Source organism: Ptychodera flava, chromosome 9 (genome assembly GCF_041260155.1).
Source record: "Ptychodera flava strain L36383 chromosome 9, AS_Pfla_20210202, whole genome shotgun sequence".
In the NCBI taxonomy this organism is placed as follows: Eukaryota; Metazoa; Hemichordata; class Enteropneusta; family Ptychoderidae; genus Ptychodera; species Ptychodera flava.
The window spans coordinates 42,383,710-42,505,829 of NC_091936.1; the positions used below are offsets into that span (position 1 = coordinate 42,383,710).

The following is a 122,120-nucleotide window of genomic DNA, read 5'->3' on the forward strand; positions in this document are numbered from 1 at the left end:
ATAAATCGTAATTATGAAACATTGGTATCATATAAAACAAGTTAATATTTCATCAGGGTTGAGTACATAAAAGGGGAAGGTGTCAGTTTACACAGCCAGTCCTCTCTACATGGCTTTGAAAACTCTAATTTGCTCGCTCCGACCATTTAAATCGTTGTACCTCCGCTACATGGTTGATAAACTGGCCATCACATCTGCCTTGTTTTGCCCTTCTTAATTGTCGCCTTGTGAAATTATCGCTCTCCAAATGCTGTGCAAAATCCTTAAATACCTTTTCTCAAAGTCTTGGCCCATGTTCATAGAAACATCCAAGAATCTCAGCTGGAGTCCGATGCCATTTACTTTCTAGCACACATCATATTGTCTGACCACAGGCGGCCCAGACACTATTAATAAGCTTATTTTTGCATTTTTGTCAGTGTTTTCTCTATCAATTCCTCTCCTTTTCTTCGTACAGTCCCTCTATGGATAGAGGGACTGTGTCTTCATGCTCTAACTGATCGGAGTAAATAAAATAAATGGTTATATAACCTAACCAAGCCTCTTGACTCTTTATTGATTTTACACCCCATTACAAGGACAGAACATGAAAAAAAGGAGAGGAACTGGTAGAGAAAACTGAAAAAAACTCAATAATAAGCTTATTAATAGTGTCTGGGCCGTCTGTGGTCTGACATCACAGTGTTCAACCAATGAAAGCATAGTAACCTGTGCCTGATGACCCTAATGGCTGTGTGCACAGGTCAACAATAGCACTGATATATTATCAAAAGTACATAATGCGATGAAACGATTCAAGTGCTATGTAATGTATCAAGTTATATGAGGAAGCGAAACAACAGGGTATGGATCATTCTAGCACACCTGATAAACGACCAACTTTAACATTGCTTAGTTATATTATCAGTTCCGACAGTGTATGTCCCGAACTCAGTGATTCTACAATTGGCCTTGAGGGAAGATGATCTAAGAGCTTCTATCGGTGTATTGTCCATTATTCTGAAATATAAAATCTGACCTTAGAATACCTGACGTGTGTATGTACATGTATGTATGTATATATGTATGTTATATATATATATATATATATATATATATATATATATATATATATATATATATATATATATATATTATATATATATATATATTATATTCGATAAATAATATTTGTTTTTATAACGACGCTTTGAAACCAACTCAGATCGTTTGTTGAACAGCGTTGATTTGCCAGGATTGATTTTTGTTGCTTCTCTAAAAGAAAAAGATTACATCTCTTGCTCATGTTAAAGTAACTTGATGCTCTGCCAATAATTGACCATGATATAGCAAAGTCCTAGTCCTTGTTCTGGAGATAAAAAAAATAATTTTTGACTGTTCATTACCGTTGTCATATGTTTTGTTATAGAATGATCGCATATTACTAGAGAAGCTCGTTTTGAAGGTGTTACCAACGACGCCTATGTTAACCTCCTCATTGTCTCCTGTGAGACTTTGACTTTGTACATGACACTCCAAACTCACCAATTCAAATCTTGGCAATTACGAAGATCTGGGCGATCTTTACGTTGTTTCAGGCGATTGCCCTCTGTTATGTTATTTGATTATACAGGCCATATTCTCCATGCAACTGTAGCTAACTTTAATTGTGTTTCTTTTGATAATCCTGTGTAGCCCAGATTCCTTGAGAAGTGTTGATCAACAAGACGAAGGAATTGCTTGACAATGATAGTTTCAAAGTTTGGTTTCTTCAGTAACATGATAAGTTTCAAGATTTCGTCGCTAGTCTTCTGTGCATGGCTCAGCCTCCAAGAAAACAAAGCTGATGCAACCTTACATAAAAGTGAGTCAAATATGTATTTCTCTGAGGGATTTTTTCCAAATAGACCAATGTTTTACACGTTTCAATTTACTATTTTTTATCTTTGAAAAAATACCCGACTCTCGCAAAATGTATCTGTTCACTCTGCTGCTATGGTTGTACCCATACATACACGTAGATACATAGATACAGATACATAGATACATTATACATACACACATAGATAGATAGATAGATAGATAGATAGATAGATAGATAGATAGATAGATAGATAGATAGATAGATAGATAGATAGATAGATAGATAGATAGATAGATACATTATACATACATGTACATACACATAATTTCAAAACCGAGAAAGACTGCAATGGTAATGCTAGGCGTTGCCCTATTGCTATGCAAATGCTACAATTACAAACATTGTACTTTACTGGTAAATGTAATTATCATTTACAATTTTCGTTGTAGATCGTGACATTTGTGGTACGTTGGTCGAAGGAAGTTCCTTTTCAAAGAAACTGACAGAGGTATTTGTTAACCATTTTAATCCAAAGTGTCTTCTGTCTTAATATGTTGACGTTTAAAACATTAATTCTTTTAACTAACTAGTACTCTTGAAAATATCAATGTCTAAGTGGCATCGCGCTTTTGTAAAAGAGGTACATTTTGTTCAAACCACGTTTACAAGATAATAATTCTATCAGACGAGATTCCTCTCGACTCGCGTGAGGTTGCTTTAGAATTGTTCGCGTGGCTTAATAACTGGAAATTATAGCATGACATGCTCTTTTGAGTACCGCACCAAGTAAAAATGTGTGTTACCAGTAACCCGCAAGTACTTCACCGTGGTGCATTATATTGCCCAACCACTTTTCCGTATCGAGCAAGAGACTTGCACCATAACGATATATTAAGACCGGAAGTGCGTTCTTTTCAAGCTCGTAGTTATAGAGGTTCCAATCTAATGCCAAATAACATTGTACACACTTTATCCGCTCTCGTTGCGCTCGTTTTTAATCATGCTAAAAGCTGGCACTCTTGTGGTTCATTGGTTGCTAGGTATTAAAGCCTGCACTGATGTGTGTAGTGCGACGGTGGCTGTTATATAATCAGAATAATAGCATGTTCTATTTATGTGGTGACAGACATATTTCGTTAAATATTGGGATTTTGCTGCCAAAGTTCGGTACAAAATCTTAATATGAAATATGCCTACCCCCTCATTCCCCTTTCGCAAATGAACCCACTCCATCTTTTTCCGACCCGTAAAAAGCGGGCGCTTCGTAAGTTTAAATTACGTGTAATCAATATTTAATTTCTAATTTCAATTTCCTGTGAACATTGCTTAATATATTGTCATCATTGTTATTGAGTGAACTCTGGAATGCCAAACGCCATACTTTGTAGGTCCGCGGGTAGTGCGGACGGCCAAGTGAAAATCCAATCTGTTTCGAAAAGAAGAGATTCATTTGATGTTATTTGAATAATGAAATACCGTAAAGATATCAATTTCCTAATAGCAGGGTGAATCTGGAAGTTGCTATTTGAAGTTTTTATCCTAGAACAAATGTATGGAACAAAGTTTCAGCCTGTTACATCGTATGCATACATAATATTACGATGTCGACAGATCGCGCCAAAAGGACCGGATCTTCACTAAATTTACCACTTTACTACTTATTCTCTCCACATCTCCGTCACCAATGGCCACGCCGCCTGAAAGGTCCCTTCCCTGCATTAGTATTAGGCCGAACAAAAAATTGTGCTGTTCCGATAACCCGACCTACCCTATTTTTTACCTGCCGACCCTAATTTTAGAGCTCGGAAAAAAAGAAGAAAAAAACCGTAAAATCACGCGTACGTTATTTGGCATTTGATTTCTGCTTGAACGAGGATGTCTTTTATTTTTTTCCTTTTATATGTATGATACATCTTTCTGGAAATATTGTGGCCAGTGTTTGACCGCCCTGAACTCCTGAAAAGTGCATATCTAAAAATAAAAATATTTTGGAAAAAAAATCCAGCTGACCTACCTAGCCTATTTTTGAAAACCATGTTATCGGAACAGCAAAATTTATTTATTTTTTGGTCTTAAATGGTCGACACTTTAAAATGGCGTCAAGGAAGACCACCACCAACAAAAAAAATACAAAAAATATTAGATGCCGCCACAAGCAGGGGTCTTCTATCACACGATTGTATCCGATCCCAAACACTTCGATATTTTAATTTTAACAGTGTCACCATCGCACCTAATCGCCTTTATCAATGAAATCCGCATTCAACATCTTTTGCCTAAACCACCACCAAAGTGAAAAGAAATTCTGACTGTTTAACTTATTGGACCTACTTCGAAATACCAAATGAAAGGTATCAATTCAGGAAACAGCATTTGTTGACTGGGCTATGTATGCAGACTTCAAATTCAAATGTAGAGTCACTTGTTTGAAATATAAATCATTCCTTCATCATTTGTTTACAGTGTTTTGGCGACCTTTTTGATAGCTGAGGAAAGCTTTTGACATCGCAGCTGTAAACCATAAGTGCAAGCAAATAGCTATCATGACATTTCATAATAAAATTTTATGCTGGGACTCTGAGCTTTCTGACTTGTGCATAGCCGTAGGGGCTTTTGCTCGCATAGGTGTTGCTGTATACTCAACATAAAATAACACTCTGAAGCCAGTGGCATAATTTATGATAAATCAAAATAATTTTATTACCAAAACGAGGTGTTACAGGTCATCTCTGAGCTCAGTAAGGTTCTCTAAGCAAGCGATCGAAAGTTTGATTTGGAAACACTCGACACAGAAGTTTCTCAACTTTGCTAATTTGCATGCTCCGCATTGCGTTACTCATTTCTTTGTGTTCGGCAACTTCTCAAAACAACATGGAGTAAGTTTCTTTCTCAGTTCAGCTCTATACAACTTCAAAAAAGAAAAAAAAACCAACTGATAACAGGCTTTTGGTACCAGTCATCACATAGAGACTACACGATTACAAGCAGATAATTCAAACGTACCTGTGATATCGCTTCGGTGCCGTGCGTGTCGATCACGCTTGGGTCAAGGGTCATCGACAGGTTTCGTGGCGATGACCCTTGATCCGAAAGCGATCGGATACGCTGTGCCAGAGCACCGCTGCTGCGATATCACAGCTACAAACGATGCTATGCTGTAATGGACAGACACTCGTATACGGAACCTTAGATTCCAACTGCTAATTTGCATACTCCGTGGCATTACGTTACTCATTTCTTTGTGTTCGGAAACTTCTAAAAACAACATGGAGTAAGTTTCTCTATCACAATACAATGTCAATGACGACAGCACTGCCTTACACCAAGTTCAGCACTATTTACCAGACTGAATGGCAATCTCCATGAGTTGCAACACAGCATGTAAGGGCACCAATGGCATTATATTGACAGAGTCCTCGAAGACTTCCCATGGATTATTAATTCCAAAAACATTGACAAACTCGTTCCAAACTGAAGCATGAATCGTTCTAGTTACATATCTTCATGGCAGTACGTCAATTTGGGCAGGATGGCTTGGATTAGAGGCTGGATGTCTCATACACTCAGAGCGAACACTGCAGGACGTCACCACATCCACCACATTGCTACTACTCACTATCTGAATACATAGAATAAGAATCATATCACCAGTGGCGGCGCTCTACATATTGGTATAATTTACATAACAAAGGACGCATTACATCTTTTTCTCTACACAGCCATCTACGACAAGGAACCACTGTCGATAATTTTTATATATTTTTGTGAAAAGGAAATATGGTTTGAAACTTACGTTGAGGCAAAAAATTTAAAATCGACCTGCTTTAAGTTCTTCGTCGAAGATCTTAGCATATCACATGTACTGCATTGAAATTAACTTGCTCACGCAACATGTCGAATCATCATTCGGTTAAAGGCCATCAATCGACTACGAGACTTGAAATCGTAAGAAACTGTACCATTCAAATCATCTGCTGGTAATTGGGTAGTCAGAACAGGCCGTGTGAAAGCTGCTGATGTGCAGCATTGAATAAGCTCTTTCTCTGATTGGTCCATTGTCACTATTCACAGCGATTTAGGGAGTCTATTTGTATAATTTTAATTATATTGGTAAGATTCAGCTACCCAATTAGATAACAGCTTATTCAATGCTGCACATTGAATATGTGAAAGTCCCCGGTTTGCATAGTAAGCTTAATTGTACAAAGACCAGTTCAATCCATCGTGATCTGACAACTATGTACATACTGATCCCATATATATTGCCGTTAACTTAGATGCAGTGAGAAAGCAATTTGAATACTTAATGAGTGATAATACAGGGGCAGCAAACTAACCTGGTCGTGCAAAAATGTCTATGCAAGCAGTTCGGTCGGGAGCGGGAGGGCAAATGTTGCGTTGTTTCAGTGGGTGGGGAAGAGGGCAACTCTCATTTATGTCATGGGTGGGGAAGAGGGCAACCGGGGAGGGCAACTCTCATTTATCAGTAGGCAAAGAACATAAAATTTTTACTTTATATTGGCTGACCTAAAAAAAAACAACAACGGGCAAATCATGTCAAATTAGAAGGCTGTAGGGAACGTTTGTTGAGAGGAGTGGGGACTGGGGAGTTTTCTGGTGGTGAGAGGAGCACTTGGAAGAAACAAATGTTTTGTGGGAGGGGAAGCCTTTTAAAATCGTGGCTGGTGGTCTTGCGAACAGCTTTTAATTTCCAAGCCATCATTTTCTTTTAGCCTATTTGTTAATGCTATACTTTCGCTTGAAAATACTGAAAACTCATTTTTTTTGAAATTTGCGAAATAGGGGCAGGTTGCTACAGCTGATAATATACACATTTCTTTGCTAACTCTGTCTGAAGACTGCAACTTGAATTAAATATTCTGACAATTGGTAAAGATTACACAGACAATTTCAATAGTTTCATGGGATGCACATTTTCATTTTCCCAAGAATAAGGTCTAATTGCCCCAAAAAGTATGATAATTTTTCTAGAGACAACAGGGCGTCTACTATCATATGAGGTAAATGGAATGTATCGTTGCGTGAAACTGTTTACACATAATATGGAATATGACAATGAAATTAGGTCCTACACGTTGACGACGATCAGATAAGTTTTTAATTTCTTTTCGTCTTTTTAGATAACAAGAGTATTCTGCTATTTAGCAACAATCTTTTAACGTCAGTTTATGAAAGAGTGGCTGGTATTTTTGCAATTTCACAAAACGTAATGTTAGGACATGTACAGGGCCATAGTTACAGCTAGATAGCCCGACCTTTAAACTTTTCACCTATACCCCATGCAGAATCATTCCATGCGTTACTCTCGCTATTGACCGAATGGTTAGGAGCTGTATTACCTTTTGAATACTCTCTCTCTCTCTCTCTCTCTCTCTCTCTCTCTCTCTCTCTCTCTCTCTCTCTCTCTCTCTGTCTCTCTCTGTCTCTGTCTCTCTGTCTCTCTCTCTCTGTCTCTCTCTCTCCTCTCTCTCTGAACGTGTCTTTAATTGATCATTAAGTCGCTAGATAGCTTAGCGACACATCTACAAAGAAACCGATGGTTTTTGTCAAACCAAAACAGTCACTTTGTTCGATTGGATTTCTCAGATGAATTTTCCCGACGGTTTGTTCTACAAGAAGAAACTGTTACGTGTGATATGTGGCTACCCGGTAGGAATTATAGATTCGACACTACGGGGAGATTTAGGATGCTTGGTAAGTTGAAGAACGCAGACAGTCAGGAAAGCTTAATAAAATTTTGTTTGCAATTTGGAATGACGATTAAAAGGGTGCAAAAAGCATTTCAAACGATGTTAAGTAGTATTATGGCTGACAAAGAAATTTTCAAAACGTGTTTTCATCAATAAACAGATCTACAGGTCTGACTTTTTGGCGCCTCATTTTCGAGAAGTCGGGTGTTGTCGCTGTATACACAGTTAGATCTAGATTCGAGATTGCGAGACATTTTGAATAGAGGATCTCACTTTCAGTATTCAGTTTACTATCACTGAATCATCTTTACGTTTGAATTCTGGGACGGGTTGTTATTTTCTTTATTCAAGGATGTCCGGATGGTTACTTCGGCATGGATTGTTCAGAGGTCTGCATCTGCAAAAATGGAGCGACCTGTCATGCGCTAAGAGGCTCCTGTAAGTGCGCTCCTGGTTGGCGGGGACCTGCGTGCGATATTCGTGAGTACAATTTCGAGGATAGACAGATTAGTAATTTACCCTTGATTACTTTGGCTAATTAGGCACTCAAACTCATCAGATAATAGACGCAGCATGTTGATAAAACGTATACGCAAGATTGTCAAGGGCAGTGCTAAGTTAAGACCGAAACACCAAAGGTTGGTAGAATATATCTTTATTAGCGATACAACGAAACACCTACCAACCCCTGGGGACGGACATGTACACAACGCCCTGTGGTGTGAACAAGACGTTTACATGGTTAGTACGCATGGTAATGTTATCTCAATCTTAAACACAGGGTGGCAACTAAATTCTCATTTACAACCTTCGGTAGAGGTGGTTTTGCCTTCGTATTAACGGAATTTCTGACTGCATAAAGTTGGCTTAATCAACAGCTAAGTAGCCACGGGCGTAATATTTGGATCACATATGCAATATGGTATTGCTACAACTGACTGGAGTTTGTTGGTTGTTGTCTGAATAATTAATGATATTACTACAATTAGTGAGTTCGTGTCACAGTATTTCGAGAATATGTTGCGTACAGTAAGTTGAAACATGACACTGCCATATCCTGTGGATCTACCTACAGGTGTATATAATTGAGGCATAGGGGAAAATTTCTAGGTCAAGAAGAAATTTCATGACAATGAACTTTTATAATAGGGAACATATCTCTAGGTCGTCTTGACCAAAGTTAACGAAACTTGTCATGTACATTGAAGACGCTGTGATTTAAAACGAGGCAATTAAGCATTTTCACATCAGCAAAATACTAATTTTTATATTCAACAAACGTTCCTAATTAGTGACTTTTGGTATTTTGCATATTTAATGAGCTGTTACAATTTGCAATTGGCAAATAAAACTTATAGGACTTGAGGGTAGTTAAACTTTCTACATTATGTGATGATACCATGATATCACAGCAGTGAGAGATATTTAGCCTTTTCCTATCAGATAATTGCTATTTTGTATGCGTCATGTTATTTTCATATCAAATAAAACTCAATGAATATTGCTTTTGACCATAACATTTTTTAAAGTGGTAAACATACCAATAATGAAAGAATTCTGCAACGTAAACTATAACAAGGAAACATTTTGAGTTCATATCTGGCCTATTGAAGCGCGATGTTGCCTCTTCGTTGAAATTCTCAGACAGATTTAAAAGTTTTTATTTACATAAATCAATATAACAATTAGTGCCGCAGCATGTGGCGTCATTTGTGCCCAACAACTTCTACCCCGTTTCATTTTAAAGGTCACAGTGAAGTTCTTTTAAACGCGTCGGACTGGGAAGTCTTCATCGTGATCAGAAAATACTGCAAGCCCAGACATACAACATTGTATTGATGAATAGTACGGTAACGTGGTACCTGAATGGTTCCGATAGTTTTTCGAAAAACTCAAAGTATTTTACAATCAGTATTGACACAAGGTAAGGCAAACTATCATCAATAAATCAATGAATTGATCGATCAATCAATAAAACTATTGATCAAAAGTCTTTTGGGTTTTCATAAAGCACGTTCAGATCCAGTGATTTGCTTGGCAATTTTAAAGGTGTTGAATGAGATGGGGGAAACAATAAGGCAATTCAGATCACTAGAGTGATAACGTGACCCACAAGGGCATATTAGGGAAGAGATTGAGAACTTAAACTCCGACACATCCATGTACAAGACATCGCACACTGTCAGAACAGTTCACATTACTTTTATTGTATTCACTAATATTTATATAATTGTATAGTAATTTTGAGACATGCTGATTTAAGCTGTAATACAAACTCTTATGAAAACAAAAGGATGTCAATATATTTTCTCCCTTGAGTACGTATAGCAAACCTCTCATATCCTACAAACATAACTCATTCACGCACTTCCCAACTAGAGCAAAACGCAGTATTTTCATATTGCAATAACAATTGATTTCTTCAAATTAAGATTGTATTGACGATAATGTCATTAAGATACTTGTTTTCACTTTCACACACACACACATGCACACACACATCGATATATATAATATATAGGGAAACCATTGTATATATAATATGTAGGGAAACCATTGTTGTTCGTAACTATAAGAAGGCAAGATGTGGTCATTTGAAAGCTCTCTCTCTCTCTCTCTCTCTTTTTTTATTTGAAGAACTATTTGTTATTGTTATCATGAGCCCTCTTTGCAGACTCTGTTTTTTCAGACAAACTACCATGACGGGGTTTGGGCTAGACTAGCTGTAAGCTATTTCCCGACTCCCCATTTACCCTCTACTTTGTTATTTTCTCCCTCTCGAGTTCATGTGTCATGTAATTGACTTTTTCAAATCGGGTAAATAAACCACTTATATATAATTATATATATATATATATATATATAATCTGAGTAAAAGCGTAAATTTCCAAGTTTATTACCGTACATTCAGAACATCGTATTAATCAATCCGAAAATCTATGTTAAATTTATAAAGCTCTAATGATTTTTTTATACCCTTCGAATAATTCAAAACGTAACTTACAAATCAGTAAACCATTTGAAAGCTCTCTCACTCTCTCTCTCTCTCTCTCTCTCTCTCTCTCTCTCTCTCTCTCTCTCTCTCTCTCTCTCTCTCTCTCTCTCACCAAATGTCTCTCTCCGAATATATCTCTCTCCGAATGTCTCTCCCAATGTCTGAATCTTTTCCATTATACAGTTTAAACATAACTCATCTGACAATATCTAATTTTAAGGATGAATTTGCTGGAGTATATTCATGTTCAGTGCTTGATCCAAGTGGAAATAATGTCAACGCTAAAAGAACACTATCAGCGAAAGGTTGGTAGGTATGTAAGGGACTGGACAGGAATTACAGGAGGGAAGGCCGGTGTTTACGGGGTGAGTCGCAATTTGTCGCGCAAGCGTTTTTTTAAAGGTCATGCCCTTAGGGTAGGGAAACCATTGTTTTTCGTAACTATAAGAAGGCAAGATGTGACCAAACATTCAAAATGCAAAACATGGACGTTTAATTGACAAACTATTATCAATTTTCCTTACAAAACAAGCTATTTTTGTACATTTGATAATTTATGTAACTATTGTTTGCTTGAAGGTAAGAATACATATATGTACAAGACATTTGATTTGGAATTTCATCGAAAATGTTGATTCACCAGTCCCCCTGTAATTTCTGTCCAGTCGCTTACCATTGATTGTACCAAATTATTTACTTAAGTAAATATATATATTAATGCACCGGGATGACGCTGTCCACTTATCATGTAATAATATTTAATTAGCCATAATCGATTCCTGGCCGCGTACTTTTATGTTGTTTATGTACGGGTAGAACATCCATTTAAGGTAGGGGACTACCCATGACTTGCACAGTTTTGGCCAATTCCATTGGCTTGCATGTACAAGTATACGAAAACACCCGTGTAATATTGTCATTGTCTTTAAAATTGCCAGCCTCAACTCTCTCTGACAACAAATGGTCAGAGAACACTTCAAGCCACCAAATTTCCCATTACGCAACAGGAACGGCTACGACACGAATATTTCTATCCATATGATTTGCGAAACTTTTACACGCTTTATTCACTATGTTACTCCAACCATCGTCTTTTCTTACGTTCCTAACACTGACAAAACGTCTGCTATCCTCTGTCTGTCTGTGTGGCTGCCTGTCTCTCTGAATGAATGTATATATGTATGTATGTATGTATGTATGTATGTATGTATGTATGTATGTATGTATGTATGTATGTATGTATGTATGTATGTATGTATGTATGTATGTATGTATGTATGTTGTGTATATGTATGTATATGTATGTATGTATGTATGTATGTAGTGTATGTATGTATGTATGTATGTATGTATGTATGTATGTATGTATGTATGTATGTATGTATGTATGTATGTATGTATGTATGTATGTATGTATGTATGTATGTATGTATGTATGTATGTATGTATGTATGTATGTATGTATGTATGTATGTATGTATGTATGTATGTATGTATGTATGTATGTATGTATGTATGTATGTATGTATGTATGTATGTATGTATGTATGTATGTATGTATGTATGTATGTATGTATGTATGTATGTATGTAGGTTTGTAGGTAGGTAGGTAGGTAGGTAGGTAGGTAGGTCGGTAGGTAGGTAGGTAGGTAGGTAGGTAGGTAGGTAGGCAGATAGGTATGTTCATCTTTATATCCATCTATGTATGTATCTATGTTTATATATCTGGTTTTGCAATGGCATACAAATGTACGAGTTTTCATTTAAAATACAGATGGCCAATTTTACTCACTTTCCAGGTTGCCATGAAAACTACTTTGGTGAAAAGTGTGACTTGAATTGTGACTGTGAAAATGGCGCCTTGTGTGATCGATATCGAGGCTGTGAATGCCGAACTGGTTGGACTGGTCTTCGCTGCGATGAAGGTGGCCAAGTAACTTAATTGGGCTTTACAGAGACGTCAACTGTGACTATGATTGATGTTCTCGTCAAAAGATATAATTTATAAGATAAGAGTGGTCTTAGAAAACACCTTACTCTTCCGTTAAGGCGTATTTTTGTGTTTTTCATTGTTATATCACGGTTATCGTTACACTTATACTTTTTTTCTTATGTAACGACAACAGCTGTTTGTAACTAAAACAATCACTGATTTTGTCTCCGCCTAATGATTCTTAATATGATCTATTTAGCGATATATTGGATAAAAACCCAACATTGTCAATTGACATATGGTACCCAGAGACAATAATTACATCAATTTTGCTGCCTTGTGAGCCCGACAGAACTTTTTAAGATACTATCGTAGGTAATTTTCAATGACGCACGCTAAGAGGTTCATGTCATTTACATATTAAAATGTTGCACGGTAATGATCTGCTGTTTCTGAATATGTATCATAAGAATTGACATCGTAGAAACGTTCAAAATTACGGATGACCGAAAAACCTTTGACCCAGATAGACCATGCTAGTTATGATATTCGTCGAACAGCGATAATAACACACAGTGAAATTTTAGCAATGAATTTGTACACTAACAGTAGTTATACACTTAAAGGGACAAAGTCAGCCATTTTTCATGAATTTTGTTTGATACGAGATACTACTTATATTGTTTGACATGTTGAAAGATACTGAATGGATTGGTGACCATGAATATATATTCGACCCAGGTTTTAGACAAATTAAATGAAACCATCGCAAAAATGAATTAATGGTCATGACCATTAATTCATTTTCACGATGGTTTCATGTATTGTTTCTAAAACCAGGGTCGAATATATGCATGGTCACCAATCCATTCAGTATCTTTCAACATGTCAAACAATATAAGTAGCATCTCGTATCAACCAAAATTCATGAAAAATGGCCAACTTTGTCCCTTTAATTCGTAAGTAAGGACAAACCTAATTTTGAGATAACCACACAAAATGCACCTGTTCTTGTTCCAGTATGTCCATCGGGCTGGTATGGTGTTAACTGTACGTCGCAATGTCTTTGTGAGAACAACGCAACCTGCAATCCTAAGAATGGTAACTGCACATGTATCGCAGCGACATGTGGACTGTACTGCCATATTAAATGTGAATGCGATGAGAGAAAGGGTTTTACCTGTGATGAAAATTGTCAAAAAATGTCATTGCGAGGGGAGTGAAGAGATTCCTGAAGGTACTTAATATAAGAACTCACAATGAACGGTAATAAGGGGAGGGGGGGGCAAAGGATGGTCGAACGTACCGTTTTTAACGAATGAATGGCAGATATAAAAAAAGATACCAATGCCCTTAATGCCGATGGTCATATGAACAAACATGCCATGCATTTTATCACAATACTTAAATAAATACAGGAAATGAAACAAGAGTAACATTTGAAGACACTATCACCGACCAAAGCAATCACAGCACCAGGAACAATTGGGAGACCATTTTGTCTCTGCTGAACCAGTTAACTATGATACGAGACAGTCCTCCAATATTCGCTTAGGCATAATGAAATATGTAATGTGTTACTATAAAAATAGGTTCCTGAGATGATGGTGGGGCGACGATGACAACAAAGACCACACAAATGTCAACTTCTACGATGGTATAATAATAATAATAATAATAATAATAATAATAATAATAATAATAATAATAATAATCTTTATTTCAACTCGATAGCCTTGATAGGTATACGCCTCTTTTCACAAGGGTCGAGCACAAAGAAAGTTAGAAAACAAAAACAAACAACAGCACAGCAAAGTTAAAAAACATAAAACATACAGCAACACAACAAAATCGACAACAACATAAAATGATCAGAAGGTGACAGCATCAGTAAAACTTTGTAAATAAAATTTATAACAAGCACGTTTAAAATTGAAAGGCTTGTACAGCCTCTTATTGATGTGGGCAACTCGTTATAAAACCTCGGAGCAGATACTCTAAAAGATTGTTTCAGCAATTCAGTTCTGGCAAATGGTACTTTTAAAGTTTCATTAAAAACAGATCTTAAAGATCTTTGTGCATCGTACAATGTTAACATGTCCCGGATATAAGATGGAGCCATGCCAAAAAGAGCTTTGTAGACAGACACAACTAATTTATACTGTAACGATAGGATAGTGGATACCATTTCAAACGAGTAAACATTTCCACAGAGGGAGTGCCAGAGTCACAATCCAAAATTAATCTCATTGCCCGTTTTAAAAGACCGTTTAAACGATCCATATCCTTCTGACTACAACAACCCCAAATACTAAGACAATAGTCAAAATAGGGTAAAATAAAACAATTGTAAAACTGGCGCCTCGCTGAGGTTGGTAGAAATGGCCTTATTCTGGCCAAGAGATATAGTTTACATTTGATTTTCTTCACAATATTATGGACATGAGATGCCCAAGACAAATCACTCTGAATAGTAACACCAAGAAGTTTCTCACAATCAACATTTTCAATATTATTGCTACCAAGTTTAACGTTTAGTACTGAACTAGTCAAGTGTGACCGTTTTTGCCTAGTAGTGACCAACATGCATTTGGTTTTCTCAGTATTAGGACACATTTTGTTGTTTAAACACCAATTATTAATATGTTCAAGGTCACTATTTAAATTACATTCTAATTCATCAGTGGTCTTAGCCGACGTGTGCATTGTACTATCATCGGCAAACATCTCAACTTCACATTTAGTTGTATGTAGAGGCATGTCATTAATATATAACAGAAACAGTAGTGGGCCTAGAATTGACCCTTGGGGTACACCAACTGACAATGGTACATTATCAGATCTGTACCATTCATAACAACACACTGTACTCTGTTGGCAAGATATGACTGAAAAAAGTTGAGAGCGTTATCTCTAACGCCGTAGATTCTAAGTTTTTGGATCAAAATAGTATGGTTAACAAGATCAAATGCTTTTCTTAAATCGAGAAAAATTACACCAATTAATTGTTTTTTGTCTATATTACAACACCATGAATCCAAAAGTGAAGTAAGAGCAGACTGGCATGAGTGAAAAGCTCTAAATCCCGATTGTTTGCCATGTAATAGGTTATTATCTTGTAAGTAAGTAGTTAGATGATTATGGATATGTCGCTCCAACACTTTGGATAAAATTGGTAAAATACTAACTGGCCGGTAATTACCAGGGTCACCTATACTTCCACCCTTATGTAGCGGGGTGACCTTTGCACGTTTCCATAGTGTGGGGAAAGTACCCGACTGTACAAAACCGTTTAAAATACCTGTTAAAGGTATTTCTACAGTTCTTATGGTAAAGATGACTTTGGTAATTCATCTTCGTCGTTGGTGATGCTTCTAATATCACAGCGGTTTTCAGTTAAACATTAACAAATGGAAACGAATACTTTCTTTTTACTGCAGGTTCATTTGGGAACAGCATATTCATAATCACTGTTCTTGGTGTCGTTAGCAGTATGCTGTCTTTGTCTGCAAGCATAGCATGCATCGTCTACCGTTGTAGAGGTCGGCACCATGGATTTAAAACAATTATTGATACCGAATTCGACAGTTATATCGAGGTATTTGCAGCATGACAGCAGTCATCGTTTTTTAAACTTTTAATTAACACATCCGGTAATCAAATCACGATAGTTGCATTTGTGTGTGCTACGTCCCTTTTAAATTAATGGTAATTCGAAATAACACATTGTAAGTTAATCAGTTAATGAATCATTAGAAATGTAATTACAAAAATACTAGGGCAGGAATGTTTGAACTGTTGTCTACAGTTCTTATTCTAATAACCTAAATTTCTCCTCGTAAGTTACCTAATTGAGATATTAACCTAAACCACTCCTTTCGTTTTTCATAGTACTTGTTGCTGCTCTGCTCATACTTCACTTTTGTACATTTAATTTCAATCTCTCTGGCGACAGGATCTTTTTCACGAACATCCCGATCTGGAAACATGGGTACTTAAAAGAAAAGACGTACAAGTGAGGAAAGAAATTGGATTTGGGGAGTTTGGAAGGATCGAATTAGCTGAGCTTCGAAGAGGAAATAGAACCTACACAGTAGCCGCAAAGTCATTGTTGACCAGTAAGTTTCAGAGAGTGTATGACTTTGATGTGCAGTGTATAAAGAATGCATGCGTACAGGAGCAACTTCCACACTGGTAATGTGTGAGACAATTTGTTTGAGTGTATGTGAGTGAATTTATGTAATTTGGGAGTGTTTTACAAAGATTATTATTATCTTACTGAAGCCCCACCCTTGGGCATAATTGTGCACATGAGAAACATTGCCAGTTGGTTTTAACCGATGTATGGTGGAGGTAAAAACTAAACATCACAATGTTAGCTAATTGTTGTCGAGGAATTATTCCAGTGGCAACAACTGTTTGCAGAAGACCCTAAACAAAGTATTGATAGGTCAGGCATATTTGGCAAAGTGGAATGATGAAGAATCTTTCCAAAGTGAATCAAAATTTACCTGCCAAGTGCATGCTTGAGTGATTTTTATATAAATACATATTCTGTGTACCATGCACGTCTCTATATGTGTGTGCGTCAGCGATCGAAACGTAACAAAGTGTGAGACCAGCCATTTATACGTACGTGAATTAAAGATGAATCTATAGTCTTCCGTAGTTCCAACTGGACATTTATCAATTTTTTCCAATCATTTGAAGACACAATACTGCAGTTTATCAAATGCAGGTACTTTACACATCGTGCTCATCAAACATACGTGTTTTACTTTGGATAGTGGAACTATATAAAAGATTAACATACCCATTAATTATCACTTGGAAAAGTATTCTTTTTGTGAATTTCTTCACTACAGATCGACGTCACTGTCTTCCGATCTCATACAATAACTTTTGCCATGAATTCACCTGTTTGAAGAGCCTGCATGGTCATCCAAATATTATCAGTCTTCTTGGAATAGTTGTATCTGGTGGTGAGTCTTTCCCATTTGATAATAGACCAGGGGCTTTATATGAAGAGTTTTATTTTGCTTGTTAACACATATCTTTGCCGTTATAATGATAAGTTTAATTCAGCAGCTTAATTTCATTCCCGGCAATTGTTTAAGGACTACTATTAACAAGTTACGCGAATAAAATTAAGGCACGGTATTATACATTTGTTACAACTAGTAAAGAAGTAATCAATGTAATGGCCATAATCTGCCACAATTTTTGACCAATTCGATTCTGTCATGTGTTTGATTCACCACGTGAAATAATCCGTATCAAGAGAGCTATAGGAGAAACCATTTTATGGATTCTTACAAACTACAGTAAAATCCTTAAGAGTATCCATCACCAGCTCTGGGAATCAAGCACAATACATCTAGAACACGTAATGGCTCCCTCAGGACTCCCTCAGGATTCCAAAGTATTCTGGTAGAGTCCAAAACAGAATCCAGCAAATTTCTTTGTGGATTTAGCTCTTTTGGCATACTGCATGGTGCACAGGGCATAAAACTGCTTTTGTACGTACACTTCACATCCTAATCTCACGTTAAGGGGGCGCTGCACCAAAAGCAGCATATTTTGCTCAAAAATCACTTTTTTCACAAACATTCATTTAATTCTAATTAAATTGTTAACCAAAGATTAAATATTGGTCGACTTCACTTTTAACCTTATCAAGCAGTTGTAAGTTGCATGATACAGATTTGTTAATTTATGCAAAGGTATGCAAATCACCCGATTTCCTGACTTCTTTTCCTCCCGATTTCAAAAGTTCCAAAGAATTTAACCCCACTCCGGGTCAAATTTTCTGAAATTTTTATATTATGTTCCTTAAATGCTATATAACAAATCAACCATTTTTTGGCTATAAAGTTCTTACATTTTGAATAGGAGGTATTTTAATTTTGCTAATCATGGTTTTAATCTGGTTTTTTAACTGTCAGTCTTTCAACCCTTGCCATTTTAGAATGAAGATAGGTAATGCGAAATAGAATAGTTTTTTTTTTCCAAATATACCCTTCTTTCAAGTGAAATATTACATTTCAGAAAATAGTGTCACGTTTTTGACTTCAGTTAATTTTTGTCATTAATACCGAAATTGGAGTTTTTACCCCATATATAAACCCTCTTCATCCTTCGAGTAAACTACTGCTACCATACTAAACTGTAGAGTCTCTGCTTTTTGAAAATATAGAATATGAGGGGGTTTTCTTGTCAATATTGCTTTGAACAAATCTTTGTTGGCAACGTGTACACAGTACAATAAATTACCCACAATACTCTTTGATTTGTATCATTGAAGGTTACTTTTCTAAAAACGTTTTCAGTTCTGCATGTAAGCACTAGTGTGCAGCATCAGAATAATTTTTAAATAATATCCAGTAAAAGTACGTTTATATATTTTAGTGAAAGTTTGAAAATAACCACTAAACAACCATAAAAGTCGCATTCTGCAGGTACTACAAATGCCATACTTTTTAGACAGCAAGTTATGACGAACTGATGGGGTCATTCTCTGAGAAAACTTAGCATGCAAATTTCTTTTGTCACTTCCATTGCAAAAAATTAATATCCTTTTCTTTCATAAAACAGGTGCAACTAGTCTCCCTACTTCCCATCACATTATTCTGTATGGCTGAGGACAAATTTCACAAAAATGCTATCTCCTCTCTCAATTATGCATAATTTTCCAAATTATTTAAAATGAGAATTGAGAAGAAAGGTGCGCATAAAATTTTGATAAATAGTCTGTTAATTTGTCTACACATGGGAGACATAGTAGACTTCACTCAGGTATCTCTGAGGATACAAATCGCAATGAATTATGGGGAATCTACAGTACTGTGTTGTAGCCCCCACCTTAAACCAGCATGCCTACAGGTTGGAAAAGTCAAACTCAGTTACTACTTTCCTTGCGGACTACCTTTGTGGGTAACCAAAGGACTCCTCATGATACAGAACAAATCTCCAGAAAAGATTCACCGACACTGGAAAAATGTTAGAAATGCTAAACAACAACAACAACAACAACAACAACAACAACAACAACAACAACAACAACAACAACAACAAAACAAGTGTCTCCCTTTTGATTGACATGGGACACTTAGGGTCATCAACCTTACAAGTTTACTATAATGGTACAGTTTCACGAATGAGTGGTTTGATTTTTATTCAATTAATTTGAGGATATTCTTGAGCTTTTGTCCCATGGTTTCGTGGCTAAATGTATTTGTAAAAGAATGTTGCACTATTAGGTCTTTGATCGGATTGAAAACTTCCTACGAGTGGAGATTTTTCATCCAAAAGTTGACACTCTTTCGTCACCTCCCTCTACATTTCCATGGCAGCATAGAACTGCTTTCTCACGCATCTTTCACATCCTAACATCGAGTTTAACAAGCATGCCTGCAGATCGGAATACTGAAACTCAGGTACCACTTTCCTTACGGACTATCTTCGTGGGTAATTAAAGCACTCCAGAAGACAGGGAACAAATCCCCAGAAGGATCCACCGACATAGGAAAAACTTTTGAAGGGCAAATTAACAACAACAACAACAGCAACAACAACAAAAACAACAGCAACAACAACGACAAAAACAAAAACTAATTTGTTATATCTATTGTCTGTGTAGATCCAAAGTACATAGTCGTGGAGTATGCAGCGCGAGGCGACCTGCTGAGCTATTTACGGGGTTTGAGGAACAAAGGTATATCGCATGTTGAAGAGTCAAGACTCATACGAATCTCATTGGATATAACGTTGGCCTTGCAGCACATGGAAGAAAATAAGGTTTGCTCGTAATTTTTACAGTCTGTGTTTGGTTTTAAATTTTCAAGCCTAAGTTGCAGATTAGTATTCCGCACGAATATCTTATGGATTGATTGATAAATTGAGTAATTGCTGAAAAGGGTTTTATAGCAAACAAGGATGAAATATAATAGAATAAAATTGGAAAAAAGTACAGAACGTACATGCTAGATTTTCAAGCACATACCTAATCTGGTATTTAATATTGTTAAAGTTAAGAAGATAACATAAAAAGCCAGCATAGTCATCACACGTAATTTTTTCATAAAATACTTGGCTGTCGCCAGTTGTAATATCTTGTTACCGAACGACCTTAAATGTATGTTTACAGGTCACACGATGCCACATTTCCCGTATCTTCGTGTTAATTGTATTGATTGACATTTGTATTCATGATAGTATTTTATCCTTTTTCAGTTTATTCACCGTGACATTGCCAGTAGAAACGTTCTTATAATGGAAGACTACGTAGCCAAAATTGGTGATTTTGGATTAAGTCGGGATATTTATGAAACTGGAAGATATTGTAAAGACAAATGGGTAATTGTGACTTTTATGATGTTTTATAAACTGCATGCACTAGTATACAGCTAAAGGGTTTACAAATTACAACATAACTATGAATATCTCTATACAATGTACGTTTGATCGACTGTTTTAGTCGATAAATGTTTGGAGAGGGCTCTCAGAGAAACTGATATGTTCTATGTAATCTATACACCAATGGTCTACTAATCAAATAGGCAAGCTTGCTTTGATGTGAATGTACTCCTTAGACTAAGGAGCAGAAAGTATTTTAGTCATTTACCCACTGCATTAATTAATAAATGTCCCAGCCGATTGTCCATAAGCCAATTTTAATAAAAGAGACGAAGGCATAATTGACTAAAGCTCAGGACTCTAAAACATGACTAACAACATGGCCATCTACCAGCTAGGTTTGACAACATACAAATTATTTAACATGAACACGTATATCAATGTGTAATGCTCATTTGTAATATTTACAGTACTTTCCATGTTACCGGTACAACTCTTAGTGTGAGAAAAATACTTTCCATTTAAAACATATTAGCCGGTATAACAACACATTGGAAAGTCACAGACTCACTAACTGCTTACATTAAACCGGTATTGGACAAGTCTGTCAAGTAAAACAGCTGATCAGTCGATTGCGTGCAATTCATAAAACTAAGGTAGAATGAACCTCGGGGACGTTTAATTTTAATTTCAAGAATTCGTTTGTAATCTACTAATTGAGGGGTTCATTTTATAGTTTTTCGAGTGAGAAAAACGTTTTCGAACATCGACAATTTCATTTTTTCCAATAAGGGGCACAAAGGGATAGCAGCCATTTAAATGTAAAATGCCGGTACCAAACTTTGTCCTTGATTCCCTAAATTTTATTCTTGATTTGGTGAGACACTGGTTGAAAATTTCACTTGGAAAGATTTGAACAAAGTTTGTCTTTTACTTTCGAGATGCTGAAATTCTAGTTGAAAGGTATGAGGTTGAGTATATTTTATTTGTTTCTGTGGGGTTAAGTGAAAGTAATGGAAGGTAAAAGTGTAGTAGTGGACGTATTTTTAGTTTAGAACAGAAGATCTTTCAACGGTAAGCTGATGTACAGAAGAACTAGCTACCATAATTGATACGATCACTCAAAAACTCTCCATGTAGACAGACTTAGTACCCATGTTGGTTTATAGCATTTAATGAAGGAGTTGATGACAACGAACTGTGAAGTAATACCTGTTTGTGGTTTACGCTGTACCTACGTCATTCTTTTAACTGAAAGCGAAGTGTTCAAACACATTTTGGACTTCAGCCTTCAATATTAAACACATTTGGCACTACATTTGATATAATGGTCAATAAAATTGATGTGCATATAAAACTCATGGTTCGACATTTGTATTCAACGCATAACATTGCTACAATCTAAAATCCAATCAGCATATCTTGAACATAGGTTCAACTCTGGAGCGTTCTCAAAAATATCAACGAAAGGACAGACAGACAGACAGACAGACAGACAGACGAAGGCACGAACAACATCCCCATTATGGGGCACGGGAGCTAAAAGACTCATACAGGTATTGGCTGATTCCATAGTCTTTTCTGTGACAGTCACAAGTTCACGGTCCACTGCCTCTGAAATGGATGGCCCCGGAATTCCTACAAGCAGGTGTTTGTGACGGAAAAAGTGACATGTAAGTGCTCGACATCAAACCTTAGTCACACGAACATTGGATAGTTGCAGCATTTCCATCTGTTTCTTATTTAATTTTTCGAGAAATCCCATACACAAAAGTCATAGACAAGAGTCATAAAAACTGCTGAAATATAGTTACACGTAACATCAATTTCTGACGGGACAAAAATTATCATTGTAACGAAGTATTTTAATTAAATTACATATTTTACAACCCAAGAAAAGCATGTGCAATTCAATCCAACATTTGATTGTTGAATATTGTAGTTGTACACAACCATTGCACATGATAAACTGAAGGATAGACTATTAGATAGTGAAGTAAGTATGAATTCATTGTTACCGAGTCCAACTTGGGATATTATGGCAACAAACACAAATACAGCATTTTGGAGGTTATTAAGAATGCCACATTTCCTTATTTTCAACATATTCATCAAATTTGCTGGTATGGCATTTAGGCAAACTAAGGCATTCCTATAAGTGCAAAATGTGCACCATTGCTCGCAGACTTACTGTTATATTCGTATGAGGCTGTGTCCACGCAGTATCTTCACATATCGGGATGTAAACGAAGTGCAAAGCGTTTTTAACAACAATAGATATATTGATGATATCACAAGTTTAAACAATCCTTTTATATCCAATTATCTTCATCATATCTACCTAGATGACTTTGAAATAAAATACGGCTGAAAGTGCGGACTCAGCATCATACCTGGACATGTTTTGTGAGATAAGGCAAAATACACTGTATACAAAACTATGCCATAAGAGGGACGATTTAAATTTTTAAATCATAAACTTTCCATTTTTGATAAGTAATATACTACCAGTTACAGTATATTGTGTAAATATTAAACAATGTCTCAAATACGGTAGAATTTTCAAGTGAGACACAAGATATTGGCACAAGAGCTGACGAGGCAAAGGTATGCGGAAAATAGATTAGAGAATAATTTAAGAAGTTCTATGGTACATACAGAGATGTTGAATCAAAATATTACATATTTGTTTCTTATAACAGTATACCTTGCTTTGACTCACAGCTGTATTTGATGGCTTTTCAATATTGCATGAAATTTGTTACTTTGGATAAATCTCAGTCGGTGAAGCATGCTGGTTGGAAACGCTTACACATTCTATACTACCTTAAACAGTACTACCATTAAACAGTGGCTGGGCAAGGCCCCTTTGTTATTGTAATTTTCTATTTGTTCCTTGCACCTAGTAACTTATTTATTTACCTTTAATTGATATTGATTATTGGACCTTCTTTGATGTCTTTTTGCATATGATGTATTTATATTTGTTAGTTTGTGTTGATTTTAGAATACATTTAATGTTGTGCAAAGTTTGAAACGCTATACCCTTCCACAGGCGGATGAAAGGTAACCCATAGCAATCTTGGAATCCGCATTTGGTGGTATGATACATATAAAACCTTACAGTGACATAATTCTATTACCGCCACAACCTCATAATCTTAGTTTCTTTAATTATAATATAGTTATTTAAATTATTATGAAGAAACAAAAATTCACAAACGAAAGTCACAAAGGAGTGATTGAAAGTTAGTGCTGAGGTGAGTAGAGACATGACTTTGGATATGTGACAATAATTTTGTTATTGTTAGAAAGGTGTCGGTTTATTCAAGAACGACTTGTTTTTCTTTCCTATTAGATGGTCGTATGGAGTCTTACTGTGGGAAATTTCAAGTCTAGGCAAGTTGAACATTTTTACCGTAAAAGGTAGAATTATTTTCAGTCGTTTGTTGACAGCAACACATAGTCACTCCGATATGTTTACATCAATTACTGTAAAAGAGTTCTCCATGGGGCTACCTCTAATAAGTGTGACGTCATGACCAAAGGCATCTCAAATCTTGTAAAATTTATCCTGCCAATAGAGCAAACGGTAATCAAAGCATTTATTACAAACTAACATAACATTGTACTTACAATTTCCAAAGGGGAACACCGTTTACCAATGTTCAAGCAATTGAAATGATGAAAGCACTTGTCGATGGACAAAGACTTGGTCAACCAGCAATGTGTACTGACAAATCGTAAGTGACAACTAATCCCTAACGACCTTGAATCGTTTCCTGTAAGAATATTTCATGAATATGTAATGCTGGAGAGGTAGAAGTGCGCCGGGGACTATATTCGTACTCTTGCATTTTTGACAACTCTTTTCTGATCTACTACTTGTGGAGGTACTTTTTAAAGCTCTTGATGTCAGAAAAAACTTACCGTCTTAGTTTTTCGGCGGCAGAATATTTTATTTTTTCCTATTAAATATATACAGGGATAGTACCTATTTTGAATTTCAATTACCGGCAATTATCTTTAAGTTTTGAGCAATTTGTTTCTCTATTACCAAACTTTGCGAAATGACCCTTGATTTTTATTCCTGATTTGGTAAAAGAATGATTCAAAGTTCTATTGAGGAAAGTTTGAGGAAATAGTTTAGGATTTTACTTTCGAGGCCCACACTACCTGAATACTTTCAATTCAGGAGCAATCTATTCATCATACTATCTGCCGAATAAACGATAAAGTTTTCTTGTGATGTGTTTTCCCCACTTTGCACATTTGATATTATGCTATTAGATTTATTCCCATTGAATGATAAGCATATAATGCTGATATTGATAATTAACCACTTGTTCTGTTGAGGTATGATATCATGCTAAGGTGTTGGCAGCTGAAGCCAGTGGACAGACCAACCGCGAAAGAACTGACCAGTCAATTAGAAGAGTTATCAAGAAACGAGGAGGTGATCATAACACCATGATTTTTCATTTTCTGTTTTCCCACAAGAGTAGAACTAGCAGTACTTATATATTACAATTTAGCTTCATTTCAAGTTTTGTAGATAATATTGTAGATGAAAAGAATCGGCTCATTTGAATGTTTGGATAGAACAGACAACACAGGGGACCGGTGCCGAAATACTTATCATCTTAATGATATCTAAACAGATTGCTCCCGGATAATAAGTAACACTCCGGTACAAGAAACATGATACAATGAATGCAGATAGATGCAGATCAGTTTTTCTGTAAGACAAATTGATAAACAGTGAGTGGAATAAATGAAGTAGCCACTAAGACATTTGTGTCAGACAGAAATGTCTTTCGAATACTGGTTTTTATTCTGTAATATGCAGGTTTAAAAAGACATTTAATGAAAACACCGAGCTATGGATACCACTGAAGATACTATTGTTCATGTCATGATTAAGAATAACCGTATAAACTTATAGAAAAGTAAACATCTCACTTCTTAGCCTGCTCTTCGTGTGCAGGAAGCTAGGACCAATTAACTCCATCCTAAATAACTTCAGTCTCTACCATCATTCGACGAGTAATTTAGCACTTAACGTAATGTATAACCAACTGTCGACCTTCGATGACTGTTGTTGTAAATTGATTTTCTCTAATTGTGAGATGATTATATTTATCTTGAGCACTCGTAACTTCAAAAGTATACCTTGAAGGCTTGGTCTTACAACATGAACACGAGATCTTTTGTAGAGCTTACGGGACTCGTACTACAAGGTGTCAGACAATGTATAACAGTGAAAGAAATTGCCTTTTACGTTTTGTTACCGCTAACAGGAAAGAACTTAGGGTGTCTGGTCAACTTCAATTCGTTAATGTAGTTGATGTACAAGCTATGATGTAGTTAATGTACAAGCTATGATGAAAGAATTTAAAATTGAAACCCATGAAGAGTTGATTCTACAGCGTTTTCGAACGGTGAATGTATCAGTAGGCGATCAAGGCTGACTTTGAATTTGCTTCATTAGAAGAATTTGAATTTAACCACAGTGGCTCATTAGAAATTGAATAAACGACAGCAGACACTGATGCATTGAAGCTGATGCTTATAGAAATGACTTGGACATTTTGCAATAAGTTTTTATTCAGGAAAAGCTTGTTTTATTCCTTGACAGATAGTCGTATGGAGTCTTGCTGTGGGAAATTGTAACACCAGCCAAGTTACATTTTGTTATATCTAGGCAGTGGGGAAATTTCAGATGTTATAGGCAATGAGATATGGTCACCGAAATATTTTAAATCAAGAAGGCCTACACGGAAAACTTTTGCAATACCGCCGAGAAAAGTAGTATAATTTGTCAAAGTAATGTTCTAATGCTGATCTGAAAACTTGTTAGGTACAACCTACCGGTTAAGAAAAAAATATTATCATATACCTACATTCACGTGCCTGTGTAAAGCTATGGGAGAGAGCGCCCTCAGATCCGTGAATTGTTTTACGTATCACGCCCAAATATGGGCAATCGCGTGCATTTCTGAACTATTTCGATTCTGGTTACTACGCGCGTTGCTATCTGGAAACGTTCCATTCGTACACAAAGCCAGCGCGAGATTAGGAAAACGTCTGCTCGCTCAGATCGTAGTTGCGCGTGGCGACAGTGGAGCCGTGAAGGTGACATCGGCTTTTATTTCTAAATTCTAGTGAAATCCTGTGTATACTAAGTGCATGCCTGTTCAGAAACTGACAACACGCTTTTGTCCTTCTAACACCTCGATTTCAGCCTTGATCTCTGTTGGTCACGTACAGTACGGATGTTGCTTTACGCGTTCTAGAATTCTGCAGGTAATTAAATGACGTCATTATGAAGTCAATCCGCGACGGGAAGCGGTCATCGTATTTCTGAAAACTGACACAAATGGCGATGAATTTTTAATATCGCACGCATTTTTATCTCCCAAACAATGTTGAATATTATGTAAACTACATATGTACCATTTCATAAGGTATATGATAAAACCTTTACGGCTCTGATACGGCTTTTGCGGCCCTTGGTCGTACGGCGTACGGGCCCTCGCACGCTCGGGCCCTTCCGCCGTACGACCTCGGGCCGCAAAAGCCGTATCAGGGCCGTAAGGTTAAGAGCTTTCATTAAAGGTAACTAAATTGAAATCAATATTTATTTTCTGAAGGGGAAATACCTTTCACTAATGTTTCGGCGACTGAAATGATCCAATGTCTTCACGATGGACAAAGACTTGGTCAACCAGATCAATGTACAGACAGATTGTAAGTGGCATAATTCATCATTCATCAATTCATCATCAGAAAAATATTAACCTTGCCCCTTGGTTGGACGGCAACCACTACAGTCCCCTTTCAAAGAAGATTGAGTTACCGGAAATATCCCTTCCAGGAATGTATGATTTTGATAATCGACTGTAAGAATTCCCATGTAAATGTTGGATAACTCGGTATTCAAAATAATGTTGCGTTATCTTGATATTGCTGTCGTACTTGACAAACACACAAAAATTACTTCTCGTCATATCTTTCCCCTTAGCATATTATGTCTTCGGCTCTTGCCAGCCATTAATTAGTATGTAATGCCAGCATATTATCTATATTCATAATCGCGTTGCGTTCAAGGTACAATATTATGCTGAGCTGTTGGAAATTGAAACCTGTAGACAGACCAAATGCGTAAGGCCTGGTCGATCATTTGGAAGTGCTGTTCAGAAACGAGGAGGTGATCATACCATCGTTGTTTTGGCGTTCGACTGAGAATAGAAATTCTATCATAGCTCAGCTACATTGCAATATTTGGTAGAAAATATTTTATTTTAATTTGATTTGCTAGATAAATGCAGTTGTCCATCATTTTACTTGCAATATGTCATATATTACAAAATAGTATTGCATTTGTGAATCTCGTGTGATTTCACTCGATGATATTATCCCTAAACGCTTGAGAATCACCCCTTGGCCCAAAAGAGCAGTGAGATGATTCACTCATTGCTAAATTGATCCACTGGATAATCCTCACTAAAAGGACAATGTCAAAAAGAGTTCTAATGTTGTAAAAAAGAATTCTTACGGGGGGAAGCGTTTGCAACATGAAGCCGGGAGCGATGTCCAACGCCTATAGGACAACTTTTAAGTTCAGTGAGACGTACTATCATTAACTTACGTCGCATATGTCATTGAACGAGTTATTTGTTTGGCTCAGTGATATTTCATACTTCTTAATATGTCCATGCATTCTAAGAGTAATTTGTTTTCAATATTTATTATTACAGAGATTCTTCAGAGACATTATTCCTGATTTACTTGAAATCGAAGAGTTGTGAGATGAATCGCTCGTACAGACTTCGCTCCTTGCATGAATGACCTTTCACATAATGGTCGGTTCTCCTAAAGATGCCTTCGATGCAACGAAGTTACTGTGATAGACTATTTATGACATAAGCATGGAACTTTATATGCACACGTTCACATACATGAACACATAGATAGATAGATAGATAGATAGATAGATAGATAGATAGATAGATAGATAGATAGATAGATAGATAGATAGATAGATAGATAGATAGATAGATAGATAGATAGATAGATAGATAGATAGATAGATAGATAGATAGATAGATAGATAGATAGATAGATAGATAGATAGATAGATAGATAGATAGATAGATAGATAGATAGATAGATAGATAGATAGATAGATAGATAGATAGATAGATAGATAGACAGACAGACAGACAGACAGATAGATAGATAGATAGATAGATAGATAGATAGATAGATAGATAGATAGATATGCACATAAACACATTAGATGTCACCTACCTACCTACCTACCTACCTACCTACCTACCTACCTACCTACCTACCTACCTACCTACCTACTACCTACCACCTACCTACATACATAATACATACATACATACATACATACATACATACATACATACATACATACATACATACATACATACATACATACATACATACATACTACTACATACATACATACATACATACATACATACATACATACATACATACATACATACATACATACATACATACACACACACACACACACACACACCTACCTACCTACACACACACACACACACACACATACATACATACATACATACATACATACATACATACATAGATAGATAGATAGATAGATAGATAGATAGATAGATAGATAGATAGATAGATAGATAGATAGATAGATAGATAGATAGATAGATAGATAGATAGATAGATAGATAGATAGATAGATAGATAGACAAACAGACAGACAGATAGATAGATAGATAGATAGATAGATAGATAGATAAATATGCACATAAACACATTAGATGTCACCTACCTACATCCTACCTACTACCTACCTATTCCTACCTACCTACCTACCTACCTACCTACATACATACCTACATACATACATACATACATACATACATACATACATACATACATACATACATACATACATACACATACATACATACATACATACATACATACATACATACATACATACATACATACATACATACATACATACATACATACATACACAACCACACCTACACACACACACACACTACTACCTACCTACATACACACACATACATACACACACACATACATACACATACATACACACACACATACATACATACATACATACATACATACATACATACCATACATACCATACATACATACCATACATACATACATACATACATACATACATACATACATACATACATACATACATACATACATACATACATACATACATACATACATACATACATACATACATACATACATACATACATACATACATGTGTATCGTATCGAATGTGTATCGTACAATTGTGTTGTGTTTAAATATTGACATGTTTGCTTAAACGAAATAAAGTGATATTTCTTGCGAACTGGAGCAGTTACCACGATTTTTCAGCTCAGATCTGAACCAAGTCGTTCATTGCCTTTTAATTTTATATTTTCCTAATATTAACTTTCTATCATCATAAACGTTTAGAATGTTTTTGTAAAGTTTCTGTGCTTTTAAATAAAGTACATATGTTTACTTGGTTACCAAAATATCTATTCGGCCAGAAATGTATTCATTTATGTATAGGATAAAGCCCGAGTACGAGGGCTCTTCGGGTATATAAAGTCCAACCCAACGATAAAATGTCGAGGCCGCAGGCCGAGACATTTTATCGTAGGGTTGGACTTTATATACCTGAAGAGCCCGAGTACGAGGGTTTTACTATCGCCCCTAACTGATATATTTTCGTTTTCAATGTGTTTACGTCAACCGTCCCCTTTGTCAATGTAACATGTTTAGGATACGAATTAAAACTTTTATTTGTGAAATAGCCTTCCAATGTAATGGAACATCCTATAAATGCCCTAGGGCACATTAGCTTATGTTTGTACCACCGCAGATTTTGTGTTGCAGCTGGTTTCCGCTATGTAACCAAATTTGAATATTAAAACGTACCAGATGTCTACAGAATATGACATGTTCACTTTTGATTGGACAGTACTTTACTACGAAGCTGTCATTCGTTTCTGGAATTTGGTGACCAAGGCTTTACGAGTAAATAAAACACCCTGAATTAAGCACTCTGATTGGTCAATCAACAGTAGATAGTTTTTAATGATTGATGACGATCATTCTTAGATACATAACTGAAAATAAGTATTGCTTGACTTTTATCACTGATCGTTACAATCAAGAAATGCGTTTAGGCTACAGAAGATACGGTCGAAACATGCGCAGTATTATTCTCCAGGTTTTGACAGATAAGTAAAGCTACGAAATAAGCTAGTTTGAATTATTACTTTTATTAACTTTGCCACCAACGAAGTGGGCGATAAGACCCAAGATTAACCGTAAGCAGCAATGGTAGAGCCACTTAATACGATCTCGATGACGTACTGACCTGTTGACGCGTATCTGTACGGAAGTTAGATGTTAATGTCAGCGTCTAACAATGAACAGAATAAGGCATATTTATTGAGGTGGAGAATGGCAGCTGTGGTTAATGACATTAAAAATCCTATGTTTTATCACTATCATGGTTGTGGTATGATAATCTTTACGGCCCTGATACGGCTTTTGCGGCCCGAGGTCGTACGGCGGAAGGGCCCAAGGGCCGCAAAAGCTGTATCAGGGCCGTAAAGGTTTTATCATATACCTTATGAAATGGTACATATGTAGTTTACATAATTAAAACTATCAGTATTACATAATAGCGAGCGCAGCGAGAGCGGCCGAAGGCCGCTCGCGAAGCGAGCATTAAGACTAACACGTGTACAAGAAATTTAGAATGGAATCTCTATATACCTACGAGTTTGAAAAGAGAGCACAGTTCCATGGAGGCGGCCATTTTGAATACTTTTACACGGATTGCGTGAAATTAAAGATATCATCTACCACAAAAACTACTCAACAATGTGTATTGCCGACAAAAGAATCTCTCTGTTCCAAAGAAAGTGTGAAATTTATTTAAAAATGACTATTTTCGATCACTTTTGAAGGCCCGGATCGGTCATCACTAGCAGGCGGCAGAAGTTGCAACTGAAAAATGACCTGAGGGCAGCTCAGAGCGGAGGAAACATGTGCACAACATGCAGTGACGTCACTGAGGAACTGTATATCTGCCCTGAGGGCAGCTCAGATATATTGCTGCCCTCAGGGCAGATTAGTAGATAGGATAGGAAATGTATGTCTGCCCTGAGGGCAGCTCTGATATATTGCTGCCCTCAGGGCAGATTAATAGATATACAATTATGCAATGATGTGTGAGCATAGGAAATGTGCGTCTGCCCTGAGGGCAGCTCAGATATATTGCTGCCTTGGGGCAGATTGGTATCTGGTTTAGGAAATGTATGTCTGCTGATATTGCTGCCCTCAGGCAGATTAATAGATATAGAATTATACAAAGGTGTTTGAGCATAGGAATGTATGTCTGCCCTGAGGGCAGCTCAGACATATTGCTGCCCTCAGGGTAGATACATGTATACATTCCTATCCTTAAAGTATTGCATAGTGTATATCTACCAATCTGCCCTGGGGGCAGCAATATATCTGAGCTGCCCTCAGGGCAGACATGTTTATATATCCTATCCTTAAAGTATTGGATAGTGTATATCTACCAATCTGGACTAAGAGCAGCAATAAGTATTGCATAGTGTATATCTACCGATCTACCTTGAGGGCAGCAATATATTATAGCTGCCCTCAGGGCAGACATACATTTCCTACCCTATCTGCCAAACTGCCCTTAGGGCAGCATTATCTGAGCTGCCCTCAGTGCAGACATACAGATCCTCAGTGACGTCATTGGATGTGGTGCACATGCCTACTCCGCTCTGAACTGCCCTAAGGGCAGCGCTGCCCTCAGGTCATTTTTCAGTTGCAACTTCTGCCGCCTGCGTCATGACTAGGCGCCGCCATTTTGAAACAAGCCAACTCTCGCGAGAACGAACGGTCAACTCACGCGAGAATTAAAAATTGTGTGCTGAGACTACCGACGGGAATAGTACGTGTTTTACGTCATTAGACTGCCTCTGTTCCCGCCCCTGTTACAATAAACTGATCTGAATTATATAATTTACCAGTTTTAAATAATTTTCGTTAGTGAACTTGGCATTTCCGAGTTAAATGCTATGATAATCTATCTAGTCTTTAAAAACAATTGACAGCAATCCAACCTCAATGGCCAAAATATGCGTCATGCATCAACATCAATGATGATATACCCTACGCTTCGGCTCGCTCTCAGGTCAGACCTGTTACATATTATTCAACATAGTTTGGGAGATAAAAATGCGTGCGATATTAAAAATTCATCGCCATTTGTGTCAGTTTTTCAGAAATACGATGACCGCTTCCCGTCGCGGATTGACTTCATAATGACGTCATTTGTTTACCTGCAGAATTCTAGAACGCGCAAAGCAACATCCGTACTGTACGTGACCAACAGAGATCAAGGCTGAAATCGAGGTGTTAGAAGGACAAAAGCGTGTTGTTAGTTTCTGAACAGGCACGCACTTAGTATACACAGGATTTCACTAGAATTTAGAAATAAAAGCCGATGTCACCTTCACGGCTCCACTGTCGCCACGCGCAACTACGATCTGAGCGAGCAGACGTTTTCCTAATACACTGGATTTCACTAGAATTTAGAAATAAAAGCCGATGTCACCTTCACGGCTCCACTGTCGCCACGCGCAACTACGATCTGAGCGAGCAGACGTTTTCCTAATCTCGCGCTGGCTTTGTGTACGAATGGAACGTTTTCAGATAGCAACGCGCGTAGTAACCAGAATCGAAATAGTTCAGAAATGCACGCGATTGCCCATATTTGGGCACCGGGCCGGGGCGTGATACGTAAAAAAAATGCACGGATCTGAGGGCGCTCTCTCCCATAGCTTTACACAGGCACGTGAATGTTGGTATATGATAATACAGGTAAGAAAACTAAAGTATGGGTTTACACAATTTCAGATTGATTTCTTCATATTCTAAGGTGAAAAATAAATTGTGGCCATCGAAATTTGTCAAGCCTTCATTGTGGGCTTTATGACGTGAAAAATGATTTGGTCGGATTCTAAAACCCTAGGGGTAACTTAAATGGTTCGTTTCTTAACACCAGGTACACACAAACAGTCAAAATCTGAGTACAAGGCAGTAGCCAACTGTGACAGATGAGGTGCTTTGATCGGGCAAAACTGAGACTGACGTTATGCTCACTCTCCCGTTATGACATGTGATTCCATGATGATAATGACTGTATATATTTAAGCGAAACTTATTTTACCGAAACCTTTGCGAGGAGGTAATAAAAAACCCAATCACACCCTTGCACGCGCGTACATATGAACATACAAGTGTACATGTGTCGAGGTGAATAACATTGAACCGTGAGATCGGTGGCAAGGTTGTAACTATGAACCGTCATATCTGGCTTAACTGACCTCCCTATTGAGTAACTCCAGATAACCGTAACAAATGTGTGCGATGCTGAAACAGCCATAAATAACGATTTCTCTAGGTACACGTGATATACTTGATATATACGTGATATATGGAGGCACGTTCCCTTGTTTTACTTCCGATTCTGTCGATATGTCAGTGTATTCATTGGAAACACCAGATTCGAAATCCTGGAGTTAGAAATCGCTGAATTCTGGTTCAAAGTTATAAGGTTGAAGGCCTGGTGTATTTATCGCGCAGCAGCTCAATACAAACGTATGGTAGATCAGACCCCCTAGGGATACCCCCTAACTTCCTCAACCAAACACGAAAACTTTACGTCATCAATGGTGAAGCCTCTCTGAGGAATTCCGATAGGTGGCGTTTCCATACCGTGGAAATGGCGTCATACACAGCAGTTAATAAGCAATTAATTTCTAGGATAATAAACAACCATTTCTCATCTTTTCATCATAAATGTTACAAAAATAGTCTTCTTCAACTTTTAAAGGCAGGTTGATATTTGGGTGGACTATCCCTTTAAGGACGTTGTGACTATGATGAAATTATGTTTCCACACTGAGAATCGAGACGACTTTGAACTACTTTTTCTTTAAAAAGTCTGCATATAATACTGTGTAAGTGGAAAACAGCGAAGTCGAAATGTACATGTATAATCTATCCACATGCAAAAGGGTAGGTCAAGTCATAATGGTCCTTGAAATGATATTATTTTATGAATTTATTTTCCAGAAGAGTCATTTTTATTCTTCGCGACCATAAGATCCTTTGAACCGTAATCATATAATCTACACTGTCTGTACTTCAGTTGGCTTGTAGTAGGAGATTCATAATCCATTCTCCATACTCCATCATTCTTGAATAAAGGAAACAGTGTTTGTACCAGGGGTCCAATCCTAGTCTAAAGTGGCAGGGCTTACCACATGAGACACAGGCATGATCTGTATGCCAACTGGTAATCTTAACTTCATACAAGGTGGATAAATAAAGGGCGTATTGAGCAACAAAAATTGTATTATGTACTTTCATTCTGGAACCTATCTCAGATTTAGCGGCGATTTTCAATCGCCTGCTCATAAGCTGTCAGCGCCGTTTTAGACTTCCCTATTCGATGCTCTTTCCTCCAGCAATTGGTTTAAAACATTCAATCGTGGTATCACGCTCTTACACTCTGACTAATAAAGCAGAAGGACGTGAAGAGGGGGTGTATTTTTTGTTCTTGATTTATTTGAAATTGAGCGCATTAAAATTTCCATTCGCTCAAGTAGAGTTCACTAGGTTATCACTATTGTACTTCCCTATTTCGCCTTACATGCCTGTGAAAACAAAGAGTAGATATCTGGTACCGCGTTAAACACAACACTCTAAACTCAAATTCGTATAACGCTATCTACAGCAAGCTTGAAAGGCGTCGGTAGAATCATTGAGAGTGTAAAATTGTTGTCTCTTTTTTTTCATCTGTGCATCGTTAAGTTTCCAAGACAAGAAATTGACCTTTTTAATCTAACAATTCTCTGGTGGTTAACAAGCTCAGAACCCCCGTAAATTATACATTTTGTGACAGCCTAGATATAGGGAAACATTTTGGTAACAACAGTGTCACCATTGTTTACATAACTATCATGACAGGTAATGTACATAACCTTTCAAAAATCGGTTTCCCTTATGTTTTGTCTCATTACTTTAAAATATCCGACTCAGACTTGCTTGAATGCAAGCTGTAACAACGCTCTTCCAAAGCGTGTCTCAGATTTTTTATATCTTGCTTAGTAATAATATTATATAGGGCTCAGCCCTTGTTGTCGCGCCAGGGGTCAATATTGGCAATGTTATTTGTATTGATTCATGATGAAATAGAATTAACTGTTACTTCATATACATTTGTATGACAACTATGCACAGTTTCCCTCTGATGAAAGCAGAAGTACGCACACGACATCAAACCCTGCAGCAGTGAAGGTATAAATTTTCTGTAATGTGTAAAAATGTTGGACAAAAATTTGCAATTTTTACCATGATAACAGCCTATTGTGTTAAACAAGGGACGTATTATGCCATCATTATCATTGCAATTGTAACCGCACTGCCCACCTTCCACTTTGCAAGCTGAAAACTATAGCGTTCCGTCTAAAACTGGCAATTTTTGAATCTAGTTATTGACACAGGGGGCGCTTTTCTAAAATTCAATCCCAGCATTCTTTGAGTATGCACCTGTTCATATGCACGAGTTTTCTTCCTTTTTCTATTTCTATGCGTGATATTAACGATTTTTGTATCGCGACAAGGTTGATGATAACACCTTGTGGCTAATAAAAGAGATATATTTTATAAATGGCATGTTATAAAATAACAATTTGCACGTTTCGTATTTGTTTATTTACGAGAACTCAAAAAAAAACATGGCGGCGCCCATGAAAGTAGGGTACACTTCCGGTTACTCGCACAGTATATTATGAATATGCGCATGCGTAGTCAGTAAGCCGCTGGCGCGACTAATAAGTTTGCAATAATTCGGCTATCTACTACAGGAAACAATGAACAGCTTAAATACATTGTATCCTATATTGTCAATAAAATACGAGTATTGTTTTGTATCATATGTACAACGCATGATCAAATATATATTCAGAGCATATTCAAGCATCCAAAGGTTGTACATGAAAACGTTCACGCACAATATTATAAAATTACCACTGCCCGATGTAGCATGGTTAACATATCTGAATGTGTACGAATAACTTTTAAGGTGTATCAATAGCACGAACTGACAACTACGTGAATTGCCAACGGGATAAAGTTATAATCTTTTTCTTGCTCTAAAATTTAAGCAATGATGCGGTAACGTATACTGCAAAGCAGACTGAGCAATTATTAATTTTCAAGTTTTTTCTTGAATGATAAAGGATCTCAATTACATAGATAAAGTCACCCCATAGACAAGTTGAACATTTGAAGATATTCAAGTAACAAAGCATATTCAAAAGCTATTGCAACACTTTGAACTCTCGAAAAATATATTAAGGTTTGTAGATAGTCAGAAAGTTGTATGTGTTATGCTGTACAGTCGCTGTTGACAAGTGAACTTGTCGAATCTTGACATCTTTTATCTCATGGTTGATTAAATATAATTAGTCTGGCCTCTACATGTGCTTTGATTAAACTTCACAGATTCTGCAAGTAAACAACCGCTCCTGTTATTTTGGGGTAATTTAAACTCAATTAATCTTTCAATGCCGTAGACGTCCCAAATAACTGCTTCTGATCATACGTACACGCAGCTACGTTTCAGGGAACAATAAGAAAAGATTGATGATTAATCAGTGCTTTTTTGGCCCTGTTAAAATCTAGGCTTATTTGTAATAGTGTGTATTTTGGCTTTTGTATTTATCGTCAGGTTTCTCCTATTGGTACAGAGGTTTACTTTAAACCAACTTTGAATAATAACCTTTCTCATCATTTCCTTATAGGAGATAGTACCAACAAGGTTTGTAAAACTTTGTTTGCTTGTCATAAGGTATATTCGTGAATTCGACAGTTGTCTTGAAAAAACATGAAAGTAAGTTTCAAAGCCGATTGTTCCTTATTAACTTTTATGTATGCAAGCTGTATTGTATCGTGTAGATGATGTCTTTACTGTCTTTTGCAGAGGCAGGGTATCTTTCAACAGACGAATCGCATTCTTCCCGGTAACATTACTAAGATTAGTTCGTTACCATTGAACTACCATTGAACAAAGAACCAGACGAAAAAAACTCTGATCAGGGACTATGATTTTATTTTAAGATTGGTGTGATTTTATCTACACAAATATTCTCCACCTTGGTTCGTTTGATTACCATGTGTACTCCAAGATTTACACCAAATTGGTCACTTACTCATATTACATGATACAGAAAGCATACATTTAGGTCATCGCTATCGATAAACATTGCATATGTACGTCAATTTGGATAATATATCATATTGCCCAGCAATTAGCCACCATCATCTTGAAACCTCATGACATCCCCATGATTAAGACTATTTTGTTTGATGGTCTCTTCTCCGGCGATCGGAAGAAAATTCACGTAGTGCTAAGTAAGTAAATTGTCTTAGCGCTCTCTACTGTTCTTAGCAGTAAAAAGCAATAGATAGCGATCTACCTGCCAATGTCTTAGGTTGGGTTTGTTTTTCTCTTGATTTATTTCAAAACGAGTGTTTCAAAAGTGACAACTGACTCATATAGAGTTTATGACATCATCTCTATAATACTTCCGTTTTTGCCGTATTTACTTGCAATGACCAAGGTAAATACTTGGCGCAGGTCTGGCATTCAAACACCGCACTTGTATGTTTCAGTGTCAGTGTTGTAGCATGTATGGAAGGCCTCTGTAGAATAATGGAGAGTGTCAAATTGTTGTCTTTTACCATCTATGTATCGGTCAGCCTTCAGGGTGGAAACGTCTATGCCACCTGTCGTCATGGTAAGTAACTCTTATATTTCAATATAATGGAAACCTTGTGTTTGCCCACATATTAAAATACACTTTTCGGTGGAGAACTTGATGTCACAAAGTATGTTCCATTAACATAAATATTTTTACATTAATGAGGCAACTTCCGTAGAATGAGACATTCTCATTTCAACTGTTTTTCTTCACTATTGTTCCCGTCATATCGAAGAAGTGCGGCAGTTATTGACGAATCAGGTTGTGCGAAATCTCAAGATTGCGGAACATTTGTTGTTAAGTAAATACGAAAAGCTATTAATAGTGCGTTTTGTAGTGCCGCATTCATCTACAGTTTGTGAACATTTTTGACACCAGCCATACTTTTCATTGTTAGTTTGCAATAGCAATGAAGAGGTTTCTAAAGCCAAGGAATTCTTTTGTTTCCTCTGGACTTATTTTAACGCCTCAACATTAAATTGCATGATTAAGAAAAGAACCGATTGAAAGATAACAGAATGCTTTGACACATATGGGTGTGCACAAAGATGGCGCTATGCCCCATCTCCGACAATGGCACATATATTTTTATGGTGATAAAGACTGCACTGTATATGTAAACGAAATATTTTTACCTTAATTTTATTCCAGAAGAAATAAAAAATACTTGCCCATATCACGACAATCCACGGGGGACAAACTATTTTTGAGGTATTTACATGACGAATAATTGAACAGTAAATTTTCGGCTGTTAAACGTTACATCTGATAGGTGGCAGCAACCTTTTCCTACTTCCCCATTGCACAACTGCAGATAACTGATAAGATGTATATGACGCCAGAACAGCCATTAAAGATGTGCCGAAATATACATTACCCATGAAAATACCGATTGACATAACATCATCGTTCGAAACTATTAAATCGGATAAAATGATGATTTAAGACTGATATGTAAAAGTGACGACTTTTGAATAACCTTTCCTTAAAAATATGCTGTAATGCTCTTCTTGTAAAAAAACGAGGCCAATAGAATTGCAGAGTTTATCTACATGCAAAGAGATCGAGGTCAAGGTCACAGTTCACCATGAAAGACATGTGATGAATTAATTTTCCGTACAGGTGATTTCTATACTCTGCGAGGTCATCATATCTTCTATACTTTGAATTGCTATGATTTTATCTACACAAATAATTCCACCCTGGTTCGTTTGATTACCAGGTGTACTCCAAGATTTACACCAAATTCGTCACTTACTCATATTACATGATACGGAAAGCATAGATTGAGGTAATCGCTATCGATAAACATTGCATATGTACATTAATTTGGATAATATATCATATTGCCCAGCAATTAGCCATCATCTTCTTGAAACTACATGACATTCCTTTGATTAAGACTATTTTGTTTGATGGTCTCTTCTCCAGCGATCGGAAGAAAATTCACATAGTGCTTAGTACGTAAATCGTCGTAGCACTCTCTACTGTTCTTAGCAGTAAAAGCAAGAGACAGCGATCAACCTGCTAATTTCTTAGGTTAGGTTTGTTTTTCTCTTGATTTACTTCAAACCGAGTGTTTCAAAAATGACAACTGACTCATATAGAGTTTATGACATCATCTCTATCATATTTCCGTTTTTGCCGTATTTACTTGCAATGACCAAGGTAAATACTTGGCGCAGGTCTGGCATTCAAACACCGCACTTGTATGTTTCAGTGTCAGTGTTGTAGCATGTATGGAAGGCCTCTGTAGAATAATGGAGAGTGTCAAATTGTTGTCTTTTACCATCTATGTATCGGTCAGCCTTCAGGGTGGAAACGTCTATGCCACCTGTCGTCATGGTAAGTAACTCTTATATTCCAACATAATGGAAGCCTTGTGTTTGCCCACATATTAAAATACACTTTTCGGTGGAGAACTTGATGTCACAAAGTATGTTCCATTAACATAAATATTTCTACATTAATGAGGCAACTTCCGTCGAATGAGACTTTCTCATTTCAGCTATCTTTCTTCAATTTGTTGCCGTCATATCGAAGAAGTGCGGCAGTTATTGACGAATCAGGTTATGCGAAATCTCAAGATTGCGGAACATTTGTTGTTAAGTAAATACGAAAAGCTATTAATAGTGCGTTTTGTAGTGCCGCATTCATCTACACTTTGTGAACATTTTTGACACCAGCCATACTTTTCATTGTTAGTTTGCAATAGCAATGAAGAGGTTTCTAAAGCCAAGGAATTCTTTTGTTTTCCTCTGGACTTATTTAACGCCTCGACATTTAATTGCATGATTAAGAAAAGATCCGATTGAAAGATAACAGAATGCTTTGACACATATGGGTGTGCACAAAGATGGCGCTATGCCCCATCTCCGACAATGGCACATATATTTTTATGGTGATAAAGACTGCACTGTATATGTAAACGAAATATTTTTACCTTAATTTTATTCCAGAAGAAATAAAAAATACTTGCCCATATCCCGACAATCCACGCGGGGACAAACTATTTTTGAGGTCTTTACATGACGAATAATTGAACAGTAAATTTTTCAGCTATTAAACGTTACATCTGATAGGTGGCAGCAACCTTTTCCTACTTCCCCATTGCACAACTGCAGATAACTGATAAGATGTATATGACGCCAGAACAGCCATTAAAGATGTGGCGAAATATACATTACCCATGAAAATACCGATTGACATAACATCATCGTTCGAAACTATTAAATCGGATAAAATGATGATTTAAGACTGATATGTAAAGTCGAGACGACTTTTGAATGACCTTTCCTTAAAACATATGTAATGCTCTTCTTGTAAAAACAATAGAATTGCAGAGTTTATCTACATGCAAAAAGATCGAGGTCAAGGTCACAGTTCGCCATGAAAAGACATGTGATGGATTAATTTTCCGTACAGGTGATTTCTATACTCTGCGAGGTCATCATCTCTTCTGTACTTTGAATTGTTATGATTTATCTTCACAAATAATCTCACCCTGGTTCGTTTGATTACCATTGTACTCCAAGATTTACACCAAATTCTTCCCTTACTCAAATTAAATGATACATAAAGCATAGATTTAAGTCATCGCTATCGATAAACATTGCATATGTACGTCAATTTGGATAATATATCATATTGCCCAGCAATTAGCCACCATCTTCTTGAAACTACATGACATTCCTTTGATTAAGACTATTTTGTTTGATGGTCTCTTCTCCAGCGATCGAGAAAAATTCACATAGTGCTTAGTACGTAAATCGTCGTAGCACTCTCTACTGTTCTTAGCAGTAAAAAGCAATAGATAGCGATCTACCTGCCAATGTCTTAGGTTGGGTTTGTTTTTCTCTTGATTTATTTCAAAACGAGTGTTTCAAAAGTGACAACTGACTCATATAGAGTTTATGACATCATCTCTATCATATTTCCGTTTTTGCCGTATATATACTTGCAATGACCAAGGTAAATACTTGGCGCAGGTCTGGCATTCAAACACCGCACTTGTATGTTTCAGTGTCAGTGTTGTAGCATGTATGGAAGGCCTCTGTAGAATAATGGAGAGTGTCAAATTGTTGTCTTTTACCATCTATGTATCGGTCAGCCTTCAGGGTGGAAACGTCTATGCCACCTGTCGTCATGGTAAGTAACTCTTATATTCCAACATAATGGAAGCCTTGTGTTTGCCCACATATTAAAATACACTTTTCGGTGGAGAACTTGATGTCACAAAGTATGTTCCATTAACGTTAATATTTCTGCATTTATGAGGCAACTTCCGTCGAATGAGACTTTCTCATTTCAGCTATCTTTCTTCAATTTGTTGCCGTCATACCGAAAGAGTGCGGCAGTTATTGACGAATCAGGTTATGCGAAATCTCAAGATTGCGGAACATTTGTTGTTAAGTAAATACGAAAAGCTATTAATAGTGCGTTTTGTAGTGCGGCATTCATCTACACTTTGTGAACATTTTTGATACCACTAGAAACTTCACTTGTACTAAGCCTCTTTCATCTGGTTTACTGAGCAGCCCCAGGTATTAAAACAATTTCAATAACAACGCACTGAGAATTGCATCAACCTGATAGGATATTGGGATCTGTCATATGTACCTAGTCGCTCATTGCCTTTTAAATTTAGCTTCTTTTAACATTAGCTTTCTATCATTGTTAAACTAGTAGAATGACTGACTGTGCTGCTGAAAATTTTCTGTGATTTAAAATAAATTTGTATATGCATAAGTTGACATGATTCCGCTCAAACAGAGTGACTGCGAACCATGTTCCATTCGGCCACAGATATTTTCATGTATTGATTTATCACAGTAAAAATTCGAAGAAAAGCGACAATAATCAATATTTGACCTTTTATCACGGATCTTTACACTCAAGAAATGTTTTTAATTAATAGAAAATTCGGCAGAAACATGCGCAAGACTGTATTCCATATTATGGCAGATGGGGAAGCTGACTTAGAAATAATCTAGTTGGCGAATTATCACTTGTGGAAACTATACCACAAACGGAGTGGGCGATTAGACACAAGATCATCCGAAAGCAGTATTGGTAGAGCCAGTTAACATGATGTCCATGATGTACTGACCTGTTGACGCAGATTAGTGCGGAAGTAGTAAGATGTTAATGTCAGCTTCTAACAAAGTACACAATTCAGCGTGCCTGGTCAGTTTGAGAATGACAGTTGAAATTAATGTGACATTGCAAATCTTATCTTTTATCATTACCTTGGTCGGGAAGTGATACAACTTAGATGAATAAGATTACAAAATTTTATATTTAGTTTATTATAATCAAAGGTGAAAATTTTATCGGACCATTAGCATATTTGTGGGCTATATCACAGACAAATAGAAAAACAGACTAGCAACGCAGCATGTCTTTTGTTTCATGGTCGTCTCGGTAGACTATGGCCTTTTCATATTAAAATGAGCTTCGCAGGTGTTAGATTTTTTTTGAGACTTTGTTCATGGTTGATAATGGCACGAGATTATGCGAAAAGTAAGACGAGATGGCATCGTGCTGCCAGTCGCGTAGCAATCATACTTACTTTGTGAGCTCTCAGGGCAGAAACACTGCCATGACCAACTTTTAAAAGACGATATGACTGACCGTAAACCATTCAGTTAAAACAGACAATATCGATAAACGACTTTCAAATTTGGTTCAAACATACTCATTATATATTCATAAAAATGTGAGAGGAATTTTTAAAATGGTAAAAATCACTTTCCCGAAGCTCTAATTTTCCCGTTTTCGCCAGCACGCCAATTCCGCTCAGCGCAACACGACAACAACAACACAAACTTTGTCGAACATACTTTCGCTTAAAATTGGCGAAATCCGAAACTACCGAAGGGTGCATGGTCGGGACTCTGTACCAAGTTTCATCAAATTTGATCAGCATTTCTAGACATATCAAACTAAATGAAAGTTCATGAAATATGCAAATTAGAAATCAATTGATATGATACTGCTAAATGACTTTGTACACTCGCATAGTTCTGAGATTTCAACAACTGTACTGTGGTTCATTAAATTTGATTCAGTATTTCATGACACATAACACTAATTGGGAATTCTAAGTTCATATAATATACAAATTACCAATTAATTGACATGATACCTCTAAATGTCAGTGCATACTATTAAAGCTCTGGTATATTAACGTCTGTACCAAGTTTCATCAAAATTGAGTCAGTAACTTGAAAATATCACCGTGACGAATGATCGAGCTTTCACATTTGGATTATTTAACGGTAATTTCGGATTCGGATTCAGAGAGTATAAGTCTTAATAACAGACACCAAGGCTAATTTTGGATTCAGATTCACAGAATATGGGTCTGAATATCCAAAAGAGTGAATCCTTGGAGGCCAAATTTTATTGTTTTATGAAAGCAAATGGCATGCATTTAGAGGCCTCAGATTACTATACTTCGGTCCAGTTGTTCAAAATTAGCTTCACAAATTCCTGAGAAACAGCAGGTGACGGATGCATGGACGGACTAACACGACTGGATATATCCTCTGCGACTGGATATATCCTCTGCTACGCGGGGACTAATTATATATTTTCAAATATTTCCATGATTTTGATCATGCTTTCCCCCTTTTATCGCGGATTTCTTGCAATTGAGGTAAAATGTTTATGGTCAGGGTGAAACAATCTTTTAGGTCTCCGTATAACAACGGAAGAAATTGATTGTTTTCATATTCGCTACATGCCCCTAAATCCGAAACATTTCATTTGAATCAAACTATGTGAATCAATGTGATGTAGTAGCCGTGGAAGCTCAGTTGTCTATAGTGAGTGAGACTACTTCATGGTTTCAAGCAGAGTGCCTCTCCCTTTTTGTTCGTTGATATGTGTACCTGTAGACCTATGAATGGGTGATGTGTGTGTTGACCTGCAGTACGATATTTTACGATAGATAGCTTTTGGGGCTAGCCCTGCGTACGATGACGTGTATTCCCGGCGTTAGGCCTATACGGCCTCCCATCACAGCTCTGCTGATTACCATGGACAAAACCGGCAACATGCGGATCCAATTTGGACGGAGCACGAAAAACTACTTTCTAACTGTTTTCGGCCGAAATCAACTCGATTCCGATCTACATGTATGCAGCCTACCCAAACCACTCAACCGTTCACAGACTGCGAAAAAAATGCTGTTTGCTTTGCTCGCGATGCACGGTCAATGGCTCATGCAGTGGACGGGCATTGGATACGTTCATGCCACGATTATACAGGTGCCCATGAGCTACATTATTTCCTGTCGGGTCGGGGCGATGAAACTAAATCGTGATTGATTCATCTCGTCGGATTTGACCAAAAAGAGACACTTGACATAGATTACAGCATCAAATGTTGACCGTTCAGACTGAAACATGATAAAAGGTCTGAAGATCGCCGTGATCGGTGATGTCGTTGTTCTCTATACGTTTTTCTGAGCTAGTTTTTTATTAAATTGTTCGAGTATTAGCTGACGTTTTTTTGAAAACTTAAGCAACTTTTCTTTCCCAACCAGGGCACAACATTACCTTTTTTACTTTCATGGTAACCTAGGATGAATAAATCGCAGATTAATAGACTCTTATGTTCTTCCTCGATTGTCTGTGACTGATTTTGCTGTCCCAATATCGATATTGCGTTCGCACTCGGGTGTCGTGAAACTTACGTCATTCACTGAAATAGTTTTCCGACAAACTAGAGAAATTCGACAACTACTAACGAATAGTCGGCAAAATTTACAGAGACAAGCAATAATAATTATGGTCATTTTACCGTCTTTTTTACCATTTTTGCCGTCTTTAGATAAGCGGACTCGCTTGACGGAAACAGTATCCTGAGTTCCCATATTTTTACCCTACCCGTGCGAGTGTAGTATTCGAATGAGTTAGATCATAATCTTACGCTGTTACGAGTGGTCTGGAGATTTTTTATAATATACAATAAATTGACCTTATCAAAATTACTCTGTTTTACATTGCTTGGATATTGATATTTTTCCGTACGTTTTGACTGTTGATTTGAAGTCTTTTGATTCTCCATTGGCAGCAGCACATGTACGGTTACAACCGCCATGTGATGACCAGAGTGTGATTGTAAAGTTGTCGGGAAGTTGTTCAGAAGAAAAATCATTTTGTATTTAGAGGCTTCAGTTCGAGATTTTTCAAGATAAACAAATCATTATACATTTCCTACGTCTTTGAAACGGGGATTACGGTAATCTTTCATGTGATGAAAATTTTGTGAACGTCTTTGCAATGTGTTCCCACGATGAGTGTGAACTGATTCTTTGTTAGTAAAAATCGTCAGAAATGGTCCAGTGACCGTGATAAAATAAACACAGATGCAAAACCATTGCGAGGAAGATAGTAAGAAATTCACATTGCAATATTTGCTGTCGTATTTCTCAGCAGGAATAATAAGTTTTTACTCGTTGTGTATAAGAACAGCAAGCATGTGTTCGGCGGTCAATTGCTTCTATCATAATGATCTTGATCGCAGCTATTTGGCGAGAAGACAGCGGGTACTTACAATCTCGCAAAATTATTGATATCATGTCTTTGTGTTGAAAATTTTCTATCAAATCAACAGCCGTGATATATTCGGAATCGTGTTCTCACTGGACACCGAACTACCTGCTACCAACAGTACGTTATGTACCATTGGCGGTAACACATTGGTCGTAATCTTGTCTAATTCTGCCCCGCCGTTTGTACCGTCCAGAAATTTCAAAGCTGGATTTTTTCACCCCGACATATAATACAGCGACCTTGCACACTAGTACTAATGATCATTCCACTGTTTCTGTTGGGGTTTTTGGTTTTTTAATTTGCTCCGTGGCCCGGTAAGATTTTTTCAATACGATACACAGTTTGAAATATTTTCAAGGTAAATTTAGTATATTCCCAGTTTGTGGGGTAAAGTTTTCTGGAGTGAAAGTTTGAGTTGACGCTGATAGAGTAGACGTCGAGCCCGGCACAGTTGACTGGGACCCGGTCGGTTTGGGGTCGTTTAGTCCAGAAACCTGCAGCAGAGTTCTGTATGATCACCGTTCGGCATTTGGGTGATTTTTTGGTCAAAGTAATGCAGTAAAATGTCAGATTCTTTGTGTTGTTTTTGTCACAACCGTCATACGCGTATACGGACGGTTTTCGATTAAAAACGGTAGTAATATCCAGTGCTCGTAAATGCGTGCAAAATTTATTCAGTGACTGTTTACGCAGCAGTCGTAAATACGACTAGGATTTACCACCACGTAACCACTGTAACACCGCATCAACAGTCCATACGAAAATTTTGTGCTGAATCGAGGGAGATAACAATTGCGGTAGAAAGGTCAGTCCATCATCCGTCAAAGTTGTTGATCGGAAAAATCTTCACTGAGCGCCAACTACATGAGTGGCTGTTATAGTTGTACACGTAGTTCTATGGGCTTTCCACTGTCCATTGTTACGAGCTATGTTCAAAGTGCGTCAAGCTACGAATATTTTCATGTACTGAGTTACAGACATCGGTGAAGTACCGGGTACATTGATTTTGTTCAAAACCACTGCCTGTTTGTTCCTCGTGTTGTTTTTTGTGTCCCTAACGTCGACTGGCTCTATGTGCGTACAAACATAGCAGTCGGGATTAAGATTTCCTGGATAAATAGATTTATTCCGCCTCTGACGCAAAGATACACACTGTTTTACATGTGCCACTCCTAGGCCCTGGGATCGATTTCCATACCTTTAAGTAAGTCAACACGAGTTGTTAAATTAGAACTCCAACTACTTCAGAGCCTCTTTCGATACTGGTCGGTTGAGCCGCCCAAGCTTCATCACTTGCAAAAATTTAAAAGTGTAGAGAGCTCCAATGTGCCGCACAGTCGAAAGCATTACGTTCTGTTTTCGAGTGTGATATCCGATGATAAAAGTTGCGATTTGGATTTGGGTTTCGAATGTTTCACCCTTGCAAACATGCAGACTTACACACCCTACCTACATATCTACCTACATATCTACCTGCCTGCCTACCTTCATGCATGCATAATACATACATGAATACATACATGAATACATACATACATGAATACATACATACATACATACATACATACATACATACATACATACATACATACATACATACATACATACATACATACATACATACATACATACATACATACATCATTACATACATACATACATACATACATACATACATACATACATACATACATACATACATACATACATACATACATACATACTACATACATACATACATACATATACACACAATAAATAGAAATAACGAGTGCAATTGTGATGGCAAGCTTCACTTTAACCCTTATGATCATTATAAGCACGTTTGCAACTGTGGTCAGTCAGTATTTTTTATATCCGATTTTCGTTGCAGATCTTGACAAGTGTGACACAATACTTGAAGGACAGTTCTTTTCAAGAATGTTAAAGGAGGTAACATAAAGCCATTTTAATCCCATAACTTCAATACTACTATGCTAAAGTTTGAATATTTTAACAGAGAACCATTACTCCTGTCACTATATTCATTGTCAAGTTTTCCTTGAATAACGAAGAAACCACCCGATTGGTCATTTGAAAATTAGGATATATGTTAGTGAAAATGCATATTCAGCCGCTATTACAAAACTGAAATCTCTTGAGAAATGTATTAAGATTTGCGGATTGGAAGAACTTTTTATTTAAGTAGCTGGATAAGCTTTATATGAACTAGATTGATTAATCAATGAGCCACACAAAGCGACGGTGTACCACGAGAATTTAACCAGAGCGGTAGCGATTGCACATATGGAGTGAACTGGCTAAAAGCGAGTGGTATACCTGTTGCTTGGGTGGTTTATCACTATAATATCATAAGAGTATAATGAAATTAAGGCCTGAAACGTTAAACAAGGAATTTTCTCTCGATACGCGCTCACGCGTGATACAACCGTGCTTTATTTCAAAATATGAAACAATTATTTTCTTGTCTCCATTAATCACATCATTTTATTCGCGCCATCAATATAATGGCATGATATAATAATAGCTTATTTAAGAGCTTTTTCAAATGTTTGACACATTTTGAAATGTAAACATGTCGAGTCTTGGCAACTATTATTTACTGGTTGATAAATACAATTGATCTGACTGATGTGAATCGATTGAACTTCACGCTTTTTTCCATGCAATGGCAAGTTAACGTCCCTTTCTGTTATTTTGGAGTGATTTAAACTTAGTCTGTATCTTTTCGATGTTGCAGATATCCCAACGTTTCAGTAAATCATAGTTGTTTCGTTATTCAATGATTATTATGTGATTTTTGGTGCTGTTAACATTTTTGCTTATTTATAATGGTGTGTATATTGGTTTTTATATTAATTGTCAGGTATCTCCTATCGGTACAGAAGTTTACAGTTTACCGACATTAAGTGATAACCTTTTTCATCATTTCTTTATAGAAGACAGCACGAACAAGGTGTGTAAAATTTTCTTTGCTTGTAGGAGTTCAACTCACGAATTTTGTAGGTGTCATAAAAAACGTGAAAATGTGTTTTTAATTGACCTTAATGTATGCAAGCTGTGTTGCAACGCTTATGATGTATGTACTATCTTTAGCATTGGCAGGGTAACTTTTAACAAACATATTGCATTCTTCATTAGTATTAAGATCAGCTCATTGCCATCAATAGCGCTGTGACTAAATCAAGATTTTGTTCATAGGTTTACACATTTTATTTCATTCAGGATGAGAGGTTCAGTGTGAGCGACAATGGCACTGTGTACCTTTCGGGATATCTCGACTATGACATCGATCAAAATTATACGCTGAGTGTCTTATGCTACGATGGAACAAACGTAAGTTTACCATATCTGTTTGAAGTAAGCCCAACACTCACTTGAAAAGTAGTAAAAGGTTACCGCTTCGTACGGTTTTGATGACCCTTATCATGATTGTAATAAGTTCGGTTTCGTTTCAACTACTTTAAAATCGGTAGAAGATGTTACGTCGGAACCTCTGGTTAACCTACATGTAAAAGTTTGCTTAACAGACATCTAGGTTTGTCTATGTTCACATTTGATGGTCTTTGTCTCTTCAGCGTTCTAACAAAAGCAAAATTTCATATTGCAGACTACAGCCGACAGCGTATGTGTCAGGCACATGGTTGAAGTCAACGTCATAGATGATGCTCATTGGCCGAGACCCTTCAATGAAACTTGCTGTGCCTGTCAAAAGGCCAAGTCCCGGCCGAAAGACTATGTATGTGTATGTCTATGTATAAATATAAATATTTTATAAGTGTTTATAACTCAATTAACAGATACCATTTGTCCTCTCAAACCCTGACTGTTCAATATCTCTTCTGGTCCCCCATTACTTCTTGCGATTTATGAAAGACAGATTTCCTGTACTCCGTACATGTCGTACCTTACTTCTCAGGATGCTAATATCAACATACATTCTTTGCCTAAAGGGACATTATTTGTATCTTTTGACTTTTTTTCATTTTTTCGATGACTTAAATCCCCGGTCAAATCAATGAGAGACCTAAATTGTGACTATGGACGGCTTCAAGGACATGTAAAACCACCTCCTTGCTCTTTACGGCAAGGTTCAATGTTGGTAAGGGCGTCCGCGCGATTTGAACCAACCGCCATTATTGAACCCAAGCACATGACCAATATTACTACGCATACGTCAACCATCAAAGTACAGCTGGAACGTGAACGGCCTGTGACCTACACACGAATGGATATCGAGGAGCACACGGCGCATAAACAAATGAACCTCTAACAACTACTGTCAAATAGTGAAACTAAGCAGGGCCTTTGCTTGTACGTTTGATTTTAGTATCGATGACACGGACTGTGAAACAAATAAAACCATAGACGCAATTTGGTCAATGGTAAAACTAAAACGATGTCAGATTGCTGTACATGTGGTGATAGTGAAACAGGTACAGAGTAATGCATTGTCTGTGCATTTGATCGTTTGCAAATCTTCGTCAACTTTTAAGATTTTTAGGGCATTTTCTTGCCATTACGTTGATTCGTTAAACACAACATGATCACTTGTTGAACTTGGAAACATCACACTCGGACTGAACAGTGCACGGTGTAGCATCGGTGACATCGTGACACCGCGCTGGGCAAGTACTGTCATTGATACTGCTCGCGATTGGAGTCACCTCTCGACACACAAGATATGTTTGAATGTTGTTATTCTCTGTGCATCGTGTAATTATTTGTAACAGTTGAATCGCATTTCGAACCAAAAGTGAGAACATCGCAATGACAGTTGCCTAGACCCGATCGCTTACGGCCTCCGTGCCTCCGACCCACTCCCAAAAGTGGGCTTTACGTAAGTTTAGAAGCGCAGCTGAGCACATCGTGTACCTAAGCCCTGCGTACAGGTCTGTGTTCCCGGCGTTATACGGCCTCCACGCCGTATAACGCCGGGAACACACAGACCTGTACGCTGGGCTAATCGTGTACCCAGGCGAGGTGGGTGTGCTCGAAAACGAAACTCAATGCAAGCTTGGGATTAAAAATGGGTTGTTTTTGGTGGAGAAACTGCACGCCGCAACCGAGGTGCTGCCAGCGGTTTGGCACAGTCCTGCCTACAATGTAGCTTTCACCCAACAATGTACATGATGTACGTGTCAGTCGCCAAAGTACATTGCTTCAATTTCGCGATCACCTCGACAATAACGTGACTGTCTACTGAAGTTTATCCCTTCAGTTTACTCTGTTTTCACATTTCTATGCCCACAGGCTTTGGGCAAGTCTACATATGCATATGGAGAAACAAACGAGACGAAAAAAATCCACCATTATAGGCCTTGTCGTCGGCTTCTTGCAGCTTGTAGGCATTTGAAATGCCCATTATAAAATGTGCTCTCTAGCAGCAAAGAATAGTGTATCTAAGAGCAGGATTGGCCTTGAAGATCTCCATGAAAAACTGACCGTCAAAGTGTAACTGAGCAAACGGGATTGGTAATAGGGAATCCCGACACTGCAATACTGCGCTTTCGACTTTCACTTCGTGTGGTTTATTTTTTTACACGCGGATGCTTACAGCGGCCTAGATAGCAGTTTGGTCTGATCGCAGGTCAACCTTGCCAACTCTGAGGTTAAAAGTAGCCCACCATAAACCTCAGACCCAAGGTTTTTCTATACAGTGTACGCAAACGGGATGGAAGTTGTCGACGGTCGACCGTTTTTTAAACATCTTTCAGTAAGTCGAACAACATAATCAACTGCTCGTTTGCAACAATATAAGGTCAAAAGATACAAATAATGTCCCTTTAAGTATTGGGATATTCAACTTCAGAAGCCATACCCAACATATTATCGATCTGCTCATCCATGTGACCTTCCATGTTGAACATATAGGTGATGCTACAAAGGTTTTGTAGTAGTAAAAATGTAAGGACTGAAAGGGACCATATTTAGGTCAGTTGGTCCCGATGAAACGGTATTCTACAATGGAATGAATATAAATTTACGTACTTCTATATACAACGATCCATAGCTCATGAACAGTGTGGCATGTTTCTTAGTCAGTTTCTGTTTCACTTGAGATCCACTGGAGAACATTGTCACTCAAGTTTGCAGCAAGAAACAAGATCCCGAAATTATTGTAAAAGAGTGCGACTTTACTTAAGTTTAATTATTTTGAACAAGTCTCAAAAGAAATAGCCTACTTGTTTGCTTGTCGTTAAAACACCAGTACCAGTATCTCTTTGGTACACCATTGAGGTCATAATTTAATAGAGTATTTTTTTCAGCCATTCATCGCCGAAATCTTAGTTGGAGAAGCAGACGTTTCGTTTAGCAAGACGGCGGTGAAGTTTTGGCTGGAAAAAGCTTACATAGACAGCAAGGACGACTGTAAGAATTTCCATAATCATGTTCAAACTAAAACACGTATCTTTTGAAAGAGGATTGAAATAAGTGTCCTGTTATTTACCAGCTATGTTTATCACCTGTAATATATTTTTCAGGCTAAAAACACGTAACTCTGTCGTCAATATTTCGTAGCAGAAGTAAAACCACAACAAACTCATGTTGGGCATTTTTTTAAAAATAACTAAATATGCTTCATTCGTTCGAATAAAATATCACTTTTAGCTCATGTGTTCACACACGTGAGCTAATATCATAGCAATGTCTGTCTGTCTTCCTGTCTGTTAACACGATAACTCAAAAAACGCCTGAGCAGATTCAAGTGAGATTTGTAAAAGAGGTACCATATGCTAATTGCAAGAACTTATTAGATTTTGGTTAGTGTGGCTTTCATATTAATGAAGTTATGACATATCATTTTTTTCATATAATAGTTTTCCTATTGAGACAGTATTGACAGTGTCGACATATATCAAGAATTACTGCACACAAAATTTCATGAAACTTTCAACAGATGACAATCTCAGAATAATTTGAGTGTCATGTCAATTATCTGTTCATTTGCATTTTAATGAACTTTTGTAATTAGTGACATAACTCTGAAATTCCTGCACCATATTAGATGATACAGTATCAAGGTAAGAAATAGCTCATCTGCATATGTTTCATAATTAGTCATATTACTCCGAAATAACTGCACCAAAGTTGAAGAAATCTGCTGCAGATACTGATCCTAGAGATTCTCACTGTGGTGTAAAGCATTTAGTATTGTAAAGTTAATTAAGGGTTCATTTGCATATTTAATGAACTTTGTAATTACGTATATAACTCTGAAATTACGGCACCAGATTCGGTGAAACCTGCTACAGATATTAATCTGATAAATATATTTTGTATTGAGAAGCATTGGGCAGTGTCAAGGTAATAAATTGCTCCTTTGCGTATTTTATGAAGTTTTGTAATTAGTCATATATCTCTAGAATAAATGAACCAAATTTGATAGGAGTGTGAAGTTAATAAAGGGTTCTCTAACATATTTAATGAACTTTGTAATAAGGTATATAACTCTGAAATTAAAGGTAAACTGTCACCTGTAATCTTAATATGCCCATATATGGTCCATGGGGCGTTCCTTGGTATTCAAAATGCCCATGTGAGGGCGCTTTTTTTAAAGCAGCCACCCGCTTAAAATCTGTGATTGGTTAGATTTATTCTTTCCATTGTAACTGTTGCGAGATTGGAACAGGTGGCAGTATACCTTTAAGGCATCAAATTTGGTGAAACCTGCTACATATATTGATCTGATAAATATCTAATTCTGTTATGAAACATTGAGCGGTGTCAAGTTAATTAAGGGTTCATTTGCATATATAATGAAATTTGTTATTAGTATATTACTCCAAAACAAGTTATCGTTGATGACACAGTCGATACTTGTTAATGGGTACTTTAATTACAAGCCCTCAGAGAGGAGTCCTTTTCATTAATTAGGTCTGTGATAAAAATACTGCGATACAGATGGCGCTCAATGGCCAAGAATGAGTTCCATGGTGGTGAAAACGTAAAACCAATGTAGGCCGCCATCCTAAATACAAAAGGTCATTAAATGAGTCAATTAGTAATTAATCGACAGGATGTTGCCAAACATTTTTGCATACTATCCTAACACTGACAGATTATCACCTGTACCATATTTCATAAAGTTTGATGCAGTATTTACAACACTATGAGATCAACATCTGTAACAAGTTTCATCAAATTTGACGCAGCATTTATGGATATATAACTCTAATTAGGAACGTTCGTTACTCATGCAATTACAAATTAATTAACATGACACTGATAAATGTCTTTTTCACTGTTAAAGCAATGTGAGCTTAACATCTGTACCAAGTCTCATGAAATCTGATGCAGTATTTCTTGATATATTAGCCTAATTACGAAACTTATATAATAAGTTATTGACTTGCTACTGCTACATCCCGTGAAACAAATTGATGTGCATATGTATGTAATAGATCAATGTCTTTGTACCAACCTTGAATGATACAGATGGAAATATGTCTGAGTTATGGCTCTGTACATGAAAAATTGTATCAAAGTGGCCGCCATATTGCCATATTGGATCCTATCGTGAGACAAATCAACATACATATGTATAACATAAATGAATGTCCTTGTACCAACTTTGAATAAAATCGCTTGACACATGTCTGAGTTATGGCGAAGGACATGAAAAAATGTAATAAATTGGGCGCATGGCAGCCATATTGGATCGTATCACAAAACAAAGCAATATGTATATGTATGACATAGGTAAATGTCCTTGTACCAACTTTGAATAAAATCGATTGAGACATGCCTGAGTTATGGCTAAGGACATGAAAAAAATTTAACAAAATGGCTGCCATGCGGCCATATTGGATCATATCATGAAACAAATTGACGTGCATATGTTATGCATATGTTATGCATATGTGCATGGGTTAATGTCGTTGTACCAACTTTCAAGAAAATCGGTCGGCATATGCCTGAGTTATGGCTCCTTACATGAAAAATCGTAACAAAATGGCCGCATGGCAGCCATATTGGATCGTATCACAAAACAAATCGACGTTCGTATGTATGACATAGGCCAATGTCCTTTTACCAACTTTGAATAAAATCGGTTGAGACATGCCTGAGTAATGGCTAAGGACATGAAAAAATTGTAACAAAATGGCCGCCATGCGACCATATTGGGTCATGTCGTGAAACAAATTGACGTGCATATGTATTACATAGGTCAATATCCTTGTACCAACTTTCAATAAAATCGGTTTGAAACATGTCTGAGTTATGGCTCTGTACATGAAAAAATTGTAATAAAATGGCCGCACGGCGACCATATTGGATCGTATCACAAAACAAATTAATATGCATTTGTATGACATATAATACGGCTAGTAATCCTTGTACCAAGTTTGAATGAAATCGCTCCGGGCATCCCTGATATATCTGCGTGAACGGACGGACAGACGCACGAACGGACGGACGCACGGACATAACCAAACCTATTAGTACCCTCGGACGGTGTCTGTAGGGACAAATTACAGCGTTAAATTTGATTAAAAGTGTTGTTGATCTGATAGATATCTAATGTCCAATGAAGTATTGAGCATCGCCAAGTTGATAAACAGCTCATTTGCATATTTAATACAGTTTTGTAAATAGTGAATTAATTCTGAGAGTACTGTGTGAAAGTTGATGAAACCTACTACATATAGTAATCTGACAGATATCTGATTTTCTGTGAAGCGTACTATTATTAATGAGCCTGTTGTAAAACACGTGAGCACATTCAGGTCACATCTGGTTTCAATTAAGGATGGGCTAGAAAATGGATACTTTCGCAAATAATGTCCGCTATTATAAGTCAATTTCTTCCAGGTCGCATCACAGTGTATGTAATGGTAGACGGTTTCCAAATTGCAACTCTTGTAGAAAGTTTTAGTAGCGTCGCCCCCATGAATACCATCTCTTTTACATGTAACACCATGAACAGCGAAATCGATAAAACGATTTATGGTGGGCAATTACGATTTTTTGAGGTAAATATTGTATTGTATTGTATTGTATTGTATTGTATTGTATTGTATTGTATTGTATTGTATTGCATTGCATTGCATCGCATCGCATCGCATCGCATCGCATCGCATCGCATTGTATTGTATTGTATTGTATTGTATTGTATTGTATTGTATTGTATTGTGCTGTATTAGACTAGATTAGACTAGGTTAAACTAGATTAGATTAGATTGTTTATATAACAGTATACTGATGGTTGGCCATTTTTGGTATAAAATTAAGCATATCTCCTAAGTTTTTAAGACATTATGCAACTGGCATCATCTAAAATTAGTGCCAATCATGTCAAGACTTTTACTTAATCACAGGGTAGGTGTATTTATCAGTGTAAGTACAGGCTTCTCATGATTGCATTTAAGAATTAGACTGACATGTGTCAAACATATCGCCAGAAGAGCAGAGTTATCAGACTTCCCCCATTCTAGATCATGATCCCTTTTCACTCAAGCCACTTATTGAACTAACTTTCTCTTGTAACAATGCATTCCCGAAAGGCAAAAGGACCTCTCTCTTTGCAAAGAAAGGAGTGCGTTTAATCATTACAACACTGTTGTGGAAAGTCATCTCCATATATCCTTCGCGTATCTCAAATTTGATTTTCTTGATCTTGCAGTCTATAAATAATTTACCGACACATCTACAAAAAAAAGTCTGGTTCTTGTCAAGAAGAGATCATCGATTTGTTCAAGTGTATTTCTCGGATGACGTTTACCGACTTGTCCGCCAAGTAGAACCAATATTTTCTTGTGATGGTGCTCTACCTGGTAGGGATTATGTGTACACGCTTACATGGGGTATCAGGATACTCGGTAAGAAACGCCAGTCTATAATTTACTATTTGGCAATGCCATTTCGCAGAGTGAGTATAGTATATATGGTATTTTCTACAAGACTCATTGTTATCAAAGCCATTTTAGAGGTTTTTTAGAACTCGTTTTCATTTCTAAATATGTGCAAAGGTCTGACTGTCAGACACTTATGTTTTAAGTTGTGACGTGAAGTCTGGTTTTCCCGCTCATTGGCCGTCCTAAGTGGAGACGGGACACTTTTGAATATAAACTCCCACCCTTTACTGCAATTTGTCATTTTCTTTAACCCAAGGATGCCCGGAAGGTTACTACGGAATAGATTGTTCAGAGCATTGCATCTGCAAAAATGGAGCGACTTGTCATGCGCTGATAGGTTCATGTATGTGTGCTCCTGGTTGGCAGGGACCTGCATGTGATATCCGTGAGTACTATTACGAGGAAATTCGCACCTGTTTTATAAATAAAGAACTGATTAATCTTCACTTCCATACATAATGTGCAATCCACTCAGTTTCTTAAGTTCTCCTCTAGGACTAAAATTCTATTTTTATGTTATTGTCTGTTTTCATGTCATGATTGGAGTTATTTCCTCATTAAGTGGATGCAGGGAATGCTGACCCTGTAGATCTATAAGAAACTTTGCGTTTTGAATCAAGAATGGTATTCATTGCTGATATTATTTGCATCCTTTACTTTGAAAGGAAAAATAGTTTAGTCTTGCCCTAGACAAAGTTTAACAATTTCTTTAAATTTCGAGGTCAACGTTACATAAAGTAACAGCTGTAGTCTTGTTCGAACAATTTCTGTATTTGCAATAATAAACTGTTCATTTGAAATACCAGGACGTAAATACAAAGATCTAGTAATCTTAGTAAAATGATGAAATGATTGCTTGCGAAGGTTTAAATATACATATTAACGGTAAAAGTAAGCGATGTTAACAATTGGAGTTGGCTTTTTTATCAGAATAAAGTGAGATCATAAATACACCTGTTTTTTATGATAATTAAGTTAATGACTACTTATATGCATTAAGTAGTGTCTACAGACAAAACTCAAAATAACTGATTTTGGGGTTCTTTGATAATTTCCAGCAAACAACATCTTATTGTCATATAAATACAATGGAATAATACTCATCATGGTCGTATGGTATGATTTGTGCCTGAGAGCTTCAATATACTTTTTTATAAGGTCGCAGCGAAGTTGTTTTGAACGCAACAGAATTGAGAGTTTACACAGGTGACTACATTGAAATGCAGGCAAATATATACAACATTAAATTGATAAATACTTCGATATCATGGTACTTGAATGGTTCTGACGAATTCCTGAACGATACAAAGCATTTCACGTCCACTTTTAACACCAGGTAAGAAGTAGTATTAATGATCAATCAATCAATCAAAATTCTGTTCAAGAAAATTCAGCATACAGATCTATTTTAATGCTCTCCAATAGAATGAAAGAGAAAAAATCTTTTGAATCGATGAGATTCAAGCCTTTTTTCAAACATTCAACGGTAGATGTCACCGTACTTATTTGATAATTTTTGTTTGTAACTTTGTTTACCTATGAGCAAGCATATTCACTTTATTGGCCGACATAAACTATCAACATTTATGAAATGCATTCGACATCTACGTGTCTACAAAGTAGGAATTTTAAGGAATGCACTATTTCCATTTCTCTTCACCTATTTTCTTGTGGATACCTCTGCACCTATCTAAGAGAATATGCATACAATACACGTAGCAAGAGCAAACTTCTGTTACGATTTTTTCTCTCTCTCCCTCTCTTACATGATTTTTAGATTAAATATCACTCATTTGACAATATCAAACTTTAAAGATGACTTCGCCGGTGTATATGTATGTTCCGTAATTGACTCAAGTGGAAATAATATCACGGCTACAAAAACATTATCTGCAAAGGGTGGGTAGACGTAATTCTACTTGTACATACATACATACATACATACATACATACATACATACATACATACATACATACATACATACATACATACATACATACATACATACATACATACATACATACATACATACATACATACATACATACATACATACATACATACATAATACATACATACATACATACATACATACATACATACATACTTATGTACCTACGTACGTACCTACGTATCTACGTACCTACGTACCTACGTGGGGAATTTAGTTACAAAGACCGTGGCAGCCATGAACGCAAGTGGGATTTAAGTTAAACGTCCAAATCAAGTGTGGTATCCTCCATCTCCAGAGAACAGATGATAACTCGAAAATGCTACAATGCCGAAAGCTCTGTAGAGTTTTAAATAAGTGCAACGTATATTTTGCGGCATTTGGTAGTGAAATCCCACATATTTACTGCATTTTGTCGTATCGATTACTCACTACAGAAGACTTAACACTATACTTCGCTATACTTGTCGTTCATGAGATTTTGTATTTGTTCAAACACGTCGATAGTGTTCCATAAACATTGACCATGGGGCATCCGTGTTTCTTGGAGCCGCCATTACCGGAAGTTGGTAATGGCGGCTCCCAGAACTGTTTTTGGAATGCGATCGCGATCGCGATAACAGGGGAAAACGGTCAGAGAAGCTTGAAAAGTTCACCATTCAACTTCAGCTACATATCTCAACAGCAAAAACATTGATGAAAAAGTCAGATCATTTGTAGCTAGAGGTCGATTGCAACTCCTGCAACGTGAAAGCATGTTATCTGTTTATTATCAAGCTAGTTACACCAAATCGTGTAGAATCTGTAATCACCCCTCTGAAACTGTTTCACATGTTTGTAACGGATGCACAAGAAATTAAACGAGCTTAAACATTACAGAATAGTTGATTTACTTTATCAGAGGATGTTAGAATGTAGTCTTAAAATGGAATTTAAGACTTACTAATAAGCTGTTCAAATATAATGTTGAACAAACATTTGAACATCCACATAAAAGGCGAGACATTGCTATTATTGACAAAGAAAAAAGCAAGGCTTGTAGAAATAGCTGTCCCCTTGATGCACATATCTCAAGGTGTTACCAGGCAAAGTTTGATAAGTATTATCCTTTAACGCTTGAAATCAATAGTTTGGGATTTCGCTCCGAGATCATCGTACTAATTATAGGTAGGCTAGGTAACGTTTTTCAGAAAGTGATACAGGTCTCATTAAAACTTGGGTAAGAAGAAATGATGCCAAATTCATCACTAAATTTAGTCTGAGTGCCATTATGGGTTCTAACAAAATCTGGAGATTAAGGTGCAGGAAATAATTTGTCTAAGTTTTTGTTTCGATAAAATTGATTACGCTGTTCACGTTTACGTAGGCCATTTCCACATTTTTTCCAGGGAGGCGTAACTTAACTAGAGTTATTGTAATACTACGTCTGTACATTTTACATGTATAAATAACAATTGTATATATGTATGTATGTATGTATGTATGTATGTATGTATGTATGTATGTATGTATGTATGTATGTATGTATGTATGTATGTATGTATGTATGTATGTATGTATGTATGTATGTATGTATGTATGTATGTATGTATGTATGTATGTATGTATGTATGTATGTATGTATGTATGTATGTATGTATGTATGTATGTATGTGTGTGTGTGTGTGTGTGTGTGTGTGTGTGTATTTATGTATGTATGTATGTATGTATGTATGTATGTATGTATGTATGTATGTATGTATGTATGTATGTATGTATGTATGTATGTGTGTGTGTGTGTGTGTGTGTGTGTATTTATGTATGTATGTATGTATGTATGTATGTATGTATGTATGTATGTATGTATGTATGTATGTATGTATGTATGTATGTATGTATGTATGTATGTATGTATGTATGTATGTATGTATGTTGTGTGTGTGTATGTTTGTATGTGTCTATGTGTCTATGTATTTATCTATGTATTAACGTATTTATGGACCATCTTTCCAGGTTGCCATAACAATTACTTTGGCGAAAATTGTGACCTACTTTGTAGCTGTGAAAATGGTGCCGAATGTGATCGATATCGAGGTTGTATTTGTCAGGCTGGTTGGATGGGTACCTACTGTGATAGCGGTATCTGAGTAATTTTTCATTCCGCATAAAACAAGAGCGTAGAGATCAGGGTTGTTTGAGTTTTGTCTTAGCAACCAAAGGATGACGACTTCTGATCTCATAAAATAAAATCATTGCCCAGGTTGACTCCTTTGGTAGAGAGCCTTACTCGCCGTTTATAGATTCAGGTTTTACAAACTTTATATGTTAATTTTTTATATGTTAAAGTCACACTAAAACTCATTTTCTTCTACAATGACGACGCCAACGACCGTGTTTTCCTCTGAAATAAACCAGATTATTTGCCTAGCCTGAAAGTTTTCAGTGTGACCTACCTGTAAGTAGACACTATAGTCAACGAATATAGAACAACTGTAGAAGGTTGTTAAATAACGGATGATGACCGTACCAGAACTTTCCAAGGTTGAGGTGATGTCTATGAAGCGTGAGCAAAGGTGCATGTTATTCAGATGTTAGACGATTGCATGTGGTATAAGGTGTTGATCTGAAGTTTTTTTAACTATTTGAATACGTATATAAATAGAGGTCATGGAGAGGCATTCAGAATTATTTATGTCAAAGTTACACCTCGAAATGAACAACAACATCATTGACTCAAACTTACCATACAGATATAAACTGTGAATCTTTGATTTCAGTTGCTCTCTCGTTAAAGCAAAGAAAGCCAGACATTATTTCCAAAACAATCAACAATTGTACTTACAACAAATGTGCACAGAAGTTGCATTACATAAAGCTACAAAACAAAACTATTTTAAACAATACTTCTTTTCATTTTCTTGTCCTAGTATGTCCGCTAGGTTGGTTTGGTAGTAACTGCAGTTCACATGTCTATGTGAGAACAATTCAACCTGCAATCCAAAGGATGGCCACTGCACGTGTACGACAGCGACATGTGGATCGTACTGCCATATTCAATGTGAATGCGACAAGGAAAAGGATCCTGTCTGTGATGAAAATATTGGAAAATGTCTTTGCGATGAACCTGAACGTCTGCCTGCAGACGAAACTGAACTTCTACCTGTAGGTGACACTAAACTTCTGTCTGCAGGTAATAATTCACGATGACTGTTGCTGGCAAAAAGGCAAACATCGAATTTGAATATGACTTAAAAGAAATTGGTCACTGATGTAAAAACTCAAAGTCTCTAAATTGTTACTTCGCAAAGCAAGCTGTCAATGGTCACTCGGGCAAGCATGCTGTGCTATTTGTTACAATGACTGCAAGCAACAGGAACAATAAGACGACTAATGTATCGTTGATTAATTATTTTATTAGGTTTAATGTTTTCAAGTTGTATGTTTTTGAGAAAAAACGTAGGGCAACTATGATTTGAGACTAAACTAAATGTATGCCAATTGTAACTATCTGTGTTACATATTGTCACGTGAGAGAAAACGAATAAAAGGTGAACTCAGCAATTGGCTTTTAATACGAAATTTATTACGAAAAATAAATAAAACTAATCACTTAGTCAAGGGATAAAGTACAAACTCTGAAAGTTTACTTGGTACTTATCTCAGTAGGGACGGCGAAGCTCCAGTATCAGACAATGAGATAGAGTAAGCAGTTCTTTGGCTTGCCTGGAGACTTGAGGTTGCACAAAGTCCACAGAATAAATCCAGCGTTGCTGTGATTTCTGTGAAAATCTTGAAATTAATACTGCTGGAATTTCAAAAGTCTTGAAGTAACACGCAAGAGACACGATCCCAAATGTCTGACTGGAAATGTGTGCCGTCCCCTATCTATACTCATGTGGTTATATAAGAGAATATAAGAACAATCTAGAATTTCCATTGATATGTTAATCAGTGCTCCAAAAATATACCACTTACACGACTACTTGAATTTCTAGAAGGTTCAAACAAGACTTATTGAATTCAAGGTCATGAGGTCGTGAAGGACAGTGACCTTGATAATTTTTTAGATTAATTTAACTCAGGTCATGAGTGTGGTGGAAAATGACCTACATAACAATATTAATGGATATTCAAATAGCATACATTACCTACAATATTATATGTATTGTATCGGGAAATGTTCGATATCACATAAAGTGTAGTACTGTATTGTCTGGCTTTTCGTACACCTTTCATTAGTCAACCAATCAGGTGAGATAAGCTGTATTTTTTCATTTGATATTTTCAGCCGAAAGTGTAGCGACGTCAATCTTAGGTTTACGAAATACTTTGCTAAATATGAGTAATCTATACAAACAAGAATCAATGAATACGAATTGTAAATTTAACTGAAAAGAAATTCTGAACATGTACCCTATTCTGTAAGAGAACTTCAGTGTTACTGTTTTAGGTTGATGCATCGTTGTCACATCAGTGAGCGCCTATTGATGCCCACTTGACCTCTGTCTCCTTCCAACAATACATCACAAATCTGAGATTCGTGATTCGTGCATTGAGTCTTCTCAGATTACGATGATGATGATGGTGGTGATGATGGAAATGTTGTTGTTGTTATTGTTGTTGTTTTGTTGTCGGCATCATTGTCGTTTCTAAATGTTGTAGCTGGTTTTGGTCGAAATTAATACTCTGTAATCAAAAATTTTTTGAATTGCAGATAAAAAAGGAAACAAGACTTTCGTGATAGCTGTTCTTGGTGTGGTTAGCTGTATGCTGTCTCTGTGTGCATGCATAGCATTTGTTTCCTACTGTTATAGAGGCAGACACCATGGATTTAAAACAATCGTTGATACAGAATTCGACAGTTTCATAGAGGTAAATGCTAGCAACAGTAGTTACTGTTGCCATCTTTAATTTACACATGCAATATGATGGCTTTGCCTTTCGGTTCCTGCATATATTTACAGGGAGTCGAAAAATGTAACTGTTGATTAAATTTACAATATGCCATTACGAATAGTCTACTGGACTCACTTATCGAACTGCTTACTCCCCTGAAGAAATCTTTTTTTTTCCAAATTCTTGATGTTCATAATTATCTACCTATGTATTTTAACTCTTATCAGGCTTTCTAGTACTTATTTATTCCACGAAGCATTTTCTACTGTTTGTCACTGCCGTGTTAATAGTGTTTCTCTCGAATATATTGAATTTCCGTCGCGGTGATGACAGGAGCTATTTCATGAGCATCCCGATCTGGACACATGGGTACTGAGAAGGAAAGATATAAAGGTGAGAAAAGAAATCGGGTTTGGTGAGTTTGGAAAGAGCGAACTAGCAGAACTTCGAAGAGGACATGGAACTATCATGGTTGCCTTAAAGTCATTGATTACAAGTAAGTTAGAATTTGTTCTTGGAACGAGGATGTTAAAGGATGCTTGTGAAGAGAAGCAATCACAACGTTTGTAGAATGCACGAAGGAAAATCTATATCTCATTGATGTTGTGAGTGTTTTACAAAAATTATGATTATCTAAAAAGACTGCCCTTCGGGTAAGCAACGTTTTCTTTGTTGACTTACATAATTATATATGCAGAGTGGATTTTTTACTGTAAGTGTCTTCTTACTTGTGTTTGTGCGTTAGTAATCAAAATGGAACATAGCTAGACATTGGCAGCTTTTGTACGTGTATTAGGATAAACGACAGTACATACAAATTGGACTGTTTGAATAAGCCATTTCGATTCAGTGTAAGACAATATCGCAGATGAAGCAACAGAATCAATTTTGCTAGCGATAACATCGCCTAAGTATATAGATTTCCATATTTCACAGACCGACGTCAATGTCTTCCGATCTCATACCGTGACTTCTGCCATGAGATCGCATGTTTGAAGAGATTGCATGGTCATCCAAATATCATCAGCCTTCTTGGAATAGTTGTATCTGGCGGTAAGCAGTTTTTATTTTTGTGTTTATTTTCATAGTTTACGCTTATCTCTTCCGTTATTACATCCGAATTAATTTTCAGTATGGTGTTTACCACTGCCCGATTATCTTGGAATATGATCTAGTCATGGGTTTTACAGACATAATCGTATTTATATTTTTGCCAGGCAGTCAAGAAGCAATGGATAGAGAGGTCACAATCTGCGAAAATCTCAGCACAGATTTTATTATGCCGTAATACATTAGTCCTTGTATTCTCTACATTGTCAAGTGTAGATCCTAAGTATATAGTCGTCGAGTATGCAGCCCGAGGTGATCTGTTAAGCTATCTGCAGGGTTTGAGAAGCAAAAATGTGTCACGACTGGAAGAAGGGAGGCTCGTAAGAATCGCAAGGGATGTAACATTAGCCCTGCAGTACTTGGAAGAAAATATGGTTTGTTTCATTATCTTGAATTGATAAATGTCACATTTATACGTGCCCTACGTATCAGCATCGGCAGTCATTGGCACGACCAACAAATATAATATTCCGTCGTTGGTTTTGTCTCGGCTTGCAAAAATTATATACTGTAAGCGTATTTCCCTTGGTACACCTATGAAAACTTTGATTTAACTATTATTTCTTCGTATCTGTCAGAGAGCAACATACTACGTGCAGCTCTGCAGAAATCCAGAGCAGCCTTCTCACTACGTAAAATTGACATATTAAAGGCCTTATTTATTGTACTAATCGAAAAATTGAAACTGCCCCTGAATAACTGTCTCAGGTATTAGGACAAAATCACGCTAAATTTCTCATATGTTACGATATAAACACATACGTGTATCATGGAAAAATAGTCAAAGATTATGTAGCATAAAATTCGCAAATCATATGTATCTTTTTTCAGGTCATCCATCGTGACATTGCCAGTAGAAACGTTCTTATAATGGAAGACTACGTAGCCAAAATTGGTGATTTTGGTTTAAGTCGGGATATTTATGAAACTGGAAAGTATTGTAAAGATAAATGGGTAATTATAACTCTCTATATGTACCAATCGAAATTCGCCGTTTAGAGATTACAGAAACGTTTTCAAAAATGTCCAGTGCACAATACATTTTTCGCGCGTAAAGTTTATTTGATATTTTTCTTTGATTTACCGTTTTAAATTTGACTCAATAGATTAACTAAGAAAGGTAACTATTGTTATGAGACTATTACATAAAATAAAAACCGCAGGTTTACAGAACATATAGAACATATTAAATGTGCTCCCTTTCCTATAACTGCGGTTGTATACCTAAAAAACAAATTGTTAGCCGAATTTACTGACGAATTTAAAGAGAAATTTGTACCATTTTGGTAATTTATCCATTGTATGACATATTCTGTATCTGTATATATACACAGCATCTTGCTGTTGGTGATTCTGAAAGAAACTGACAGAAGTATATTATTTGGCTCTGGAACCGAAAATGTAAAAGAAATTGGTTATCCATTTAGCTGCTATAATTTTAATACACATCGCGCAATCATAGAGATAATTCTCATTGTGAATTGTGTCTTCAATATTTTAAAACCAAAAAAATTGACAAACGTCATGGCCATTAAGGTTCCAAGACAAGTAATTGACCTTTTTAAGCCAACATTCTCTAGTGGATAATTAGCTTGTATTCCAGCATGTTGATGTAAGATATTTTTGAAATATTGAGACAAAACATAGGGAAAGCCAATTTTTGAAATGTTATGCAAATTACCTTTCACATGACACTGTGGTTAACAAAATGTTTCTCTATATCTAGGCTTTCAGAAAATGTATTATTTACGGGGTTCTGAGCTAATAACCACCAGAGAATTGTAAGATTAAAAAGATCAATTAATTGTCTTGGAACCTTGAGCAATAGAAAAATTACGACCGCCATATTTAGCCCTATTGTCATTATTGTTGAAATGCATACGAAACACACTGACTGTTTTTGCACAAAGAATATGAAAGAATAACTACTTTGAGCCATATTCTGTAAGATTGCTAAGTACATCAAATAACGTCTCATACTATATGATACTATTATCAACATGTCTGTCATTGTATTAGCCTATCATATAGTTGTCGTATTTGGTGGTAGTGCAATACATATAAAGTGAAATGTAGTTATCGATCTCGGCGTATTTTCTTCTTGTCTGATAAATGTCTTCAGGCATCAAATGATACAGAACAGCGCACTTGCAGTTATAGTTGGCTTTATTATGGAAATAAGCATTAAACGACATAGTACTACAGATTACCCTATATATCAAGTTACCTTGCTGTACAGCCAAAATGTTTACGATTATGCTCACATATAGGCTACCGTAGTTAAAAAAAACCTTCGCCGTCAATATTAGTTTAGTAAAACATGAGCAACAAAACAAAAAAAAACCCCGAAAACGATTCAGTCATTGCGGTAATACACTTGTGTAGTAAATGTCATATAATTATATCTAATCAGCCTTTATCATGAGGTATCGAAGCAAAATACACAAATGTTCACGAGCGTACCATAGGCATAGCATAGGTGAACAGACAGCCAAAGGCAGAATAATAGCTTCCATGATTGGACAAGCTGAAGAAGCAATCATATGGTGGTATACCTGGTTTCACTCTCTATTTCAATAAATCAGTTACATTTTGTTCTCTGTGACAGTCACAATTACATGGTCCACTGCCACTGAAATGGATGTCGCCGGAATTCCTACAAGTTGGTGTGCACGACCAGAAAAGCGACATGTAAGGATTCAAAGCATGACATAATCATAAACAGCGGACGCTCATCGTTTACACAACTCCTATCTTTTTCTTTAAATTTTGTATATTTGGTAATTCGGCAACACACGAAGGAATCTTACAGCATGCTGAAATTAGTCAAACATTGAATTAATCCTCTCTTTAGTAAGAGAATATCGACTAAATGAAGCCGTTTTCATGCCTTTCATACCAAGTGTGTACATATGTTTAGTTTCTTATTGATTTTCAATATATATACCTTGTTCACGGTATGATATCGACAGAGCGTTTCGATTCACCCGGGTAAACTAGGGAACCTATTGATTATGAATAATATATATTATAGCCCAAACATGGGACTATGTTGCCCGAGGGCAGGTGACTATTTGCCCGACGTAAGGAGGGCAAATGGTCTCCTGCGCCGAGGGTACATAGTCCCATGTTTGGGCTATAATGTTTTTATTACATGCCTCTCTTACACAGTTTTCACTCAAAATATTTAGATTTATTGGCAAATGATAATCCAATGCTTTATTTCCATCTTAGACGTAAATCCGTTAATAATGGAACGATTTTATCACCGAATGGCGCAATGATATATTTAAACTACTGTTATGCGGTTATCAATTTTTGTTGTGCAAAATTTTCCCAAAACGGATTTCCTGTGTAAAACATGAAATTTTGACATTTTTACCTAAAACAAATGGTCAAGTTGAAAATAGTTCCGGTTCACTTTCAGTCCAATGATGACTATGCGGCCCGCGACGTCATCGACGAGTTACCATTGAATCCTATGGAGCGCGCGACGTTCGATATACGAGGCATGTAATAATATCTATATTTTCTTCGAATTCCATGATATCTACATACCCTTCAAGCGATAGAAGTCTATCAAAAACAGTAGCTAAAGCTTTTAACTTTTCCTAATGACTTGTCAAAATTACATAAACGAGTTTGACGATTAGAAGATGACCGGTGACTTACGGGAATAATTTCATGTTTGATATTATTTGACAAAGGTCGCTTCATTTTTAAATGCGAACGATTTTTTATTACTTCACAGCTGGTCGTATGGAGTCTTGCTGTGGGAAATTGCAACTCTAGGCAAGTGAACGTTTATTATATTTAAGATGCACAATTTCAGATATTATGTTAAAAACTGTTACAGCACTACGTCAAGAAAAAATTTCAAAACTATATCCAGTACAATTTATCTAGAAACTTGTTAAATACAAACTAGCCTATCATTCAGGACCAGAAAAACAAATTCAAAGACAAATCCAGCGTTCATAAAAGACTTTAAGGTCTAACTTTAGATCGTTATAATTTCTAAGGGGAACCGCCGTTTACAAATATGCCAGCCACTGAAATTGTCAGATTCCTTCTCGATGGTCAAAAACTTGGTCAACCTGATAATTGTACAGACAGATTGTAAGTATTATTTTTGTGATCGAGTATTCACAACGAAAAATTTGAAAATTGACCTTCGATTTCACTTGGCAGGATCAGTAGTCCACTTTCAAATACGACGAGATTGCTTGCAGAATCTCTTCTGTGAATTTGTAATTTTGATGCAGATGCCTACAAGAATACCCTGCAAAATGTTAAATGTGTGACACTTTAATATGTGAAATACACTGTAGCATTCTATTAATCGTGACATATATTGTCGACCTGTACAAACACAAAAAGGTTACTTCTCTTTGTATGCTTTTCCACTCTTTTTTTTCTTGCTAGCGTTTGATTAGTATTAAATACTGGCACATAATCTTATATCAACTATTAACGCGATCGGCACTTATTGTGTTAAAGGTACAATGTTATGCTGAGATGTTGGCGGTTGAAACCCATAGACAGACCAAATGCGAAAGACCTAACAGATCACTTGGAAGAACTGTCCAGAAATGAGGAGGTAAACATATCGGCGTTCTTGCTTTGTTGTTGTTTTATTTTAGGTATTTTGAAAGGAAATGTTCATTTAAAATAGTTGTTCTACGAAATATCCTATATCACTACGAAAACGGTACAGTGTAGGGCAGCACAGATATCAAGGAGACAAATAAAATGTACCGGACAGATAAAATAATAGATAAATAAATAGATCGATAGACAGACAGGCATATGTATATATATAGAGAGAGAGATAGATAGATACTAGTTAGATAGATAGATAGATAGATAGATAGATAGATAGATAGATAGATAGATAGATAGATAGATAGATAGATGGATGGATTGGCGGATGTTTGAATTGATGGATGGATGGATGGACGGACGGACTAACAGGCAGGCAGACAGACGGATAAGCTGCATAGGTCGTACTTGAAAGCACATAAGTAAACATTATTTACATTATTAATTCCTAAAGAAAAAATTAGGTCAGCTTGTGCGAAGGGAAGACTTCGCTATAGGAAGAATCTACTCTTGGCAGAGTACCTTCGATGTTCGTCAACGCCTATCATATATGTACGACGTACGTCAGTGATGTCATTTATCAAGTATTGCGTTATCTCTTTGCTTAAATAATATGGCTCAAATCATGTAAATTCATAAATTACATTAGATTAATATTCTTTCTGTGGTTATCATTTCAGAGATTCTTCACAGACATTGTGCCTGATCTACTTGAACTCGAAGTGTAGTGTGATGAATCATCCTGACACGATACACTTATTGTCAAATAATCTTACACCGCATGTTAAATTCACAATATTGTGCCTTCGAGGGAACTGACTACCAATTTAAGATAACGTTTTATTACGTTGGCAAGGAAAAAAGGTCTACAGTATCAGTCTTATGCTACAACATAGAGACGTTACTTCATCACAAATCCCCTTTTCAAAACAACTATATAAGGGATGGACCATTAGACCTTGGGAGGGGGGTGGTCACAATGAAATTGTGAAATTTTTTTTTACTATTGTAAATTTCTGAAATTTTTTTCTAATTGAGAGTAGGTATGCAAATTTTTTTTTTCAGAGTAAATTTTCAGATTTATAATTTTTTTTAGTTCGTCGCTGTCTGAAGATAAAGAGGGCAAAGACATGGTGCCAAGCACCACAAGCGGCCACGCAAGCGGCCACGCAAGCGGTCCAGGGGGGTCAGGAAGGGGGTGTCCCCTGCTGCTGTTGGAGCTTTTGAAAAATAGAGATTAAAATGGTGTTATTTGGTGGCACTTGGGAGTATTTTTGCGGGGGTAGGTGAGGAGGGGGTGGTCAGGAGGGGGTGTCCCCCTCCTGCCGTTGGAGCTTTGAAAATAGAAGTTAAAATGGTGTTATTTGGTGGCACTTGGGGAGTATTTTGCGGGGGGTGGTCAGGAGGGGGTGTCCCCCTCCTGCCGTTGGAGCTTTTGAAAATAGAAGTTAAAATGGTGTTATTTGGTGGCACTTGGGGAGTATTTTTGCGGGGGGTGGTCAGGAGGGGGTGTCCCCCTCCTGCCGTTGGAGTTTTTGAAAAATAGAGATAAAAATGGTGTTATTTGGTGGCACTTTGGGAGCATTTTTTTCGGATTACACATCTTCCTCTGAAACATGGTCTTCTTGCTCCTCAGTAGCTTCCTATAGTTTTGAAAATTGACTATTTTGGTTTCCTGGCTTCCCTTTCTACTGCTGGTATAATGGCTACATTCACCCCACCAAACATCATGCATATCTCATGATTTACAATTGATTTTGACAAGCTGACAAGCTAAAATAAGCTAAATAATATAGTTAAATTTGCATATTTGTGTTTTTAGAGCAATTGTTGCCCTTTTTTGATCAAAACATCTATTTCTCTGTAGCAGCATGTCCAAATTAATGGATGTGTATAGATGTGTTGAAATTTCAATATTTGTCTTTTTAGGGCAATTTTATGCCATTCATGGTCAAAAAATCTGTATTCTCTGAAAGGGCTTGTCCAATTTCTTTGAAATATACTACACAAAAACGATTATTCATGCAGATTTATTCAGTATTTGCTATCGAGAAACTTTCAAAGTTCAACCCTTTTGTGTGTTTTTGTGTTGGGATTTGTTGGATAGATGGCATTCTACGTAGTGTATTGTTGAATGTTAAAACATGTGTTGCTGTTGTTTTTGAGGCTGTTTTTTTAGAAAAAAGAATTGAAAATGCCTTTTTAAAAGCAAAATAATACATAATGACTTGATATGTTGTTTTATCATTATTGACGTGTTTCTACGTGTTCACCCATTCTCGCATTCATCATTGCAATAAAATGCTGTGAAAAAATGAACCTGATGTGGCCTGCATCTGTTTACCTTGATCTTAAAAGGCAAATATAACTTTTTGTCTTGACAACCATACCATGGTTTCAATGTTTTACCAAGAGTACCTGCTTGGTTTGTACGCAGGAAACAAGTAGGAAACAAGCTCTATAATTTCATAATTTTCAAGTGATCAGAATACAAAAGTCCTGAAAAGATAAGATAATCCCAACTTCCAGTATAAGGGATGCAGTCACTCTAAATGTATAAATTAAAATTAAAAATGTGCCTGGAGGATGTACTAAAAAATACAGAAAGTTGCTTTCTGTCGGAAAATCTAAAAAATTCACAATTTTAAAGATTTTTGCAGATTTTTTTTACGCCTTTGTCTTCTTATTTATTTTTTTTTATTTTGCAAACTAGTTTGAAGATTTTTTTTCCTAACTTTCTGCTCTGAAAATTTTTTCTGTTTTTGACCACCCCCCTCCCGAGATCTAATGGTCCGTCCCTAAGAAGTTGCAGAGCATGTGGTTGAGGTAGAATACAACATGGCGGACCATTTATGCACGAAATTTTTTACTCAACGCTCCAATCGAACATACCGCAAAACATTTTAACATGAACCCACCAGAACATCTGTATACTTATATCATATTTTCCTCTTGAAAAGCGTTTCAATACTTCAAAATGTAGTTACTAAATATACGAAGCCTGATAAGTGTAAATTAAAAGCTGCGATGTTCCTAATCAATAAAATTATTATTAATCATTGGTTTCAAAGATGAATTTTATGCCAAACATTTTTCTTACAAAAAGTCATTCAGTTTATTTCTCATCGTTTTAACATTGCAATTTGAGTCATTAAGTAATTTTTATTCTAAGAATGCTTTCAGACTCCTGAAGATGCAATGGTTTCCCAGTTACACTCCAGACATATTTCGTCACGGCTTTCTTTTTAAGATCGTGTTTTATGTTAAACGTTATTAAAATAATAAAGTTAATGAATTTTTATTTATTTTCTTTGTAAGTTGATTTTGTAGGTAATGTTACAGTAAAAGGCTAGTGTGTATCATACAGTTCTCAGGGCAATTATTGTAGATCGTATTCAAACCAATTCAAAATTGTGTGTCATTTTGAGGTAGCAATTCTTTTAGACCTTTACTATATATGCAGGTTATGGTGATTGCTTAATTTCGATTTCGTTGCAAAGAAAACCTAATTATGAGATGATTAAGCAATAAATCACACCCAGCGACGGTATACCACGAGATTTTGACCAGTTCACGACGTATATGCACAAGCGATAGCGAGTGCATATATGGAATAAACTGGTCAAAATCGAGAAATTGAAATTTTGGCGAGGAACGTCAAAAACGGATTTTTGCTCAGGCTGAGAGCTCGCACGTATGCCAGCCGTGGTACATCGCCAATATACAATGGTTCTTTTCGCGTCTTGATCAGATCGCTGTATTAGCGCCATCAGTATACTGGTATGATATAATTATATCTAATAAGCATATCTAATCGGGTCATCTCACCTTAAAATGGCATTCCACATCTTGTGCCTTACCATTACCATTGTCGTGGTTTGAAACAGCTTAGATTACCATACGACGGAGATACAAAATGTAACCTTACTTTGCTATTATTTGTAAATTTAAAAAACTACTAATTGGAAATTAACTAGTTGTGGGTCATAGCTGTGGTATTTTCGGACGGGATTTCTGCCTTCTACGGGCTGGTTTTGACTTTTACGCTATTTCCGACATGAAAACTCGGAAACCGTTCTTTTCATACCGTACGAGCGATGGACGAAGTTCGGTGCCGCGTGTTAGCAACAAGTCATGTGATCGGTGACCACAAAAACTTCTTTAACACATATATCGTTGTGACTGGCATCATCGATGATGTCAGTTGTGTTCACAAGTGCGAGGTCACCGCTCACGTGACTTTAATGACGCGCTGCACTGAGCTCGTCCATCGCTTATACATGGCTAATACTTGAACAGTAAGTTCGGCGGCCAGTTTTTAACTATTTACCGTTACATCTCATAGATGGCAGAAACCTTTACCTACTTTCCGATTGCATAACTGCAGATAACCACAGAGTAAGATACACAGAGTGGCAACACATCATGCCTTTTGTTCCATGGTCGTCTCGGCCCTTTCATGTTAAAATGAGCTTAACAGGTGTCAGACTGTTTGGAATTTTATGCGTGGTTGATAATTTCACGAGATTATGCGAATTGTAGGACGAGATTTCCCAGAACCCTTTGCGTGGCGCTATTTTGTAATCGCATCAAAACAAACATGAACGATCGCGAGCTCGCAGAAATTGAAATCGACGATCTTTCAGACGATAGCTTTGGCAGTGATTTGGACCTGTCCTTTTCTGAAGAAAGCCAAGCTGCAGATGTCGAACTGGGAATCGATATCATGTCTGCTCCCGCAAGTGCTAGTTCTGTGTGCTCGCAACAGTACCAATGTCCAATCTGTGAGAAGCTCCTAAAATCTGCCTCGGGATTTTCAAATCACATTAAAGTACATAAGGTCTCAGGAAAATACAACGGTAAGTGGTACATACTTCACATCTTTGGTATGTTGAGAGTGTGGTACTGCAACTGAACTGATCTGTTGTCCAATCCAGACGTTGGCGGCACCCTTACAAGTTATAAGAAGTGTCAAAAGTTTCCGAAAAAATAATCACTCGAGTAGGATCAGCAAGTGGTATCTTTTTTATGCAGCAGTCAATGTAATCCACGAGGGACCGTCACCTCGAACGATGGGGATTACATGCAACTATGCCCGAGGGGCGGGGAAAGTGCCTCATATGGACCTCCTTGATACTTTCACTGACAATCGAATGCCCCACCAATCGGGGATAGGGATTTGTTTGCTTTAGGTGGGTATTTTCCAGGTTGTCTGCCAAGGGGGCGTGGCATTTGACAAATTTCATAGGAATTTGCAAACCCGCACTATGCCCAAAGGTGGGGGTTTGACATTGATTGCCGCATTACCACAGAGAAGTTCTCCTTGTCTTATGTCTATACGACGTATTAAAATGTACTCTATTGGTACTTTTTCAAGGTAGGTCAGTTTGGGGATATACATGTAGATATTTTCACTGCTGCCTCAGACTATTTCTATTCCTTTGTGCTACGGTAGCACTTCACTTGTGAAAACAGCAACAACCTCATGATAACCGCAACAATATTGCATTCTTGCTTTACACAGCATAACAGTCAGCATTCGCTTATCATAAGTGTACCAGCTATATAATTGTCAGCTTCTTCTTGTCCCATATTTCCTGCATTCTGCTCCAGTCCTAAATTATAAGACAGATTTTCTCTTGCTGGTACAATTGTATATTGCATTCTGTTAAAATATTGAAAGAACTAAGACAGGACGGTGTTGTTGTAAAGTGAAAGTACTTCTGACTGGTTATTTTCCATATTCACTGGCTGTCTGTAGTTATCACGTATAATATTTATTGACATAGAAATTTTTTGAAAGAGACTTCCTTTTGTTATCCTACTGAAAACACACAAACAGTCATGGTATGAAAATAGAATAATTCACACCCCAGGCTGAGATCATTTTTCTTTCTCTCTGTTTTATTTTCTACCCACCCCTTGCATTAAAATAAGTTTGTATTTATGTTTCAAATGAGCATGGATAGTGAGTGGTACAAAGGAAGTCTCTCCAATTGTTTTACCAATGTTCAAAAAAATTGAAACCTGTTTCAAATTGTCTTGCCTGCTACTGAAACTAGACATTAATGGATAATGTCTTCTTCTTTCCTTACTATACAGCAAAGGACCACATTTGCAAGGTTGCTTCGCAAGTACTAGTTGGCGTAGAATCATCTACTGAAAGAAAACCTGACAGTGTATCAAAGGCCATTATAGGTGCAAGAACAAAGACCAGGTCACAACATTCACGTAAGTTACTTTGTTTTAATGCATGGTCTGATACAATTATGACATCACAGTTGTACTTTGACAAGTACGATTATTTCCCAGTACAATGAGTGCCATTGTCAAGTTTAACTGTTTCAAAACTCCTGAGATTTCAACAAAAGCTTGATATGAATATGTAAATATCAATAAATTCACCATCATACATGTACAATTATTAAAGCCCTCCTTATCAAAAAAAATGTTTGCTATTGTGCACAGAAATTTGACTTTTTTGGTTGTAGCTCCATCATGAGACCCCATGGTTGTTCTGTGCCCTTAGGCATCTGCACATACTTTTTATTTGAGAGTATGTCGTGTTGATTTCAACTTAAGGGTTAGCTTTATATAGCATTGCCATCATTTGCACCTAAGCACACTTACAATAGCTACACAGGGATTACATTTAATACTTGTAGCATGACAAATACTATAATTGTTGGTGTCACTGTGAAGTTTTACATAAAATTAATAAGTGGTTTGAAGACATCAACATGGATATGTAAATAACAATTATTTACCAAAATGCAACAATGTACATTTAACAAGAAGTGTCATGCAGTCAACTATCTTTACATTAGAACATTTAACATTACAACAAGTAAAAGTAGCGTTTTGCATTGCAGTATTATGTTCATGAAAGTTTCACTTTCTTACAGGATTGCCAACATTTCTGCTAGAATGCGCTCTGAATATTGTAACTGATGGGATCAACATAGTATTAGATGGCATCATCAGCTGCCCATACCTTGCTATTCCAGAGAGTATGCATGGAGAAGCTATCATAGATGTTGCCTGCAAAGCCAGAAGTGCCTATCAACAACGTAAAGATGAGATACAAGTGTCAGAGGATGTTAAACAGATCGCAACATTATTACATTCAGCTTGTACAGCTGGTGACAAGTATACCATTCCAACAACCCAAAGAGAGGAAATGTGGTGTCGTTATCATAATGTACGTTTCAATGTGGACTTGAAAGAGTCAGTGTGTCGCATTTTTTCTTTGAATTCTCAAGATGGACATCCAGTGACACTCTTTTACCAGACATTTGTACAAAGATTATTTTTTCATCTTGTAAGAAAACGTACAACTAATGATGTAGAAGCACACAATAATAACAATGGTTCTGATTCATCAGCTACATTGTCACAAACAGAACAACAAGCCATCAGGTACATCACAGGATATTTGATTAAGTCACTAATAAAAAAATTTTGGAAGCAGAAAACAACTAAAGCAAGAGCCTTTGTATCAGTACTGAAGCAATTAATCTGTACGGGTAACACAAGCTTTTATCTGCTTGAAACAAAACGATGGGTTGATGCTCAGAATCGTGGTGGCCTGATCCAGCCAACTGACCAAGCATTTCTACTTGTCCGCAGTATGGATCGGCTAATCAAAAAATGCTATGTACACAGTGCTATGGGTCATGTGACTAAAATAGATGTTGTTAAATTCGAGGAGCTATTGTGTAGTGATGCTGTCATTTTAGAATACTGGGTGAAAATGGCCAGGCCGCTATCTGATGAACTTAAGCTCCAGCTTCTGTCAGTGCTAGGTAGATTGTTCAGTAATGTTCATGGTAAAGCAATCCATATGTCCTTGACAGAGAAACACCAAAAAAATGCTAGAATGAATATAAAAGGACAAAAAGGGATTAGAAAACAATTGAAGCGAATGTAGATCAGTGGTTCCATTCACACTGACAGCCAGTGCTTAATTTAGTGTATGTTGCCAGTATCATGATATACGTGGACGTTTCTCGAGAGGAGTGTCATTTGCAAACTGCATGGCCTCTCTGTGCATATGGGTGTTTCCAGTAACAGGCGCTGTCACACTTGAACCTTGAACTCTTAGATTCACTGTATTGTAATCAAACTCTTGGACTGTGGGGTTTTCATTCCATCCACCTGCTTGGCGTTGCTTACCAAACCACTGTTCTAGTGGGTCTTGACTGAAATGTTCGCTAAGAACAAACTGGCACCTCGTTGCAGTAGGAACTTACATGCCTCAACAAATGAACGAACTGAAAAGAGATAAAAGCAATAACTGACTGTGCACAATTTGTATTTACATGTTGACAGAGACTACTACTATGTAAATTATGGACAGTGCATTTGAAATAATAAATTGTCTTTCCTCTTGTTTAATTTTGTAATGTGTTTCAGAAATGACTTTAAAAATAAAATTCCTTTGTCTGCTAATTTCCTTGGGGATTCCTTGCTATTAAACTTGGACTTAGTGTGATTTTAAAAGGGAAACCATCCTGTTGAATGAGATACAATGAAAGACATAATAACCTGTGATTTCAATTCCTTGTAGTGTCTGATAGCTGAGCATCATCTGGCCCTTTTCCTTCCTGGTAAACACCCCTTGCCTGTTGTCTACTTGCTCCTTCCACTCCGCAAAGTATTGAAGAAAGTCATTCTGTAGCCACTATTAAGAGGTACAAAAAACATGGGAAACTTTTGTAGTGTAGGCAATGACACAAGCAGCCATGCAATAAATTTTCTTACTGGATCAAAAATCAGGCAATAAAATTCAAACCCTTAGTAATTGAATGTCACATGAAAAATGCATCTGTTGACCAATAATAAATTTTGATGTGCTCACCCCTGAAAAAAATGTAAATTGAAGTGGAAACTTGGAAAAAAATGTAAATTGAAGTGGAAACTTGGAAAGATCTTGTAATTTGAAGCATGATAAAAGTCTCTGAACAGATTTTAAAGTGAGTACAGAATTGGAATGATGAAGTTTCATCATGTAAGAAGAAAATAGTGACTTGTAACAATTTGCTGATATCAACTTTAACATTTGTCATTCTCGGCCTGGCAGTGAACGTAAAGTATTTGTCAATTTCATGACCATTTTCTGACACTATAAAGTTTTTGAAACTGTAAAAATAGATAAAAGTCAATCTTTCTGCTACAGACTGAAATGGTAACACCACTATCATAAGTTCAGAGCCTCACCTCGAACCGAGGGTCATTAACGTCTGTGTATGGACGAACATCTGGATTGCCAGTCCGTGTACATTCATTGATTGACCTTACATTCAGACAGTCAAAGAATTTATTGAACATTCTAATAAACTTCACAGTCTCGGTGACTTGCTGACATCCACTGGCTTCAATAGCATTTGCTACTGACCGACTTAAGACCTGTTAGCATAATAATACAAAATACACAAACAAATTACTTTGAATCTTTACAAATGAATCATGTCCAATGTGGAAACATGTTAATGTTGAAGAAATTTTTCCATTTTCTTTCTAATGATTATGACGTAAAAATTTCTTGGTACTTATCAAATCAGCAATATCCAGGGACTCATAGGAGCTGTCAGGCACAAAAACTGATGCATGACAAATTTAATTTATCACTTTTGCTGCTGACACCCGCATAAAAATTTTCTATTTCAAATGTTGTGAGCTATTACTTTTCAGCCCACCTGTTAATTCAGCCTCTATCTTAAGTACGTAGTTTATTTTTTCTAATTGACACATGAAGTTTCAGGCGTTCACACATGTATTGTCGAAGACATGGATGTCACACTTCATCTGGTCACAAATATTTGCGTAATTTTACCTGTGCAGCCAAGTTAACTCTCATCACTGAGAATGAGGTAAGGTGGACATGAGACCGTGTCAGCTTCATAACAGTTCTATATAATCCTGCACTCTGTTGCTCATATAGATTTACAATATGTAGCCATGATATGTCTTTGTGATTTCTCTGGAAGACAAAACCAAATCAGATGTATGAAAATAAAAATTATGAGTAAGGCCAAAAAAAAAGATTGTTTCTGGTCATTGAAATGTGGCAAAAATGATGCGTCGACGCGATTTTAAAAAATTTTTTGGTGGAATTTGATACATTTCCCCTTTTTTTCCATAGGGACAAATGAAAAACAGGACAAAAAAGAGTCAGTGCGCACACTTTGAAACGGTGCGCGCCATGACCAGTAACTGAAATCCAGGAAATTAATATTATTTTATTCCCCTTCTCATGTGGTAAAACACTTGCGAAAATCTGCAAACATGGTTATGCAAAGTGAGATTGATGGTTTATAAGCTAAAATTATACCCATTTGGGGCCAAATTGCCATTTCTAAAGTATTTTCACCAAGTGACAAAAGCAATATGACTTCCTACTGCCTTTAACAGTCCCATGACAATATTTCACTATCAGCAATGTAAAACTGTCCCTATCCAGTGTACTCTTGAAGCTATGTCTCACATTTTTACTATATATAAAATTACTGTACTGTGCGCAGTTGATGTTTAGCTCTGAATTACACATCACTGAAAAAAGTTAAAGTAATAAATTTTAAGAATTACTCACCCACATTCTCCTACTCCTTTTATGGGAATAAGAATTAGCAAAGCAGTTCCTTGCTGTTTTTATGAGATGAGGAGGGTCTGATATGAAGAAAAGCTTCCTAGGTTCACTGGCAAATGGATTTACTGTACTGTATACCAAAGTGTCTCTCGGTGCATTATGCTGTCTGTGGAGCTTGAAGAATTTCCTATTAGGGCTTGCCCCATCACATGTTGTTGCCAACACCATCACTCCTGCCTGCTCAAGATACTCCACTCCTCTCCACATTATGCTGAAAAGTTCATCAGCTGTTATACCATAAGTGGGAAAATGTGCAAATGCAAACTTAAAGTTTGTGGCTATGCCTCGCACCATCAGGCATAGCATATATCTTGCAAGGCGCAGGTTGCTGTCAGCAGTACTGCTATCAAAACTTGCTTGGATTCGCTCTTGGTAATTAAGCAAATCATTTCCCACCGAATCCAAATTCACAAAGCCAATCAGTTCACCACTGTGCTTGTCATATACTAGATCTTCCTTAATTCTAATTTCATCTTGTAGCAAGACAACATACCTCTGCCACTCTTCTAACATAGTTAATTTCATCTCTCTTAACAGCTGTCTAGTCACTTCTGGACTGAAATCACTTATGCCTTTTACACAGTGTGAGTAGTCATACAGGGTCCTCTTACAAGGTAGTTTAATGAATCCACTTTCTCTCATGGTCTTGTATGCTGACGGGCTTTTGAGGTGCAGTGACAAGCACAATCTTATTATCATTGGGTGCCATCTCATCCCTTTAGGGGACTTGCAAGCATTTGCCTTTAACTGTTCTTCCCAAAAAAGCCTTTCAAATGTATCTGGTTTGTAATTAGAATTGACATATGATGTGTTCTCAGTCATCATGGAAGCTATGTCACTGCTGGTGTCACTGTTAAGTTCAATGCCACAGTCCTTAATTGTCTCTTGCAAATAGCCTTTGATGCGCTTGTCTCTAGCTTGCAACAGTTTAAGCTGTGCTTTAGTATGACGAAGTCTGCCGCAGAGTCATCTTTATTGAGTTTGTATAAGCAACTCTGGACTGAGTACTGATTCTGTCTTTGAGGTGTGATCTTGTATTTCTACTTCGCATACTTCGTAAAGTCCCCCTGTACTTACTGCAAGAATGACACCTTGTTCCATTGGTAAGCAAACTGCATTCACAGAACGAATTGTGGTCTCATACCTGACACCATCAGTAGAAATGGCACAGAAATTTCCCTCCCGGAATGCTGAAATTGCTTTTTGGCCAGCATGAGACAGGACGGTTACGCTGGGTACAAGTTCCAGGAAATCCTCATCAAAGTTGCCACAGCAAATGTTAAACTTGTCCAACTCAGACAGAAATCTCAGAATGTGTTGTTTTGACTTTATGAAGCATTTGTTGAATATTGGATGATCTGGATGTAACTGCTGGCCGTGTACAGTGATGGCAATAGAAAGATCTGAATTGATTTTGACTGACTTGCTAATGACTGGGAACTTGTCACTGAATGACAAATGTACAATGTAGATTTGTCTGCACAAATGGCAGTGTTCCAGCCTTGTGGGAGTGTTCCAGGAGCTGCCAATTCATCTGAGAGTGTTCTGAAGCACCTTTCATTCTCTTGTGCAGCAAGAAGATTCCTGAAGTCATCATCATTGATGATATTTGGATCATACTGATACATCTTGCCACTATACTCAACATAGAACTCATCTGCTCCAAATCCTTCATCATCAAATTTGATAGCAGTTTCTTGGCTGAAAGAAAGAGATGCAAATTAAAATAATGTAAATGTGTGCAAAATAAAAATGGACAAATTCACAAGTTAGTACATGTGAAGATAATATTTTGAAATTTTGAGATGGGACATTGTCATCACATGAATTTCTCATTCAGTTTTTACAAATTTACATCATGATAACTGAATTGTTTTCTTCTAAATTTAAAAAGAGTAGTGCCCAATACCCTGACTGTTCTTTACAGAACACTTAATAAAACATACATGGATTACTTGTTTGCTATAACATATTATTATCAGAGAAAGCCATTTATTTAATTCCATCTCAGCACTGATGATATGTGAGAGTGTGACTCATGCATTATCAAATACAGTATAGACTTCATATGGCATTTACTTCTCTTTTGTGTCATTTAATTACAAAAAACTCACAAACAAAACTCACCATCCCAAATTGTGATCATCCAATACAGGTATGGGAGTAACTTCTGATGGCAAATCTCTCATAAAAGATTGTTGTGCCTATTTGGGTAAGGAAACAAACAAACAGTCAATAATACAGTTTATCACATATGCCCCGATGTTAGTGCAAGGTCAGTGCATTGATTTGAATAGGATCATGTAGAAAATTAGTTACATACATTGAGATTGTTGGACAAAACGGAAGATTTCCATATTTTAGGCCGCCTTGGTGCTCTCTTAATGCTACTTTGGCAAACACGACAGTTTTCGTCCTGTGAACAGTGTGTGAACACTAAAGTTGGTCTTGCTGCTTTATATCTTGTCTTCTTATTCGCCCGACGACTCTTTCTCAAGATGGTTTCATCAGTCCCACATATATACGGTGGATGGATTTGTGGGTCATCATCTTTCACATTAATGTTAAACAATTCCAAAATTTCTTCGCTGAAATCACAGACTTTGGCATAACCGCCTCTCCTCTTTAATTTTTCAGTCGGTAGCCACACACTCTACAAAGAGTTTTCAGCTTCTTATGGTGACTTACTGCCATGGTAATTCTGTGTCAGATAAACTAAGATACACATTATTAACCTTTGAGCGCCAAAGTCAATTTTGATAACTTTGAAAAAAATATGCGCCTGCCAATTTTTTTCAGATTTTTGCCAAAATTGTGATAAAAATCTGTAGCAAATGAAATGTGATGTGCATTTGGTTCAAAATTGTCAGAAGAATTACAGAAAATTCATAAAAATTGGTTACATCATGATAACACTAATTTTTTTGTGGAAAAAATTACAGCACTCAAAAGGTTAAAGAGAAAATATAAGGCTATTAATGAAGTCATTTCCATGCAATTTGCCATCATAGTAGTGGACACGGTTGTACATCATCCCTCCCATGTTAGATTTGTCACACGCCATCGGTTTTTATATGTCGATTGTGATTTTACTTTCCAGACAATGCGGCACGCGTCGATTTGTAAAGTGCCTGACGCGCAAACAAAAAGATGAAAGTTGACAATGGCTGGCTGTTTCACAGTTGTATACAACACACGTACGTACGTACAGCGTACTGTACGTACGGTATATGATGATAGATGTAGATTTGGAAAACAAAATTGCATGTTGTTTTGGTGGGATAGCCGCCAGAATAGTACGTTCACTTTCAATTTCAGACGTGTATAAAACAGTTTTGACTCGAAAGCAAACACACGATGTGCCCCGGGAACAACCGATTCGTACGTACGCAACACAATGGGCCAATCCTTGAGATTTTTACCACATTTTTCTCCTGATCTTCTGTTTGGACAAGACGACGAGTCGATGGCGTCGTGCTGCCTGTCGCGTAGCAACAATGTTTCAGATATTTACTTTGTGTGCTCTCAGGGCAGAAACACTGCCTCACGCCAATCAAAACATAACACGCCAGCAGTTTCATAAACACGTCGTTTTCGGACAGACGTGTAGTAGACGGTATGACAGACCGTAAACCATTGAGTAAAATCTGACAGGATCGATAAAAGACTTTCAAATTTGGTTCAAACACACTCATTATATATTCATAAAAATGTGAGAGGAATTTTTAAAACTGTAAAACTCACCTCTCCAAGGCTCAAAACTTTCCAGCTTTCGCCAGCGCGCCAATTCCGCTCAGCACCAAAAGACAACAACAACACGAACTTTGCCGAACATACTTTCGCTTAAAAATTAGCGAAAATCCGGAAACTACCGAAGGTTTCATGGTCGGCACTCTTCGGAAAAGAGAGCCGAGAGCTTCATGAGGCGAGGCAAACATGGATTGCTTACGTAACCGCTTCACGCCTTAAACAATAGGTGTTGCCACTCTGTGTATCTTACTCTGTGAGATAACTGATAAGACGTATGCGAGGCTAGAACAGCTATTGAAGATATTGCGAAATATACAAACTTTACCAATGAAATACCACATGACACAACATCATCATTCCGAACTATTAAATTGATAAAATGATGATTAAAGACTGATTATGTCAAACTCTAGACGACTTTTGATGAATTTTTATTTCAAAAAGTATGCCTGTAATGCTCTATATGTAAAATGAAAACAAACAAACTCAAAAAAACAAACAAGAAACTATGGTAGTAGAAATAAGTGTGTTATCCATATGCAAAGAGATCAAGGTCTAAGTCACAATTCACCATGAAAAGATACTATGAACGGATTTTCCAAAAGGACGTCTTCTATGCTTTTTGACGTCATTATTTGTTCCATTGTCATGCGCGTTGTGGTAAATCGTCATACCACTCGCTACTAATCCGGGCAGTTAAAAAGCAGAAGAAAAAACAGCAATCTACTGTGATTGTCTTTTTGTTTGCTTTGTTTTGTTCTCGTTTTATTTCGAAACTAGCGTTTCAAAACTAACCACTGACTCAAAAAGAGTTTATGAGACCATCGCTATCGTACTTCCGTTTTTGCCGCATATATAATATACATACAATGAGCAAGGTAAATATTTGGCGCAGGGCTGACATTCAAACACTGCACTTGTATGCCCCAGTGCCAGTGATATGGCGTGTATATAAGGCCGCTGTAGAATTATGGAGTATGTCAAATTGTTGTCCTTTTGCATGTATGTATCGGTCAGCCTTAAGGCTGGAAATGTCTATGCCACCTATAAGCTTAGCCAAGGTATGTAACTCTTGTATTTCAGCATAAATTTGTCCAGATATTTAAATATACTTTACGGTGGAGAGATGAATGTCACAAGCATGTTCCATTATCGTAAATATTTCTATTTTGATGTGGCAACTTCTGTGAAATGAAACGTTCTCATTTCAGCATTTTTTTCTTCAATTTATTGCCGTCATGTCGAAAAAGTGCGGCAGTAATTGTCGAATCAGGTTATGCGAAATCTCAAGGCTGTGGAACATTTGACGTATAACTAAATTCCAAAAGCTATTATTAGTGCATGTGGTAGTGTCGCATTCATTTACAGTTTGTCAACACTTTTTGACACCACTAGAAATTTCACTTGTACGGAGCCTTTCAACTGGTTGACTGAGCAGCCCCCTGGCGTTAAAACAATTTGAACGAGGCATCCATCAATTGCATCAACCTGATGGAAGATCGGAATCTGTTGTGGTACCTGCGTTAAAATAAATTAACGGCTCCTGTTGAGCTTGATGGAACGATAAAATGTTTGTTAAACGAAAATTCCTTGCCATGTGGTTTGCAATTTAAAGTGATTTGCAAACTCGAGTAGTTGCTACGATTTTTCAGGTCAGATATGTACCAAGTCGCTCATTGCCTTTTAAATTTAGTTTTTCTTCCCTAAATCTTATTATCATTATTAAACGTGCAGAATGAATTTGCTGTTGAAATTAATCTGTGTATAAAGAAATTATACTTATATGTTGACATGTTTCCGCAAGAAAGCGCGAAACATGTTTCATTCGGCCACAAATATTTTCATTTATTGATTAATCACGATCAAATTCTCGGATACATAGAGAAAGTAATTATTGTTCTACTTTTTATCACCGATTGTTACAATCAAGGAATAGTTTTAGTTGATAGAAAATTCGGTAGAAACATGCGCAATATATTGTACTCCATGTTATGGTATACGGAAGAAGATGACTATAGGCTAGTTGGCGAATTATCACTGTGAAAACTATACTACAAATGGAGTGGGCATTTAGACCCAAGATCATGAAAAAGCAGTATTGATAGAGCCACAGAACACGATGTTCATCATGTATTGACCTGATGACGCAGATTTGTACGGAAGTACGTGAGATGTTAATGTCAGTTTCTAATTAAACAAAGAACACAATCCGGTATGCTTAGTCAGGTTGAGAATGAAAGCTAAATATTAATATGACATTGCAAAATATATGTTTTATCATTACAGTGGTCGTGAAGTGATTCAGCTTAGATTACTAAACAATGGATTTTCAATTTGTTATATCTAGTTTGTTACATCCTAAGGTGAAAACTACATTATTGCCATTGGAGTATTTCGATCATCCATTGTGGGCTTTATATAGCAAAAGATGATTTGGCGGGAATTTTACGCCCTGGGGCTAGTTACTATCTTTTGTTCCTACGCCAGCTGAAATTTAATGGTCAAAATCTGAGTAGAAAGCAGCAGCTAACTGCAGCAGACGAAGTGCCTTCATGGGGTTAACGCCTGAACTCAAAATCCAAGCTATGCTCATTCTCCTGTGACAAAATATGTGAATTCATGATAGTGTGTATGTCAACTGAACATTTTACCGAAACTTTGGCTAAGTGGCAATAAAGAACACCTATTTGTATCACGCCAATGCAATACTCACTACAGGTATTTAGGAGACTAATAAATTAACCCATAAGCTCGGTGACCAGCTTTTAACTATGACCCGCCTTATCTGAAGGTCTACAGCGACTTTACTGACTACCCTGTACAGCAACTATAGATAAATCGAGACAAGTGTATGTGATGCTGAAACAGCCATAGATCACGCTATGACTAGATGAACTTGACGTTACCAGTTCAAGACGTGGTGATAATTACACACCATAACTAGACACCTTGACTCTCATGAAATAATGATTTACCACTGATGATATGTCACAATCGAGACGACTTTGAATTACCTATTCAAGCATCTGCCTGTAAATCAATGACGTCGAAATGAATAATCTATCCACATACAAAAGGTGTTGGTCAAGGTCAGAATGGTCCCTGAAAGGATTTTTTTATGAATTTATTTTCCGAAAAGAGTCATTTTATTCTTCGCGACTAGAATATCCCTTGCACTATTATAAAAAATCTAAACAGTCTGTACATTGGTTGGTTTGTAGTCTGAGAGTCTCTGTTCTCCGTAATGCATCTTCAGAAAGAGTGGTTGTGACAGGAGTAGAATCCTGATCTACAGTTGTAGGACCTTTCACATCAAACATAGAAAAGACCCTTTACGCATACTTGTTATTTTAACTTAACGCAGAGTGCGTGAATTACCTTTATTTCAGTTGATAACAATTGTATAATAATGTACTTTTATTCTAATTTTTTTTGTATAATGAGTAGTAATAATAGTCTGAAATTGACGAGCGATTTCCATCGCCTGCTCATATAGAAACTTCCCAGCGCTGTTTTTTAACCTTGTTTGTTTTATATTCTCTTCTCCGGTGATTAGAAAATATAACACTGAATGTCATATCACGCTATAGTACTTTGACTAGCTAATAAAGCAGAAGGAAGTAAAGAGAGTGTATTTTATTGTTTTATGTTTTTGATTTATTTAAACTGGGAGCTTTAAATTTTCCACTTGCTAAAGTAGAGCTCACAAAGTTGTCAGATATCTCACTGCCTTATACCTGTAAAAATTCTGGGTAGATATTTTGAACCCACGCTGAAAACAGTACTCCAAAGCAACGTCGATACCATGCACCTCTAGAAAAGGTATAAAACTTTCATATTTCAAGAGCGGACTACTCCTTACTCTACTATTGCAATATGTTTTGACTCAGCAACGCTGTATGTTCCTTTGACAACGCATTTCTTTGCCAACATTTCGACTTTTCTCATTTACCTTAGTTTCTCATTTTGTCTTTTTCTTTAACTAGGAGAACAGCAGTTATCGTAACATCACGGTTTGATGAAAACAAATGTGGTGGGAAACTTGATGTCAAATAATACGAAAAGTAGGAAAAGCGCAAACAATAACAGCAGCGTACTTTGACTTCTATTGATATGCTAATAAGGATGTCGCGAGTTCGAACGTGAATAGTAGTGTGACGGCCAGTCAGCGTAAAAATCATGAGTACTCCTTGGAAAATCAGCCGAATTACGTAAACGAACTAGAGATTTTCTTCACGAAAGTAATTAGGGAATGAGCAATAATCAGAGTTCAGGCGGGTGTAGGTCATTTATCGAATTACACTAACTTTGAATTATTTTGCCGTTCAAAGTTCCGATACAAGTGGCGTCGTCGTAATGGACCCATTTTCGCCGCCAGTTGGCCTGAGGCTATCGGTGGCGGGGTTGACCTTTTGATGACCCGCATAGCGACGCATGCTACTCCGTCAACAGATAGCTGCGTTTCAACAGCTAACATACATACATACATACATACATACATACATACATACATACATACATACATACATACATACATACATACATACATACATACATACATACATACATACATACATACATACATACATACATACATACATACATACATACATACATTGTTACGTGAGAAAAAATGGTGAAGTCGGCGATTTTCTTGAAAATAAAATTTAGTACAAAAACATAAGTAATCACTAATTTAAGTAAAGGACAGAGTACAAATTGTATAAGTTCTCAGGCTACTTATGTCAGCTTGGGACAGCACAAAGCTTCAGAGTTGAGTAGACAGTGAGATAGACCGATGAGTGAACAGTCCTTGGCTTGCGGATTTGAGGGGGGGGGGGGGGTCCAGGCAAAGTCAACAGTACAAATCCAGCGTGGCTATGAAGGTTTTGAAAAGTCTTGAAATTATAATACTGTTGGAGTGATCACAAACTTTTTTGAAGTAATGTAAGTGAAACAATCTCAAAGTCTGACTGAAAAGTATGCCTCCCCCATTAATAAATGATTTAATCTAGAGAGTATGTGAACAATCTAGAACTTCTATTGATATGCTAATTTGTAGTAAAAACGGCTGATTGAATTTCCATAAAATCTTAAACATAACTAATTGGCTTCAATTTCAAGGATGACAGTGACCTTAAAATGTTCCAGACTAATTTAACTCATTTTATGATTGCAGTAAAATGACCTATATAAAACATCCCTCTTAATTCTTATTAATTAGATAAGGACCAGAATAACGAGCATGGAGTGGTTTGCCAGGAACCGGAAGAAGAACAAGAACCTTTTGACAAGGTTCAAACTTCCGTTTTCAGGAGTTTTTAACTTATTTGGCTTTCATGGACCACGGAGACGATTAAAGGTTTCCTCCGGTAATTCACACGCCTTGGAAAGTTTGGAATGAATCTGACGAGTATTACAAAATATTCAGACAATCATTGTTGTCTGATACGATTTATCTTTGAAAAGTTTGAGTGGACTATCCTTACAGCGAAGAGGAAAAATGAATTCCTTCATCCCACTGCTTCTCTGTGTCAAAATAGTATGTCGTAATCATATTTTTCAAAGTCTGATAAAATCGCTCGAGAGCACTCTGACTTTCTGGGGGAAGGCAGGGGCCTAATCTGTTTAATGTTTAGCTGATGCATTACTTGTTTCAATAAATTCCGGATATAAAGTCTTAGCCTTGATCTGACCGGATGCATTTTGGAAGGCCAAATAAAGTAAAAAAAATGACTAAAGCTCTCACTATAGTCTTTCCCTATGCCTGAGACTAGGCCATTAAAATGACTGAGAATTTCGTGATAAGTCTTCCTGACTCCTTAATGACCAGCAAAGGGGGTTCATGGGCAAGGAGCAACATATCAGCACCATAGGGCTTTCTAACCACTATTTGATTGTTTTGTGGCTATTGAACCACTCTTTTTTGGGAGTGGAGATTTAGCCGAGCGGTTCTCTCTGTGGCCTCTCCGCTAGGCGACTGATGCCGTATGTTGTGGGTTCGAACCCGATTGAAAACTAGCCGTATTTTATAGTCCAATCTTCATCAACCAAGCCATCTGGAGGTCTCCAGTTGCGCATGAGAATACCAGAGTTTGTATAATAACAAACAGGGCTATCCGAGGTTTCATCTTCGTCAACAACCCTGTCAAGCAAAACAAAATGTCTGGTCGTTGTGTTGTTCCGCATTAAGATTTGATCCAGAAAATGTCTGACGCTGATCAGCAGAAGTTTTGCTGGAAGCGTCTAATCCACTTGGTATAACGGATTGACCAGTATCAAACACTTGACTGAGAAAGATGTCATTGAAGTCAACGTCTGTGCGTCATTTTTGAGAATATTTTGATTCTCTGAAGTTTCGTTGACATTGCTTGAGTAACAGCACATGCAGGATACATTAAGAATTTCCTGCTCAATTGGCTCTGGATCCTAATTTAAACTTGGGTTATCGGTCACAAGTGTATTTTAAAGACCTTGCCCTCAGCAAGGTCGTTTCCAAGAAGAAGGTGAATCCCTTCAAAATGCAAAAATGCCTTGTACCTAAAGTCACAGGTCCAGAAACAAAGTCTGAAGACAAATAGACATAAAAGAGAGGAACAGGAATGTAGTCACTACAATATACTCCTTAATAATAACTGTAGAACCTGATGACTTTTCAGAATAAGGCAGGGTATCTGCCACAATAGCGACTGGAGGCCCTGATCTCTTAAAATCCTGACAGGGGTAGCGGAAGACAAATTACTTGAAAGTAATATTAAACCATCGTGAATAAATGGTTTCTAATGTCATAATGCTATCTTGAGAAGAATTGACCTTCACCTCATTGATTTGAGATAAGGGGGTTTAACATCAGAAAATGTGTTGCACACATCATAAGATTCTAATTGAGATGATGAAAAAATAGTTCCAGTAGGCTGAGATCCACTTTGACCACTTTTGACCAGCATGAACGCTCGAACGAAAGGTATTGTTTAGAATAAATTCTTCCTTTAGTTACTGTTCCTCTCCGTCGATATTTTACCCGCTTCTCAACATTAGGGAAATGGCGTTGATGTGCCCTATGTCTTCGATATAATACACTGATTGACGAATGGACGTTATGCGAGGCTTTTATAAGCAAACTATAAAACAAAGGTATTACAGTACATGATGTAATGTCTCTCTCAGTCTATAGTTAGGGATGTTGTTAACATCCCGTTTTTCAATGTTTCAAGTAAAGCGATTTACTGAGTTCTGAACCACCATCGGACTCTGGCTACACCTAAAGCACACTGTCTTATGACAGCTCAAGAAATACTCGACCAAATAAGAGTTGTGTTCTGACAATGCACTCCACTTTGTAATTCCCCAGCGTTGATCATCTCTCCCAACTTAATTTCTCGAAGACTAATACCAGAAATATGTGGCATTTGCATAATTCTTTACTATTTCATGCATAGTTCGGATACAGATCAAGAAAGAGGATATTGCTAAATATCTATATAGAATACAGTCCTCGGAACTGCGCTCAAAGGTCGTATGGGACCCTTTCGGCCAATGTAAACACTGTATCCAAGGTACGATGGTGATTGATGAAAGTTAAAACATGTCTGTCATAATCGTTGTCGTATAATTTACATGTTGCAGCTATGGCGATGAGGTGCATCTAGACATCATGCACGAAATACATTGTTTGTAAAAAAAAACTCGCTCAGGTGCAGTTCCGACGACCGTTTCCCTTTAAGAGGTAGGTATGATGTAACAATGACTGACCGAAAACAGAAAAACTAGTAATAGAAACATCTGCGTCCATTTCTGACCCAAAATGATTGAAATATCGTTCTGAGCTCCAAGCGTTCAGAAGACTTTGGAAATTTGATTAAATAATCACTATTATGATTTGAGCTTGCTTTGTAAGTTTTTCATAATAGTTCCTTCGGTTAAATCACCCCGATTTGACAAGTTGTATGCAAAATAATGATGCTGGTGACTGAGTCATGAACAATATACTCTAAAAAGTTGATATTACTCAAAGCAGCACGTCTCCATCTAGACTATGACTTTTCCCTTTAGCAATTAAGACTGCTTCAAATCTTTGCATCTTATATCTCAAAGAGACACTGAGTTCTTCACAATCTAAGAATTGTGGCCCAACTTTGCTCGGCGGTACTTATCTGTGTTTAGATTACTATATGTACAAATCCTAATTGATTGATTATTTACAAACAAATATGTCTTTCACGCATAGCTCTGACGCCAGCCACCCTTCAAACTTTAACTTTTTCCTCCTTTGATGTCACGAATAATTCGGATGTAATGTACAAAGTCACTTGATGTAATATCAGGCACGTACTTCAGGTTTTGTATTGTTGTTCCGCATATTGTTGATACCTGAAAATAACAAAAAATTACTGTTGGAGTTCTGTTAACCATACATCTAGAGCAATTGAAATTTTGGCAGGGCCAGTGACTTATCTTTGCCGCTTTTGTATTTCAACACATGCATCATACTCAAAGGGATATAAGCTGTAACTTGTGACCAGTTTTTCAGTATTCTACTTCCGTATATCAACTACCCTATCTGACCCTAATCCGTTAGAAGTCATGCTGAAATTTCGAGTATTTTGTCAACACGTCTTGTATGTGTGTAAAGATTATCGTGTATATTTTAAAAATGGATTCTAGTCCGGACTTGAATACATTTTTCAAGAATAACAATTGGAATTATACTCATATAGGCTGTGCTGATATGCTAAATACTCGTCATTGAATTACAGTTTGGAGATTCAATGCAAAACGCGTAGGGAAACCAAAAAAACAAAAGTTCTGAAAAAAAGCCAAAAGATACAGCTTGGAGCTTAATCACATTACACCATTACCATAATTTGCTCAGAATGTTGCGATTGTAAACAAAATTTTCGTCGAACAAACAAGAGAGCGAGGGCATACGGCTCATTAACTTACGCCATTTTGCGCTTGTTTTTTAAAACAAAGGAATCATGCAAAGAATGACCCTCTATGAAAATGGGTTATACGAAGCGAAGCTCTTTCCTATCCCTATTTGCGCTCGCACTCCGCAGCGCTAAAATTAGGAGCGTGCGGATGCTGAAAGGGTAACTGACAGCGACTGTGAAAAAAGGAAGAAGCTAATATTTGATATTACCGAACAGACCCGATCTGACCTCCATGCAGAAGTTACATCTTTTGTCGTTCCACCCCTCCTGCAATGGTATCGTCCTGTCTAACGTTGTTGGATACTGTGTGCGTACGCATTACACTCTCAGACGTTCGAGCCGGCAGCTTCAAAGGTATGTTTGAATTTTTTCCTGTAAACTTGTTCTGTCTTCGAAGCATAGAAAACTTGCAATAATGATCGGCAGATCTGGCTGTAACATCGATGAGCGTACTCTATGTCGATTTTAGCTAATGTTTTATCTATTAAAATGTGTCTGTTTGAAAGCGGCACGTCAGCGTTGACGACCCTGTCACCTGCAGCTTGGTTGATGGTGTTCCTTAAGTGATCTGTTTGAACATTTGTGGGAATGATCTCTTCGCCCAGGCTTCTTCAAAAAATTAAACCGGTGGAAACGTTTATAGATGACAGGACCTTTGAAAAGTGATTCTTTTAGACTCTATTTCCCAAATGGCAGGTGCTTGCAAACACACATTTCTGTTTCGTAGTTTATTTACATATAGGCCAAATTTGACTACAGTGTTATATTCTTCTGTCTGATGATTGCAGAATGCATGAAGCTTAAGTAACAGATATCATTACTTTGTATACTTGAAGTAACTTTGTGTTATTATTTATAACGCTCTTGTTCCAAGTCGATCTCACCTCCAATCCCGAAATAAAATTTTAGGCTGATTGGCAACGTTTTGATATGACTTGCATATCTTTATCAAGCCAGTGACAAAAATAGGCACGCATGCGCAAGATGAACAAGAGGGTGAAACCAAAAAAAACTATAGGGGGTGGAGACATGAAAATATAAGAAACTAGTCGTGTATTGAAGTCGGCTCGTAATCATTCAGTCCATTAGGATACATTGTGTCGGCCCTATGTATCCAGAGACTTTCCAGCTCTTTGAACAAATTCGCGTTAGGGACATGACATAAAAGTGTGGCTGAGAGAGCATTATCTTGGAGAGTATGTCCTGGTGGTTGAAAATGTGGAACAACATATGGTGATCTGTCCGCTCTACTTGTTTTAATGTTGGAACGATGACCATTCAATCTTAAGTGGAAGGGTTGGGTTGTTTTACCGATGTATTGGAAATCGTGTCATCTTGTGTCATAAAGTTCAAAGAATCATTTCTTTGGAATTTAAACATAGGGAGATGATTAGTTTTCCTTCATATATGGTAGATATTGTTGCAGACGTGCTTCCATGGTATTGTTGTCACCAAAAGTGGCGGGATAGTGGTGGGTTAAGACGATGAGACCGGCAACATCGACGTACAATATGCATTTAATAATCAGAAGCGTTAAAACACATTGATGTGCTCCCTGTAATTTCTGTTGAACACGGCTTACATTACAGCCATAAGCCGCATCCGGAAAATCACTAACCGTCAAAAGATTTCTTCAAACTCCCTGTTTTATATAAAGCAGTGAAATTTATTTCTGAAAAGTGCAACCTTGGTAGATAAACCATGTAATGTCTAGTCGCATGCTCCAAAGCTTGGATGTCTCCAAGGTTAGAGGTCAGACGAATTATTTTAGGGTTGATGGTTGACACTTAAACGTCATTCTCCTTCATTCAAAGGAATACGAGTGTAATTTCTGCATTCAACAATACTTCCATACACCCTAATCTATTTTGAGCAACTACTCTTCGCTGACACACGTTGTACTTCATCTTTGTTTGACACAGTTGGTACATGACAAACGTAACTTAATTGTTACACAGTATGTCGTTTCATACATTTCCCCTATGTTTCCTAAACTTTATCATATACCTATGCCCATATCGCTCCCTTCAGATGACGTTTACCATAAAATATCAGCAATGATACATTACGGTAAACGACGAGAGACGCATGTTAACGTCATCGGTTATAGGGTATTTTAGAGGACAAGGGACAATATTTAGGGAAGTTAAATACAGGAATGATAGGCGCAAGTGGCTCACTGATATGATACGCATGTGTCACTGCAGCACGATTATAAGAATAAAAGCTTTGACCGCATTTTTGCTGCCATTGCAATCCAATGATTATTGTGATTGCGTCATCGTTTATCACAGCCAAGCTTCAATAGATGTTACTTTGAGCAAGATAGCAATAAATTTATAAAACTACTACAGTGGCGTTTGATTGCGTGTCCGGTTTGCTTTGCAGTACTCAACAAGTCTACATGTTGCTTATCACTAGGAAAGTCAACATTTGCAACAAGTTATCTTTGATATCAGATTACGGCGAACTTTTCTCCATGCACTGTCTGCAATCACTTCCAGGTCTTTATTTTAATTTTAGGAACTTTATGAATGAGAATATACAGGTATACACAGGCGAACTAGACGTTAATAGTCTAAAAATATGATATTATTTTGGTAATTATTAAAAATAATAAATCGTAATTATGAAACATTGGTATCATAAAAAACAAGTAAGTATTTCATCAGGGTTGCGTACATAAAAGGGAAAGGTGCCAGCTTACACAGCCAGTCCTCTCTACATGGCTTTGAAAACTCTAATTTGCTCGCTCCGACCATTTAAATTGCTGTACCTCCGCTACATGGTTGATAAACTGGCCATCACATCTGCCTTGTTTTGCCCTTCTTAATTGTCGCCTTGTGAAACTATCGCTCTCCAAATGTTGTGCAAAATCCTGTAATACCTTTTCTCAAAGTCTTGGCCCATGTTCATAGAAACATCCAAGAATCTCAGCTGGAGTCCGATGCCATTGACTATTAGCACACATCATATAGTCTGACCACAGGCGGCCCAGATACTACAGCAAAAAACAGGATGGTTGGACAGTCTCATATACATTACGTTTACTTTTTTGTACGTCTCACACAAGTTTGTAGATACATTGTAGATAAAAAGAACCGACTCATTTGAGTGAAATACAAATCATGTAACTCTCCACTCCACTGTTTATCTTTGTGTGTCTCGACAGATTGGCATCAGTACGTATACGTTGTATTATGGTTTGTTTAGCCAGAGTGCTGTCCTAATTAACTTCGGTCTCTACTATCAGCTCGATAACTAATTTTAGCAATTCCCTTGTGTGTTCTATCCAGACACTCAAATGACTCTTTCTTTTTATCTACAATGTTATCTACAAAACTTGTGTGCCACGTACAAAAAAGTAAACGTAATGTATATGAGACTGTTCAACCATCCTGTTTTTTGCTGTATTAATAAGCTTATTTTTGAATTTTTCTCATTGTTATCTCTATCAATTCCTATCCTTTTCTTCGTACAGTCCCTCTATGGATAGAGGGACTGTGTCTTCATGCTCTAACTGATCGGAGTAAATAAATAAATGGTTATATAACCCAACCAAGCCTCTTGACTTTATTGATTTTACACCCCATTACAAGGACAGAGCATGAAGAAAAGGAGAGGAATGACAGAGAAAACTGAAAAAAAACAACTCAATAATAAGCTTATTAATAGTCTGGGCCGCCTGTGGTCTGACATCACAGTGTTCAACCAATGAAACTTAGTAACCTGTGCCTGATGACCCTAATGGCTGTGTGCAGAGGTCAACAATAGCACTGATACATTATCAAAAGTACATGATGCGATGAAACGATTCAAGTGCCATGTAATGTATCAAGTTATATGAGGAAGCAAAACAACAGGTATGGATCATTCTAACATACCTGATAAACGACCAACTTTAACATTGCTTAGTTATATTATCGGTTCCGACAGTGTATGTCCCGAAATCAGTGATTCTACAATTGGCCTTGAGGGAAGATGATCTAAGAGCTTCTATCGGTGTATTGTCCATTATTCTGAAATATAAAATCTGACCTTAAAATACCTGACGAGTGTATGTACATGTATGTATGTATATATGTTATATATATATATATAATATATATATAATATATATTATATATATATTATATATATATATATATATATATATATTTGTTGTGATGACGACGCTTTGAAACCAACTCAGGTCGTTTGTTGAACAGCGTTGATTTGTCAGGTTTGATTTTTTTGCGTCTCTAAAAGAAAAAGATTACATGTCTTGCTCATGTTAAAGTAACTTGATGATCTGCCAATAATTGACCATGATATAGCAAAGTCCTAGTCCTTGTTCTGGAGATAAAAAAATTAATTTTGACTGTTCATTACCGTTGTCATATGTTTTGTTATAGAATGATTGCATGTTACTAGCGAAGCTCGTTTTGAAGTTGTTACCAATGACGCCTATGTTAACCTCCTCATTGTCTCCTGTGAGACTTTTACTTTGTACATAACACTCCAAAGTCACAATTCAAATCTTGGCAATTACGAAGATCTGGGCGATCTTTACGTTGTTTCCGGCGATTGCCCTCTGTTATGTGATTTGATTATACAGGCCATATTCTCCATGCAACTGTAGCTCACTTTAATTGTGTTTCTATTGATAATCCTGTGTAGCCCAGATTCCTTTGAGAAGTGTTGATCAACAAGACGAAGGAATTGCTTGACAATGATAGTTTCAAAGTTTGGTTTCTTCAGTAACATGATAAGTTTCAAGATTTCGTCGCTAGTCTTCTGTGCATGGCTCAGCCTCCAAGAAAACAAAGCTGATACAACCTTACATAAAAGTGAGTCAAATATGTATTTCTCTGAGGGATTTTTTCTCAAATAGACCAATGTTTTACACGTTTCAATTTACTATTTTTTATCTTTGAAAAAATATACCCGACTCTCGCAAAATGTATCTGTTCACTCTGCTGCTATGGTTGTACCCATACATACACGTAGATACATAGATACAGATACATAGATACATTATACATACACACATAGATAGATAGATAGATAGATAGATAGTAGATAGATAGATAGATAGATAGATAGATAGATAGATAGATAGATAGATAGATAGATAGATAGATAGATAGATAGATAGATAGATAGATAGATACATAGATAGATAGATAGATACATTATACATACATGTACATACACATAATTTCAAACCGAGAAAGACTGCAATGGTAATGCTAGGCGTTGCCCTATTGCTATGCAAATGCTACAATTACAAACATTGTACTTTACTGGTAAATGTAATTATCATTTACAATTTTCGTTGTAGATCGTGACATTTGTGGTACGTTGGTCGAAGGAAGTTCCTTTTCAAAGAAACTGACAGAGGTATTTGTTAACCATTGTAATCCAAATTGTTCTTCTGTCTTAATATGTTGACGTTTAAAAAATTAATTCTTTTAACTAACTAGTACTCTTGAAAATATCAATGTCTAAGTGGCATCGCGCTTTTGTAAAAGAGGTACATTTTGTTCAAACCACGTTTACAAGATAATAATTCTATCAGACGAGATTCCTCGCGACTCGCGTGAGGTTTCTTTAGAATTGTTCGCGTGGCTTAATAACTGGAAATTATAGCATGACATGCTCTTTGAGTACCGCACCAAGTAAAAATGTGTGTACTAGTAACCCGCAAGTACTTCACTGTGATGCATTATATTGCCCAACCACTTTTCCGTATCAAGCAAGAGACTTGCACCATAACGATGTATTAAGAACGGAAGTGCGTTCTTACAAGCTCGTAGTTATAGAGGTTCCAATCTAATGCCAAATAACATTGTACACACTTTATCCGCTCTCGTTGCGCTCGTTTTTAATCATGCTAAAAGCTGGCACTCTTGTGGTTCATTGGTTGCTAGGTATTAAAGCCTGCACTGATGTGTGTAGTGCGACGGTGGCTGTTATATAATCAGAATAATAGCATGTTCTATTTATGTGGTGACAGACATATTTCGTTAAATATTGGGATTTTGCTGCCAAAGTTCGGTACAAAATCTTAATATGAAATATGCCTACCCCCTCATTCCCCTTCCGCAAATGTACCCACTCCATCTTTTTCCGACCCGTAAAAAGCGGGCGCTTCGTAAGTTTAAAATCACGTGTAATCAATATTTAATTTCTAATTTCAATCAACTGTGAACATTGCTTAATATTGTCATCATTGTTATTGAGTGAACTCTGGAATGCCAAATGCCATACTTTGTAGGTCCGCGGGTAGTGCGGATGGCCAAGTAAAAATCAAATCTGTTTCGAAAGAAGAGATTCATTTGACGTTATTTTGAATCATGAATTAGCGTAAAGATATCAATTTTTATATAGCAGGGCGAATCTGGAAGTTACTGTTTGAAGTTTTTATACTAGAACAAATTTATGGAACAAAGTTTCAGCCTGTTACATCGTATGCATACATAATATTACGATGTCGACAGATCGCGCCAAAAGGACCGGATCTTCACTAAATTTACCACTTTACTACTTATTCTCCCCACATCTCCGTCACAAATGGCCACGTCGCCTGCCTTTGTGATGAAACATGAGGAAAAGGTCCCTTCCCTGCATTAGTATTAGGCCGAACGAAAAATTGTGCTGTTCCGATAACCCGACCTACCCTATTTTTTACCTGCCGACGCTAATTTTAGAGCTCGGGAAAAAAAGAAGAAAAAAACCCGTAAAATCACGCGTACGCTATTGGCATTTGATTTCTGCTTGAACGAGGACGGTCTTTTATTTTGTCCTTTTATATGTATGATACATTTTTCTGGAAATATTGTGGCCAGTGTTTGAACCGCCCTGAACTCCTGAAAAGTGCATATCTAAAAATAAAATATTTTGGAAAAAAAATCCAGCTGACCTACCTAGCCATTTTTGAAAACCATGTTATCGGAACAGCAAAATTTATTTATTTTTGGCCTTACATGGTCGACACTTGAAAATATGCAGACTTCAAATTCAAATGTAGAGTCACTTGTTTGAAATATAAATCATTCCTTCATCATTTGTTTACAGTGTTTTTGCGACCTTTTGATAGCTGAGGAAAGCTTTTGACATCGCAGCTGTAAACCATAAGTGCAAGCAAATAGCTATCATGACATTTCATAATAAAATTTTATGCTGGGACTTTGAGCTTTCTGACTTGTGCATGGCCGCATGGGCTTTTGCTCGCATAGGTGTTGCTGTATACTCAACATAAAATAACACTCTGAAGCCAGTGGCATAATGAATGATAAATCAAAATAATTATTACCAAAAAGAGATGTTACAGGTCATCTCTGAGCTCAGTAAGGTTTCTGAGCAAGCGATCGAAAGTTTGATTTGGAAACACTCGACACAGAAGTTTCTCAACTTTGCTAATTTGCATGCTCCGCATTGCGTTACTCATTTCTTTGTGTTCGGCAACTTCTCAAAACAACATGGAGTAAGTTTCTTTCTCAGTTCAGCTCTATACAACTTCAAAAAAGAAAAAAAAACCAACTGATAACAGGCTTTTGGTACCAGTCATCACATAGAGACTACACGATTACAAGCAGATAATTCAAACGTACCTGTGATATCGCTTCGGTGCCGTGCGTGTCGATCACGCTTGGGTCAAGGGTCATCGACAGGTTCCGTGGCGATGACCCTTGATCCGAAAGCGATCTGGATACGCTGTGCCAGAGCATGAGCACCGCGCTGCTGCGATATCACAGCTACAAACGAAGCTATGCTGTTATGGACAGACACAACAGCACTTGTATACGGAACCTTAGATTCCAACTGCTAATTTGCATACTCAGTGGCATTACGTTACTCATTTCTTTGTGTTCGGAAACTTCTAAAAACAACATGGAGTAAGTTTCTCTATCACAATACAATGTCAATGACGACAGCACTGCCTTACACCAAGTTCAGCACTATTTACCAGACTGAATGACAATCTCCATGAGTTGCAACACAGCATGTACGGGCACCAATGGCATTATATTGACAGAGACGTCGAAGACTTCCAATGGATTATTAATTCCCAAAACATTGACAAACTCGTTCAAAACTGAAGCATGAATCGCTCTAGTTACATATCTTCATGGCAGTACGTCAATTTGGGCAGGATGGCTTGGATTAGAGGCTGGATGTCTCATACACTCAGAGCGAACACTGCAGGACGTCACCACATCCACCACATTGCTACTACTCACTAACTGAATACATAGAATAAGAATCATATCACCAGTGGCGGCGCTCTACATATTGGTATAATTTACATAACAAAGGACGCATTACATATTTTTCGCTACACAGCCATCTACGAAAAGGAACCACTGTCAATAAGTTTTTGATATTTTTGTGAAAAGGAAATATGGTTTGAAACTTACGTTGAGGCAAAAAATTTAAAATCGACCTGCTTCAAGTTCTTCGTCGAAGATCTTAGCATATCACATGTACTGCATTGAAATTAATTGCTCACGCAACATGTCGAATCATCATTCGGTTAAAGAACATCAATCGACTTCGAGACTTGAAATCGTAAGAAACTGCACCATTCAAATCATCTGCTGGTAATTGGGTAGTCAGAACAGGCCGTGTGAAAGTTGCTGATGTGCTGCATTGAATAAGCTCTTTCTCTGATTGGTCCATTGTCACTATTCACAGCGATTTAGGGAGTCTATTTGTATTTTTTGCTCACGTGTTCACACACGTGAGCATATGTCGCAGCGATGTCTGTCTGTCTGTCTGTCTGTCTGTCTGTCTGTCTGTCTGTCTGTCTGTCTGTCTGTCTGTCTGTCTGTCTGTCTGTTGGTCCAATATCTCAAAAACGGCTGATCAGATCAGAATCAAATCTGGTACATAGATTCAGTTAGCAAACGGCAAGAACTGATTAGTTTTTGGTGGGTGTGGCTTGCATACTTTTTGCTCATTTGCATAATTAATGATTTTAGAAAAAACGGATATACATTAAAAACAACTGCACATAATTTGATGAGATTTGCTACAAATGTTGATCACACCAAGACATATCAGCAGTGGGAACCATTAAGGGGTGACATGAAAGATAAATGCTAATGTGCATATTTAATGAACTTTCCTAATTAGGGCTATATATCTGCTTTGACTTGATCAAAATTAACCAAACTTGGTATGTGTGTTGAAGATACTATGATTTAACATTATTGAAAGTCATTAAGCATTTAAACTTCAGCCATTTCCTAATTTGCATATTTATGAACTTTGCTAATTATGGATATATATTTGAATTGATTGGACCAAAGTAGATGAAACTTGCTATATACATTAAAGATACTATGATACAACATTATTGAAAGTCATTATAGCAGTTTTACTTCAGCCAATTCCTTGTTTGCATATTTAATCAACTTTCCTAATTAGGGATCTATACTGGGATTTACTTGATCAAAGTTGGCAAAACTTGCTTTGAACATTGATGATTATACCAGGTTAAAACAATATAGAAAGTCATTTCACATTTTCATGTCAGCTAATTTATAATTTGCATATATCCAATGAGCTTTCACAGTTCAGCATATATGGCTCGAAGGACGTGGCTAAAGGTAATTACATTTGCTATATAAAGTGATGGTACAATGACAGCAGTCAAAGAACTTTAGTATTTTTATTTCAGCTAATTACATAATTGTATACTTCATGATCTTTTAGAGTTAATCGGCTGTGAATATAGTTCATTATGTTGATCATAATACTTTCAATGAAGTTGCAAAAATGTGGCAAAGGTTCAAATTTACACATAACTGCAATATAATGAAACACGTGAGCATTTTCAGTTCATGTCTTTTTTTAATTATATTGGTAAGATTCAGCTACCCAATTGGATAACAGCTTATACAATGCATGCTGCACATTAGCCCTGTGAAAGTCCCGGTTTGCATAGTAAGCTTAATTGTACAAAGACCAGTTCAATCCATCGTGATCTGACAACTATGTACATACTGATCCCATATGCATTGCCGTCAACTTAGTTGCAGTGAGAGAGCAATTTGAATACTTAATGAATGATAATACAGGGGCAGCAAACTAACCTGGTCGTGCAAAAATGTCTTCGCAAGCAGTTCGGTCGGGAGCGGGAGGGCAGATGTTGCGTTGTTTCAGTGGGCGGGGGAAGAGGGCATCTGATTTATGTCATGGGTGAGGAAGAGGGCAACTCTCATTTATCAGTAGGCCAAGAAAATAAAATTTTTACTTATATTGGCTGACCTGAAAAAAACAACAACGGGCAAATCATGTCAAATTAGAAGGCTGTAGGGAACGTTTGTTGAGAAGAGTGGGGACTGGGGAGTTTTCTGATGGTGACAGGAGCACTGGGAAGAAACAAATGTTTTGTGGGAGGGGAAGCCTTTTAAAATCGTGGCTGGTGGTCTTGCGAACAGCTTTTAATTTCCAAGCCATCATTTTCTTTTACCCTATTTGTTAATGCTATACTTTCACTTGAAAATACTGAAATTCTTTTTTGAAATTCGCGATTCGTAGATGGCTGTGTAGCGATTCGGGGCAGGTTGCTACAGCTGATAATATACACATTTCTTTGCTAACTCTGTCTGAAGACTGCAACTTGAATTAATATTCTGACAATTGGTAAAGATTACACAGACAATTTCAATAGTTTCATGGGATGCACATTTTCATTTTCCCAAGAATAAGGTCTAATTGCCCCCAAAAGTATGATACTTTTCTAGAGACAATATCAATATCCTTCCTCTTGAAGTCTGCAAACAGTATGAATTTTCACATGGCCTGATTGTGCACCATCTTCTTAGTCTTCACTCTGCTATATGCAGCCAGCAGTGCTTTATACTTTGTGAGTCCGTAATATATTCCTTGCATTATCTCAGTTTTCTTAATAATTTGGTAGTTTTCAAAGAGATGTACTATACTTTAGGAGGGCTTAGCAAATTCAGTATTACAAGAGAGCCAATTTAAAATAATGCGAACGAAATATGTTTTCGTGTGACGCGTGTTCATCGGCCATTTCCTGTCTCTGACCCCAAAAAGTGCAAATTATTTGACTAATGGATGATCGCGTTCTGTGAACTACAGCGGATGACACAATTCAAGGTGACAGAGGTTTTGCACTCTTACTCCCCATTTGTGACAAATATATGATATAAGACCAAATCACGATGTCATCATGTGCTTCTTTGGACTATTACATCAACAAATAATTATTCGAAATGTTGTCACAGCAAAGCTCAAGAAGAAAACTGCCATCGGTATGTTCGTGAAGCATTTATTGTAAGTGAAAGTGGACAATATATGATATAAATAAGAAAAAAGTGGTCAGTGATGTTGTTGTCATCTACGATAATATACGATAAAGTCGGTTTTCTCAAGTATTGAGGGACCTGTGAAAAATAATCTCACGCCATAATGGGCTGAGATGGAATATCTTACAGGTAATGCGTAATTTCTGTCTCACACGAACTGGGGAATTTCTGTCTCACACAAGCCGGGCAGAAATTCCCGAACCCGTGTGAGACATTCAATCCCAACCCACTGAGTGAGAGATTCTATTGATCTCATGAAATTTATACGAACAACTCAGGCTAACACAGCTTCGAGAAGCTGCAGCTGAGGCTAGGATGCAGTAAGCCATGGCAAAAGGTTAACGTAGAAGTGATGAGAAAATTCTAGCAGGCGCCATTTCGATCATAATTGTCAATCGTGACGATATCAGTAACGCATGCGTAAATTGCATGACCTACAGAAATTTTGGAATGATAGATGGCTACCCATCCGCTAACAATATCCTCCATGTAATTCCATTCATTCTCTTATCAAGGTGTGTTATTTCTACATTCAGGTGTCTCTCATTGGTACAGAGATTGTAGTGATAGAAACTTCAAATGATAACCCTACCAGCCATTTCTTTATAGAAGAAACTACGAACAAGGTTTGTTATACCTATAGTGTATCCGTCTTGGAATGCGATGGTGTAAACGGGAAAAAGCAAGCTCAACTTGGACTTACTGACTTATATTGTGCAAGTTATTTTCAATTTGCAGACGCTTGCTGTTTTGGTCGGGATTCGGGCAAAGCTTCCATTTATTTTTCTCAGATAGTTTCAGTGCCCATCGAGACTTAAGGAAATATAGCCTATAAATTGAAAAGGTTCTGTGATGCCGAGAAAGTATTCTATAATTGTGTGGTTTTCCTGCGACAATATAGATATCAGATCGTTGTAAATGAAGAACATACATGTAGCTGCGCAGACAAGGTTTTGTTCACAGGTTTAAACATTTATTGTATTCAGGATGGGAGGTTTGATGTAAGCAACAATGGCACTGTGTACCTTTCGGGATATCTCGACTTTGACATCGATCAAAATTATACGCTGAGTGTCTTATCCTACGATGGACTCAATGTAAGTTAACATTTCAGTAAAATTTAGGTAACATTGTATAATGATTGTCACTTCAAATGGTTTCATGGTAGTAATCAAATCAGGTTCATTTCTATTAGTTTTGAACAGAAAAAAGAACAGGAATTTGTAGTTGATGCGGTTGTCATTGAGCGTATTGGTTAATTTCGCCATTTTATTTTTTTCATGCATCTAGCATCATGTTTGCTTTAACCATTTCCCCTTTTCTTTATTGCTTACTGAGATCTTTATAATTAACCAAAAGTATTCTTATTACCAGGCTACAGGCGAAGGCGTATGTGTTAAGCACACCATAGAAGTCACCGTCGTAGATGATGAACATTGGCCAAGACCTTTTAATGAAAGTTGCTGTGCCTGTCAAAAGGACAAGTCCCGTTACCGGCCGGACGACTACGTATGTGTGTGTGGTGGTGGTGGTGGTGGTGTGTGTGTGTGTTTTTAAACATATGTATTATTTTAAACACAACGTAATAATAATATCTGCGACTTAAGTTGCATATATCTTGACTACAAGACATATTAAGCTAAACTTTGGAAAGAACTCCAAAATGTGAATGGCTTGATGGTACCAATTTGCTTTGTCGCCGGGTATTTTAGGAGTACAATAGAAGTCGTGTACTCCTACTGTCGTAGTTCGAAATATATTATTTGCATGCGGGGACCATGTTAGTTGGGAGTCCATAAAAGAACGTTTTTTCAAACAATACGAGAGTTATTTCCCATTATCATATACCCATGTCAGTATCGCTCAATCCAAGTGACGTTTACCGTGAGTATCGACCTTAATATTTTACGGTGAGAGTCGACACATGCTCTATAAACGTCATCAGTTTTAAAGTATCCCTGATCTACGTTTGCAATCGAGAGTTAGGTAAAATAGCTTCCGCTCTCCACATAAGCTTACGATGCCATATTGCCGACATATAAATTTTAAGGATTTTGAGGAACAAGGAAATTTCGGGAAGGAATAATTTGTCGAATCGTGCAGTGCTATCCCGTCATTGTTTCATCAAAGTTCATACAGTTCTTTAGACAAAATATAGAAAACATTTTACCGTTAGCATGGTACGGTCTACCTCCGAACAGGTACACGTAAAGGTAGTGAGCGAGTGTCTCCTGTTGACATGGCAACGAAATATATGTGAACAAACAAATCACCGCATCTCTTCGCTCCGTACGACGCACAGGCATGATGTGAGCTTGGTAGTTTTAATAGTGAAGAGTTTTATGCTGTGAGTTTATGCTACGTGTCAAAATTCTCACACGTACGCTATCACCAAGGTGTGAAACAGACTTGTCCGGACGGCAAATTAAATGCCCGTTCTTGTCAAAAAATAAACACAAATCCTACATTCGTTCGATGCGGAGGGCTCTCTGCTTTCCAAAATAAACACACTCATGTCACGATAAAATGAAATCTTCTGAAGGAGTCTGCCATGTATTGACAGATTCGGCGTTTCTGGTGTCCATCGCTGTAATGACGCAATTCATTATCTATCTGTACTGAGTTCTCTTAGAAAAAAATAAGGATCAGGTTTTTGTCGTTTTGTATTTACACTACTGATTTCATAATGAGCACGCTTTGTGAAATAGACTTTCAATTAATTTGCAAATATTCAGTTATCGCAGGTATATTGCACTCAAGGGTCAATAGGGCACGCCGAAAACTGTAACTGAAGGATTAGTTTGTGGCTTGTGATAATGCATTTTATGCAATTATGATCCCCTGCCTTCGTTAAGTAACACACTGAACCCCCTAATCCCGAGTGAGCATTTCAAAAAACCTGTTGACCCCTATCGCTATAGTAAAAAAACAGGATGACACCCGTGGATCCAACTTCCCCAAACCGAAGAAAATGACCAATCCCTCACCTAACTACCCGAAATAGAGCATTGCATACAATTTTGGTAAATCAATCAAATTAGGAGGCATCTTTCTCGATACATTCAGCGAAATAAAAAGCCTATTTCGACTTAATTTGCAATTTAAAGTGAAGGTTGAGATGCAATTGACAGCAATAAACAAGAGACATTCCAAATAATGTGCAAATACAATAAGCGTTGCCAATCGCGTCTGGGCTCTTCATCACGTTAAAATTTCGATTATTGTACTTGGGCCTCAGCCCAAGTACATTTGTTTTCATTCCGTGGGAAAAAAACTGTAAGGTATAACCATTTCTGGCTGAGACCAGGGAGGGCAAAACGTATTGGCTTCATCTTTCTTGGCATAATAAATGGCGTAATGATGTTAACTGAATGGAAGTGCTGCTCTCAGCCAGTTATTGAATAAGTGAGATGTGAATATAAATGCTTCTCTATCTGAGTTTTTGCCACAAAATCTTCTGAATATAATCAAAATGTGCATCGAAATGCAACAATTAATGCACCCTCCGTTTACTAGGCGATGGCACGACCCTTGCTACACCCACTGGACGAGCCAAAGTGGGGGGGTAATTTCGGTTTGGTCGAACAGGAGGGCTCGAGACCAGAATTTAACATTTAAACTTGAAACATGTTTAATCACTGACAAGATGTAGATTAGTGTTAATCAAAGAGAAAGTTTGAAAAGGAAAGGTTTTATATCCCGGACACAATGAAAAACATTACGACTGGAAACTGTACCCCCGGTTGAGAATAGTAATGCCCACAGCGATGGAGAACACTTATCCTTGAGCTGAGAAAACCAGACCATCATTTCGAAATAGAGCTGCAGATTCGAGAAGCTCGCCAAAAATAGCTAGGTACACCCCATAAAGGGGTGGTTTCGAGTCTTGAGGGCAAATTTCGCCTCCTTCATTTAGAAATCGCACGTTTGTTTTTCCAGGGGAACACATCATTTGACACAAAATTTGCATGAAAAGGGGTCGCCAGTAAGCACGTGGTCAAATCTGGCATAAGAAACAATATGAAATGTTGGGTAAAGCCAGTCCAAAATAAACTGATTTGAACTTTTGTGTTTTGTAATTTATACCACTGCAGTAACATGACTTTTTTTGACAACATCACACAATGTAATACGTTTTGAAACCGAATACTCCGACGTATTCTGTGTCCCCTTTGCTAAAAAATACGGTATGCCGATTACCATGTAAGGAGATGATGACGTCAAGACAGATTTGTAGTGCGTTTGGTCTTGGATGGTGCACGAAGTTTTGTCGAGGTAGCTAGCTTGTGTATTTATTTCCTAAATGGGAGATATTAGGGTCGATCTAAAAGAAGGCCGAAAAATGTTATGATACTCTAAGCGAGCTGAACTCCAATGCGAATGGTTGGATAATTTGGAGGATGTCTAGAATGATCTCGTCTCATTGGCGGTCAGTATTGAATTTCAACTGCGTCACAAGTTTGCGTCGAACGGCCAACGAACGATATTTTAGAAATCTGGAGACATGGCACATCGCAGTTTTATTTTAGTATTTTATATTTTACAAAAGATGTAAGAAGCAATGATTTTGTTGAAAATTCTGAAAAAAATATAGGAAGATTTGATCGCGAACACATTTTCACTTGGGGGTCAACTAGCCCTGCGTACGATGCTGTGTGTTCCGCTACAGCTACCGCCCCGCTCACCACAGCCCTGCAAAGACCCGTACGTTGGGTCGGTGACTTCAAATCCATTTTGGGACTTGACGTAAAAAGCCAAATTACTGCCGAAATTCAGCGTTCTTGGGCCCAAGTCGTATCCCAGCCTACCTCAGCTACTCGATCGCTTCCAAAAATGACAGTCTTTTATTCACTTCTCGTAAATAACCGTCGATGTCGGCAACTCTCTCGCTGGCCCTGCGTACGATGCTGTGTGTTAGCTGTAGCACATAGCATCGTACGCAGGGCCAGGGGTCAACATGGGGTCGCAGCCATGTTGCCTCAAAACTTATTTCTGTCTGCACTCAAAACTCAAAAATGTCGCATATGAACCTGAAAAATCGATGTAATTTTGTCAAACTTTGGCGAAATTTCAGCCTATAGACAAAATTTCATCTAGGTAAGGTAAATTTACTGAAATTTGATCGACAAATAATCCTGAGCTTGAACGTGACAGCTCGCCTTCTCCGGGAAGTCATGCATCCGGCCAGCTGCCCATATGGCCGGGTGCATGAGATTGTTTTCAAGCGACGGCGGCAGACCGTACGGGGCTCTGGATATGAACCTACCGCCGGTGTAGCTGTAATAACTGTTGCGTTGTTTTTAATCACCACGGACGAAGTCCGAGGAGACTTATAGGTTTGGTCATGTCTGTGCGTCCGTCCGTCCGTTCACGCCTAGTACCCAACCCCATACAGATGCACGTCGATTTGTTTCACAATGCTATCAAATTTGGCCGTGTTAGAGGACTTTTTAGTTTACACCTCCATAGACTCCCATGTATAAGGCAGTTGAGTTCTCCATAGACTCGCATGTATGATGCCAAGAAAAATAAAAAAATTTAGTTTCTCATCGTATTCATATTGCTAGTCTGGCAGAGACCCTGCGATTCGCGTTCTCCCCTGTTGGAACACGCGCGCGCCCTTCAGAGACGCGACGCGAATCCCAGGGTCTGGACGTTCTTGCAAGCGACCGGTCGGATTTCTGCCTGATCCGGGTACTTTATAGAACTCCACACATCCGTTAATCAAAACAAAAATGACAGGTAGCATAGCCAAATAAAATGAAAAATGAAAAATAAAAACATACCGCGTATATAGGTCTACCAGCTACTAGTATATATTCTCTCCGCCAAGTTAGATAGGTTTTTCTTTTGACGTCACTACCCTTATGAATATTCATATACTTGCAAGAACGGACAGTCGCTGTGTCTGGCAGCGCGTGCTCACAGCTGCACAGCCTTCGAATGCAGGCCCATCGCGGCGCGCACAAAACAAGGCACAGCGACTGTGGAGAGTCTATGATATTGCCTAAAGGATGCAGTGACAGTTTTTTTGTCCCCACGGATAAAGTCCATGGGGCTTATAGATTGGCTCATATCCGTCCGTGAGTCCATCAGTGAGTCCATCGGTTCACGCAGATATCTCAGACATTTTGACAAAATATCATGTGACCTTGGTGACCTTTGACCTCAAATATACATTATTGTCCATAACTCAGTAACCACAAGTGCTAAACCTTTCATATTTGGTATGACGGACACCTTATGATGCCACATATTGTACTCCATTAATATGTGCATATCTAATTATGAGCGAGCCAATAGAGCAAGAGGTCTGATTTCTGGTATATAGGGATAAGTTAACAATATAATTTGTTTGACAAAACTTCTCGTGACCTCAATGACCTTTGACCTCAAATATACATATTTGTCCACAACTCAGTAACCACAAGTGCTACACCCTTCATATTTGGTATGAAAGGACACCTTATGACACCATATATTGTACCTCATTAATTATGTGCATATCTTATTTTGAGCGAGCCAATAGAGCTAGAGGTCTGATTTTTGGTATATAGGAATAACTTAGCAATACAATTATTATGACAAAATGTGACGTGACCTCAATGACCTTTGACCTCAAATATATATATATTTGTCTACAACTCAGTAACCACAAGTGCTACATCCTTCATATTTGGTATGATAAGACACCTTATGACACCACATATTGTACCTCATTAATTATGCGCATATATAATTTGAGCGCGCCAATAGAGCTAGAGGTCTGATTTTTGGTATATAGGAATAACTTAGCAATACAATTATTTTGACAAAATATCACGTTACCTCGATGACCTTTGACCTCAAATATATATATTTGTCCACAACTCAGTAACCACAAGTGCTACACCTTCATAAATGGTATGATGGGACACCTTATGACACCACATATTGTACCTCATTAATTATGCGCATATCTAATTCTGAGCAAGCCAATAGAGCTGGATGTCCGATTTTTGGTATATAGGGATAACTATAGGGTAGAAATCTAAATATGCCCATCTAAATATTAGACATCTACCATCGAGAACAAAAGAAATTTGCTGTAATTTGAATATTTAAGGAATTTAAGCAATTCCCGCTATAAATAAAGAACCCCTGCCTCAAACTCCACAAAAGTTGCTAGACATATTTTGCCGTTGTCATGCCATTGCTTCGTTTAATAACCAGTTAATCAAATGCCTCATTGACAGGAGGAAATTCAAGACCATATTTGAATAGTAGTATATATTGTCCTCAAAATTACTCTATCACGGCCCAAGTACTCATTGCCTTCAGCAATACTGCCTTGTTATTATTATTATTATTATAATCTTTATTTAAACTCGATAACTCCATAGGTGAAACACCTCTTTTCGTGGAGGTCGAATAGACAAAAGAAAGTCATAAAACACTTTACAGCACAAACATGAAAACACAAAAAACACACAAGAACAAATAGATATAAAAAACTACGAAAAGGCATCAGACAAGTAAGTATTATACAAACAGTTGTTACAAGATTTCTTAAAACTAGTCAGTGACTCAGAGTCCCTTATTGATTTGGGGAGATTGTTATATTCATCCACACCCGCAACTGACAAGGTGTTCTGATAGAGAAGTGTACGTGCCTTGGGAACTTTAAGGAGATTCTGATCGGAAGAACGAAGTGATCTAGAAGGGACGTAATTATTGAACAAACTGGTTATGTAGTCGGGGGTTAGATTGTGAGTTGCTCTGTAAATTTGGGCCATACGGTTACAACGGAGTTTCAAGTTAATAGGCAGCCAATGAAGCTGAGTATACATTTGAAAAGTGGAAAGAGGCGGAACAATGTCAAGAATAAGTCTCATTGCACGTCTCTGTAGACGCTCCAATGCATAGATATTGCTACTGGAAGTAAAGCTCCAAACATTAGAACAGTAATTGATGTGTGGTGAGATGAAACAATAATAAAATAGCTTGCGTGAGTGGAGAGGAAGAAATTTTTTGATGCGTGCCAAAAGAAACAAATTGGAATTGATTTTGCTTTCAATGGTTGAAATGTGTTCACACCAGTCAAGGTTATTAGAAATAGTGACCCCTAGCAACCTCTCTGATGAGACGCGGTCAATAGTTTTACCAGCCAAAGTGAGGTTGAAGTTTTCATTGTTAATGTGCCGTCTCTTCTGAGAAGATGTGATAATCATTGATTTTGTCTTACTGGGACTGATACAAAGTTTGTTAGTAAGACACCAATTTTCAACTATTTTTAGATCAGCATTCAGGTAAGTAGAAATGGTGTTTAAGGACTTGTGTGAAACATGAAGTGTTGTGTCGTCTGCAAAGGAAGTACAGGATGAATTTTCAAGGTGAAGGGGCAAATTGTTAACATAAATAATAAAGAGTAATGGCCCCAGTATGGAACCTTGCGGCACACCGACCCTGACATCAATAACATCTGAGTTTGTACGATTAAATTGCACAAATTGTTTACGTGTAAATAAGTATGATTTAAAAAAAGACAGGGTATGATCAGAACACCCGTAGGTTTTTAGTTTGGACAACAAGATTGTGTGGTCAACGAGATCAAACGCTTTGCTCAGGTCTAAAAATGCTGAGCCAACGTTGTTTCCACAATCGATTTCTTTAGTCCATGAGTGACCAGACCAACAAGAGTACTTTCACAAGAATGTTTGGCACGAAATCCAGATTGATTAGAAAAGAAGAGATTGTGTGTTTCCATGAAATTTACAAGGTGATTGTGAACATGGCGCTCGAGGAGTTTGGAAAGTACAGGAAGTACACCTATTGGCCTGTAGTTACCAGGTTCGTCTATTGGACCTTTTTTATGGATTGGACTAACACGAGCCAATTTCCATAAAGATGGAAACTGACCTTTAACGATGAATGGTATATAAACTTTGAAATTTGACCTTGACTTTACCAGAATTTTCCTGCATGTTTCAAACAGCGTCAACGATTATCTGTTTCAGTGACGTTTGAAGAATCACTATAATTCAGATAGTGTCTTATTTAATTCATAATTTCTCTTTCAGCCTTTCGTTGGCCAAGTCTTCCTCGGAGCACATAATGTACCATGTAACAAGGAGTGCGCTAATTTGTGGATAGATAGATGCTACTTGGACGTCACTGATGACTGTAAGAGTTTTCATGCCATACATTAGAACTTTACTTTGCCGTTCAAATGAGACACACGTTTAGTATAATGACAACAACGTTTGGACACAATATGAACATCAAAACATTTGTATCAATTCTCTCTCACATTGTTACATCTTAATACATTTTCAAGTTTACAAATATAAATCTTTTCTGGCGATATATGGCTGCAGACATAAAATCAGTTCAAAGGTATGTCGCTTATTTAGGTGATCAATCATCAAGTATTCGTAACTTATGCGAATAAAGTTATTTTCCATTAACGTACATTACAATGTTCCATTTTGTAATGAGAATCCATCCCTATATTAATCGCTCACTAGGTCGCTTCTCCATATATATCGTGGTAGACGGTTTGCCGCTTCAAAATGTTGTGCGGCTTTTCGCCGGCACCGTCCCATTGAATACAATCTCCTTCACCTGTGAAGAATTGAACAGCGAACACGCGACAACGATCTATGGTGGGCGTCTACTATCATATGAGGTAAATGGAATGTATCGTTGCGTGAAACTGTTTACACATAATATGGAATATGACAATGAAATTAGGTCCTACACGTTGAAGACGATCAGATAAGTTTTTAATTTCTTTTCGTTCTTTTTTAGATAACAAGAGCATTCTGCTATTTAGCAACAATCTTTTAACGTCAGTTTCTATATGAAAGAGTGGCTGGTATTTTTGCAATTTCACAAAACGTAATGTTAGGACATGTACAGGGCCATAGTTACAGCTATAGATAGCCCGACCTTTAAACTTTTCACCTATACCCCATGCAGAATCATTCCATGCGTTACTCTCACTATTGACCGAATGGTTAGGAGCTGTATAACCTTTTGAATTACTCTCTCTCTCTCTCTCTCTCTCTCTCTCTCTCTCTCCTCTCTCTCTCTCTCTCTCTTCTGAACGTGTCTTTAATTGATCATTAAGTCGCTAGATAGCTTAGCGACACATCTACAAAGAAACCGATGGTTTTTGTCAAACCAAAACAGTCACTTTGTTCGATTGGATTTCTCAGATGAATTTTCCCGACGGTTTGTTCTACAAGAAGAAACTGTTACGTGTGATATGTGGCTACCCGGTAGGAATTATAGATTCGACACTACGGGGAGATTTAGGATGCTTGGTAAGTTGAAGAACGCAGACAGTCAGGAAAGCTTAATAAAATTTTGTTTGCAATTTGGAATGACGATTAAAAGGGTGCAAAAAGCATTTCAAACGATGTTAAGTAGTATTATGGCTGACAAAGAAATTTTCAAAACGTGTTTTCATCAATAAACAGATCTACAGGTCTGACTTTTTGGCGCCTCATTTTCGAGAAGTCGGGTGTTGTCGCCCTATACACAGTTAGAACTAGATTCGAGATTGCGTGACATTTTGAATAGAGGATCTCACTTTCAGTATTCAGTTTACTATCACTGAATCATCTTTACGTTTGAATTCTGGGACGGGTTGTTATTTTCTTTATTCAAGGATGTCCGGATGGTTACTTCGGCATGGATTGTTCAGAGGTCTGCATCTGCAAAAATGGAGCGACCTGTCATGCGCTAAGAGGCTCCTGTAAGTGCGCTCCTGGTTGGCGGGGACCTGCGTGCGATATTCGTGAGTACAATTTCGAGGATAGAATGTGAGAAGCGATCAATATTCTGTTCTCAGAAACGAATTTGCAGTTTTGCTCTATTACGAAGCATTATCTTAATTAAAATCCTGCTCATTGCTTTCAATTTTTGATAATAGAATTTTCGTATTGAAGTAACACAGAATACTGACAGTATTGATATATTCCGCTCATTTGCTTTCCGAATCCTTGCTTTTAGGCCAATATTACTCAGTGGTAGTCATTATCTGGTCATGACAATTTCTTCACTTCAAAGTCCTGAAGAAATACTCAACATGTAACAGAACATAACCCCGCTTCCCTGTGTTAATGTCGGAGCAATGTCTATCTGTCTGTCTGTCTGTCTGTCTGTCTCTCTGTCTGACCGTCCGCCCATCCGTCTGTGAACGTAAATTTTCAAAACCACTGATCAGATTAAAGATAAATTTAGTACAAATATCAACTTTGAAAATTGTGACATCTGATTCGTTTTTGCTTGGCATAATAAATGATTTCAGCAAAATAGGCGATATCTCAATAACCACCTTGGATTAAATACACCCGTGGCCACTTAACTGTTGATTAGGCTTCCTTGATGAAGTTAGAAATTCTATTAATAAGAAGGCTAAACCAGCTTCACTAAGGGTTGTAATTGAGACCTAACGATTGACACACTGTGCTGACGATTGAGACAATATAGCACTTCAATTTATTAAAGCCTCTAAACGATAATTGGTTTATTGAAGCACACGTTTTTATGAGATCACTGCTATTTAAGTCATGCAGACAGTGTGTCTGGGGGAACTGAATTCAGCTACACTGATTTTCATAATTCCTAAGAGATTCTGTGACAAGGAAAAAAAATATACACAAATTCATATTTGATCTGCAGAGAAAGGTCTGTGAGTTACAGTGCCACCAGATTTTTTCCTTTGGTTTTGATAGATAGGACAAATGAGCTGTGTGAACAAGACGTTTTCATGGTTAGTACGCATGGTAATGTTATCTCAATCTTGAACACAGGGATGGCAACTAAATTCTCATTTACAACCTTCGGTAGAGGTGGTTTTGCCTTCGTATTAACGGAATTTCTGACTGCATAAAGTTGGCTTAATCAACAGCTAAGTAGCACGGGCGTAATATTGGATCACATATGCAATATGGTATTGCTACAACTGACTGGAGTTTGTTGTTGTTGTCTGAATAATTAATGATATTACTACAATTAGTGAGTTCGTGTCCAGTATTTCGAGATATGTTGCATACAGTAAGTTGAAACATGACACTGCCATATCCTGTGGATCTACCTACAGGTGTATATAATTGAGGCATAGGGAAAATTTCTAGGTCAAGAAGATATGTCATGACAATGAACTTTATAATAGGGAACATATCTCTAGGTCGTCTTGACCAAAGTTAACGAAACTTGTCATGTACATTGAAGACGCTGTGATTTAAAACGAGGCAATTTAGCATTTTCACAGCAGCAAAATACTAATTTTTATATTCAACAAACGTTCCTAATTAGTGACTTTTGGTATTTTGCATATTTAATGAGCTGTTACAATTTGCAATTGGCAAATAAAACGTATAGGACTTGAGGGTAGTTAAACTTTTTACATAATGTGATGATACCATGATATCACAGCAGTGAGATATATTTAGCCTTTTCCTATCAGATAATTGCTATTTTGTATGCGTCATGATATTTTCATATCAACAAAACTCAATGAATATTGCTAGTAACATTGACCATAACATTTTTTAAAGTGGTAAACATACCAATAATGTAAGAATTCTGCAACGTAAACTATAACAAGGAAACATTTTGAGTTCATATCTGGCCTATTGAAGCGCGATGTTGCCCTCTTCGTTGAAATTCTCAGACAGATTTAAAAGTTTTTATTTACATAAATCAATATAACAATTAGTGCCGCAGCATGTGGCGTCATTTGTGCCCAACAACTTCTACCCCGTTTCATTTTAAAGGTCACAGTGAAGTTCTTTTAAACGCGTCGGACTGGGAAGTCTTCATCGGTGATCAGAAAATACTGCAAGCCCAGACATACAACATTGTATTGATGAATAGTACGGTAACGTGGTACCTGAATGGTTCCGATAGTTTTCGAAAAACTCAAAGTATTTTACAATCAGTATTGACACAAGGTAAGGCAAAGTATCATCAATAAATCAATGAATTGGTCGATCAATCAATAAAACTATTGATCAAAAGTCTGTTGGGTTTTCATAAAGCACGCTCGGATCCAGTGATTTGCTTGGCAATTTTAAAGGTGTTGAATGAGACGGGGGAAACAACAAGGCAATTCAGATCACTAGAGTGATAACGTGACCCACAAGGGCATATTAGGGAAGAGATTGAGAACTTAAACTCCGACACATCCATGTACAAGCCATCGCACACTGTCAGAACAGTTCACATTACTTTTTATTGTATTCACTAATATTTATATAATTGTATAGTAATTTTGAGACATGCTGATTAAAGCTGGAAGACAAACTCTTATGAAAGCAAAAGGATGTCTATATATTTTCTCCTGTGAGTACGTATAGCAAGCCTCTCATATCCTAAAAACATAACTCATTCACGCACTTCCCAGCTAGAGCAAAACGCAGTATTTTCATATTGCAATAAAATTTGATTTCTTCAAATTAAGATTGTATTGACGATGATGTAATGTCATCGAGATACTTGTTATCACTTTCACACACAGACACAGACGCAGACAAACACACACATATATATATATACGCGCACACACATAAAATACACACACAAATATTTTATATATATATATATATATATATATATATATATATATATATATATATATATATATATATATATATATCAGCAATGAAGCGTAAATGTCCAAGTTCATTACAGTACATTCAGAACATCGTATTAATCAATCCGAAAATCTATGTTAAATATATAAAGCTCTATTTATTTTTTTATACCCTTTGAATAATTCAAAACGTAACTTACAAATCAGTAAACCATTTGAAAGCTCTCCTTCTCCTTCTCTCTCACTCTCTCTCTCTCTCCCTCTCTCTCTCTCTCTCTCTCTCTCTCTCTCTCTCTCTCTCTCACCGAATGTCTCTCTCCGAATGTCTCTTCGAATCTCTGAATCTTTTCCATTGTACAGTTTAAACATATCTCATCTGACAATATCGAATTTTAAAGATGAATTTGCTGGAGTATATTCATGTTCAGTGCTTGATCCAAGTGGAAATAATGTCTCCGCTAAAAGAACACTATCAGTGAAAGGTTAGTAGGTGTGTAAGTGACTGGACAGAAATTACAGAGGAAGGCCGGTGTTTTACGGGGTGGGTCGCAATTTATCGCGCAAGCGGATGTGCCCAAAAATTCAAATTGCAAAACATGGAAGTTTAATTGACAAACTATTATCAATTTTCCTTACAAAACAAGCTATATTTATACATTTGATAATTTATGTAACTACTTTTTGTTTGGAGATAAAAATACATTTGTGTACAAGTTATTTGATCTTGAAATTTCATCAAAAATGTTGATTCACCAGTCCCCCTGTAATTTCTGTCCAGTCGCTTACCATTGATTGTACCAAATTATTTACTTAAGTAAATATATATATTAATGCACCGGGATGACGCTGTCCACTTATCATATAATAACATTTAATTAGCCATAATCGATCCCCGGCCGCGTACTTTTATGTTTGTTTATGTACGGGAAGAACATCCATTTAAGGTAGGGGACTAGCCATGACTTGCACAGTCTCGGCCAATTCCATTGGTTTGCATGTACAAGTACAAGAAAACACCCGTGTAATATTGTCATTGTCTTTAAAATTGCCAGCCTCAACACTCTCTGACAACAAAATGTCACATTTCCCATTACGCAACAGGAACTGCTACGACACGAATATTTCTATCCTCGATAATTTGAGAATCTTTTACACGCTTTATTCACTATGTATACTCCAACCATCGTCTTTTCGTACGTTCCTAACACTGACAAAACGTCTGCCTATCCCCTGTCTGTCTGTGTGTGTGTGTGTCTGTCTGTCTGTATGTATGTATGTATGTATGTATGTATGTATGTATGTATGTATGTATGTATGTATGTATGTATGTATGTATGTATGTATGTATGTATGTATGTATGTATGTATGTATGTATGTATGTATGTATGTATGTATGTATGTAGGTAGGTAGGTAGGTAGGTAGGTAGGTAGTAGGTAGGTAGGTAGGTAGGTAGGTAGGTAGGTAGGTAGGTAGGTAGGTAGGTAGGTAGGGTGGTAGGTAGGTAGGCAGGAAGGTTTGTAGGCAGATAGGTATGTTCATCTATTCATCCATCTATGTATGTATCTATGTTTATATATCTGGCTTTGCAATGGCATACAAATGTTCTAGTTTATCATTTCAAATACAGATGACCAATTTAATTCACTTCCAGGTTGCCATGAAAACTACTTTGGTGTAAAATGTGACTTGCATTGTGACTGTGAAAATGGCGCCTTGTGTGATCGATATCGAGGCTGTGAATGCCAAACTGGTTGGACTGGTCTTCGCTGCGATGAAGGTGGCCAAGTAACTTAACTGGGCTTTACAGAGACATCAACTATGACCTTGATTAATGTTCTCGTCAAAAGAAATAGTTTATACGACAAGAGTGGTCTTAGAAAACACCTTACTCTTCTCTTAAGGCGTCATTCTTATGTTTTCCATTGTTATATCACTGGTATAACGTTACACTTATACTTTGTTTTCTAATGTAACGACAACAGCTGTTTGTAACTAAAACAATCACTGATTTTGTCTCCGCCTGATGATTCTTAATATGATCTATTTAGCGATATATTGGATAAAAACCCAACATTGTCAATTAACATAGGGCACCCAGAGACAATAATTACATCAATTTTGCTGGCTTGTGCGCCCGACAGAACTTTTAAAGATACTGTCGTATGTTATTGTCAATGACGCACGCTCAGAGGTTCATGTCATTTACATATTAGACTATTGCACGGTAATGATCTGCTGTTTCTGAATATGTATCATAAGAATTGACATCGTAGAAACGTTCAAAATTACGGATGACCGAAAAAACCTTTGACCCAGATAGACCATGCTAGTTATGATATTCGTCGAACAGCGATAATAACACACAGTGAAATTTTAGCAGTGAAATGTGTACACTAACAGTAGTTTTACACTTAAGGGACAAAGTCGCCCATTTTTACATGAATTGTGTTTGATACGAGATACTACTAACATTGTTTGACATGTTGAAAGATACTGAATGAATGGGTTACCATGCATATATTCGACGCCGATGTTAGACAAATTAAATGAAATCATGGCGAAAATGAATTAATGGTCATGGCCATTAATTCATTTTCGCGATAGTTATGGTCACCAATTCATTCAGTATCTTTCAACATGTCAAGCAATATAAGTAGTATCTCGTATCAAACAAAATTCATGAAAACTGGGTGACTTTGTCCCTTTAATTCGTAAGTAAGGACAAACCTAATTTTGATATAACCACCTGTTCTTGTTCCAGTATGTCCATCGGGCTGGTATGGTGTTAACTGTACGTCGCAATGTCTTTGTGAGAACAACTCAACCTGCAATCCTAAGAATGGTAACTGCACATGTATCGCAGCGACATGTGGACTGTACTGCCATATTAAATGTGAATGCGATGAGAGAAAGGGTTTTACCTGTGACGAAAATGTCGAAAAATGTCATTGCGAGGGAGGTGAAGATATCCCTGAAGGTACTTAATATAAGAACTCACAATGAACGGTAATAAGGGGGGGCAAAGGATGATCGAACGTACCGTTTTTAACGAATGAATGGCAGATATAAAAAAAGATACCAATGCCCTTAATGCCGATGGTCATATGAACAAACATGCCATGCATTTTATCACAATACTTAAATAAATACAGGAAATGAAACAAGAGTAACATTTGAAGACACTATCACCGAGCAATGAAACCACAGCACCAGGAACAACCATTGTGTCTCTGCTGAACCAGTTAACTATGATACGAGACAGTCCTCCAATATTCGCTTAGGCGTAATGAAATATGTAATATGTTACTACAAAAATAGGTTCCTCAGATGATGGTGGGGCGACGATGACAACAAAGACCACACAAATGTCAACTTCTACGATGATAAAGATGACTTTGGTAATTTCATCTTCGTCGTTGGTGATGCTTCTAATATCACAGCGGTTTTAAGTTAAACATTGACAAATGGAAACGAATACTTTCTTTTTACCGCAGGTTCATTGGGGAACAGCATATTTATAATCACTGTCCTTGGTGTCGTTAGCAGTATGCTGTCTTTGTCTGCAAGCATAGCATGCATCGTCTACCGTTGTAGAGGTCGGCACCATGGATTTAAAACAATTATTGATACCGAATTCGAC

The 122,120-nt window shown here is 37.1% G+C and overlaps 5 protein-coding genes and 2 long non-coding RNA genes across 7 annotated transcripts; all 7 read left to right on the top strand.

Moving 5' to 3' along the window:
• Positions 1 to 6,998: 6,998 nt before the first annotated feature.
• Positions 6,999 to 9,451, top strand: LOC139139684 (uncharacterized). The gene is made up of 3 exons (XR_011553865.1): positions 6,999 to 7,558; positions 7,906 to 8,034; positions 9,302 to 9,451. It is a non-coding gene; the product is annotated as an uncharacterized lncRNA (long non-coding RNA).
• Positions 9,452 to 15,924: 6,473 nt separating this feature from the next.
• Positions 15,925 to 24,379, top strand: LOC139141323 (tyrosine-protein kinase CSK-like). Its single transcript, XM_070710951.1, has 7 exons — positions 15,925 to 16,080; positions 16,438 to 16,600; positions 17,348 to 17,464; positions 20,122 to 20,279; positions 20,715 to 20,837; positions 22,428 to 22,510; positions 24,196 to 24,379. The coding sequence occupies exons 1-7, from the start codon at positions 15,976 to 15,978 to the stop codon at positions 24,377 to 24,379; spliced, it is 933 nt and encodes a 310-aa protein (XP_070567052.1). The 5' UTR covers positions 15,925 to 15,975.
• Positions 24,380 to 40,470: 16,091 nt separating this feature from the next.
• On the top strand, positions 40,471 to 61,807 carry LOC139141075 (uncharacterized). The gene is made up of 11 exons (XM_070710648.1): positions 40,471 to 40,622; positions 42,301 to 42,425; positions 48,714 to 48,772; positions 49,707 to 49,796; positions 50,066 to 50,176; positions 50,451 to 50,579; positions 57,468 to 57,663; positions 57,956 to 58,084; positions 58,858 to 59,035; positions 59,477 to 59,598; positions 61,644 to 61,807. The coding sequence occupies exons 2-11, from the start codon at positions 42,320 to 42,322 to the stop codon at positions 61,775 to 61,777; spliced, it is 1,254 nt and encodes a 417-aa protein (XP_070566749.1). The 5' UTR covers positions 40,471 to 40,622; positions 42,301 to 42,319; the 3' UTR covers positions 61,778 to 61,807.
• A 340-nt stretch (positions 61,808 to 62,147) lies between these two features.
• Positions 62,148 to 71,198, top strand: LOC139141324 (insulin-like growth factor 1 receptor). The gene is made up of 12 exons (XM_070710953.1): positions 62,148 to 62,177; positions 62,634 to 62,820; positions 64,345 to 64,502; positions 64,860 to 65,022; positions 65,463 to 65,579; positions 65,853 to 66,010; positions 66,468 to 66,590; positions 68,245 to 68,327; positions 69,388 to 69,428; positions 69,659 to 69,755; positions 70,137 to 70,236; positions 70,919 to 71,198. The coding sequence occupies exons 1-12, from the start codon at positions 62,148 to 62,150 to the stop codon at positions 70,964 to 70,966; spliced, it is 1,305 nt and encodes a 434-aa protein (XP_070567054.1). The 3' UTR covers positions 70,967 to 71,198.
• Positions 71,199 to 74,733: 3,535 nt separating this feature from the next.
• Positions 74,734 to 78,616, top strand: LOC139139685 (uncharacterized). Its single transcript, XM_070708548.1, has 3 exons — positions 74,734 to 75,097; positions 76,341 to 76,469; positions 77,144 to 78,616. The coding sequence occupies exons 1-3, from the start codon at positions 74,839 to 74,841 to the stop codon at positions 78,166 to 78,168; spliced, it is 1,413 nt and encodes a 470-aa protein (XP_070564649.1). The 5' UTR covers positions 74,734 to 74,838; the 3' UTR covers positions 78,169 to 78,616.
• A 19,697-nt stretch (positions 78,617 to 98,313) lies between these two features.
• Positions 98,314 to 117,876, top strand: LOC139141325 (uncharacterized). The gene is made up of 10 exons (XM_070710954.1): positions 98,314 to 98,398; positions 98,893 to 98,951; positions 105,430 to 105,519; positions 105,880 to 105,990; positions 106,268 to 106,402; positions 113,953 to 114,055; positions 114,400 to 114,560; positions 115,005 to 115,200; positions 115,548 to 115,676; positions 117,661 to 117,876. Exons 1-10 carry the CDS (start codon positions 98,314 to 98,316, stop codon positions 117,858 to 117,860), a joined length of 1,269 nt encoding a protein of 422 aa, XP_070567055.1. The 3' UTR covers positions 117,861 to 117,876.
• Positions 117,877 to 118,850: 974 nt separating this feature from the next.
• On the top strand, positions 118,851 to 121,453 carry LOC139139686 (uncharacterized). Its single transcript, XR_011553866.1, has 3 exons — positions 118,851 to 118,960; positions 120,132 to 120,257; positions 121,242 to 121,453. It is a non-coding gene; the product is annotated as an uncharacterized lncRNA (long non-coding RNA).
• The last annotated feature ends 667 nt before the right edge of the window (positions 121,454 to 122,120 follow it).

What these genes read in the sequence shown, in the direction of transcription:
- LOC139139685 (XM_070708548.1), top strand. Translation starts at nt 74,839, where the DNA reads ATGAACGATCGCGAGCTCGCAGAAATTGAAATCGACGATCTTTCAGAC. An exon ending in GGTCTCAGGAAAATACAACG is followed by an intron (nt 75,098 to 76,340) that starts GTAAGTGGTACA and finishes CTTACTATACAG; the next exon opens with CAAAGGACCACATTTGCAAG. An exon ending in GACCAGGTCACAACATTCAC is followed by an intron (nt 76,470 to 77,143) that starts GTAAGTTACTTT and finishes ACTTTCTTACAG; the next exon opens with GATTGCCAACATTTCTGCTA.
- LOC139141075 (XM_070710648.1), top strand. Translation starts at nt 42,320, where the DNA reads ATGGAAGGCCTCTGTAGAATAATGGAGAGTGTCAAATTGTTGTCTTTT. An exon ending in AGTCCCGGCCGAAAGACTAT is followed by an intron (nt 50,580 to 57,467) that starts GTATGTGTATGT and finishes TTGATCTTGCAG; the next exon opens with TCTATAAATAATTTACCGAC. An exon ending in AAAAACATTATCTGCAAAGG is followed by an intron (nt 59,599 to 61,643) that starts GTGGGTAGACGT and finishes CCATCTTTCCAG; the next exon opens with GTTGCCATAACAATTACTTT.
- LOC139141324 (XM_070710953.1), top strand. Translation starts at nt 62,148, where the DNA reads ATGACCGTACCAGAACTTTCCAAGGTTGAG. An exon ending in TGGAATAGTTGTATCTGGCG is followed by an intron (nt 65,580 to 65,852) that starts GTAAGCAGTTTT and finishes TGTCAAGTGTAG; the next exon opens with ATCCTAAGTATATAGTCGTC. An exon ending in AGTATTGTAAAGATAAATGG is followed by an intron (nt 66,591 to 68,244) that starts GTAATTATAACT and finishes TCTCTGTGACAG; the next exon opens with TCACAATTACATGGTCCACT.
- LOC139141325 (XM_070710954.1), top strand. Translation starts at nt 98,314, where the DNA reads ATGATAAGTTTCAAGATTTCGTCGCTAGTCTTCTGTGCATGGCTCAGC. An exon ending in CTTGGACGTCACTGATGACT is followed by an intron (nt 114,056 to 114,399) that starts GTAAGAGTTTTC and finishes ATCGCTCACTAG; the next exon opens with GTCGCTTCTCCATATATATC. An exon ending in GGGACCTGCGTGCGATATTC is followed by an intron (nt 115,677 to 117,660) that starts GTGAGTACAATT and finishes TTCATTTTAAAG; the next exon opens with GTCACAGTGAAGTTCTTTTA.
- LOC139141323 (XM_070710951.1), top strand. Translation starts at nt 15,976, where the DNA reads ATGCTGTCTTTGTCTGCAAGCATAGCATGCATCGTCTACCGTTGTAGA. An exon ending in AATTCGACAGTTATATCGAG is followed by an intron (nt 16,081 to 16,437) that starts GTATTTGCAGCA and finishes CTCTGGCGACAG; the next exon opens with GATCTTTTTCACGAACATCC. An exon ending in AGCACATGGAAGAAAATAAG is followed by an intron (nt 20,280 to 20,714) that starts GTTTGCTCGTAA and finishes ATCCTTTTTCAG; the next exon opens with TTTATTCACCGTGACATTGC.